The sequence below is a fragment of the Plasmodium relictum genome (genome assembly GCF_900005765.1).
Source record: "Plasmodium relictum strain SGS1 genome assembly, contig: PRELSG_00_v1_174, whole genome shotgun sequence".
NCBI lineage: Eukaryota > Apicomplexa > Aconoidasida > Haemosporida > Plasmodiidae > Plasmodium > Plasmodium relictum.
The window spans coordinates 1-109,844 of record NW_021628359.1 but is presented as its reverse complement, the minus strand read 5'-3'; the positions used below and the strand labels follow the sequence as shown (position 1 = coordinate 109,844).

The 109,844-nt window shown below is 19.1% G+C and overlaps 6 protein-coding genes and 1 pseudogene across 7 annotated transcripts, besides 11 other annotated features; 1 reads left to right on the top strand and 6 right to left on the bottom strand.

Annotated features, from left to right (window-relative positions):
- Positions 1-2,673: 2,673 nt before the first annotated feature.
- On the bottom strand, positions 2,674-3,370 carry PRELSG_0016900 (Plasmodium exported protein, unknown function; the record flags this gene model as incomplete). The annotated part of the gene is made up of 2 exons (XM_028679881.1): positions 2,674-3,066; positions 3,176-3,370. The coding sequence occupies 2 exons, from the start codon at positions 3,368-3,370 to the stop codon at positions 2,674-2,676; spliced, it is 588 nt and encodes a 195-aa protein (XP_028531028.1).
- Positions 3,371-7,801: 4,431 nt separating this feature from the next.
- Positions 7,802-8,474: a repeat region.
- Positions 8,475-9,774: 1,300 nt separating this feature from the next.
- Positions 9,775-11,564: a repeat region.
- Positions 11,565-11,968: 404 nt separating this feature from the next.
- Positions 11,969-13,916: a repeat region.
- A 685-nt stretch (positions 13,917-14,601) lies between these two features.
- Positions 14,602-15,122: a repeat region.
- Positions 15,123-19,974: 4,852 nt separating this feature from the next.
- Positions 19,975-23,711: a repeat region.
- Positions 23,712-32,757: 9,046 nt separating this feature from the next.
- On the bottom strand, positions 32,758-37,517 carry PRELSG_0016800 (surface-associated interspersed protein (SURFIN); the record flags this gene model as incomplete). The annotated part of the gene is made up of 2 exons (XM_028679666.1): positions 32,758-35,661; positions 35,745-37,517. The coding sequence occupies 2 exons, from the start codon at positions 37,515-37,517 to the stop codon at positions 32,758-32,760; spliced, it is 4,677 nt and encodes a 1,558-aa protein (XP_028531027.1).
- Positions 37,518-43,290: 5,773 nt separating this feature from the next.
- On the bottom strand, positions 43,291-44,091 carry PRELSG_0016700 (fam-h protein; the record flags this gene model as incomplete). Its single annotated transcript, XM_028678555.1, has 2 exons — positions 43,291-43,764; positions 43,888-44,091. The coding sequence occupies 2 exons, from the start codon at positions 44,089-44,091 to the stop codon at positions 43,291-43,293; spliced, it is 678 nt and encodes a 225-aa protein (XP_028531026.1).
- Positions 44,092-46,383: 2,292 nt separating this feature from the next.
- Positions 46,384-47,008: a repeat region.
- Positions 47,009-53,984: 6,976 nt separating this feature from the next.
- Positions 53,985-55,190, bottom strand: CyRPA (cysteine-rich protective antigen, putative; the record flags this gene model as incomplete). Its single annotated transcript, XM_028677444.1, has 2 exons — positions 53,985-54,438; positions 54,592-55,190. The coding sequence occupies 2 exons, from the start codon at positions 55,188-55,190 to the stop codon at positions 53,985-53,987; spliced, it is 1,053 nt and encodes a 350-aa protein (XP_028531025.1).
- Positions 55,191-59,169: 3,979 nt separating this feature from the next.
- Positions 59,170-59,739: a repeat region.
- Positions 59,740-60,345: 606 nt separating this feature from the next.
- Positions 60,346-61,576: a repeat region.
- Positions 61,577-69,841: 8,265 nt separating this feature from the next.
- Positions 69,842-71,076, top strand: PRELSG_0016500 (annotated as a pseudogene). Its single transcript is given in 3 exon segments — positions 69,842-69,974; positions 69,976-70,217; positions 70,219-71,076. Coding segments are annotated over 3 exon segments (1,233 nt in total).
- Positions 71,077-75,376: 4,300 nt separating this feature from the next.
- PRELSG_0016400 (Plasmodium exported protein (PHIST), unknown function) lies at positions 75,377-76,214 on the bottom strand (the record flags this gene model as incomplete). Its single annotated transcript, XM_028676333.1, has 2 exons — positions 75,377-75,910; positions 76,023-76,214. The coding sequence occupies 2 exons, from the start codon at positions 76,212-76,214 to the stop codon at positions 75,377-75,379; spliced, it is 726 nt and encodes a 241-aa protein (XP_028531024.1).
- A 5,919-nt stretch (positions 76,215-82,133) lies between these two features.
- Positions 82,134-82,841: a repeat region.
- Positions 82,842-91,449: 8,608 nt separating this feature from the next.
- ETRAMP (early transcribed membrane protein) lies at positions 91,450-91,974 on the bottom strand (the record flags this gene model as incomplete). Its single annotated transcript, XM_028675222.1, has 1 exon — positions 91,450-91,974. One exon carries the CDS (start codon positions 91,972-91,974, stop codon positions 91,450-91,452), a length of 525 nt encoding a protein of 174 aa, XP_028531023.1.
- Positions 91,975-107,463: 15,489 nt separating this feature from the next.
- Positions 107,464-107,938: a repeat region.
- Positions 107,939-108,258: 320 nt separating this feature from the next.
- Positions 108,259-108,660: a repeat region.
- Positions 108,661-109,844: the final 1,184 nt, after the last annotated feature.

Genomic DNA, 109,844 nt, shown 5'->3' with positions numbered 1-109,844 from the left:
CAAAATGCTAGGTTACTGTACGTGTATCTACAAGTACCCATGCACTGACTGAGTAATATTCTCTATTACTCAGTCAGTGCATGGGTACTTGTAGATACACGTACAGTAACCTAGCATTTTGTACTGAAAAAGGTTAATAATAACCTTTATTAACCACTTTTATAAAAATAAAAGATAAAATTAATAATGTTTTTGTTATAATCAATGTATATTTTGAAATAACATTGAATAATATAAAGTTTTGACTTTATTAATTGTTATAGTTTGTTTGTATGTTTTTAATTAAAAGAATAAATAATTCTTTGCAAATAAAAACTCATTTATAGCAATTAATAAGTCTATTAAAAGAGGCAATATAATTTAACTCAGTTATAAATGCTCTTTATTAATTTGTTTAATACTCTATCAAAGTCATTAAACATCCAATTAATAAATCAATATGATTATTTATAGAAAATTGTTATATTTGTAAAAAGGTTACTACATATATTTCATCATTAAGTTTTATATTAGTATTAAAATAAAACATCATTCACTACTTCACTATGATTTTTTTTCTTTTGTCCTATATTGGATGATTTTATACATAAAAATCCACTAAATAACACATGAATTTATATTTAATTAAACTAATAGTACTTCAAATAATTATTCAAACTGCATATTTGAAATTTATAAAAAAAGCATATTTTTAATAATTCTTATATAAATTAATGAAAAAAAAGGTCAAATATAATAAAACAAATAATTTCTATTTTTTTTTTTTGTATTTGGTTAATAAAAGATATTATTAACCTTTTGTAGTATATTAAGCTAGTTTACTAGTCTTGTATGTTCAAGTTAGCCATGCACTGACGCTAATTATAAAAAAAAGAAAAATATAAAGTTATTTTTTTTTTGTTTATTTTTATTTATATACATCTTTGTAATTAAAAAAAAAATTAAAATTATTTTTCTTTTTTTTTTTTGGGAATAGTTGATTGATGTTTTTTGCTTTTCGAATTAAAAAGAGAATTAATTTGTGTTACATGAAAAACTAAAAGAAATAAAAATTATTATGTTTTTTTTATATTCAATGTATATTTTTGAAATAACATCGACTAAATTAGAGTTTTGACTTTTGTTAATTGTTATGAATTGTATGTATGTTTTTAATTAAAAAAATAAACTGATTCTTTGTAAATAAAAATTCTTTTATAATAGTTTAACATGTTTATTAAAAGATGCGGTATAATTTAATATTCAAATTAAATATTATGCATCATAAGAAACCATTATATATATAATAAAAATAAGTATATATATATATAAACATATATTTATTTATACATGCTTTTAATTAATTTGTTTAATACTCTAGAAAAGTCATTAAGCAGCCAATTAATAAATCAGATGCATAATATTTAATTTGATTTAAAATTTACTGCATCTTTTAATAAGTATGTTAAATTGTTATAAGAAGTTTTTATTTACAAAGAATCAGTTTATTCTTTTAATTGAAAATATAAATACAATTTATGGCAATTAACGAATGTCAAAACTCTAATTTATTCAATGTTATTTCAAAATATATACATTGAATATAACATAAACATTCTTCGTTTTATATCTTAAGTTTTTAAGAGTAAAAGTTAATTCTTTATAATTCAAAAAAAAAATAATAAACATCCAACAATCCCCTTAAAAAAAAAAATAATTTTAATTTTTTTTTTTTTTTTTTATTTAAAAGATGTATATAAATAAAAATAAACAAACAAAAAAAAATTAACTTTATATTTTTTTTTTTATAACTAGCATCAGTGCATGGCTAATTTGTGCATGCACGACTAGTAAACTAGCTTAGTGTACTATAAAAGGTTAATAATATCTATTATTAACCAATCAACCACATATTTAAAAAAAGAAAAAATTATAAGCATATGTAAATATATATATATTATTTTTTTTTTTGTATATATAAGTAAAAAAAAATATAAATATTTTTTATTCTTAGTGTATTCATTCTAATATATATATTTTCCCCATATATCATATATGCATAAATAAAATATTATCTATGTTATATTCCTTCTTAGTACAATTTAAAATAGTTCGATATTAATATTTATTGATCAATATGTAATAAATATTTGGTTAACAAAAAAATTGTCATTAACCTTTTGTAAAATAAAATGAGCTACCAGTCAGGAAAATAGAAGTCAACCATGCACTGACTCTAGTTAAAAAAAAAAAAAATATATAAAGTTATTTTTTTTTTGTTTGTTTATTTTATTTATATACATCTTTGTAATTAAAAAAAAAAAAATTAAAATTATTTTTTTTTTTTTTTTGTCGGTTGACATTTGTTTGAATCAAAAAAAGAATTAATTTTTTTTATTTACAAAAAAAAAAAAAGGGATATATATATTGAAATAACATTGAATAAGTTAGAATTTTAACTTTTGTTATTTTTTATAAATTGTATGTGTGCTTTTAATTAAAATAATATACTGATTCTTTGTAAATAAAAACTTATTTATAACAGTTTAACATGTGTATTAAGCAATGCAGTATAATTTAATTCAAATTAAATATTACTCATTATAAGAAGCCATTATATATATAATAAAAATAAGTATATATACATATAAAAATGTATATTTAGTTATACATGCTCTTTATTAATTTGTTTGTTCAATACCCTAGCAAAGCCATTAAACAGGCAAATAATAAATCAGTAGAATAGCCTTTATTAAATATCTCACATTCTTCAGAAATTTTATCACAAATATTTTTTATATCTCTGTGCACTTTATCAAACCAATGCTTGAGTATTTCTCGTTTCCATGTCCCTCCTAATGGGTGAAGTCTTACATTTCTATTAAAACATATATCTTCCCAATTTATAAGCATATCTTTCATTATTGAAACTATAAATTTAATAAGATGTCTTTCAAACTCTTCAGGTGGACGATTCATGTATTCAAGACTATTTAAATACCATGATTCTTTCTCTACTAGAATCCTTAGATGATCTTTATTAAATTTTGGTGCAGAAATTTGAAGATTTTTCTCTTTGAATAAACACTAAAAATTCGTAAGTTAAAACAAAAAATATACTTATATCAATAGAATGCTAATTTAAATAAACACTTTCATATAAAAATGTTAACACTTGATATGGATGTTATATTACTCCTAAAAGAAAACATAAGATTCCAAGAAATAACGCAGTAAAAATTTTTAAAAAAACGGGAATCATAATGCTTTTCTTTTTATATTTTTCTCCTTTATTTATATGTGAATATGTGGAATAACTTTTGATGGTAATATTGCTAAAATCTAAAAGGCATTTCCTTAAATCACCATTTGATCTTTTAAAATATAACATGCTTAAATTTTATATTTTTAAAATACAAAATAACTCTTTTGAATAAAAAGCTATTCTTAATATATTTTTAATATGATTTATTGCCTATAATTAAAATCAAGATAAATCTTTTTAAATTAAAAAAAATGATAAAATTATAGGAAAATATAAGTATAATTTTAAGAGAAAATTTTTTTTTTTTAAATTTTAATTTAAATTATTTAATTAATAATCTCTACAAAAAAATTATACATTAATTAAAATTATGTAAATTGCTATAACTCTACATGTTAAATATTAAATACTATGAATTTTTTTTTATAATGTTATTTTTAGAAATTTCAAAATTTTAAAAAATAAATATGCAAAAGATATTATTATTTTTTTTTTTAATATAAATAAAATATTTTAAAGTTAATATCTTGAAGTGATTTTTCGATGTATATAAAATAAGTAATTGCATGCATAAATGCATAAAAGTATAAAATTTATAAATTAAAAATATAAAATTAAAAAAATTAAGATAGGATTATTCATAGATGAATTTTTCATATCAATTAACATCTTCGATTTTATTTTATTGTCATTTAAATTTTTTATTTGTTAATTAATAAATCATTTTTCATTTGAATAATACTTTTTGTTTTTTTTTTTTTATAATGCTATTCAACAATAATTTTTATCATTTTTTAGTTATTTCATTTACTCTTAAAACATTTAAATTAATGTATTATAAAAATAATTTCTTTAGAATTTTCATTACAAACAAATTAAAAAAATAAAAATAGATATATTTGGAAAATAAAAAATGAAAATAATAAAATTATTCTTTTTAATTGCCAATATATCTAAACAGAAAACGATGATAATAATTCAAACAAAATAAAAGAAATAAGCATTATAAATGCAAAAGATATTCAAAAGATAAACAAAAAATGTGTTTTAAAGAATATATGTTATAATAATTTTTTTTTGCTTTGTTATATAAAATATTTGTTTAATTAAAAAGAATTGCTTTTAATCTATTATATAAATAATTTAAATATTATTATTTTATATATAAGAAATATATAATTATTTGAAAATATGTAATTAATGATAAATTACAAAAAAAAAGAAAAATTTCTTTAAAAATAAGAATATAAAATTTAATAAAAATTGTCATGAAATGGTTATTAAAATAGCAATTAAAGATTATTAAATATAAAAATAAGAAAAAAAGAATACATCATATAAATATATTTTTAAATAGCAATAGTTAAATTTATTTATTAATTATTAATAGTATAAGAATTACAAGTTATATAATTGTGTGTTCATTAATAATCATGGAAAAAATATTTTATTTTTGTTTTTAAGTAATAAAAATTTTATTTTAATACAATGCAATAATTATTTTACTATTAATTTTAATATTACAAAATAAATATGTGTATATAGTAATTTTAAATTATAAAAATAAAAATTGAAAAAAATTAAGATATTATAATAATGTGCAATTCTATAATTAAGTGGAATGATAAAAAAAAAAAAATAAATGATTATATAATTTAAATTATAAAAATAATATAATTATAATAATGGAACTTATATAGATAAATTATTAAGACGATTTGAATAATCAGAGATAAAGAATATAAATTATTAAATTACTAGGGTATTGATTTATTAATTGCCTGCTTAATGACTTTGATAGAGTAGTAAACAAACTAATTAATAAAGACTATGCATAAATAAATATGCGTTTTTAGATATATATATACTTGTTTTTATTATATATATAATGATTTCTTATGATGCATAATATTTAATTTGAATTAAATTTTACTGAATCTTTTAATAGACATGTTAAACTGTTATAAAAGAGTTTTCATTTACAAAGAATAAATATATCCTTTTAATTAAAAAAACATACATACAATTTATAACAATTAACAAAAGTCAAAACTCTAATTTATTTAATGTTATTTCAAAAATATACATTGAATATAACATTAACATTATACTTTTTCATTCATTAAGTTTTTATATAAATAAAAATTAATTCTTTTTTTAATTCGAACCAACATCAACCGACAAAAAAAAAAAAATAATTTTTTTTTTCTTTAATTACAAAGATGTATATACAGTAAAAATAAACAAAACAAAAAAAATAACTTTATAATTTTTTTTTTTTCTAACTAGAGTCAGTGCATGACCAACTTATAAATACACAACTAGTAAACTAAATGCACTATAAAAGGTTAATAGCATCTTTTATTAACCAGATATATATATTGATCACAATTTTTTTCATCACAAGGTGATATAAAAAAAAATATAAATAAAATAGATAATTTTATTTAATATATAATTATCAAAATAATAATTATTACATCTATATAAACAAAATATATATACGTAATAATTTAAAACATATAATTAAATTTTTCCTTTTGATAAAAAATATAAAAGAAAAAGTTTGTACTATTTTATTCTTTCGTTGGTTAATAAAAAAATTGTTATTAACCTTTTGTAAAATAAAATGAGCTACCAATCAGGAAAATATGAGTCAGCCATGAACTGATGCTAGTTAAAAAAAAAAAATAAATATATAAAGTTATTTTTTGTTTTGTTTATTTATATATTATATACATCTTTGTAACTAAAAAAAAAAAAAATTAAAATTATTTTTTTTTTTCGATGGTTTTTGACATTTGTTCGAATTAAAAAGAGAATTAATTTTACTTACATAAAAACTTAATAAATGAAACAGTATAATGTTAATGTTATATTTAATGTATATTTTTGAAATAATATTGAATAAATCAGAGTTTTGACTTTTGTTAATTGTTATAAATTATATGTATGTTTTTTTAATTAAAAGAATAAACAGATTCTTTGTAAATAAAAACCTCTTTATAACAATTTAACATGTTTATTAAAAGAAGCAGTAAAATAGCAAAGTCGTTAAACAGGAAATTAATAAATCAATATATAATAAAAATTAATATATATATATATATATATATAAAACGTATATTTAGTTATAATGCTCTTTATTAATTTGTTTGTCCAATACTCTAGCAAAATCTTTGAGCAGGTAATTAATAAATCATTCGTGGAATATACGTACATATTCGTTTTAGCACAAATACATATGTAAATAATAAAAAAGAACTAGACAATTCTTTCTTTCTCTTTCTAAGAAATCATAATATTATCTGTATCATATATATCTGTTAATATTTACTTTTTTCTTTTTTTTATATTGATAAAAAGTGTAATAAATATTAGATATGTGATTTAATAGTTGCTTATTTAATAACTTTGCTAGGACTTTAAATAAACAGATTAATAAAGAGTATTATTTTATTAATTGTCTGTTTAATGACTTCAGTATTGGACAAACAAATTAATAATTAGCATCTATAACTAAATATACGTTTTTTATATATATATACTTATTTTTATTATATATATATGGGCATTTTATAATGTGTAATAATTATATTATACATTAAAATATTCTGTATTACTTAACATATATATGTTTATTTTTATAAATGTGTTTTTATTTACAAAAAATGAGCATATTCTTTTAATAAAAACAAACAAAAAAAATTTATAACGAATAACAAAAGATTAAAACTCTGATTTATTCAACATTATTTCAAAATATACACATTTAAACAGCGTAAACATACCTTTTCATCTATTAAGTTTTTATGTAAGTAAAAATTAATTCTCTTTTTAATTCTAACATTTGTCAACCTACAAAAAAAAAAAATAATTTTATTTTATTTTTTTTTAATTACAAAGATGTATATAAATAAAATAAACAAAAAAAAATAGCTTTATATTATTTTTTTTTTTCATTAGCGTTAGTGCATAGCTGATATATATTTTCCTGATAGCTCATTTTATTTTATAAAAAGTTAATAACAATTTTTTTATTAGCCAAGCAAGTATAATTAAATATACTGATTTATATATATATATACTTATTTTTATTATATATAGTAATTTATATATATATAATTTTTAATTTGAATTAAGCAATTCCATATTGCTTAACAGGTATATATTTACTTTTATAAATGTATTTTTATTTACAAAGAATAAGTATATTCTTTTAATTAAAAAAACACACACAAAATTAAGTTATTCACTATTATTTCAAAATATACAAATTGGATATAACATAAACATATCTTTTATTCATTAATTTTTATATTTCAATTAAAAATTAATAATCTCTTAATTCAAAAAATGCAAACTCCCAAAAAAAAATAAAATCTTTTTTTTTTTTAAATTACAAAGATATATAAAAATAAAAATAAACAAAAATATAGCTATGTATATATATATTTTTTTTTATAACTAATGTTAGTGCATAGCTAACTTGTATATTCATGACTAGGAAACTTGTTTAATGTATTACAAAAAGTTAATAATATCCTTTATTAACAAAATATATAATAACACCCTTCGTGACTCTGTTGGAGAAACACTTTACTTTTCTATATATGTAATAGATTTTATATGTCCAGGTTTTTTAAAAATAACACCTGAAACAACTAGAGAGATGATGATTATTTATTTAAATGATCGATGGAAAAACTTGAATAAGGGTTTAATTAAAATAAAAAAAAAATCTTTAATTATGAATAAATATATTAAAGTTAAAGATTTTATATCTTATAAATTGAATGAATATGAAAAAAACCAAGTGAAATATTACAGTTAAAATAGACAATATAAACCATATTTGTTATTCCTGCATAGAGTGAATAAAATAGAAAATGGGAATTTAAAAGCCACACTTATTCATTATAGAGGCAAGGAAATACACACTTCTTTATCAAATATAATACTATTAAATAATAAAACTAATGAAATATATAAAAAACAAATAAGAAAATTAATAAAAATAATTGACCTTCGTTAAAGAAAATTAGATACTACGAATGTATTAAAACCAAAGAATTATTTTGATATTTGTAATAGAGATAAACTGTCACAATTTTAAGATCTGGGCAACAAGGATAGAAAAATTAGTACAGAAATACAGAAGGGGTTAGAAGTTATAAAACCAAAAGGAGCAAAATATAAGTAATATCATTGCTTCCCCTAAGTGATATAGTATGATTAATAAAAAAATTGTTATTAACCTTTTGTAAAATAAAATGAGCTACTACTCAGTAAAATGAAGTCACCCATGCACTAACTTTTTTTTTGTTTATTTTTATCTTTATATATCTTTGTAATTATTAAAAAAAAAAAAATTAAAATTTCTTTTTCTTTTTTAGGTGTTGAGTAGCATTTTTTATTTGGAGAGATTAATTTTTAATTGTAACATAAGAATTAATGTAAAAATTGTAATGTTTTAAGTTATGTTAGATTTGTATATTTTGAAATAACATTGAATAACTCAGAGTTTAATTTTCGTTATTTGCCAAAAATTTTGTGTGCGTATTTTTATTTAAAAGAATATACTTATCCTTTGTAAATAAGAATACATTTATAAAAGTAAAAATTTCTGTTAATACATAATTGCTTAATTCAATTAAAAAGTTATATATATATAATAAAAATAAGTATATATATATAAATCAGCATATTTAATTATATATTTAGTTAATAAAACATATTATTAACCTTTTGTAGCATACTAAACTAGTTTACTAGTGTATGTACAAGTTAGCCATGCACTGACGCTAATTATAAAAAAAAGAAAAATATAAAGTTATTTTTTTTTTTGTTTATTTTTATTTATATACATCTTTGTAATTAAAAAAAAATTAAAATTATTTTTCTTTTTTTTTTTGGGAATAGTTGATTGATGTTTTTTGTTTTTCGAATTAAAAAGAGAATTAATTTGTGTTACATGAAAAACTAAAAGAAATAAAAATTATTATGTTTTTTTTATATTCAATGTATATTTTTGAAATAACATCGACTAAATTAGAGTTTTGACTTTTGCTAATTGTTATGACTTGTATGTGTGTTTTTAATCAAAATAATATACTTATTCTTTGTAAATAAAAACTCTTTTATAACAGTTTAACATTTCTATTAAAAGATGCAGTAAAATTTAATATTTAAATTAAATATTATGTATCATAAGAAACCATTATATATACAATAAAAATAAGTACATATATATTTAAAAACGTATATTTATTTATACATACTCTTTGTTAATTTTTTTGTTTAATACTCTAGCAAAGTCATTAAGTATCTAATTAATAAATCAACATTATACTTTTTGTTTCTTTAAATTTTTCATGTAACAAAAATTAATTCTCTTTTTAATTAGAACAAGCATCAACCAACAAAAAAAAAATAATTTCATTTTTTTTTTTTACTAGCGTCAGTGCATGGCTAACTTGTACATACACGACTAGTAAACTAACTTAATATACTATAAAAGGTTAATAACATCTTTTATTAACCATATTCCATCACTTAAGGGAAGTAATGATATTACTTATATTTTACTCTCTTTGTCTTGTTTTATAACTTCTAACCCCTTTTGTATTTCTTTATTAATTTTTTTTATCCTTATTACTCAAATGCTCTAATTGTAAAAAGTTATTTTTATCCCAAATATCGAAATAATCTTTTAGTTTTAACACATTTTTGGTATCTAATTTTCTTTTACTATGGTCAATTACTTGTATTAAATTCCTTATTCTCTTTTCATATATTTCATTAGTTTTATTGTTTAATAGTTTTATCCTTGACAAAGGAATATATATTTCTTTTCCTCTATAATAAATGGGTATGGCTTTTAGTTCCATTTTTAACATCTGTCACTATATGCGGGAAAAACCAATGTGGTTTATATTGTCAATTTCCACTATGCTTCATTTAATTTCTCTCATATTCGGATAATTCACAAGATACAATATCTCCTACTTTAAACTCTTTATTCTTAAAGATTTTTCCTTTATTTTAATTAAATCTTCATTCTCGTTTTTACAAAGATCATTTAAGTAAATAATCTTCATCTCTTTAGTTGTTTTTGGTGTTATTTTTGAAAAATCTGGGCGTATGCAATCTATTCCATATATCGAAAAGTAAGGTGTTTCTCCAATAGCACCATGATGAGTGTTATTATATATTAAAATGACATTTTTAACTATTTGTTCAAAATGCAACTCTTTTTTTTCATATAACGTTTTAAGTATATAGTCAAGACTTTTATGAGAACTTTCATTTATACCGTTCCCTTGTGGATAATATGCACTAGTATGATATAATTTTATCTGTAATTCATTAATGATATAATCTTTAAATTCTTGACTCATAGATATTAAACCTCGATCGGTTAAAATACTTCTGGGGCATCCAAATATAGGGGCCCATGTATTTCTTATAATATTTATTGCGTTTTTAGATGTAGGAGCTTTATCTGTAACATTTATTAACATAAACCGTGGATAATGGTCAATCGCTACTTGTATATAATATTATTTACCTTTCCAAGTTCTAGGACCTACGATATCTAAAGATACCATATCAAATATATTAGGTATTGATAATGCTTGATTTACATCTGGTTTAAATCTTTTATTACGCATTATTTGACATATTAGACAATTCGAAACATAATCTTCAATTTCTTTGCTAATATTAAGCCACCAAAAGTGTTTCTGAATTTTCTTTAATGTTTTGTTTACCCCACAATGTCCTGCAAAATTACCACTATGAAACCAATACATTAAATGATTTCTATATTTCTCTAGATATATATAGTTCTCCTGTTATGTAATGAACTAGGAATTCATTCCTCCATACTACATCTATTGGTATATTATTCTGATTTCCTCGTACTTTATCAGCAATTTCTTGACAAGACGGGGTATTATATATATCTTCATATTCTTTTGAAGGTTTATTACAATATAATACCATGTAATTTGGAAGATCAGTATCATCTTCTATTGATCTAGTGATCCAATCAGCTAAACTATTTTGTACTCCTTAAATATGCTAAAATTCTAAGTTAAATTCCGATAATCTCAGCTTCCGTCGATACAATTTTCCAGTATTAATTGAATCCATTCCAATTAAACTTTTACAATCTGTTTTTATTAATGCTTTAGATCCTTTAATATAATAATCAAATGTTTCACAAGCTACTACTATAGCAAATAATTCCTTTTCAACTGTACTCCAGTTTCTTCGAACATCATTTAATTTCTTAGATGTATAATGGATAAACTTAGTTTCACCGGTACTGACGAAGACCAGCTCGCGAAGACGCCTGAAAGACAGACTACAGCTCTGATGGCATGTAGCGATTTTATTGTACAAAAGCTCATATATTTATATCATCTTTAAAGGTAAGTTATATAACAAGTTCCTGTTTTTAAAGTCAAAAATAACATACTGATCTTATTACCACATGTTAATGTTTACTTGATATTTTGATCACAATACCCTAATGTTCTTCCAGGTGCATTTTTTGTTTCTTTTTGATTATGTAACCATTTTATTACTTTGTTTTGATCACGTACTGAAATGAGGCAAGACCTTCCTTCTCAGGAAGGTTTCTGCCAAATCTTATTGAATCTTTCAGGCCAACTCGATATCCTTCAGGTATCATTATTTATCTAAGTCAATACAACTCCTATAGAATAATCTGAAGCATCAGTACAAATAGTATATGGTTTTCTTAACTCGGGAAATGGCAGGTAAGTTATTTCAGCCATTTTGTTCTTAATTTGCTCGAATACTTGTGAATGTTCTTTATTCCATTCAAACTTTTTCTTTTTAGTCAATAAAGGAACTAATTTGGAAATCCAATTCGAAAAATTTCTTATATAATTCCTATAATAATTAGCATCTCCTAAAAACGATCTTAATTGTTTCTTTGATTTAGATTTTTCTGCTTTAATAATTGTTTCTATTTTATCTAGTGAAGGTCTTATTACTTCTCTACCTATGATTTGTCCTAAATATGTAATAGAGATTTTATATAATTCGTATTTTTCAATATTTATTCCAAGATTGTTGTTCATCAGCAATTTGTAAATTCTTTTTAAAATATTATGATGTTCATCTATCGCTTTTGTTAAAATGATGATGTCATCAATATACATAACTACGTAATTCTCTTGAATTAATTCCATAAAAATCTTTTCCATAATTCTTTGAAATTGGGTAGGACTTGTTTTCAATCCAAGTGATATCACATTAAACACAAATGTACCATGTTTGGGAACAACATAATTTGTATATTTCTTACTATTACTTTCTAATGCAATATTCCAAAGATCATATAGTACCACTAAATGTTTGAAATATATGTTTAATATGAGGAATAACATATAAATCATCTAATATAAATTTATTTAAATAAAGAAAATTTATAGTGGTTCTCTACTTTCCATCTTTCTTCTGTACCATTACAGTAGGTAAAGTCCATTTAGCATTAACAACTTTACTTATAATATTCAATTTTAATATTTCGTCTACTTTTTGGTGTAATATTGTTAACATTTCTTCAATTAATAATCTAGGGTTATAGTGACAAGCTTTTCCTTGTACCTTAATAGAAACTTTATATTTATCGTTAGGCTTCATATTTTTATTTTCCCAAGGCTTAACATTTTTCTCTAACAAATTTTTCATTTTATCTTTATTTTTCTGATTATTTAAATCAGATTTAGCCATCAAATTTTTTTACGAGTTCTTGATTTGATTTTTCAAGTTTTTCTCAGTATTTTCAGCTTTAACTTCCATGACATATGCATGTTTTTCATCTTCATCTAATGTATCCTAATCGTTTTATTATCGTAACGATAAGTAAAATAAGCGTCTTACTTTCCTCAATGATTACAAAACTTGTTCTAATTGTTCTTCCATTGGATAGCATCTTCACCACAACCTTTTTAGATTTTCTCTCATTGTTATGAACAAATAATCCTCTAATTGCAAAAGGTGGAATTGTTAAATCATATTCTATATTTAATTCTTTTGAGGTGTGAGTTGATATCATATTTACATATGCTCCTGTATCTAGTAAAATATATACTTCTTTTCCATTACCTTCTACTAACCGTCCTTTATATTTTTCATAATCTTAATTGTCTTAACAAAATTTAATTCTATTAACAGTAGATATATATCCTTCTGATTTTTCTGAATAATCATTGTTTTCAAACTCTTTTTTTTGACTCATCTTGTTTACTTATCCTATGAACTCCATTTCTTTTTCGAGTAAAGTCTTCATCACTTTCCTTAGCTTGTTTTTCTTTATATCTTTCTTTTGCTCTTTCCTTTTTTTTTGTAATATATTCCATTTATTTATCAAAATTTTTTTGGTGTTTGACTAATTCTCTGTTGATTGTTCTTGTTTTTAAATATTTTAACATCTATATAGTATCTTTTATTTGTTATTGTTGCTTTTATTTTATCTTCTTTATTTCTTATGACTTTATTTTGACATAATTTCTCCATGTGTCCTATCATATTACAGTTTCGACATCTCTTTTTCCTATATTCACAATTTTTTTTAAAATAGCTTCTATTACCACAACAATAGCATTTGATGAGAAATTTATCTTTATATTTGGTCTTATCCTTACCATAATTTTGATTTACACCACACAATCTACTATCATCCCTTATCTCTTCTTTATTGGTTCTTTTTATCCTTTTTGATACAGGTGATAGAGCCTCTATGAATGTATTTCCTATTGGATAGTCATTAGGTATATGTATTAGACTTTTGGTCAATGAATAAATTCATTGTCCTTAATTAATGTACAGTTTGAGGTTTATCTTAATAAAACTTATATATATTCGTAATTAATTTCATAGTACTAAACAATTATTTATAACTTAATTATTCTTTTATCCAGGAGTACACTACATGAAATAAGTTAAATTACTAGAACCTTAACAAACTCAGTGTGTCTCATTACTATTTTTTTTTGAGACATCTCGGTTATGATTGTATTATATCTTCTTTTTTTATTTTTTTTTATTATTATTATTAATTTTTTTTTTTTTTTGGAGAATGAATTTTTATGGAGAAAGATTGAAAAAGAAAAGGATAGCAAATGGATTGCTTTTATTTTATTTTAACTTTTATAGACTTTTATTTTCTTAAAGTGATTTAATTACTTTGCATTATAAAAATAGAATCTATAATACAAAATTATAAAGGAGTCCTAAAACTTGCTCTTTATTAACTTGGATATTCATTACTTTTATCCAAGTATTTGAATATCTTATTAATAAATCAACTTTCTTTTGGGATACCTCTTCTAAAATATTCCCATAAGTCATTTGTAGTAATACCATTGACCTCATTGAAACATAAACAACTATTGGCATATATCAAATAACCTTTGATAAATGAATTTGTAGCTTCCTTTAAACTTGATTCTCGCTTAGCAATACCAAATTTTATTATCTGTTCTATTTGCTCATCATTGTCCATAAAGATCTGTCTAGCTAGTTTAATTTTCAACTGCAATATATTCTTTATTTCCTCGTCTCACATAATCTAGATATTTTTCTTGCATGAGATCTCGATAACAGCGATTCCAATATCAAACAGGTTTCAATCTTGGTTAATCTTTGCATCTTTATCTTATTTTCGAAAACTTCGCATAAGAAATAGTCTTCTATTTCTTCCTCCTCAAATTATTTTATTCCATTTAGAGTTTTGATTTTAGTAAACTCCTTAGTTTCCTTTAAATATATAAGTTTCATTGAGATTTACTATCTCATCAAATGTCTCTAATCCAAGTCTTTCGATATTTTCTTTCATCTTGGGCTTTGCTAATCTAATGGGATCTACTTGCGTCAGTTTCGAATTTTCTTCCGTTGTTGCCAATTGATTTATTAATTTCCTTCTTAATGACTTTGCTAGAGTGTTAAACAAACAAATTAATAAAGAGCACGTATAAATAAATATACGTTTTTAAATATATATATACTTGTCTTTATTATATATATAATGGTTTCTTATGACGCATAATATTTAATTTGATTTAAATTTTACTGCATCTTTTAATAGATATGTTAAATTTTTATAAAGGAGTTTTTATTTACAAAGAATATATTTATTCTTTTCATTAAAAACATATACACAATTTATAACAATCAACAAAAGTCAAAACTCTAATTTATTCAATGTTATTTTAAAAAATATATACATTGAATATAAGATAGAAATTATACTTTTTGTTTCTTTAAGTTTTTCATGTAACAAAAATTAATTCTCTTTTTAATTCGAACAAGCGTCAACCAACAAAAAAAAAATAATTTTTTTTTTTTTTTTTTTTAATCACCAAGATGTATAAAAATAAAAATAACTTTATATATATTTTTTTTTTTTTTTAACTAGCATCAGTGCATGGCTAACTTATACATACACGACTAGTAAACTAAATGTATTATAAAAGGTTAATAACATCTTTTATTAACCAAGTATTCACACATTTATTAATATAGAACTCTCTAATACACACAATTTATTATAATTATAATTATAATTATAATATAATCCATTATATTACTGAATATTTCAATTTAAAAATGATTTGTATTTGTTTTGTTTTTATGATAAACCTTATATAGGTTAAAGGTAAAAATGTATTTATTTATTCAGATAACTAAATTTTTTATCGCCTCACTTTTCATTACCTAATTGGGGTAGAGTCAATAACAAAATTCTGAAAAATCTTTTAGTATCACTAGATATAATTTTTCACAATTAAAAATTATTTAAAAAATTTATAATTACTCATAAAGAGTTGATTGAGAGGGTGGATTGTCATCATTAGGCACTAAAGGAAAATTTCTAGAAGGTACTATAGTTAAAGAAACCATATCACATATGAAACTACCTATTCTCATTGCTGCATTTTGTAATTTTTGTTCGGATAATGTAATACCCATAGATTTTTCCTTTTCCCTAAGATAACTTTTTATCAAATTTACATTGTCAATTATTTTTTTTCTCTCTCTAGCATCATCTTTTTCCAGTACCTCCAAAAAAACTTTTTGAAATATTTTTTCTTCCACTCTAAAAATTTCCTTTAATTTTAAGCAATACTCATCCGTCAATGGCTCATCAAAGCAATAATCACTAAGACGATCACTTATTCTAAATGGCATTGTATGTAGCATTACATCTCGTACTTTATATTGACAATGCTTTTCAAAGTTAGTAATTTCTTGTGATATAGCATCATAATTAACTACAGCTTTTTTTATAACTTCATCATTACTTTCTTCCTTTAATTTATATAAATATCTTATTGTTATTTCAAACTCTAAATCAGTAGCTAACTTGCATTCTTCAAAAGATGGATTTCTCTTCCACTCCATATCTTCTTGTTTTACGGGATCATTCATTTGTGAACTCACAAGAACTAGTTTTAAGCAAATTAATATGATATGTATATATATATGTATATTGTTCATATATTAATAACATATATAAAAATATTTCCTAAACCTTTAACTTAGAGAATAAATAAATAAATGTAAAATTATGATTTTCTATGAAAGTAAATTTCAAAAATTAACATTGAGTATATGTTCACTCGCATAACATTAACATGCTTTCATTTTATGAAAATAATTATATATAACTTATAATTTTTGATATTATGATATTACTTCTTTGTTGAATTAAAAAAAATAGTTTATAATATATATATACAGAAACATATTTTTTTAATTTATATACATAAAAAGTATAACCATTAATATAATTGTAATTATTTCTGTTTATAAATCATGATAAAAAAAAAAAAAAAACTCACATTTTTCTGTACACTATTTTAGTTTATATATAACTTGCATGCGTACATAGCATATTCAAAATTTTACATAAATAATCGAAGGATTTATCACCCTTCTTGAATAGAAGATAGAATGTTATATATTAAATTTAAGAGCTTATTGAAGAAATATAGTTGTGTTATGTTTACGTAGTATTTTAAAAAATAAAGTAATTTTATTAGAAAGAATTATAGAAAAATATATACATATAATCGATATATCTGGTAAAAAAATACATATACGAACTATTTGGCCATTAAAAAATAGTACATGCAATAAAATACATACATTAAAAGGCTTTCATTCCTTTGTTATTTTTGCGATAGAAAAAATAAAGGTAGTGATAATGATAATTTTTTTTTTTTTGAATAAATAAATAATTGAATATCTTTTTTTTTAAATGTCTTTTTGAGAATTTTTATTAAAATGAATTTGGGCTTTCATTAATTGATATTTATATTTTAATAGGTATATAGATTTATTTATATGTCTGTATATAAATTGTTTAAATATCATACAATACATTGTTTATTATAGGAAATTTTAAAATAAATAAAATTAATACAAATTACTTTATATGTAAGTTACTTGGCCTTTCAATACTTCGCGAAGGTCATTGAAAAACAAATCAGTTAATCAATAGTATATGAAAAAATTATTTTTATAATAGTTTATAAAATCAAAATTTCTATTCCATTTATAATTCTTTAATCAAATTATGTTTTTAAAATTAAAATATTATAAATTTAAATAAATACAGTGAAATTAACTTCAAATAAAGTCAAATTTAATTAAAATAAATTTAGCTTCAATTAAATAATAAATAAATTGAAAAATGTTTATTATAATATAATAAATTAAAAAAAATGAAAACATATAAGAATAAATGTATAAATTAAAAATATAGCAATTATGAGTGACTATCGGTATAAAATCATATTTAAATTTTCATAAGTTGTGAAATAAAAATCATAATTTTATAAATTTTTAGTTAATTTTACAAAAATAATTATGTATATGTTTAATTTTTTTTACTTTATACACATAAAATAACAAAAAATCTTATGTTCCCATTTTTTTATTCTGGATATGTATGCAAAATTTTAAAAAAAGTACTCAGAAATGTTTTTATCTTAATATATTGTTACTCATAATATATTTTAACCATATAAATTATTATAAGAAATTATATATATTTAATATTTAGAAAAGAATATTAAATAGAAATATAAAAAAAAAAAAATTAATTTTCTCATCTTTGAAATTTAAAAATATTCTTATTAGAATTTTTCTTATAGTACCTTTTATACTAGGAAATATTCTAATATATATATATATATATTATTTAAAAAAAGAAGATAAATAATTAACATGTAAAAAAGTCTTAGATGTGTGTTGTTTTTTTTAAAAGAAACAGAAAACAAAAATAAAACTTTTTTATTAAAAAAATTTAAAAAAAATAAAAACTAAGAAAAAGTGAAGTGTATTACTATCATATTATTCTTTTCTATATTTTAATTTTCTAATTATATATATTTCCAGTTAACATTTCTATTAAAGAGATTCATAATTTTATTAAAAACTATATTCTTTACATAAAGTTTCATTTCAAAATGATATATTAAGAAAGTATTAAAGAAAAAAAATTTTTTTTTTAATCATGTTAAATCAGCAATTTATGAACACCTTAAATTCATATTGAAATTTAAATAGTTTTTTATTTTTATTTGTTATTTTTTTGTGAATATATATATTTACATAGGACACAATAAAGAAATACAAACATTAGCATTATCCTAGTATATCTATTTTAATTTTATTTTTCTATATTTTTAAGATTTAAGGGCCATTGCATCATTACTATAATTAAAAATTTAATAGTGCTGTTTTATTTTTTACATATGTTTTTCCTAAATCTTTATATTTTGGTTTGGGATATTTTTATAGGCATTGACCATTTTCATAATTAATAATGCAAATTACACTATTTTTGTTTCCATTTGATATTTACTGTTTTTTAATGAATCTCGTAAAAATTGAACATATTAAATATGAAGCAATATATATGAAACTACTCTTTAAATTTACGGATTTTTAAAGCTTTATATATTTACAAATGTATATTTTAAAAAAACATATAGAGAAACACATTTCTGCTATAATTTAGGTATAAAAAATAATATTTTTATATGATTTATTAATTAGTCATTCAATAACTTTTATAGAGAAATAAACAAACAAATTAAGAGCATATATAGATGTCTCTAATGATTTTATTATAAAAATGTATTTATGATCCAAATACATAAAATTTATACATATAATTTACAAAAATGAGCAATTATTGTATCAGAGGCATTTATTTACTTTAATAATATATACATCTTTATTTTTCTTAAAAATAAAATCCTCATTAAAATTAATGATTATGTAAAAACAATTTAATTGGAACAAAAAATAAAAAAATAATATATTTTAATTATAGTTATTAACAGTGTTTCAAAAATGCGTAAAATTTAAATATTAATAAAAACAAAATCCTTTTTGTTTTTCTTTTAAACTTCGAATTAAATTTTTACTGTTTAAAAGTTAATTCTATTTGACAACAAAATTTCACAAAAATCTCTCATTAAACCTTTTTCAATATTTCAAAAAAAAAAAAAAAAAAATAATCTTTTTTTCTTTTTAAAATAAAGAAAAATATACTTAACAAAAACAATGCACACAAAAAAATGTTCATTTTTTTTTTTTTTCTTAAACGAATGCATGCTTAACTCGCCATTTTCCGTATGAACAATAAACTTTTATTTTATAATGGTTAATAATAGCTTTTATTAATTATACACCACTTAGAAGTAATGGGAGTTGCTTAAATGTTTTCTTTAGCTTATTTTATAACTTTAAATCCTTTCTGTATTTCATCACTAATCTTTCCATTCTTAACATTAATATTTTCATAATTAGAATTATTACTTCGCCCATAAATATCAAAATAACTTTTAATATTCAATGCATGTATGGATGTTAGCTTCCTTTTGCTCTTAGTTACCTGTATAAGTTTTTTCAACTGTGTTTTATATATCTCTTTCGTCTTATTAGCATTTTGATTTTCGTTTAAGAAATATTCATTTCCTTACCTCTATAATAAATAGGTATTGCTTTCAAATTTCTATTTTAAATATTAATTACTTTATAAGAGGAAGATTAATATGCTTTATACTATGCATATCCACTATAATATTTATTTGATTCCTTTCGTATTCGGATAATTCATAAGAAATATCTCCAATACTAATATCTTTATCATTGAAAAGTTTTTCTTTTATTTTAATGAAATCGTCATGTGCACTTTTCTGTAGATCACTTAAATAAATGGTTCTCATTTCTGGATAATTTTCTATTAATATATTTTAAAAACATGAGCATTCTCAATTAATTTAAAACATTGAAAAATATGGTATTTCTGCCATCGCACCATGATATGTATTATTATATATTAACACTACGTTTTTTACTATTTTGAAAAGTATATCCCCTTCCTCTTATAATGTTTTACTTATATAATCGATACTTTTGTGAAAATTTTCATTTATATTATTCCCTTGTGGATAATATGCGATGATATTGTATGATTTCATTTATAGTTCATCAGTAATATAACCCTGAAATTCTCATATAAATCGAGCCTCGATCTGATAAAATGCTTCTTGGGCATCCAAATATAGGAATCCATGTATTTCTTATACTATTTATTGAATCCATAGTAATAGGAATTCTATTTGTTACATTTTTTAACATAGAACGTAAATAATGCCAAATTGCTACATGCATAAAGTATTCCTTTCATTTCCATGTTCTAAATCCTATAATATCCAGTAATACTATATCAAATATATTAGGTTTTGGTAATGCTTAATTTGTATCTAGTATAAATCTTTTATTACGTATTAACTGGAAAATTAAACAATTTTAAATATAGTCTTCAAACTATCGGTCAATATTAATTCACCAAACGTACATATTTTCTTTAATACTTTACTTATTCCACAACGCCCTACAATTTACTACTATGAAACCAATATATTATACAATTTCTATATTTTTCTAGTATATATAACCTCTTGTTCTATAGTAAACTGGGAATTCATTTGTCCATGCTATATCTCTTGATAAATTATTTTTGTTTCCCCTTGCTGCATCAGCAATTTATTGACAAGATGGAATATTATATATATCTTCATATTATTCATGAGATTTACTATATTACAATGTCATCTAATTTGGAAGATCAGTGTCATCATCTATTGATATAATAATCCAATCAGATAAACTATTTTGTACTCCTCCAATATGTTCAAATTCTAAATTAAACTTAGTATCAGTTTCCATCTACACAGTTTTCCAGTATTAATTGAATCCATTTTTATTAAACTTTTACAATTAGCTTTGATTAATTCCTTAGATCCTTTAATGTTATAATTGAATGTTTCAAAAGCTAGGATTATTGCAAATAGTTCCAATTCAATTGCACTTCATTTTCGTTAAATATCATCTAATTTCTTAGATACTTAATGAAAATTTTTGGTATTATCAATATCGTTATATATTTTTAACTAATACAGCTACAACATAACCTGATGCGTCACTATAAATAGTATACGGCTTTCCTATTTCATAGGGTGGCGTAGAAGTTATTTCAGTTATCTTTTCTTTAATATGCTCAAATGATAGTAAATATTCCTCTTTCCATTCAAACATTTTCTTTTCATCTAATAAAGAAGCCAATTTATAAGTCCATTATACACAGCTCTTTATATAATTTTCATAATAATAAGCAACTCCTAAAAATGATACTACTTGTTTCTTTGATTTAGGTCGTTTTGCTTCAATAATGGTTTTTATTTTATCTAATGAGAGAATAGTTCCTTTGTGGTTTATTATATGTACCAAATAAGTTGTATATCTTTTGAAAAATTCACATGCTTCTACATTTATTTCAAAATTATGGTCTATAATTAATTTACATACTCTCTTTAACATTTTATAATGCTTAATTACCATTTTTATCAAAATGATGTCATCAATATACAAAGTTAATCAATTTTCTTTAATTAACTCCATAAAAACATTTTCCATTATTCTTTGAAATTTTATAGGACTTGTTTTTAATCCAAATAGTAATAAGTTAAATACGAAGGTTGCATGTTTGGAATCTATAAAACATGTATTTTATTTACTACCTTCTTCTAATACAGTGTTCCAAAAACTATTTTCGAAGTTTATTTTTGAAAGCCATTTAGTACCATGAAATGTCCGAAATATATGTTTTATGTGTGAAATAGCAAATAAATCATCTAATATAAATGTGCTTAAGTACCGAAATATAAGATGATCTTTCATCGACCATCTCTTTTTCGAATCATTACAATTGGTGAAGTCCATTATGCATTAATGGCTTATAATATTTAATCGTAACATTTCATCCATTCTCTGACACAATGCTGTTAGAATTTCTCCACCTAAAGGTTTATAATTATGGCAACAAAGTCTTCCTTTCACTTTAATAGAATTTTATATTTATATTCAGATTCTATATTTATATTTTCCCAAAGTTTAGAATTTTCTTCTAATTCTTTTTTTAACTTTCTCTTAGTCTTTTTGATCAGTTAAATCAATTTTATCAATGAAGTTTAGAATAATTTCTTGATCTTATTTTTCTATCTTTTCTTCAACTTTTTCAGGGTTAACTTCCATGACATATATATAATTTTTTTTTATTCTCCTTAATGGAATATCCAAATAAATTCATTATTAAACCACTGAATAATATAAATGGTTTTGTTTTATTAACTATAGCAAATGTCTCTCTAATCTTTCTTTTATTAGATATCATTTTTATCACGACCTTTTTAAATGCTTTTACTTTATCACCAGCAAATACTCCACAGACTACAATAGATGAAATTTTTAAGTCAAGTTCTATATTTTATTCTTTTGATAAAAATTTTGATTCTGTGCAGAATTATTCTCTCATGCCTAATAAAATATCTGCTTTCTTTTCATTTATTTCAACTATTTGTATTTCTTTTGTCTCAATCCTTTATCACATTCAACACTCTCAATTTTATTAATAGATGATTCATTTTCATCTGATTTTTCTAAATTTTTGTTATTTTTGAACTTTTCTTCTGATTCTTTCCTTTTGTATACTTTATTAATTCTGTTTCTCTTCTTAGTGAAATTTTTATCACTTTTTTTTTATTTATTTTCTTTATTTCTTTCCCTTGTTCTATTTTTCTGTTTTTCTAAATATATTTTTTATTTATCCAAATATTTTTGCATTAACTCTATTCTTTTTTAAATTTTTTTCATTCCTGAATATTTTAATACTAACATCATATATTTTATATGCTACTACATCTTTAATTTCTTCTTCTTTGTTTCTCAATACCTTATTTTGGAACACATATAACAAAAGATCTGTCATATTACAATTATCACATTTTTTCTTGCGATGCATACAATCTTTCTTTAAATGACTTCTCCATAACAATAGCATTTAGTATACAACTTGATATTAGAATTTCTCATTTTTGTCTCACTCTTTTTCTCAATAGCTTGTATTCTGAAATTGTTAGTAACACTCATGTTAATAGGAATTTTTTCTAAATTTCTCTCTGAGTTCATGTCTTTACAAAATCCCATATCTTTAAGTTTGTTTAATGGAATCAGTTCTCTCGTGTATAATGAATATCTTTCTTTAAAATTTCCCCAATGATCTAGTTCATCTAAATAATTAAATTCTTCAAAGCATAAACATCCCATAGTACACGTTTGCATTCATAAATGAGCCAATTTATAGCTTTCAATATGCTGTTTACATGTCAATATTTATAATATTAGAAAATATATTGTGCTTTTCTTCCGTATCCCTGAATATGAATCATGTCATTTTAACCTGTAGCTGTAAAATCTCTGTTATTTCTTTATCCTATATAACTAATACCAAATTACTAAAATAAGAAGGTAATTACTTTTTAACTAAAATACCTCCTTCAGTTTTGGACCATTTCATCATAAATGCTTTTTCTTAAAATTTCTCGAACCATCTAAGATAACCCACAAAAATTATTTCGCTAATTTTTGATAATCCTTCAGGTATTATCATTTTATTTACATCATCATCTTCTCTGGTCATAAACTTCTAAGAGTTACTTAAATTATTTATTTCATTTAAAATTTTAAAATTTGGCTTTTCTATATCTTGATCCATTATAAATGTAATTACTAATCTAATAGGATTCTGCTTATGTATGTTTTTAATTTCCTTTGTCGCAAATTAATTTATGAATCAACCGTTGAATAACTCTGCTAGAGTATTGAACAGAAAAATTAATAACATATGGAGATATTCCTAATGATTTTAATTATTGTAAAAGTATATTTATATTATTAATACATAAACTTTATATATATAATTTACAAGATATTTACAAGATGAAAAATTATTATTTTAGAGGCATTTATTTATTTTAATAAAAATATAAATTTATTTTCATTAAAAATTAAAATCCTCATTAAAATTAATGATTATGTAAAAACTATTTAATTAAAACAAAAAATAAAAAATAAAAAAATAATAAATTTTAATTATAGCTATTAATAGTGCTTTGTAAGTACATAAAAATTAAATATTAATGAAAACATAATTGTTTTTGTTTTTCTTTTTAATTTCAAATTCAGTCTTTATTATTTAGAAATTAATACGATTTGGCAATAAGTTTTACGAAAATTTTCATTATCTTTGATCAAAAAAAAAAAATAATTCTTATTTTTTAGGGAGTTACTCTCATTACTATAATACATGTATCAAAGCAAAAAAGAAAAAAAAATTTTTTTTTTTTATGATTAATCATTATAATTTTACTAAATTTCTTTAGTAATCTATTGACTGTTCAATTATTTATTTGGTGTATTAAACAATCAAATTAATAAAGAGCATATAGAAAGAAATATCCTCTACTAATTTTATCTATTCTTCAATATTTATAAATAATTTTTAAATCTCTGAAGAATTATATAATATAAAATGACTAAATTTTTCATAAAACTGTTAAAATCCTAAAAATAAAAATATATTCTTTCAGTATTTTTATTGCTCGTAAAAAAATACTTAATCTATCGAAAGTTAAAATATTTAAATAAAACTTAAAAATTTAACTAAAAATTTAAATATTCAATGTTTAAAAAGTATTATAATATAAAACATTCCCTTTTATTAAAAATTTTTAATCGCATAAATGATAAAAATTTATTTCTTTTTATCAAAATTCATTCAACCTCAAAAAATCTAAAAAAAAAAAATTTCTTTTTATATATATATAATATATATATTTTAAGTTTTTTTAATAAAATAAAATTCTATTACTTTTCATTGAGAAAATTTTTGCTAATGCTATGCACTTGCAATGCAGAGACTTTTCTTAAATTATCTACACACAAAATTGAACTTTTTTATTTTGTGCAATTGCATAAGGGAAATAATAATAACTAATATTTATCAAACTTTTTTTTATTTTTATGGGTTCATACATTAGCAAAACTATTAAATATTAATAAAAAAATTCTATTATAATAAAAGAATTTTCAAATGTCTTAATAAATTTAAAAATATTAAAAATGTTAATAATGAAAGCTTAAGTAATAAAAAGTCAAAACGGTAATTGATGAAATAACATGATAGAGAAAAAAATTAATATATTCTCAATTTAAATATTTAAAAATTGAAAAATGAATACATTAATAATGATAAAAAAAAAAATGACTTTAATATTCCATTAATTTTTTTATAATATTCTATATATAATTTTAGTACTTTGATATATTATTTTTCTCTTTAAATATTTTTGTAAAGTGTTGAAAGAAATTAAGAGCTTGTAGAGGAATATCCATTATGTTTGTTATCAAAAATAATTCTATTATTATCAATTCAAAATTGAAGATATTTTAATTTTTAATTTTTTAAAAATATGAAAGATTTTGCATATAGTACATATATAACTTGTAATAAATATTTTAAATAAATATAAATATATCATTTTAATAAAAATTTTCTCTATTGATATTTTTATCATATCTACCAAGGTACTTCATGTAGCATCTTATTCACCTTTTTTCTTTCAGGAAAAAAAAAATAGTACGTATATTTAAGAAAATATAAACAAAGAAAAAGTATATGTGCTCGATATGTAGACATTTCAAATCTAGAGCATTTTATTTGATGTTCTGAAGTTATATATAAGTTAATATGCATTTTTATTTACCATTTTTTTACCTAAATTTTGAATTATTCTCTTACAATTTACTAAAAGCATTCCAATAATTTTCTAACTAAAATAACATACTTATTCTTTTTAAATAAATGGATTAATTAACAATAAAGAAAAAAATAACACTTTTTAAAAATGTAAATAATTGTACATAAAGTTGTAAATGATTTTTAAAAAAAATAGAAATATAAAAATAATATATCATCATGATTTTACAACATTTTTTATATTATACTTTTACTATATATAAAAAAATAAATGATGATATTTTGTTTTATTTCTAGTCTTTGAAAAAATAAAAGTAAAATATAATAAAGGAGAATACATAAAAAAAAAAAAGAAAGAAAATGAAACAATATAATAAAATTAAAATTAGTACATAAATATATGTTAAAAATACTCTTTCTATCAATAAAAAAAAACAAGTAGAAAAAAAAATGTATAATCAAATATGTCAGAAATTATTTTAAATATATTAGCAACAGCATTATCATTTATATTAATAACTTAAAAGAATAAATATTAAGAACATTATTTATTTATAAAATTCAAATAAAACAATTATAAGAATAATATAAATTGATTCTATTATGATTTTCTTTTATTTTATCTTTTGTAAATTCCTTTTATTTTTAAAATATATATTAAAAATTTTTAAAGAATTTTTTTCTAATAATTGCTGTCACTAATAAATTATTTTATTCTTTGAAAATTCTTATTTAGAAATCACGGAAATCTTTTAAATAATTGTTATTTTTTAAATATTAGTATACTTTCTTTTAAAAGAAATTAAAAAAAATATGATAATTCTTACGTAGTACTCAATATTTAAGATTCTGAGATTAAATTTCATTAGACAATTCAATTTTAATCATATTAATATATATGATTTTTGCAGAAATTCTAAGATGAACAAAATATAATTGAAAAATTTATAAAATATTTTCTTATCTTTTATTTTCATTTTTAATTTAATAGATTTAATGATTTTTTTTCTTTTATTATCCTTAGTGAAATTTTATTTAAAAACATCTAAGAAAAATTAAAATGTAAAAGAAATTAAAACGATTTAAGTATTTGGAAAAAGTACATTATCTAATTAAATTCAACAAAAGAAAAATTATGATTTTTTCTTTCTTTTGTTATTATTTGTGTTAAAATAAATAATTAAAAAAATATTTTCTTAAAGAAATAAGGATTATTTTTTAAAATTTTTTACAAAAGTAATTAATGATATTCTTTTATTCTACTGATAAAAAATCTATAATTTTATATAATAATTTCAGCTGATTTTTATTAAATATTATTATGTCTTTTTTTTAAAAAACTATTAGTTATAACATTTTTTATAAAGGAAACAAAAGGTATTTTTAATTTCTTTTTTTTGAATTAATTTTTATTATGATTTATTAAATTGTTAATTCATAACTTTCATAATGAACTCAGAAGTTTAATTAGTCCCCAGTTAACTTAATTATTCGTACTTTAACATACAGCATTAACATAGCATAAAATAAATACTTTAAACAATATCAAAAACATATTGCCCTTAATAAATATATATATATTCCTTTGCTTTATTTTTTTTAATATATATATAATTCATAAAAACAAATTCAAATTTTTATTACTGTTTTAATTTTTTACTCATAGTTCATATTATTAAAAACAAAATACTTCTTTTAATAATAAAATTATTCAACTTACATTCAATCATCCAAACCATCTTCAGTAAATTTTTGTAAATCCCCCAAAAAAAATAAAAATACAAAAAAATAATTCCAGACATTAAAAGGATAAATTTTCATAAAAAAGTGTTTGTAATTTTTTTTTTAGAGTTAAATAAATGCACTAATTATCTAGATGGAAAAACTAACTAAATAGTTTTTTCATCTTACCTAATATTTCATTAGTCAATGTTATTGATTTTTCTTAATACCATAAGCTTATGTGTTGAAAAAGGTTAATACTTCATTAAATAAATTTCATATTTCTTTCAAATTTCCTTGAGTTTCTATTCATCTCAATTTTATATGTATAATGGCAATTAAGTTATAACAGGGATTTTATTATTTCATATTGATTTATTAACTGCCTGTTTAATGATCTCGCTAAAACATTGAACAAACAAATTAATAAAGAACATGTATAACTAAATATACGTTTATATATATATACTTGTTTTTTATTATATATATATTGGTTTCTTATAATGCATATAATTTAATTTGAATTAAATTTTACTGCTCCTTTTAATAAATATGTTTAATTGTTATAAAGGAGTTTTTATTTACAAAGAATAAGTATATTTTTTTAATTAAAAGCACATACACTTAATTTATAACAAATGACAAAAATTAAACTCTAATTAATTTAATGTTATTAAAAAAAAATATATATTGAATATTACATAAACGTTATATTTTTTTATCAAGTTTTATTTAAGTAAAAATTAATTATCTAATTAATTTTTTTGAATAAATGTTCACCAAAAAAAAAAATTAAAAAAAAAATAATTTAATTTTTTTTTTTTTAATTACAAAGATGTATATAAAATAAAATAAACAAACAAAAAAAAAATAATTTTATATATATTTTTTTTTTTTAACTAGTGTCAGTGCATGGCTGACTTGTACATACACGATTAGTAAACTAACTGAATGTATTATAAAAGATTAATAATATCTTTTATTAACCACATACACGCTTGTTTTTATAAATACGCTTTTATTTACAAAGAATAAGTATATTCTTTTAATTAATAGAGTGCACATAAAATTCATAACAAATAACTAAAATTAAAACTCTGATTTATTCAATGTTATTTCAAAAGATACCTATTGAATACTACGTAAATATTATACTTTTTCATCTATTAAGTTTTTATGTAAGTCAGAATTAATTCTCTTCTTAATTTGAACAAACCCCAGCCAGCAAAAAAAAAAAAAATAGTTTAATTTCTTTTTTTATAATTGTACCAGTGATGGTTGATTTATAAATTTCCCTTTGAATGACTTTTCTAGAATATTAAAGAGACAAGTTAATAAAAAGCATGTAGGTAAAGATCTACTGATTTTCTTTTAATTAGAATAATTAAAAATTTTGAAGTTACAATGAAGTTTAATGGAGTCAAGTTATTTAAGTATATTATTCTTTAAGCGTTAGATACATATACATGATATAACAAAACTTTTAAATAAAAACATAAACATATCATGTATAATAAAAATGTATTCTCGTATAACATTTTTGTAGCATTTCATATGCATTTATTTAATTAATCACATATTTTTTCTTTGAAAAAACCTTCTTTCTTCTTTCTTTACTATAAACAGTTTTCACTGTGTATATATTTCAATAACAAAAATGTACCCCTGCAAACTGTAATAATTATTTTGTGAATAAAAGTCATAAAATAATTATAAAAAAAAAATAGAAACAAACACAAATAAATGTATAAATATTGGGAAAAATATGTATTTTCCCTTTAAATACTTTCAAAAAGTGAAAAGGTTACGATCCCGTATGAGTTTTAATTTTCATACTATTTGAGCTTTTCAATAATTATGCATCCCTTGTTGGCATGCATACAGATTAATATATATCTTTATTAGCCAATGGTTGACTTACATTTTCCTGATTGGTAGCTTATTTTATTTTACAAAAGGTTAATAAATTTTTTTTTATTAACCAATCATCTAACAACAAAAAAAAAATTATTTTTTTTTTTTTTTAATAATTACAAATATATAAAAAAAATAAAAATAAACAAAAAAAAATATAGCTATATATATATTTTTTTTTTTTTATAACTAGAGTCAGTGTACAACTGACCTATTTTTTCATGACCAGTAAACTAAATGTATTACAAAAGGTTAATAACATCTTTTATGAACCAATACTATAAAAATTAGTATATTTAATTATTAGTTAATAAAAGATGTTATTAACCTTTTATAGTACATTTAGTTTATTATTTGTGTGTTTACAATTTAGCCATGCACTGACGCTAGTTAAAAAAAAAAATATAAAGTTACTTTTGTTTATTTGTTAATTTTATTTATATACATCTTTGTAATTAAAAAAAAAAAAATTAAAATTATTTTTTTTTTTTTTTTGGTTGTCGATTAACATTCGTTCGAGTTAAAAAGAGAATTAGTTTTTGTTACATAAAAAAAAACCTAAAGAAACAAAAAGTATAATGTTTATGTTATATTCAATGTATATATTTAAAAAAAAAAATAACATTGAATAAATTAGAGTTTTGACTTTTGTTAATTGTTATGAATTGCATATATGTTTTTAATTAAAAGAATAAACTGATTCTTTGTAAATAAAAGCTCTTTTATAACAGTTTAACATGTCTATTAAAAGAAGCAATAAAATTTAATTCAAATTAAATATTATACATCATAAGAAACCATCATATATATAATAAAAATAAGTATATATGTATTTAAACACATATATTTATTTATACGTGCTCTTTATTAATTTTTTTGTTTAATACTCTAGAAAAGTCATTAAGCGGTGGCAATTAATAAATAAAGTATTTATATTTTAATATGCATACTTCTCTCATATACTGGTTAATAAAAAAAATTTTATTAACCCTTTGTAAAATAAAATGAGCTACCAGTCAGGAAAATATAAGTCAGCCATGCATTGAAGCTAGTTAAAAAAAAAAAAAAAAAATAATTCTTTTTTTTTTTTGTCGATTCATATTTGTTCGAATTAAAAAGAGAATTAATTTTTACTTCAATAAAAAAACTTAATATATGAAAAAGTATAATGTTTATGTTGTGTTCAATGTGTATATCTTGAGATAACATTAAATAAATCAGAGTTTAATTTTTGTTATTTGTTATAAATTTTGTGTAAGTGTTTTTAATTAAAAAAACATATTTATTCTTTGTAAATAAAAACACATTTATAAAGCTAAACATATATCTGTTTAGCAATACATAAATATAATATTTAAATTAAATAACATACATTATAAGAAGACATTATATATATACTAAAATAAGTATGTATATATATTATATATATATATATATAAATCCAGATATTTAATTACTTACTCTTTATTAATTTGTTTGTTCAATACTCTATCAAATTCATTAAACAAATAATTATTAAATCGCATACCTAACATTTATAAAACAAAATTCACTCATTTAATATTCCTTCTCAATACCATTTATTGACTAACAAGCGAATGTTGATGATTAATTTGCAATTTTACGCACAAGTTACTATTTATTATTTCATAATAGTTTAATAATATCTTTTATTTACTTATAACGAAAAGACTACTTTTCAAAATTGCTTTTACACGTAATTCGAATATATTTGCTTCATCATTTTGCATATATATATATGAACTCTTAAATTTAATTCATAACATTCCATTTTTCCTTTTGAAAAAAGGCAGTGAATCATAAGTCCTTTTATTAACTAATTAAGTTTTTTTAAATAATAAACATTTTCATTAAATGTAATTTTTTGATCAATCATTTATTAGATAATATTTCTCTTTAATTTACTTGGAACTCACTTTTTATTATTGTTATATATTTTTTTTTCTTAACCATAAACTCCCATATTGATTTATTAATTGCCCGTTTAATGACTTTGCTAGAGTATTAAACAAACAAATTAATAAAGAGCATGTATAACTAAGTATACGTTTATATATACATATTCGTTTTTATTATATATATATATACTGTTTTCTTATGATGCATAATATTTAATTGAAGTTAAATTTTACTGCATCTTTTAATAAACCTATTAACAGTTATGAATAAGTTTTTATTTACAAAGAATTAATATCTTCTTTTAATTAAAAACATACAAATAATTTATAACAATTTATTAAGTCAAAATTTTATGATATTCAATGTTATTTCAAGATATACATTGAATAATACATAAACATTTCTCTTATCTCTTAAGTTTTTAATAAGTTAACATTTCTTTCTTTTAATTTTTATTTACTTTAAAAATTAAAACATAACATAACATAACATTCCATTTATAAAACTCTTCCAAAAAAAAAAAATATTTAATTTTTTTTTTTTTTTTTTAATTACAAAGAAGTATATATATATAAATAAACAAACAAAAAAAAATAACTTTATTTTTTTTTTTTTTATATAGGACTAGCGTCAGTGCATGGCTAACTTGTACATATACAACTAGCAACTAGCTTAGCATGCTACAAAAGGTTAATAATACCTTTTATTAACCACATATATGATATACTGCGATTAAAATTTATAACATTGTATTATCTAGGTCGCTTGAAATATCTTCTATCTCTTTTTTCTTCTTGTACCTCTGTGGTATAGACCCTTTTGGACTGTTTTGTTTGCTCTTTTTTTTTAGAATATTTCTTTGCTTTTCTAGCCATTGTCTATTCCATAGAATATTTTGTTCTAATTTCGGGATTCTATTTTCTCCTTTCATGTTATTCTTTATTTGTAATCCTCTAATTTCTTTCATATGTTTCATTTCTTCTTTTTTCCAGTTCTCTTTCCACTCTAAAAACCAATCTTCTTTTTTCCATATATCCCATTGTCTTTTTTTCATCTCCACCAGAATATTCCATTTTGTTTTTTTATGTATGTCAACCATTTTGCTTTTCTCTTTTTTTTCCATCTCTATCAGAACATTCCATTTATTTTTTTTACTTGCATCAACCCTTTCCTGTTTCTCCATTCCTTTTTTATACACTTCTTCTTTTTTTTTTTTTTCTTCTATATATAACTTAAGATACTCATTTTGTATTGACTCCAATTCTTCTTTCTTACATTCTTCTATTATCGCCATATGTATTTCTATCAATAATCTGCATATCAACTTTTTCTTCTTTGTTTCATCTAATTGTTCCTTTACATCTTCTATTATTCTTTCATCTTTTTCAATTTTTTCCGATGAATTTTTTATTTCTTTTGCTTGTAATTCCTTATTATCTTCCTTTTCATAGTCGTTTAACACCTCCATAAACCAGCTTTCTTTATACCATTGTTCTGTAATCCCTAAATGACGCTTTAACCACTCTCTCCATATCATTTTTTGTTTCTCTAACATAGGATTTTCTATTATATCTTCTAATCCTTCTACCTGTTTTTCTTCTATTTTTTCTGAATAGATTTTTTCATAATTTTTCCATTCTTTCTTCAACTTATTAAACCATTCTTCCTTTTTCCATTTTTCTAACATCTTCGTATTCCTTTCTAACCATTCTTTCCACAGTAACGTTTGTTTCTCTAACATAATTTGACCAAATCCTTCGTCTACATGAGGTGTTTTTTCTTTGTTCAATGTATCTTCACATGATGCCTTTTTTTTTGTCCATTCTTCTATGCAAATTCGAAAAAAATCTTCTTTATTTGATTCCCATTCTTCTTTTTTACACTCTTCTAATACCATCATTTGTATTTCTAATATAGTCTTCCATTTCAACTTTTTTTTCATGGTTATAGAATTGAACTTTTTGTCTATATTTTCTATCTCACTTACTTTATATTTCTTCATTTTTTCTTCCCTTTTTCTCAAAATCTCTTTTTTTCTCTCTTCTGGAATATCATCTGCTGTTTCACACCCTTCTCCTATTTGTTCATGAGCCTTCTTCTCTTCTATACTCATTTTATACATTTCATTTTTATATTCTTTCTCTTTATTCTCGAACTCATCATCCAGCATTGTAAAACATTCTTCTTCATTTCCATTTTTTATCCATTTCTTTTGAATATTTTCCCAGTGTTTTTTCCATATAATTTTTTGCCTCTCTAACATAGGATTTCTAGTTCTTTCTTCATTTTCTTCTATCAAATTTTTTTCATTTATTTCTTTCATATATTTCTCTTCATTATTTTTCCACATTATCTTTAATTTTGTGAACCATTCTTCTCTTTTCAATCTTTCTATATCATCTTCTTTCTTCTCTGATATAGCATTACCACTAAACTCATTTATATACTCTAATACATCTGCTTTGCCATCTAAATGTTTCTCTATTTTCAATTCATATATGCTTGTTTTAATAAATTCATCTTTGTTTCTCTTCCATTCTTCTTTCTTACATTCTTCTAATATCATCATATGTATTTCTATCCACAATTTTTTCATTAATTTTTTGTTGTTGTTTATTATTTCATAGTTTCCTTCTTCCTTTAATTTCTCAATATTTTTATCAATTTCCTTTACATTTAAAATATTTTCTTTAGGTAATTCTTTCTTATATTCCCATTCTTCCTTTTCATATTCATTTAATAACTCGTTAAACCACTTCTCTTTACAACATTCTATGAACCATTTTCTTTGCTTTATTAACCAATGTTTCCATATTATTTTTTGCTTCTCTACCATAGTGTTTTTTCCTTCTTCCATTTCCATCAATTCTAATATATCTCTTTTTTTTCCATAATTTTCTTGTTCTTTTTCCCATTCTTTCTTCAAATTTTCAAACCATTTCTCCCTTTTCCATTTTTCCAATATTTCTTTGTTCCTTTCCATGTATTTATTCCAGAACAATTTTTTTCTCTCTAGTGAAATACTATTGCATTCTTCCTTTTCTGCTTCAACTGTATTTTCGTTTTCCAACAAATCCTCATATAATATATTATCATATTTCCATTCATCCAAACAAATTCGTAAAAAATCTTCTCTATGCAATTCCCACTCCTCTCTTTGGCATTCATCCAATATTTTCATATATATTTCTATAAATACCTCCTTTCTATGCATTTTTTTATTTGTTGATACTTTATCTTCTACATTGCTATCTTCATGCTTTACCCTTTCTTCATTCCAATACTTCGACTTTTTCATTTTCACATCTTTTTTTTTTTTTTCCTTATCATCTATAGATTCTTCCTTATTTTTTTCTTCTTCTGTTTGTTCTTTGGTTTGTATTACAAATTCATTTCTTAATCCTTCCAATTCTATTTCTTTACATTTTTCCTTTTCTTCAACATTTTCATTTTCAAAAGTGATTTCACATGATGGAAGTTGTATCCCATAAGATGATGCTAAGTGTTTTATGTTTTCTACTGGTTTTCTTTTAGTATATATACAAGTATTTGATGTGTCTTTTGACTGTACTTTTTTTTTTTTTTTTTTAATTTTCCCTTTCTTTGATTTACGTTTACCAATCCAGGAACCAATTGGAGTACACTGTAATATGTAACAAAAGTTAAGTATATACATTTTTTTTTTAAAAATAAGTATTTACAATCTTAAATGTTAATATTTCTTACTTTACAGAGAAGAAGAAAAATAAATATTCCAAAAATTATTGTACCTGATGAAATACCTAACAATATTAATATATTTCCTAGATTTTCATCACGGACTATATTGCGTGAAGGTATTACTGTAGGAGCATGTGGAATAGATGTAATTGAAGTAGTTGTATTCATTATACCACTTATATTATATTGATATATATTTTGATTTATAGTTCCAGATTGCACAGTAAAGGAATTAGTTGATGCACTACTATTGATAGTCAATGCATCTGCTGATAAAGTAGATGGTGTATTTGAATTAACCGTAGAAAATGATATAGCTGAAGTAGGTGTATTATTTAAGGTAGATGGAGAATCTGTAGAAGTTAAAGTATCTGTAGTAGTTTTAACTATGGAAGAAGAAAGTAAATTTATTGAACTAGATAAATTTTCTACAGTACTTGGAGTAGTTGAAATAGTTGAATTTCCTGTAACAGTCGTATTACTTGAAGATGGAACACTTATAATAGTTGTGCCTTTTGAATTGTATGGAATGACTGTGGTAGATGTTGTTGATAAATTATCTACAATAATCGTATTTCCTGAAGTAGATGAAACACCTAAAGGAATTGTATTGCTTCCATTAGATTCAGTAGTGAAAGTAGTAGAGGGAGTTGAAGTAAAAGTAGTTGAAGTTGGGGAAGTAATTGAAACAGGAGAATTGAATGGAGAATTTGTAGTACCTGATATAGATGAATTACTTGTAACAACTGTAGATATAATAGGTGCAGGTGGAGTAGTTATATTAGTTGGAGACAATGATGGGTTAGGTGTATATGTTATAGGTGGAGTAGTTTTATTTGTAATAAATATAGGGCTAATATTCATAATATCAGATGTATTTGTTCTTGTAAATAAAGGACTTGGGGTTGTAATTGTAGCTTTATTGAAATCATTTATTAGTGAACAATTTAGATTGACAACAATTTTATTTCTATATTCTTGTGTTTCATTTTTCAAAATTTTCCAATGATCATTGAAGGGCTTTATATCGGTTACATTCCATGTTTGTGAACTAGTAAAATTCTTTTCTTTCTCACTTAACCAATCATCAAATTCTGTGACATTAATTAAGCCTCTCTTAAACTTTATATTATAAATTTCCCTTTCATAACCAAATGTATACATCCAATTTCCTATATAATTGTATTTTGTAGTATTAAAATAAGAAGTAACACAAGTTTTAATTCTATTGTTTGCAGAACTTTGTCCTCCACTATACAACTCTTCATTTTTCAACTTATCCCAAATATCTGTATGATCTAAAGGAATGCCTTTCATAATATTATGTAAATCTATTTTCCTGCTAATAAACCATAAGTATAAACTTTCACATGCTGCATTATTTCTATTGAATTTTTTTTTTTCTTTACGTTTTTCTTGATCATATTTTTGTACCCAATGTAACATTATAGTAGTTCCCCCCTTATCATTATAAGTCCTCTCACAATTAGTAATATTAGATAATTTTTTTATTGCCTCTTTTCTTATATTTTCCCCAACAAACGTAGAATTATTTCCAAATACATTATTAGGACTTGAAATCATTAGGTATTCCCTATGACAATCAATAAGCTCAAGATAATTTTTGCAATTTTCATTATTGTCATTATCTTTTAATTCTTTCAGAAGTTTATCTCTTTCTTTGTTGAAATCATTCATCCATTTTTCCTTATTATCACTATTTCTTACAAATCTTTTTTTTCCTTTTCCTACTTCTATTCTTTCTCTTTCTTCATGCATTCTTTCTAATTATATTTTTGATATATCGATTGACTACTAAATAAATTTCATGAAATATAAAATAATCAAATCAATAAAAAGAATGTAGAAAAATCCTCACTTGCTTTACTCACTATAAAATTAATTTTTACAAATGCTTATTAACTATTCATAAATTACACTAAATAATTCAACGCAAAATTTATATTATTCTAAAATAGCTTTTTTAGATATATTTACATAATTCTTTATTAATTTATCATTTACTATAAATATTTACAATTTTTTACTTAATACATACATTATACAATCATTATTGCCCACAATTTTATCACCCCTATATTCTTCTTTTTCTTAAAAAAGAGAAGTAAATTATATTTTTTTTTTTTTTTTTAAGAAATAACAACAAAAAAATTAAAAAAAAAATCATTCATGGGCATATATGTAGTACATTTTTTTTTTTTTAGTATACATACTACATCATGCAATGTGTTATAAGAACTTTAGTGTTCAATAAAAGATATTATCGAATTTTCTGATATTTTAATAAGATATAAAAGATTATATATAAAAGTTTCTAGTGCATGCGTGATTTTCAAAATGTGCCTATATAAAGATATATATATACATATATAAGATATACATAATAAAATAGTGATAATAAAGTATATGCGCATTCATTCATGTATAAAAAAATTTCTTTTTTGAGTTTTTTTCTTTTTTAAGAGAAAAAAATAAGAAAAATTTCTTTTTACATATAAAGTTATTACATGAATAAAAATTATTAAAAAACATGATTATAATTAGAATATAAATTCAATTTATTTTTCTTATATTATTGATTTATTAATTGCCTTCTCAAAGACTTTGCTAGAGTATTAAACCAACAAATTAATAAAGAACATGCATAACTAAATATACGTTTTTATTTATATATATACTTATTTTATTATATATATAATGGCTTCTTATAATGCATAATATTTAATTTGAATTAAATTATACTGTATTGTTTAACAGATATATATTTAGTTTAATAAATGTATTTTTATTTACAAAAAATAAGTATATTCTTTTAATTAAAAACATTCACAAAATTTATACCAAAAATTAAAAATTAAACTCTAATTTATTCAATGTTATTTCAAAATATACATATTAAATACAACATAAGCATTATGCTTTTAATGTATTAATTTTTATATATGTAAAAATTAATTCACTTTTTCTTTTCTAAAAGCACCCACCCCAAAAAAAAAATTATTTTTAATTTTTTTTTTTAAAATTACAAAGATGTATAAAAAAAAAATAAGAAAAAAAAAATATCACTTTATATTTTTTTTTCTTTTTTTTAAATTAGTGTCAGTGAGTGGCTGAGTTATATTTTTTCTGACTAGTAGATCACTTTATTTTACAAATGGTTAATATTAATTTTTTTATCAACCACTTATTGTGGGTTTTAGTTTAAAAGTAATTTAATTAATTCTGTATTATTGATTTATTAATTTTCTGCTCAAAGACTTTGCTAGAGTATTGAACAAACAAATTAGTAAAGAGCATACATAACTAAATATACGTTTATATGTATATATATATATATTGGCATTTTAAAATGTACAATATTTATACTATACATTAAATTATTCTGTATTTGATTTATTAATTACCTGCTCAAAAACTTTGCTAGAGTATTGGTTAATAAAAGTATGTATATTAACTTTTTGCATATAATAACTAGCTAAAATATCAATAAAAAAATTTAGCTTCGCACACAATGTTATCAACGCCAATAATGCATCTTTAGATAAATAATCAATAGAAAAAAAAAATTCTTTAATTTTTTTTAACATTCTGGTTTTGTAAATAAAGATATTATTTTAATTTTTTTTTTTTTTTGGATATATTTTTTGGAAAGAAAAATATATAATATTTTAAAAAAAATAAACAAATTTTAAAATCAGAGATTTTTTAGGACGTTGATTTATTAATTGGTCGTTTAATGACTTTGCTAGAGTATTAAACAAGCAAATTAATAAAGAGCATTTATGACTGAGTTAAAATTTTATTACTCTTTTAATAGACTTATTAATTGTTATAAATGAGTTTTTATTTACAAAGAATTACTTATTCTTTTAATTAAAAACATACATACAAACTATAACAATTAATAAAGTCAAAACTTTATATTATTCAATGTTATTTCAAAATATAACATTGATTATAACAAAACTTTATTAATTTTATCTTTTAATTTTATAAAAGATAATTAAATTTTTATTTACTAAAAATTTCTCACCAAAAAAAAAAAAATTATTTTTTTTTTTTTTAAAATATTTCAAAAGCAAAATAAAAAAACACAAAAAAAAAATATATATATATATTTTTTCTTTTTTTTATTAGTGTCAGTACATATTAGTTTGTACATATACATACACTAAACTAGCTTAGTGTACTACAAAAATTATAATATCCTTTGTTAATCAGTCAGTGCATGGGTACTTGTATATACACGTACAGTAACCTAGCATATTGTACTGAAAAAGATTAATAATAGCTTTTATTAACCAGATGTACAAACTTAAGTGAAAGACATCTTTAATCAAAAATATTTTTTATGTATGTTTATATAAGATATTTACTAAACGTAAATATATGTTGACTATTGAATACTTATAAATTATTAAATAATTACTTGTATGTGGGTTTTTAGTTAAAAGAGTATACTTATGATTTGTAAATAAAAACTCCTTTATAACAGTTTAACATGTTTATTAAAAGATGTAACGAAATTTAAATTAAATTAAATACTATGCATCATAAGAAACCATTATATATATAATAAAAACAAGTATATATATATTTAAAAACGTGTATTTATTTATACATGCTCTTTATTAATTTGCTTGTTTAATACCCTAACAAAGTCATTAGAAGGGCAATTAATAAATCATTGACAAACATATATTTACCTTGACCAATGAATACTTATTTACAAAGAATAAATATATTCTTTTAATTTAAAAAAGAACACAAATAATTAAGTTATAACTAATAACAAAATTAGATTTTAAATTATTCACTGTTATTTCAAAATGTATAAATCGAACACAATATAAACATTATACTTTTTATTTACTAAAATAAAATAAAAAGTTTTTTCATTACAACTTTTTATACTTTAATTTTTACATAAGCAAAAATTAATTCTTCATTTATCATTCAACAAGCAACAAAAAAAAAATTAGAATCTCTTTTTTTTTTTTTTTAAAACAACAAATATATAAAGAATAAAATTAACAAAAAAAAAATATAGATATATATAAATTTTTTTTTTTTAACTAGAATTATGGCATGGTCGACTTGTATTTTACTAGGTAGTATGCCAACTTTATATATTATAAAAAGTCAATAACGTCTTTCATTAACCAATAATTTAGCAAATAATATTTTTGAGTTATATATTTGCTTTATTAAATATACTTTTGATTTAACTAAAATAAAGTTCTAATAAAAAGAAAATTTTTTTTTTCTAATTAATTAGACTGGAAAAACACTTTTTTTCATTAATAATTATTATAGATTTTATTATATTTCATTTATCTATAAATTTCAGTGATTCAAAAATAAAAATAAGTCTTTAAGTTTTTTTTATTATTTCTCATAAATTATATAGTTTAGTAAAACAATTTATTGTCATGCTTAAGAAAAAAATAATAATAAAAAATAATTATAAATTTTTTTTTTTTTTTTGACTAACTTGTTCACATGTCTAGCTCTCTTTTTTCTACATGAACAGTTAATTATTATATTACAAAAGTTTAATAATATCTTTTATTGATCAGCAGTTTATATAATATTTTATTTATAGTTAATTATTTAAAAAAAAAAAACATAAATTAAAAGAAATAATAATTAAAAGTTAAAAAAAATTATTCATGAATTACTTTTTTTTATTTTTTTTTACTTTTGTTGATTCCTAAAAATTTTTAAAGTAAATTATTATTGGGGATAAAAAATTATTAATAAGTTTAATTATTAAAATTTTTAAATGAATAAGGATGATTTATTTGATTTATTAATTGCCCATTTAATGACTTTGCTAAGGTATTTAATGAGCAATGTAATAAAGAGCATTTTTGCAATGTGTTTAATCTTTTTATTTGTTTACGCTTTTACTTTTTAGTGAAGTTGCATAAAGATGATAACATATACTTAACATGTAATAAATATCTTATATAAACATAAATACGTAATATCTTTGATTAAAGATAATGTCTTTTACTTAAGTTTATATATTCTTAAAACTTCATTTTTTTTTGGAAAAAAAATGAATTCCCCCCCAAAAAATTAAAAATAATATCTTTCTTTATGAAAACCCAAATGTTAAAAAAATTAATTTAAAGAATTTTTTTTTTTTTTAATTTATTTAAAAACTCATGATTGGAGTTGATAACATTGTGTGCTAAGCTAAATCTCTTCATTGTTATTTTAGCTAGTTATTATATACAAAAAGTTAATATGCATACTTTTATTAACTATTATTATAATCAATAGTTTGAATCTTGAATATAATAAAATATACGTAAAATAAAAATTATTAATTTTATTTATATAATTGATTATATAAAAAAAAATATATTTATATTCATTATGTAATTTCATTATAAATAAAATTAGTAAAGATTCTTATACATGCTCTCTACTAATTTGATCTCTGATTTATTAATTGGATGTTCAATGACTTTGCTAGAATATTAAGCAAATAAATTAATAAAGAGAATGTATAACTGATTTATTGGTTACCTGTTCAATGAATTTGCTAAAGTATTAAACAAACAAATTAATAAAGAAGATATATAACTAGATATACTGATTCTAATATATATACTTATTTTTACTATATATAGAAAATATTTATAATATATAACATTTACATTAAAAAAAAGCACACTAAATTTATAACAAATAATAAAAACTCTAAGTTATTCAATGTTATTTCAAAATATATAAATCGAATACTACATAAAAGTTACACTTTTCATACATTAATTTTTATATTTTAATAAAAAATTAATAATATCTCAATTCAAAAATATCAACAACCTTAAAAAAAAAATTAAAATGTCTTTTTTTTTTAATTACTAGGATATATAAAAATAAAATAGACAAATCAAATATAGCACATATCATACTTTTTATTTATTAAAAAAAAATTTTTTTTTTAATGATAATTAAAATAATATATGTAAATATAATAAAAAAAAATATATACAGCCATATATTTTTTTATTATTAGCGTCAGTGATTAGTTGGTATATTCTTTGTTTTGACTCATAAGCTGAGTTTACATATCATGAAAGGTTAATAATATCTTTTATTAACCAACTGTTTAAATATTTTGAAAGTATTAAAACAGACAATTAATAAATCAACACATCTAAAAAATAATTCTATAATTTATCAACAAAAATAATAAGAAATAATATATATCATTTCCATCCAAATACAAAAAAAAAATTATAAAAACAAAAAAACATAATATCTTTTTTCTTTTTATTAAGCAGAGAATATATATAGCTAACTCTATATTTTAGTATAAATAAATATTGTTTCTCAAAAGGTTAATAATATATTTTATTAGCCAAATATAGAAGAAAGTTATTTTCTAAAATAATAAATTAGGGCAAAAGAAAAATTTCGCTGACAATGGTTAAAGATATGATTAGTTTTTTATGAAATAATAGTTAGCAAAATGTAATGAAAAAATAAGTATAGTTTTAATTAAAATGATTATTTAAAATTTATTCTTATATTTTATTTCGACTCTCTCATGTGTTAAAATGATTGAATTTATTACAAGGGATAAAGGAAGTAATAAAAAAATATATCTTGGGAAGGTTATAAAAGTGAAATAATTTACAATAAATAATATAAAAATAAAAAGGGATGAGAAAAATGCAAAGGATGAGAAAATCAGTTTTAGATTACTTTTGCATTTGCTTAAAATTTTCTTATTACATTTTACTTCATTATTTCTCTCTTTTGTGACCATTTCATTTCCTTGTTCTACATCCATATTTTGCTTTATCTCATTTTGTTCATTCTTTGATTCTAAATATGCTTCCATCATATCTTGCTGCTCCCATAATCTTAACTTACTTTTTGTTTGTTCTATTGTATCATTGCTTTCTGCTAATGATCTTTTAGGTCCTAAATCTAGTATGTTTTTTAAGTCATTTTTGTAATTCCAAGATCTATAAGAATCCAACTAAAATAACAAGAAAACATTCGATATATAAAAAGAGGGATTATTTTTTATTAATATCATTTTGATTTAAAGAAACTGGAAAAAAAAAAAAATAAATATTTTTAGATATTATTATTATCCTACAGTATTAGAACATTGTAATATCCAAATTGAAATGGTAAATATAAAAAACTTTATAAGAAAATATAATATATTTGTTTTCTCTTTTTTAATATATATTTCTAATGTTGACATATCTGTAGTAGTAAAGCCCTTAGTTACGTGAGAATAATATCTGGGATGCATCCTATAATTCGATATAAAGATAATATTATTTTTCTTGTTCATATTTTTTTTAATTAAAATTATCTCTTAAAGAAAATAATAATTTATTATTTACAATTTTTTTTATGCTTAGTAAGAAGATCAAATAAAACAATTTAATTTAAAAAATAAATCTTTAAATTTGAAAAGAAATAAGATTTTTCTTTTTTTTATAAAGAAAAGAAAAAATTAAAAATAAATTTATGTATATATATACATATTTATGAACTATTTTAATATACCAAGGAGCATAAAAATATTAGAGCAAAGTAGTTAATTATATTACTATATAGTATTGCTTAAACTGATAATTTTATGTTACTTTATTATAACTACGTAGTAAAGAATGTATAATTGCGTTAATTTTAAACTTAATAAACTTCCAAATTCTTAAAAAAAAAGCTTATGTTTTTATTGATATTAAATTTTATTTTAAATGAATATATTTTATATTTTTAGTTATAAATGATTTTTTTTTTTATTGTAGTAATATGCATAAATGCATACTAGTAACTATTATTAATCCTTCCTTTATTTTTATAGAAATATTATTATTTTCTTTTCAAAAAATATATATATGCATGTGCCCAATTTCATATTTAATTATAATTTTTCATCACATTTTAAATAATAATACATAGTAAAATCATTATGTTACCATTAAAAGAAAATTAAAATAATTATTGATTGCATTCTTAATGTATATTTTATAGGATATATCCTCTTTATATTTTTTATTATTAAATTATAATTATTGCTATTTTTAAAGTTTTTATAAATTTGTGCAATATTATTATTTTTTTATTTATTTTTTTCTTTTTTTTTCTTTTTTTTTTTTTCTTTAGATATTTTTAGTGTTATATAATAATTTTTACATAAAAGAATTTCTTCATGCACAAATTTTTAATTCATTTTATTTCTTCCTATAATTGATTAATAATTTACTGTACATCATCCTAGTACTAATTTATAATAAGAAGTAAAATTATTATCCAATAAATTTAACTAAAAAAAAACACCATAAATTGTGTTTAGAATTTATATGATATAATACACCTTAATATCTATAAGATTATTATAACCATGTTTATAATTTATATTATAAAGTAATTATTTTTATATTTTCTATTTTTCTTTTCTTTTATCGGAATTAATAATATGTGCATATATTACCTTAAGCACAAAAATACAGTTTAAAATAATTAGCATTGTCTGATACATGAATATTATTCTTAATTTATTCTTTATTTATAATTTTATTATTTTTCATTTATTTTTTATTTTAAAGAAAAGGAAAAATTATTACTTGAAATTTTTCTTTTAAAGAAATTATTAAAAAATATATTTAATTGCTAATGATAAATATTTAATATATATATGCCCAAAATTTAATATTTAATGCTATTTTGACAATTTTAATACACAACATTCTTACAAGTATTTTAAATGAAAAATTAAAAAAATATTTAAAGTATTTTTTCTTCATAAATATTTTAGGATTTGTCATTTTTATGTTGAATTTTAAAATTTTAATTATTTAATTCATTTTTTTTTTTAAATTATTAATATTAGTTATACCTAAAAATAAATAAATTTATAAATATATAAAAAAAAAATTAACAAGAAAAATAATGATATCTCGAATATTATTGCATATCCCAGGTACTACTTCTATGTGGATGAATGTTTTAATACCAAAGATATGTTAACTATATATATCTTAAAAAAAAAAATATACATTTGATTTATTAATTTCCTGTTTAATGAGTTTGATGAAGTATCAAAAACGCAAATTAATAAAGAGTATGTATAATTAAACATGTTGATTTTTAGTGTATATACTTATTCTTATATTATACATAGAAATATTTATCATTTATAATATTTAATTTGTACGAAGCAATTTTATATCTCCTAACAAAGGTATATTTACTTTGACATATGTGTACTTATTTACAAATAATGAGTATATTCTTTTAACTTAGAAATACACACAAATAATTAATTTATAACAAATAACAAAATTAAACCCTAAGTTATTCACTGTTATTTCAAAATATACAAATTGAATATAATACAAGCATTATACTTTTTATAAAGAGAAATAAAAAGTTTTCTTATAAACATTTTTCATGCATTAATTTTTATATAAGTAAAAATGAATTCCTTCTTCAATTTAGAAATTCTATCCAAAAAAATATATATATATATATATATATATTTTTTTTTTTAACTAGAGTCAATGCATGGCTCACTAGTGTTTTCCTGACTAATAAGATAACTTTGTATATAATAAAAGGTTAATAGTATCTTTTATTAACCACATTCTATCGCTTAAGGTAGGTAATGATATTATTTATAATTTGCTTTCTTTGAGTTGTTTTGTAACTTCCTATTTCTTCTGCATTTCTTTATTAATTTTTCTATTTTTTTTACTCAAATTCTCAAATTGCGAAAGTTTACCTCGATCAAAAATATTGAAATAACCTTTAGGTTTTAATATTTTTGCTATTAGAATTTCCTATTATTCCTATAGATCACATCCATTTAGTTTCTCATTTGTCTTTCACATATTTCATTTGTTTTATTATTGAACAATTTAATCTTTGTTAAAGTAATTTGTAATTCCTTGCTTCTATAATAAATAGGTATGATTTTTAAATTACCATTTTTTTTATCAGTCACTCTATGAGGGAATTACCAATATGGCTTATATGGAACATTTATACTATGATGTTTCATTTTATTTCTCTCATATTCAGACAATTCACAAGATATAATATCTCCAACCTTAATATATTTATTCTTAATTAAAATTTTTTCCTTTATTTTAAATAAATACTTATTTATGTTTCTTCATCAATCGTTTAGATAAATGATTCTCATTTCTTCAGCTATTTCTGGGGTTATTTTTGAATAACCTGGATATATACAATTTATTTTGTATATGTGGTTTATTAATTGGCTATTCAATAACTTTGCTAGAGTATTAAACAAACAAATTAATAAATATCATGTGCAATTAAATATGATGATTTTTAGTGCATATACTTACTCTTATATTATACATAGAAATGTTTATCATATTGGTTAATAAAAGATGTTATTAACCTTTTATAATATATAAAGATATCTCACTATTCAGAAAGATATAAGTCAGCCATGCACCAATGCTAGTTAAAAAATATATATATATATATATATATATTTTTTTTTTTTAATGTATGAAGTATTTGAATTGGGAGATCATTAATTTTTAATTAAAATATAAAAATTAATGTATAAAAGGTAATTCTATGTTATATTCAATTTGCATATTTTGAAGTTACATTGAATAATTTAGAGTTTGGTATTTGTTATAACTTCATTTTGTGTGTATTTTTAATTAAAAGAATATACTTATTCTTCGTAAATAAAAATACTTTTGTAAAATCAAAAATATTTCTGTTAAGCAATATACAATTTCTTAATTCAAATTGAAGCCATATAAATATTACTATGAATATATTTAAATATATATATGTAAATCTGTATATATTAATTTATACATTCTCCTTATTAATTTGTTTGCTTAATACCCTAGCAAGGTCATTAAACAGACAGTTATTAAATCAATTGGAGACAACAGCAGGAAACTCGAAACCAGCACAAACATAATCCATTTGATTAGAAAGTAAACAGAATGAAAAAAGAAATAAAGAATTTTAATTTGAAACATTTGGTGATATTGTTCTATTTGAATAATTGTATATTTTCAAGATGAACTATAATGAGATTAATAGAGTCATAATATCTAAAGGATTACCAAAATTTATAATATATATCATTAAAAGGTTACTTTTAACGGCTCACAGTGTTTGAAAACAAAACAAAAATGCATGAATCATCCAGAAAAGAAACATCTAAAATATTGGGGTCCATGATTTCTTCTATCTGAAAAAAGGATTTAGGTAATTTTTCAATTAACGAAGAAATAACTAATATATTACAATTACAAATTGTTCTGGAAAGATCCACATTTATAAATAAAGCTAAAAGATAAAATATTAGCAAGGATAATTAAAGAAAAAGGGAAAGCAATTGTAATTGAAGCCATAGATACCTTTATTAATGATTGTACGATTTATACTAAAAGTTTTTTATTTGTAGAGGAATATATTGGCTTAACAGAATCAGACCTTTAGAAAAATTCAGAGAACATATTCCAATTGATATAAGAAACAAAATTCCCATAAATATGGTAGGTAATGAAACTTTTAAGGACGTTATGGATTAACTAAGGGAAATAAAATTAATAAAAAGAAATGAATCTAGAGCAAGGAGAACATAAGTATATAACTAATTTATTAATTGCCTGTTTAATGACTTTGTTAGAGTGTTAAACAAACAAATTAATAAAGAGCATGCATAAATAAATATATGTTTTAAAATATATATATATATATATTTATTATATATATAATAGTTTCTTATGATGCATAATATTTAATTTGATTTAAATTTTACTTCATCTTTTAATAGATATGTTAAACTGTTATAAAGGAGTTTTTATTTACAAAGAATAAGCATATTCTTTTAATTAAAAATATACACACTAAATTTATAACAAATAACAAAAATTAACCACTAGTCCATTCAATGCTATTTCGAAATATACACATTGAATATAACATAAGCATTATACTTTTCATTCATTAAGTTTTTATGTAAGTAAAAATTAACTCTCTTTTTAATTAGAACAAATGTCAACCGACAAAAAATATGTGCATACAATAAAAATAAACAAAAAAAAAAATAACCTTATAATTTTTTTTTTTTTAACTAGTGTCAGTGCATGGCTAACTTGTATATGCACGACTAGTAAACTAACTTAATATACTGTAAAAGGTTAATAGTATCTTTTATTAACTAATACTTTAGCAAAGTTTTTGAGCAGGCAATTAATAAATCAACTGTTTAACATATATATTTTTATTCTTCACAAATGTATTTTTATCTTCAAAGAATAAGGATATTCTTTTAATTAAATACACACACAAAATTAAATTCTAATAAATAACAAAAATTAAACTCTAAGTTATTCAATGTTATTTCGAAATATACAAATCGAATACAAAACAAAATTTATATTTTCATACATTAATTTTTATATTTTAATAAAAAATTAATAATCTCTGAACTCAGAAACGTTAACAACTCAAAAAAAAAAACATTTCTTTTTTATCACATGGAAAAATTTGAAGAATGAAAAAAAGAAAATTTATTTTTTCATTAAATATAAAAAAATGAATATAAGAAAACTTTATTTTCTTTAACAAATAAAAAGCATAACGTGTGTTATATTAGATTTGCATATTTTGAAATAATAATGAATGACTTAGAATTTAATTTTTGTTATTTGTTGTAACATAATTATTTGTATGCATTCCTAAATTAAAAGAATGTACTTATTCTTTGTAAATAAGCATATATAGTTTGTTATTAAAATATTTTATTAATCTTTTATAAAAATAAAATCAATGTACTAGTTAAAAAATAAGATAACCATACATTGGCTCTATTTAAAAATATATATATATATATATATATATATATTATTTTTTTTTATATTTTTATAAACAATATATAAAAAAAAAAGATTTTCATTTTCTTTTTTTTTTTTTGAGATTTGAAAAGAAAATTAATTTTTAATTAAAAAAATTTAAAAATTAATGTATAAAAAAATTATAATGTTTTTGTTGTGTTCTATCTAAATAATTTGAAATAACATTGAATAATTAGAGTTTAATTTTTGCTATTTGTTATAACTTAATTATTTGTGTGTTCATTTCTAATTAAAAGAATATATTTATTCTTTGTAAATAGAAATATATTTATAAGAAATATAAGTCTGCTAAGCAAATGCAGAATTGCTTAATTCAAATTAAATGTTATATATATATAAAAATTACTACATTGATTTATTGCCTTCTCAATGTCTTTTCTAGAGTATTAAACAAAGAAATTAATAAAGAACATGAATATAACTAAATATACGAATTTTTATATATATACATACTTATTATATTATATATATAATAGTATTTTATAGAATAGAATATAATATTTAATTTGAATTAAACAATTATGTATTGCTTAACAGTCATATGTTCTTTTATATATATATTTTTATTTACAAAGAATAAGTATATTTTTTCAATTAGAAACATTCACAAGATTTATAACCGATAACAAAAATTAAACTCTAAGTTATTCAGTGTTATTTCAAAATATACAAACAGAATGCAACATAAACTTTATATTGCTATACATTCATTTTTTATCCTTCAATTAAAAATTAGTAGTCTTTCAACTCAAAAAAAATATCAATAACTTCTCAAAAAAAAAAAAATTTATTTTTTTTTTCCTTTAAAATTACAAAGATTTATTAAAATAAAATAAATAAAAAAAATATAACTATATATATATATATGCATATATATTTTTTTTTTTTATAACTAGCGTCAATGAGTAGTTAACTTCTAATTTCCTAACCAGTAAGCTAATTTAATATTACAAAAGGTTAATAATCTTTTTTTTATTAACCATATATATATAATAAAAATAAGTATATAAACTAAAAGTCCGTATATTTAGTTATACATTCTCTTTATTAATTTGTTTGTTCAGTACTCTAGAAAAGTCATTTAGCAGGCAATTAATAAACCAACTAAATAGCATAATACAAATAATTTATTTATATTTAAAATCCTTTAATCAATTATGGGTTAATGAAATACTTAATATTTCTCAATACATTAAAATTTTACTATTGTGCCTGGATAGTTTTTCATCAATTCATCATTTATTCAAAGTTACTATCTATTAATGATTTATTAATTGTCCAATTAAATACCCTTATAATATTTTAAAAGTTCAAATTAATAAATAGGACGCAGAGAAATCTATATTTATTTTATTGATGCTTAATATAGATCTTATATACCTTTTATATAATTATGTTAAATATAAAATAAATAATTAATTTATTTATGTCTAAAAATTTTTAGATTAATTCTATGTTAAATGAGTATTTAACATTTCTTAATACATTAAGAATATATTAATGCCCATATAGTTTTTTATTAATTCCTTGTTTAATCAAAGTTTTAATATTACTTTTCATAAGTGTCACTCCACTCCCAAAAAAAAAAAAAAAATTAAAAAAAAAAACAATTTTGCGTATTTTTTTTTTTTATTTATATGCTCAAATGTACGCAATTTAATGTTCTTTAATGTACACATTTTCTTAAATATCTTATATATACAACTAAACTTTCATTTATATTCTATTTCATCTTACTAAAAATTTAGAAAGATAGATAATACTGTCTATTGACAATGTACTGAGAAGTGCTGAATATTTATTTAACATAGAATTAATTTAAAATTTTAGATGTAAAATAAATTAATTACTTAAATAATTATATAAAGATATATAATTATCTATAATGACCTTATAGCAATGATTAATAAAAGATTGTTGTTAACCTTTTGTAAAAATACAACGAGTTACCAGTCAGGAAAATAGAAGTCAACCATGTACTGACGCTAGTCAAAAAAAAAATAAAATATAAAGTTATTTTTTTTTTTGTTTTGTTTATTTTATCGTATATACATCTTTGTAATTAAAAAAAAAGATAAAATAAAATAAAATTATTTTTTTTTTATCGGTTGACTTTTTTTTTTAAATTAAAAAGGGAATTAATTTTTAGTTACATGAAAAACTTAATGAATAAGTATGATGTTTATGCTATATTCAACGTATTTATTTTAAAAAAAAAAAAATAGCATTGAATAAATTAGAGTTTTGGCTTTTGTTAATTGTTATAAATTGTGAGTGTGTTTTTAGTTAAAATAATATACTGATTCTTTGCAAATAAAAACTCATTTATAACAATTTACCATGTCTATTAAAAGATGTAGTATAATTTAATTCAAATTAAATATTATTTATCATAAGAAACCATTATATATATAATAAAATATATATATATATATTTAAAAACGTATATTTATTCATACATGCACTTTATTAATTTGTTTGTTTAATACTTCAAGTAGTTGAGCAGACAATTAATAAATCAAGAAGCTAAAATATGCAAAGATTTTTCTATATTCTCTCTATTAACTTGATTGTTTAAATTACTACAAAAGTATTTGAGTGGGAGATTAATAAATTGTATATTTATATTTTATAGTACACAAATAATATTAACAAATTTTTTAATAATCTTTATAAAATTAAATTGTTGGCACATTTGTTATTACATTATAAATGTTTAATAATAAAATATGTTAACACATTTCCATTTGAGCATTAAGGTTAATCTAAATTACAACTTTGAACATCTATAGTTTTTTTCATTTTAAATAGATAAAAATTTACGCATAATTTAAAGATGAAAGAAATAATAAGATAAATCATAAAAAATATCTTAAAAGGAAATTATTCCTACCTTTTTTAAAGGTAAAAAAAAAAGAATTTTTCAAATATTTATATATTTTTTTTATTAATTATATTTATTTTATCCTATGAAAATTTGATTAGAAAAAAGTACTTAAATTTTTTCATATTACACTTTTTTTGTTCATTCTTTTAAATCTCTATATTTAACAAAAGTAATAATAGTATTTCTATTTTTTAAAAAAAAATATATATTTAGATAATATTTGTATTCTAGTAGCTACAAATTATATATATATATATTTATTTATTTATTATATTTTCCTTTTTTTTAATTTTTTTATTATGCATTATAAATAATATATATGTACATATATATTGCTTCATTTACACATTTTCTCTTTTTTTATAGAATTGTATAAAAAAATTATGTATATAATTTTTTATAGTTTTAAGCATATGGAAGCATTTTAATAAGTTAACATACCTATGGCAAAGATAATACTAAAAAAATAAAAAAAAATTCGTAATACTTATTAAAAAGTTACAATAACTTCATAATATTTTTTATCAATATGTGAATTATACATAATTTTTTTTGTATTTTTACTTTTATTTTGGAAGTACTTCCCTTAATTTTTATATATAAAAACGCATTATTCAGAATAGGAATTATTTCTTTTTTCTATCAACAAAATAGTTTGGACATATAATACTATATTTGTTCTTTTATCTTAATTTCTAATACCAGTATGCTCCTTGTTATCATAAAAATCATTAAAAAGAGTTATACTATTACGTGCTGCAAGGGAATAATACTGTGATTATATTTATCATAATTTTATATATCCTAATATAAATTTTTATATTATTTACATATATTACAATGAGAACCTTGTAATAATTATTATATTTTGAAAAATATATGATCTAATATTTTAAACATATTTTTTTTGTTGACATAAGTTAAATAAATATTTATGCAATACTATATGACTTGCTTCTTCCAATTTTTTTTGTAATGTAAAAACTTTATTAACTCGTATAAATTATAAAATGTCTTCTTAATATCTCCATATAAATATAATGCTGTTCGAATATAATACAACAGAATATTTATATGAAAACATATACTACCATTTAAATATACTTATAATTTTGTATCTTGTATCTCAACTCAACAGTGTAATATGAAAAAAGTATTTTCTTTATATTTTCTATACAAAAAATATTTATATTCCACATCTTGGTTTAAAGAACAATTCTATATTATTGTATCAGATGAATGGAAGATAATGTAATAAATAAAACTTTATTTTAAATACACACTTTTTCGAAGTTATTAAAAAAAAAAATATCTATAGTCTTTATTAAAAACTAATTCATTGCTATTAATATTATTGGCATAAATGTATAGTACATTGACAAAGTAATAGTTCACCTATTCTTTTGTGCACTAAAAAGTTAATTATTATTTATAATTAAGGTATCTAAATGTATAAATATTGTAAACTCCATATCCAGATAGATGCACAAACATAATTTTATTGTCATGTATTTTTATAAAAGAGGCTCGATAGCACCCACTTAATTCATCGCCAGTATTTTTTGGCTTAATCAAAAAAGAATTTTCATTTGTGTAATATAAATAACATGCTTTTCTATCGTTTTTATTTACGAAGCTTGTAATGAAATAATCATTTAATTTAATAACACTTCGTAATGATTTTTCCTTATCAAAATGAACATCTTCACAATAAAAATCATTATTGCTTTTATTACTACACTCTATATATTTACCACTTTCTTCTGATGTACTAGCATAATGAAAAAAAAATGCCAGTTTGTTATTAAATATTTTAACTTTTAATAAAAAATATGAGGTAAAATGTTTAGTGCCATCATAACGAAAGTGAAATTTGGTACTATAAAAAAGAAAAACATATAAATGTATATATATTTATCTTTAAATTACTTAAGTTATAAAATATGTATCCAAAGATATTAGAAAAAAAAAAAAAAATTAAAAATATAATTTAAAACATTTTTTTTATTTTTTTTTATTTTTGTGCTTTTACTTCCAAGTTGAACCTTTGTCACTACTGGCAGCACAACCAATAAAATCACCTTCATATGATTTAAATATGTAATTAATTATACCACAAATTAACAAATATTTTTCCCCGTTAAATTCATAAGGAAACGACGAATAATATGATAAATCTTTGTTATTGAATATGTCATGTGGTACATTTATATTTTCTGTGGTAAAATCAACTCCTGTACTACTATGCGAGCGAAAGCAATTAATCTTTTTATTTTTTCCATAACCCTCAAAATCACATAATATAATTATTATTTCTTCGTCATAAACATAACTGAAAAAACTAATAAAGGATTTTTTTTTTTTGCCTTTAAGCAATTCGTCTTCAATTTCCCATGAGTTCCCCTTTCTTTTTTGTACATATATATGTATATTAAAATCTTCATCTTCGTTACTATTAACGCAAACTCTATATACTTCATTACGGAAGTACATAAAACTCTCTCTAATACAAAAAATTGGACTATTTACGACATAATATTCGTCATTTACAAGACTAATATGATGTCCTTTTATAAACTTATATAATAAAAATATGAAGTAAAAAAAAGAAAATTTCTTTAAAAGAAACATTATAATAGGAGGGAAATATATAAACATGTATATTTTTATTTGAGTAACAAAACTAATTTTCTAAAATATATTAGAATTAATTATCACATTATATAATTTTTTTTATTTACACTAAAATATTTAACAATTCGAAAAAATTAAATAATAATTAAGAGTAAATATAATTAAGAAAAAAAAATTATGAAAAATAGCAGTTCTCTTAGTATTAATAAAACAAAAAAATATAAAGAATTTTTTAAGAATCCCAGTTGTAAATCGGTGTAAACTTTTTATGTTAATAGAACATATCATTTATTTTTGTAACAACAATGAAATTTATTAGAAGGTACATTTAAAAAAAAACTGTTAAGAAAATTACATATTTTTTGTCAATATTAAATTCATTAAAAACAAAAAAAAATTATTATAAATATAAAATTTTAATGTGAAATCTTCTCAAAAAAAATTTTTTTTATATTTAAATTTTTTTTTTTTTTTTTTGATCTAACTATTTTATTCATTAAAATGTAAAAAACTATATAAATATTTTATTTCGTTTATTCTATTTTATTAAAAATTTTTTCATACCTTTTTTTTTCAAAAAAAAATGTGTATAAAAACAAATGATTTTTTTTTTAATTATATATTAAACTCTATTTTTCCACTAATATAATTAAACAATGAACATTTTTGATAAGATATATAAGATTATATGAAAAATTAAAAGTTGTCACCATAATTTTTTTAAAAAGGTTTTCCATCAAAAATGTATTAAACAAGCCTCTTTTTAGAGAAAACTTTGCATTTATACTTTTTTATTTAGAAAATTGTCTGTATGAAATTATGGAAAACTTCTTTATATAAAAATTTATATTCCAAACAATTTTTTAATAAGAATTTTTTTTATAAATTCTTTTTTAAATATAAAAGTATTTTTTTATCTAAATCTTTATTAAGAACTTGATTCCAAATAAAAGTTCGTTGAAAATTATTTTGTAATCGTAATTTATTTTTATATTTAATACTTAAGCATTTAAAATTCTCTTTTAAAATTTTTTTTTATGTATTATGGTTTATTATTTAGTATCTACTTGAAAAAAAGTTAATACTTTAAACATTAAATTTATTTAAATACTAATCATTTTTCAGTAAAGAGAAGAAACTAATTGCAAATAATTTTAAATAGAAGAAAGTTCATTAACAAATTAAAAATAAAATAATGCAAAAAATTGTATATAAAAAAAAATGTGATATTGTATCTTAAATAATAGTATATATGGACAAATTATAGAACTAAATTTTTTTTTTTTTCGCATTATTTATTTTCTCTTCTTTTTTCTAATATTTATATATTATAAAAGAAATAGTAGAACTTCAAACTTCATTAAAAATTTAAACATATTTATTGTAATAGTCTAAAGTTTTTGTAAATATTTTTTTATCTTATAAAACTAAATTTTTTATATTTGTGTTATAAATAATCCAAATATTTTTCATTTATGCCTTATATAATCTTATAATGAAATTTTTAGATAAAGTATATATTTTACATATCATAAATTCATGTAATTTAACTTTTTCTTTTTTTATAGTATTTAAGTTTTAATAAAAAAATATTAGATATATAAAAAAATTATTAATATGTTAAATATATCTAATTAAAGGAAAAAAAAATTTTTCTTCACTATTTATTCTAATAATGTGAATTTTTAGCTCCTAAGATTTTTCAGAAGAATAAACTATCTGACTAAAATTAAAAAAAAAAATTATTTATATTTACAACATTTTAGCAATTACTATTATGAAGATGGAAACATTTTGATTATGTATATTTCTTTTATAATTTTATTTTCTTTCTGTATATAAGTATTGTTTATCCTAATAACTAGCAAGATTCTTAGAAATGTATAATAAACTGCATATATATATTAAAGAAGAAATGATATAATATTATTTACAAAGATTTTCTTATTAATATGAATTTTTTCATTTTTGTGATTATCATATATTTGGAATTAATACAATGATCATTTTCTTTTTAAGGGGCATTAAGTCTTTCAAGGGATACTGTTTCATATAAGTTTAATTGCATTGCAACATTTATGCATAATAATGTAAAAATTAAATTTATATTTTTTTTTTTTTATCAATTATAGTTTATTATGCCATATTATATATATAGTATAGATTAATTTTTGTTATGTTATCCCTATATCTTCTTATTTTAAATATTATTTCTTTAAAAATAACTTTTTTATGTATTATAAATATTTTAAAAAAATGACATAAATATTTAAATACTCTATTATAGAAGATTTCAAATTATTTTATTTTATTTCACTATATACCTATTTTTAATAATTTAATATAGTCATCTGATTCCATGAAACAAATAATAAGTATTCTATTTATTCAGAAAACTTTTAGTTTATACACTTGATTTTTTAATATTAGCGTGTATTTATATATTCTTAAATAAGTCTCATGTGGTATCAGTATGTATTTATAATTTATACTAAATTACTTAGTAATGCTCATGAATGTTATTGTTTGTAGAGTTTTTTTTATACTTTTTAAAGAATTCAGAAATTAATTTTGATTTCTAATTTAATATCAATAATGAATAAAGAATATTATAAACTCCCTTGAACTTGTAATGAATTATAATATAAATGGGAGTTTTGTAGTATATTCAGGATATGTAAGAATATGAGTACAATGTGCACACATTCAAATTCTATTGATTTTTTTTGTTTTTTTTTTGCATATATAGTGCATTTTTTAAAGAATAATTTTTTTTTTCATTTATGTATATATATAGAGGTAAATAAAAAAAAAAAAATTATTAATTTTTTTTTTTTTAATAAATTATTCATTAAAAAAAAAAAAAAAAAATTTTATCAATTACGAAGCTAATTTTTTTTTGATAAAATACAGCATGTATATTATATTATAAAATAATTGCAGATAATAATTAAAGTTTTAATAAGAATAGATAATAATTTTTATAAAATTAGGTGAACTTTCCCATAAATTTTTAACAAATTGAAAATAATAAAATATTAGATTAACATATCATTATTAAAATACTTTAAATTTAACATAAAATAAACTTTTTATTTTACATTATATAGTGTAATTATATAAAAATTATTTTTTATCTATAATAAATAATTAATTTTAAAATAAAATTAGTAGATACTTCTCTAAATACTCTTTATTTATTTATTTCTACAGTACTTTATAAATGTTTTTGTACAGAAAATGAATGAAACAATAAGTAGCAGTAATAGGGGTTATTGAAACCTATGCAAGCTAAACCCCATTGAATTAGTAATACAAACTGAATGAAGAAATAACGAAATTATATTGGATATATTCAAAGATACAAAACAGTTCAAAAAATCCTATGCTTTTAACATAAAGAAAGGCAAGGATGTTACCGAAGTCAATATACCTGAAGGACTATCTAAATTTAACGAAATATCCTTAAGATATTATTTTAAATGATTTATAGATTTCTATAATAAAGTAAAAATGCAAGGATTATACAGAAGAGAGACCTGTATGACACTTGAATGTGTGATATCCCCTACTCACAGTAAATAATTAGAAAAATTAACACTGGATAATAATATAACCAATATGTTACAACTACAAATTACATTTCGAAAGTCCCTTTTTAATAATGAAGCAAAAAAATTTAAACTAATGATAAAATACATTAACAAAAAAGAGAAATATAATGTATATAAGGCTGAGGATTATTTTATTACGGATTGTATAATATATGCAAAATGTTGCATATGCATAAATAAACAGTAATCTAACTACTCTATATCCATGAAGGATACTCAAAAGGCGTATTCCAAGCTCTGTATGATTACGAACTCTTGTAAACATACCAATGAATGAAACCTTAAAGAATTCTGTGAAATCTACAAGAGAAATAGAATATACAATCACTGTGAATGATGGATTAGGATAAGTAGAAGTATATAACGTAGGTATGGAGAACGATAAAGAGATGAAAAATAGCAAGATACTATTATCCAATATATATTAAGGTTATGGTAAAAGAGGGAATTTGAAAAGAGATTGCATACATTGAAAAAAGAGATGTGACAATCGTAATATTATTTATCATTTGGTATATTTATATCGAGATAAAGTTTTAAGAAATAAGAAAAATGAAACAATAAATATAATAACATATAAAAGACATGACATCGATTTCAAAAAGTCCAAAAAATGATACTAACATTTAGAAACATGGTTTAATGCAAAATTATATAAGTCAGCAGCTAAATCGTTTAGAAAAATAAAAAGATAAAGCTAAGGATAGATATCATATTAATGAAACACAAAAAAGTAATGATGAATTGGCTAAAAAAAATATTAGAGTTAACAGGGTTCGTAAAATTGATGCAGATGAAAAAGAAATTAAGAGTAAAAAAAAAAAGTAAAAAATACAAAAAGTTTTATCATCTGTTAATAAAGTACAGATCCCTGAAAAAAATTACAGGATTTTATATAAATACAAATAAAATAGTTGAAATTAATGAAAAAACATTACATATTTTATTAGATATAGGTAATTTATTAATTGGTTATTCAACAACTTTAATAAAAGTGATGAATATCCAAGTTAATAAAGTACAAATTTCGGAACTCCTTTATAATTTGGTATTAAAATTTCTATAAATACAAAATGAAATTACTTTTTAAAACTAAAGTCTATAATAAGTTAAAAATTTAATTGACGCAATCCACTTGCCGTTCTTTTCTCATTAATTCCTCTCTCAAAAAAAAAAGAAAAAAATGAAAAGATATTAATATAATTGTAACTGAGACGTATCTTAAAAAGGAAACCTTTATTAGATACATTAAGTTGGTCACAGTGCTAGTACTTTAGCTATTTCATGCAACGCACTCCTAGGTGAGACAAAAAAAATTTTTGTCTTATTAATTGGTTAGTTCTATATAATCAATCATACACATGCATAAATAAGTTTTATTAAGGAATAACTTAAAACCGCATATTGGGGGCAATGATTTTATTCTTTAACCAATAGGAGAAAAACTATGTATCATATTTGCAACCTCCTCAAAAGAATTATGAATAAAACCTAATTTGGAAGTTTCTCCAATTAAAGTTTAGTTTATATTAACGGTGAGGAAAAAAGAACGTCTAAAGAAATAGTATTGAGTATGAAATATACAAATAAACAGGCCAATACAAGATTTTCTATATTAAATACAATGAAAGCACTTATACTGAAGATATATATTGCCATGAATAAACTAGAATATTTTTTTAATTATGAAAAATTATTAAAATTATATATGTTTAACGGAACTAAAAATTCAAGAAAAAAGGGAAATAAAGGATCTAGTAAATTAATTCAAAAAATTATTGATAAAACAGATTTAATTCCTCAGAGGATAAAGATAAATTATGAAAAAGCTCAATTTCATGTCATCACTCTGGTGGAATATAAATATCTTAATAACAAATAAGAATGAAGTTTTTATATAAATACAGGGAAAAATCTCTGAAGTGTATTCATAGGTTGTGGAGTGAAGAAATGTTAATGGAGTTGCATTGTAAGATCGATGAAATGTTATATTTAAACGTAATAAGTCAACAGTATTGCATAAACTTCATTTATTGTATTAGAAAAAAGGATGATATCTGAAGAGTTACCATTCATTATTGTTATTTAAATAAATATATATTAGATTATCTATATTTTATTTTACATAGAAGCACATATTTCAAATTTTTTATTGCACTAAATGGTTTTCAAGAATAAGTCTTAAAAACTGATTTTTCTATATTGAATTGGAAGATAATAGAAAACATTATATATAGGATTTAAAGTTTCTAAACATGAAATGTTTGTTTTTAATGTATTATCCTTCTATCTAAAAACAATTCTCACAAAGTTTTAAAGAATCATAAAAAAAATCTTTAATGAAGTAATTCAAGAGAATTACATAATTGTATATATTGATACCATAATTATTTTTAGAAAAGCTACAATTGAATATTTTTAAATATTAAGAGGAGTATCTAAAATGTATATTGATAATATTTTAGGGATAAATATAAAAAAATGTGAATTTTTCAAAATATCTATAACTTATTTAAGGTAAGTAATAAACTGTAAAGAAATGGGATCTTCACAGGATAAAATTAAAATAGTTGTTAAAGTAGAGACCAAAGTCAAAGAGGAAATTATAATGATTTTTTAGGAGCTTCTAATTATTATAGAAATTATATTAAAAAATTTTCAAAATTGAACTTTAGATTGATTTCACTATTAACTAGGAAAAAAAAAATTTATATGAAATGAAAAATAATCTTATATATTTAATGAATTAAAAAAAATTGTTGAAATAACCAATATCTACTTATTTTCTTTAAATTATTTTTACTTTTATTTAAAAAATAATATTTAATGTTAATTAAAATGTAATTAACTAAAACAGAGAAACAATTTTGTAAAATTAACAAATCATATAATAAAAAATTTGAAACAAAATTTATACTTAAAAGAAAACTTATTACACAGAAAATATATTTTATTTTTTCTGTTAAAAAAATTTATACAACATTTTTTTTTCATAATAAAGTAGCTAATCCTAATAGATACTTTTTATTCTGTTTGTACACAGTTACTTTTCATTTTTAAAAAGGTTAACATATTTATTTATTAATCAACACTATAGTGTTAAACTTTTATTCTATATGATTTGAAGGAGTTTGATTTAATTTTATATATTAAATTTAAATGGTTTTAATTTTGATTGTTATATCAGCAGATTATTGTGCTTTAATTTTTAAGGAACATTGATTTACATTTTTATTAATTAAAAATATTAGACTGCAAATTGAATGTGAAGAAAATATAATTATGCTAATATTCATGGTTGTATGCCAAAAAGGTATGAGCAACTAATGAAGAGAATTATTTACTTTTTTAAATACCAGAATTATTATTATAAATATAATATAAAGAACTATCAACACATGCACATTATTAAAAGAATGTTTTAACGACTAGATAAAAACATTATTGTACGATTATAAACAAAAAAAGAATAAAATTGTTTCTGTTTTTTTATTTTTTTGATAGAAAAGTTTCATTCTTTTTTTATTGAGAGTTAATTTTTTTTTTATGTAAATTTTTTTTATTTGAGAATCTATATATACGGGGTATCATTAATTATAAGAAAATAAAGATTACCTTATACATTGTCAAAGGTTTTTGTGATGAAGATTTAAGTTTTAATAAAAATAAAATTTTTTTATTAAATTAGATAAATGACTTCTTAGTCAATAAAAGTATTTTTACCTTTTAAGGTATCACAATCAGCAATATTACGTAATCTATTAGTTGCCTGTTAAAAGAGTTTTGTTGAATACTGATCAACATATTTAAAAAAGAGAATGAAAAATAGTCTCTACTAATATTATTTATTATAAAAATACTTCAGTAACGAATATGCATGATTTATATAGTTTCATCACATATGACGAAATAAATACTTTATTTCATATTTCCAAATATTTAATTAAAAAATTATTAATATTTTTGTTATCTATAACTATTTTGTAAGAGATATTTATATAATTTAATAAAAAAATTTCCATATTTCTATTAAAAATTTTATTCCAATTATAAAATCCTTGACTATATATAAATTAATTTCTCCTCTATGAATTTATTATTATCTACGGAATAAATATATTTTCTTTTCATAAAAAAAAATAATTTTCCATATAAAGAAAACAATTTAAAAAAAAAGAAAATACAATTATTAACATAGTGTAACAAAAAAAAAAAATAAAAGGAGTGAATATATATTTTTTTTTTATAGATACACTTTTATTTTTAGATAGCTATTAATATAATCTCTTAAATATTATACGTGTATGGTTAACTTTTTATATTACATTTATTTTACTGATTATTATATTTAAAAAAATTAATAATAGCATTCTTAGCCCAGCTATGGAGAATAAAAATATTGGAGAGTAACATTTTTTATCAAAGTTATTGCGTTTTCATATTATGTAAAGCATATGTTTTATGATATATTAGCACAGATAGAGTAAGTATGCTTATAATAATTAAATATATAATTAAATTTATGAATTAATTATAAAAATTTTTAATATGTTAATGAATAAACCAATTTGCGAAAAATTTCTTTATAACGAATTAAAAAAGTTGAATTTTTTTAAAATTAAAAGTAATTTTTTTTGCTAATGAAAAAAAATTTATAAGAATATTTTTATTATATTTTATCTTATTTTATTTATTTATATCTTTATTATTTTAGTGAAGAATACTTCATATTTTATTCTTTTTTTATCATCACATATTATATTTATGATTTTAGGTAAATACGTAAAATTATATACTTACATATTATAATTCATAAAGTATGTATAATTTAAATATTATAATTTTGCAGACGTGAATATATAATAAAAATCTTATAAAAATTTTAAAGAAAAAGCATGAACATGTTTCAATTATTTATAAAAAAATGTTTTTTTCTTTGGAGTTAAACTTAAATTTGAATATATATGATCTATGTAAATTAACAAAAATTTATTGTGTATGTATCCCAACAATTATATATATGAAAATATTGTATCTATAAATAAATAAAATCATTCAAAAATTTTTAATTATTTAAATAAAAATAATTTTAACAAATATTACTTTAATAAATTTTTTTTTATTTTATATGAAAATGAAATATCAGTAACTAGTAGAAGAATATGATTATTATCTATTTTCTCATTTTTTTTTTTTCATTTCGATCAGTAATTATGGTTTAAGTTTCTTTAATATGATAATGCAATATATAAAAACAATTATTTATTAAATTACCGTAAAAATACATATACATATTATTATACATTTTAATGAAAAAAAAAAATATATTTATATTTTTACGTATATCAGTAAAAATATATTATTTTTTTAATTTTTAGAGTGGTATCTTCAAAAAATAATATGTAAATCCAATTTATAGATATATACTATGTAATTTTAAAAAGATATTTTATTCTATATGTTATTCAATATTATGGAATATTTTATTATACTAAATTTTTTGCAATATAATAAAAAGTAAAATAAAATGGATTTCATTACAGTACTGGGTACAAATATGAGGATAATATATATATCATATAATTTTACAGAATATCAATTGAATTACTTTAATAATAAGAATTATAATAAGTGTATTGTTTTTATTATTATAATTAACACTTTCTTGTTTATTATTAAGAAAAAAATAGTATTTGTAATTATGGAAACATTAAAAAAATATTCTTTACAATGATTATAGAAATATTAAAAAATTTTAATCCTCATAACATTAATATTCTAGATTATGAAGATAACTTTAGTTATAATTATAACACATATTATAATAACCATAATATTCTTTTTTAAAATTTTATGTATTGGAATATAGAAAGAGTTATGCTACGCTTGTACATAGTGAGATAACATTTTCACTTGAACACGTAAATGAGATGTCATTTTAATATGTATATTCTTTATGAAGAACAGAAAAAATTAAAAATCACTGAAAAAAAAAATTTCTTATAATATTAATAAGATATTAATATAAATTAAGAGATTAAATAATCAAAATTGCATGTTATGGTATAAAAAATATTTTTTTTCGTATTTCACCTTTATATATATAATACTATAATTTTGAAATAAATTAGTAAAGTTGATTTCTCTATATTTTTATTTTTTTGTTTGTTTCTATTTTATTTTTTACACTTTTCTTTGTGCTATTATTCATTAATTATTCTTTTTTTTATGTATTACCATTTATTTTTTGTAAATAATTCTAATCCAATAAACCATATGTGGAAGACAAAACAAAATTGAGGTATGTGATAAATTTTTGAAATATAAGATATTAAAACTAATCAAATTGGAAAAAAAAAGAAAATAAAAGAAGTGTTCTAAATTTTCATTGTTCTTACGAATTCCACAATGATAACTTGTTTTATGAGTATCTTGATCTATATGCATCTACTAAGCATGGAGAAATTATTTTAGTAAAAGGTTGTTTATTATATAGTACATTTAAAGCACTACAGTTATTTTTAGATAATATTATTACTTAAAAAAAAAATAAAATAAAAAGGTTAATATTATAAAATTATATAGAAAAACAATGATAAAGTATAAATGAAAAGGTTTTTCTAAAAATTTACGTTTACATTATTTTTACTTTAAAGACTTCATATAAAAATTGTATTTTCATATAACTAAAATTGAATGTATTATAAAAATTTAAATTATAAAAAAATTTTTATATTAGTAATTTCTTTTTGTTTATATAGTAAAGTTTAGTAATTATAAAGGTAGAGACTTTTTAATGTATTTTTATAGTTTATGCATAAATATTTTAGAAGTATATCAATACTTTATTTCAATTATATTATAATATTTTAAAAGAATTATAAATATATACCTCAAAGATTTTTCACTATAAAGAATATTTTGGATATATTTAAAATTTGTTTCTAGATATAAAAATATAAATAGATTAGCAAACAGAAAAATTTAAGAAATTTATTTAGAATTATTCAAACATTTAATTTTTTTATTTGTGCTCACCTATAATCTATATCTATAAAACATAATCCTCAAAAAGAAAAAATATTAATGAAAAGAATAATAATTTTTCAGTGTATATTATAATATATTTTTTAAATAAGAATACAGAATTGAATTACTTAAAATAAAAATAAATAAATAAATATAATAATAATAATTTTATATTTAATATTATGGTTGTGAAAATAATAATATAATTTAAGTTATAATTATATGAGCATTGATTATCTATCATGCATTCTAAATGTTAAAATAATAGATATAAGTTTTATTATTATGCATATTTTATTAATATTATTAATGATAACTATATTACAACGATGAAATAAAATTATAAGGAATTTCAATTATAGTTATATATTTAATGAAAAAAATTAAAATTAAAAGAATGTAACATAGTTTTATAATTATATAGAAAGATGTGTTAAGAAAAATGGAGTATTGCAAAATTGAACCTTAGTAATATGAATAAATTAAATAAGAATAAAAAATATGCTTAGGAGCATATTTCATTATAAATGATAATATGGAAGTTGAAATTAAGAGGGAATAAAAATAAATATAATATATAAAATTAATAAAAATCTCATATTTTAGAACTATAATAAAGTTGGAAAAAAAAACTGAAATTACAAAAATGTTACTTATTTCTTGGATATTTCTAATAAAAGGCATTACTAACTTGATTTACATGCCTAGTTCTTAAAAGCACATAAAATAAATTGCTATATACTCTAGGTGTTTTAAGGAATACTTTAATAATATAGATGAATATATTATCTCACAGCTATAAAAAAAAAAAAATAAATAATTTTTATTGAGAAAATGAATTTTTTTTCATCATAATTTTTTTTTTTTTTTCTTTTTTCTCGAAAGTGAAGAAAAAAAATAGTAAAATTTTCTAATGAAATATTGGTAATCAATAAATATGCTTCAATATTATAAAGAATGAAATATTATAAAAAATAATTTATAAATAAATATATTTATCCATTTAGTATAAGTTAATATATCCAATATTATTATATTAAAAGTAGTAAGTTCCGTGATAATAATTAAGTGGACCATTAGCTTACTTTATATAATTATTTATAGAAAGAGTAAAAAATCAAATTATAACTTATAAAAATAATAATGATTCATAAAGAAGATAAGAATCTATGCAAACTAATTAGAAACAATTATATTTATTTAAATAAAAATATAAAAAAAGTAAAATTACAAAAAAATTGAAAATAAACTAAAGTAATTAATTTAAAATATATTAAAAGGGAAACAGTCAAAAATTTTATAAAGAAATTAAAAAGAAAAATAATGGATACATTAATAAAAAAAAATTTATAGAAATAAGAAGTTAAAAATAAAATAGGAAAATTTTAAATATAGGAAAAAGATATGCAATAGTAATGATAATAGAATCTCCTTGATGCAAAATATAAGATATTTAATTTAATGATGATATAATTATTAACTACATTTAATAATTGGATATATGAATTTTAATAAAAATAAAAACATTTGAAATATAAATCTTAAGTGTGAGGCAATTCATTATTTCTGAAAAAATAAATGTTATGACATATAAAATAATATAATAAAAATATTAAAGATTGATTTAACGTTGTTATTATAGTAAAAATCATGTTATTCATAATACGGAATGATGAAATAATTAACATTTATCAATAATAAAAAAATTGATATGTAAATTTAGTGCACAATAATAATTTTTCGTAATTGATAGTATATCACGATAAAAATAACAAAAAATTACATATATGAAAATATATAAATAATGCAGTTTTTATATGCAGATATGGTAATGATGAGGATGCTTGAATTGTTACTCGTTTTGAAAATAACTTGGAGATGGCATTCTTAAAATTTAAAAATTAAAAAAAAAAAGAAAATTCCTTATATAATTTTTTGTGAAAAATAAAAAATAACATTTATATACCAATATAATTTCATTGTAATAATATATATATGGCATATAATATTAAATAAATATCTTTGATAATTATATCGATTCACTCAATGATTAATAAAAGGTATTGTTAATCCTTTTTCAACTCCTAAATTAGTAAAACAGTGTAAAATTCTAGCTATACATTTAAAGAATCTAACAAAATATCTAAAAAACTTAGATAAAAAAATTACTTTAAATAAAAAAAAAAATTTTAACTTACAAATATAATTTTTTATATTTACAACGGAGATAAAATTTATTTTTATGAATTATAAATTTGTAATTAAAATTAATTTATATATAATTAATAGTTTTTATATTGAAGATTTAAGCTTTAATAAAAATAAGGATAAACTTTCGTTAAATAAGATAAAAAATTTCGTGTAAAATAGTTAATACCTTAAAAATAATAATAACACATAGTTAAAATATTTTTATTAAAAGATTTATGATTGTTAAATGAATTAAATTATTTATTTTATATTACATAATTTAATTGTATGGAACTTATTTATAACAAAAGTACCACTATAATAAAAAATTTTGTAGAGACATATTTGCTTTATATGTAATTTCTAGCTTAATATCTAACAAAAGTATTTAAACGGCAGTTATAAAAAAGCATAATTATGAAATGGTAATGTGCTAAAATATTAGTAATTAAAACAAGTATAGAAACTGTAATTTTACGTTATACGAAAGATATCTTGAGTAATAAAAAAAAATAAAAAAAATTGTGATAAAATTAAAATAACATTAAATATTATAATAAAAAAAACTATATCACTAATATAAATAAAGATAATGGTTATATGATTCAAATTATCTTTTTGATACTTTATTATTTATATGCTAGTAAATAGATTAAAAAAAAAAAAAACTAAACAAAATTCTTATAAACTATCTTTATTGAATCTTTCAACAAAAAGAGTTCTCTTATATAGCTTTTTTTTTTTCAAAAAATTAGAAATTGTTTGATATATCTTTTTAAGAGATAAAATTTATTGCAGTTTTGTAAGTTCATTTCTCAAGATTAAGAATACTTTATTTAAAGCTAATAAATACATTATATATATACATAATTTTTGTTAATTTAAATACCTATTACCAATAAAATGTTTAATATTTTCTTCTTTTAACTTTATTTGCATATTATTTATATACTCATCCATATGCTCAATGTTTTAAGTTGTGAATTTATATATTAATAAGGAAAAAATAAATTTTCTTTATTTTTGTTGTAAATCTTAAAGAGTTAATTATATAATCTTCTTTTGCATACAAATTTTTTAATTACTTTTCTTGATATTTTAAGATGGTATAATATATATTACCCTTTTTTGCATTATATATATATATATATATATATATATATATGTGTATTCTTGTGTTTACATACTTTTTTTTTTCTTTTTTTCTTCTTTTTTTTCTCTTTATTGTTGCGTTTTTACCTCTTTCGTGTAAACTCTAAGTAATAGGGAACAAATACAATTTATATAGTATCATATATTGTAAATTATATATATATATATATATATATATATATATATATATATATATGTATATTATGTAATTTTATATTTATAGTAAAATATTTATTACGATATGGAATAGATGGAATTATATAGCAAATGCATCTTTAAAAAAAAAGAGAAAAAAATTAATCGATTTTTATCTATGCAAAAAATAAATACAATTTTATAAATAAAATATCATATATTGTATTTAAATTTTGGAAAAAAAAATTAAATTTATGTTACTTTTAATATGAATAGAAGAAAAATTTGGATTTGTTGGATTCTTCTATTTACTTTTTTTTTTAATGTAATACATATGTATACTTTTAGTTTTCAATTTTCATACAATTTTTAATAGATACATATCTTTCTTATTCTATTAGAAATTCAATTTTTTTTCTTTTTATATTTATGTATATATAAATATGTAAAGGATCAAGCTATGAAATAAAATTTGAAGGATCATCAGACAAATTTAAATCGAAAGCAAATAATTTGTCATATGATTTAGGTTTAAAAAAAATAAAAAAACTAGAAGACAATTCTTTTATATAACATGAAAAGAAGAAAAAGGGAAATTTTCAAATTTCCAATTTTCAAAAAGAAAATAAATATGACAGAAAAATATATAGCTTAGAAAATGAAGACGAAAAAAAAATTATATTTATTTAAAAATATATCATCTGTAAATCTAAATTCTGATTTTATTGAGAAACTATCATACTTTGTAAATATAAAAAGAAATAGTCCATGTTTATAAAAAATAAACAATATTAAAGAAGATAAAAGAAGTGAAGCATTAAATGATACTACAAATTTTTTCATTCAAATTAGACATTTATTATCAACTGATGACAAATTGTAAAGGCAATATAAAAATTTATTTCATTACATCACTTTCTTTTATTTATCTTGGTGACTTTTTCATTACTAAAGATGATAATAGAAATTAAAAATTTTTTACACATACAACTAAAAAATATATCTGGGATTTTCATAGTTGTTCATTACAAACTTTAAATTTCCATAGTAAAACAAAAGATGAAATGAGAAAAATATTTTTTAATTTACTATTGCTAGAAGAAGACTTAAAAAAGAAGAAATCGTATGAAAGAGAATTTCTCCATTTCTAATCAAAAGTAGGAGAGAGTCTAAAAATTGCTAAAGGATATGAAGATGAATGTTCAAAAAAGATGAAGACTGCTTTTGATAATTTACAGTACAGTTTAAAATATCAATATTGTTTGAGGTTTATATGGAATAAACCTTCGTGTAACTATCCATGTTGTAAAGGTAAATGTTGCTCTTTATTAAATTGCCGTTTTAGACAAATTGCTTTATGCTATCTACTTAAAGCAAAAAATAAAATAGATAAAGATTTAGATAGTATTCTTATTCTACAAATTGATAGGTTCTTGAATTCTTCTGAATTACAAGAAATAAAGAAAACAAAATTTCATGAAAAAAAAGTAAAAAACCTTTTAGCTCTGTTGACTGAAAACATTATGGATATTAAAAACGATTTTAAGAAACAGTCAACCTTTGCACATACTAGTCTTGATATGTTTATAAAATTATAGATGAATTCTTTTAAGATGAATTTTTCTTCAACAAACATTTTAAGAGAACTTTCCCCTGTTTAAATTCGATTCAAGAGGGATTTCCATTATTCAGATCTAAACGAAGAATTAAGAGAAAAATTTTGTTATTATAAAAGAGAATTTTATATTTTATTTTATAGATTATGAAAATTTTGAAATCTTAGAAAATTTTTCATTTAGATATAGTGTTTTTAAAACTTTTATTATTTTTAATAAGATATATTATTAATCATTTTTTATATCTTGTTAATAAAAATGGACATTAATATTTTTAAATGCACATATTTATCATGAGATGATGTTTTCTAGATTTGAAAGTCTTAAAAACCATACTAGTTGAAATATTCTGGATTTACAAAAATTAGAAAACATTAGAAATTGAAACAATACAAATATGAGATAATTATAATTTATGCAAACTAATATTGCATAGATTCTCAAGGTTAGAAAATGAAGCATGCATATTTTATATAATTATGTGAATACCATTTATTTTATTGAATATTTTTTTTTTAGAAAATCGAAAAATTTTATCATAAAAAAATAAAAATGAAAGTAATGTATTTCATGAAACTATTAAGAGAAGATATAAAAATATATGGAAGGAATATTTTTATTAAAGATATTACAGTTATATTTGCTTAAAATATTTATTGTATATTATACGGCTTCTGAATATAAAAATATATATACTTTATATAATGAAGCATTTTAGCAACATAAATTCAAGTTCTCATAAAAGTCTTGACTATATACTTAAAATGCTATATGAAAAAGAAATTTTTTTTTTGAACGAATAGTTAGAAATGCAGTTCTAATATTGGTTAATAAAATATGTTGTTAATCTTTTGTAATATATAAAGTTAGGTTGCTATTTAGGAATACATAAGTTGGCTATGCAATGAACTAGTTAACAAAAATATACATATATATCTATGTTTTTTTTTTATTTTATTTTTTTTTTTATATATTTATTATTATTAAAGAAAAAAAATTTAATTTTTTTTTTGTTAAAATATAAATAGAGAATTAATTTTTACTTATATAAAAATTGGTGTATGAAAAGTGACTATAAGAAAACTTTTTATTTCTTTTAATAAATAAAAAGTATAACGTTTGTATTATATTCGATTTATATATTTTGAAATATCAGTGAATAACTTAGAATTTAATTTTTTTATTTGCTATAAATTATTTGTGTGAGTTTCTAAATTAAAAGAATGCACTTATTCTTTGTTAATAAGTATACATTTGTCAAAGTAAATATATGTCTGTTAAGCAATATAAAATTAGTTCAAATTAAATGCTATATAAGCATTTCTATATATAACATAGGAATAGATATATACACTAAAAATCAGTATATTTAATTATACATATTCTATTAATTTGCTTGCTTAATACTCTAGCAAAGTCATTAAACAGGAAATTAATAAATCATTTAGTAAAAAAACACTAAAATAAAATTATGCTTTAAAAAAAAGTATATTTATAACAAGAATTCACAACATAATATGTTGTAATATTTGCTTATTGTATAAAAATTATGTTAAGTAGCATATGCTTTATTAATAATAATTCTATTATTGGTTAATAAAAAACGTTATTAACCTTTTGTAAAATAAAAATAGCTACTAGTCAGAAAAATATCAGCCATGCACTGACGCTACTTAAATTTTTTTTTTTTTTTATGATGTTTATGTTTTTCAAATTGAAAAGAGAATTAATTTTTACTTATATAAAAATTAATATATGCAAAAGTATAATGTTTATGCTGTATTCAATTTGTATATTTTGAAAATAACATTGAATAAATCAGAGTTTTAATTTTTGTTATTTATAATAAATTTTGTGTTTCTTTTTAATTAAAAGAATATATTTATTTGTAAATAAAAACTCATTTATAAAAGTAAATATATGTCTGTTAAACAATCCATAATTATTTAATTCAAATTAAATATTATATATTATAAAATGCTATTATATATATAATAAAATAAATATATATAAATAAAATTACGTATATTTAGTTATACATGCTCTTTAATAATTTGTTCAATATTATAGCAAGATCATTGAACAGGCAATTAATAAATCAATTATTCAACTATTTTATTTATTTTTTTTTTTTTTACTTTTATTTATTATTAGAAGGCAAGAATTATATCATTTTTTATCATTTTTCTTAATTTGAAAAAACTAAAATTTTTTGATTTTTTTAGCTTAAAATGCTTTAAAATGATATAAAATTATATAGAGTAATAGAAATGTTCTATGAAATTTTTTTTAATTATGAATCAAATATCAAAATTATCAAATTTATTTAAATGTAATGTTTCCTTTATATTCAATATGAAATGCCTTATTACTATTTCTAAAAAATAAAGAAATATAAGTTTTAAGTGTAGGAAGAAATTATATTTTTATATTAAGAGACTTTATAATAAAATAAACTTATTTATTATAAGATAATATAATGAATAACTTTGTATATTTTCTCTTATATCTTAAAGATAATATATTCGGAAATTTAATATAAGAAGAGTAAAAATCATATAAAGTTAATTACTTATTTATTATTTGCTTTTTTAAAAACTTTTACAAATATTGAACATATAAAAATTATGTAGAGTAGTTTCTATTAATTTTATGGTAAAGTTCTTATAAGAAATATGCAATTTTTATATAATTATATTAATAAAAAAATATAGCTTTGTGTGAATTCACAATACTCTAATACAATAGTCAATTTTTTATTTATTCTTAACACACTAATTAATTTATATAACATTTGAAATGTTAAATAAAAATTTAACATATTTTTACTAAATCATAAACATTTAATACATAAAAGCCTTTGATTATTTTTGAAATAATTTTTTCCACAATAATTTTCATTAGAAATGACTTAAAAATCATTTCTAAAAATTCTCATTCATTTCATAAAAAAAAATAATCTTAATTCTTTTTTTTTTTTTAGAAACATGAAAAAATAAAAATATAATTAACAAAAAAAAAGGTTACAACTAAGATATATATTTTTTTTAAACTAGCTATTAAAGATATTTTTTAAATATGAAGAATGTGTAGTTAACTTTTTATTTTATATTTCACTAAATATTATTTTATAAAATTTTAATATCATTTGTATACTAATTACCAATTAATTTTTCATTACAATACACAATTATTTCCTTTACCTTTTTAATTTTTCTTATTAATATTTATATTAAATCTCTTAAATTTTTAGGAAATAAATTAGTATATAACTTTATGTTAATAAAATTAGAATTATAAATATAATATTCAGGACGATAAAAAAAAATAAAAATTAATTCTATATATAAAATATTTAATTAAAATCGGGACTTTTTCACATAATAATATTCAAAAATAATATAACACCTTTCATATGAATAGAAAAAGTACTATAAGAAATTAAAATAAAATCACCATTATTCAATTTGTGTACATAAATTAAATTACATCCTTTGAAATGCTTATTTTAATCATTGATATGCCGACTACTCTTATAAATTAAAAAATTCAATACATACTAAATATTAAAAAAAATTCACTAATTTCAGTAAGTGATATAACTTTATGTTTTGAAATATATGCATAAAAACTATTAAAAAAAATCCGTAAGCACAATATATTAATAGAAAGATTTATTAAATAGTAGTATGAATAATTTAAAGGTATTTTAACCATTTAAATTAATAAAAAACATGCAAAGAAATCTCTACTATATTTATTTAAAATTACTTTAAGTAATTATCTTTTTTTAAATAATTATTAATATAATATAAAATAAAATAAATAAAATATCTTTTAGTTAATTTATTTGTTTTAAAATGTTAATTTTAATTTGTCATAAGTGTTTTCACTCATGAGTTTTCTTTATTTATTCAAAATAAATATTCTACAAAATTATATAATTTTTCATAAATAAAAATTGTTACAAAAAAAAAATTGTTTTTCAAATAATATTAGAATTAATTTTTTTTATAAAAATTATTACATATATTCTGCTAGTTTATCTCTCTATTTTTAAATCATTTATCTCTTAACATAAATATATCTATGTGTTTCTTTATATATCTATGTATATATTATTAGCATCTTAAATTCACTAATAAGATTCATAAACTATGCTTTCATTATTTCAAAAGCTAAAATGGTAAATGAAGTCCTTTTTTGCCATATAATTATATAATTTTTAATAACAAAAGTATTTCGATTTACTTTTTGTTATGAAAAACACATATTAATTAATAACAATATTTAATATAAAAATTAATTTATTTTTCTATATTTTATCTTCATCTTCTAATATTAATTATAGTTTTTCTTTTTGGACTTTATATCTTTATTATCTTGTCTTTTGTTCCTCTTCTTCCATGCATGACAATTTTTCTTCTTTATCAATTTCGTTTTCTTTTTAATTACTTTCTTTACTATTAAAGTCAATTAATACAACTTGCTTATCAAGTAAATCTAAATTATTTTTTAAAAAGGAATGCCATATGCGTCCTATTTCACATCTAAAGGATTCCCATAAGTTACTATTCTCATTTATAAAACATATATATGATTCACGTGTGCATGATCCCCCTTCACATATAGAATATATTTTATGGTAAGTATTATGATCTATTCTACGCACAAGTTCATAAACTTCACTAGCAAATTTAAGCCATATTCCATTTCTATCTTGTGTATCTATTCCATGAATATTCGATTGTTCAAATAGATCATCTAAAAGGTTTTCAAGTAAAGTACTTAATTTTATTCCCTCGTTATCTCGAATAGCTTTCCAAACCGTTAGTACCTCTTTATAATCTACCTTTTTATATGGGTCTTCAAGCTCTATACCACTAGCACTCGCCCCTCTATTCCATTCAGCTAAATTCCTCGAATTAATATTCTTGAATTGAAATTTCAAATTTATATCATTTTGGAATTTATACATATTCTATGTCGTCATTTAAAAAAAAATTTCAAATTTATATAAATTTTAATTGAAATATATAATTAAAAAAAAATATAAAAAATATACTTATTTAACCTATGTTTTTTTATCATACTTGAAGAAAAAGAAAAAAAAGAGGTAAAAAGGTTATAAAAAAAAATCTAGGAATCAAATATTTTCCGTAGTTTATTTTTTTTAAAATTATATCTTGTTTTTCTAGCCATGTGGAAGAACTTTTTACAGTAATACTAGTGCCATCTGTTTGTTTCTTTAGTAAAATATTAGTTTGCATGTTGCTATATCCCATATTTAATTATTATACTTTAAAATACAGAAAAAATTTCTCTTAATTTGGAAATAGTTATGATTTAATTTTTAAAATATCTTGAAACAATATAATTATTTTAACATACAAATGATGTTTCTATTTAAAAAAAAATGAGCAATATGTAAAATTATTAAATTATATGATACACAATAATAATCAATAATAAAAAACAAATATTTCAGATATCAGTATTATTATTAAACTGCACTTTAAGAATTTTTTTTTTAAAAGAATTAAACTAAAATATCTTTAACTTCTTATTTTTATATAAACAGTATAACTTTTACCTAGCTATTACTATTTATTTTTTCTGTTTCTAATTTATTTTAATTTAATTTTTATAAAAGCTAAAAAATAAAATTCTAGTTGTTTTATATATGTATATAAAAAAAGTTATTAAAATAATGGAAATTTTATTTTATTTATTTTAAAACTCTTTAAATCATTTGGATATTCATATTATTTAAAATAATGTAAAAAAATATATATATATATAAAATATTCAAATTTTGTTTATAACTATGCAATTTAATATGTTGTTTGGTTGTTAAATTCTTTCATGAAATAAGTAATGACTTAAAAGTAATTAATAATTTCAGATTTAAATGTATCAAGTAAATTAAAGAACTAGTTTAAAAAAAAAAAAAAATCATAAAAATATAAATGGCATAGCATACAATTGGATTTTTCATACTAAAACATTTTTTTTTATGTTATAATTTTTAACTTTTTAATATAATTTTTCTATATCCACTTTATATTGGCCAGTTTTTCATATCATTATATTTTTTTTTTTTATATCATCTTAATTTTTGATAATCACTTAAAATTTCTGTTTTTTTTTTCTAAATATTAAGTCAATTCAGAGATGATGCTAATATTTTTATTATTTATATATATGTCTATTAGAAATCATTTTACTTTAAATATATTTTTTATTATTATAAAATAATTTAAATAAAAAAAAGAATGAGTTATATTAGAAGTGAAAGTAAAAGAAATTTTTGCAGGAATTATGCAAATTAATTATATTTAAAAAAAAAAAACGAGAGAATGGTGAAATAATTAAAGTTTAAGAGAAAAAACATTCTAAATGTTCAAATCACCTGTAAGAAGCATATTATTTATTTACATTTACAGGAAAAATAACAATTGAAATTTTTTTTTATTTCTTTAATTGTATAATTAATGAATATTTCTTAAAAATACATAACTTGTTTAAAAAATTTTTAAATATAGTTACAACATTAATTTTTTTTATCAACATGATATATAAATTTTATTTAGTAATTTAAGCAATTATTATTTAATTAAACTTACATTTGTACAATGTTATGAACATGTGGGGTTTATTTTTTGAAGAATAAAAATAAAAAAAATTAATATATTAAATTGTATTTCTTATATTATTCTATTTAATTTTTTTAAAATTTAATTTGTATTATATTTAAATTTTTCTTTTTTTCATATACACTTAAGTACTTTATTTTTTTTTTTTTCATTATGATTCATACCTTTTACAAATATTCTATTTTTATATATTTTAAATATTTTTATTATATTTCTTTATATTAATTAATTGTAATAATAAAAAAAAGAAAAAGAAAATTTTTTGTATAAAAAAAAAAAAAAAGAAAAAAAAGAAAATTTTTTGTATATTAAAAAAAAAGAAAAAAAAAATGGACTCAAAGAATTAAACATTTTTTAATATAAAAATAAAAATATGAAAAATACTGATTATGTCTATAATTATTATAAAATGGTTATTAAAATTATAACTTTATAATATTAATTATAACAATGAAAAAAAAATATGCATATGTGAACAGCTATTACATAATATATGTTTTGTTATTATTAGGAATGTTATAATAAAAATTCAAGTTATATTGAAAATTAAAAACAATTAAAACTTGAATTTTATTTTAATATATATTAGTTTAATCTGTGTTATTACATGATTATATTATGCCATATATTGTAATATTATATGTATAACTTATCACAATAAGATAAAAAAAATTGATATTGTTAGATAACAATTCGACAGTCCTTTATGGAGTTGTATAACAAAAAAAAAAAAAAAAAAAATAATAATAATAGAAAAATTTAATTTTTAAAAGTAATAATGATATTAGTTATAAAAGTACAAATAATTATAATATATATTAAAAAGCAATTAAATTACTAAACATATTCCCTCTTTAAGGATTTCATTAAAAAATAAAATCAACTTATTATTAATTAAATTTTCATATACATACTAACACTTTATAACAGTGATTAATATCTTTAATAAGGAAATGTTATTTTATAATATTTTATTCTTTTAAAATATTAAAATTATTCATTCATTATAAACTCTTCTTACAAAAATTAATTTTAGTAAAAACTAATAATAGTAATCTTAAATTTAAATATTATTAATTATGGTTATCTTCTCAATACAAGAAAAAAAAAAAAAAAATAAATGCAATTTGTAGAAATTACATTTATAATTAATAAATGTATTTCTCTAAATTATTAAAATTGAAAAAAAAAAATTAAGCGAAAATCAGAAATTATGTCTAATCATAATTTTGTGCAATAGTCATATTATTTTAATATATTTTATATATAATAGAAAAGAGTATTACATTTCTTTTAACTTACAAACAATTACAAATTATTTAAATATTTTAAATAATAAAAATGTGCATGAGCATTATTTACTATACCTACATCGAAATCAAAGAAAAATAAAATAAAAAATAATATTAAAAAAGGAAAAATAATATTATACACTTTAAATATATTTCTTACAAGTTTTATACTTAAGTCTACTTTTAGTTTACAACGTTGAAACTAGAATAATTTATGTTTTTTTCATACGTGTGTAAATCTTTATAGAAATTATTGAACAAAATACTTTTCTTATTTTATCATTTAAATTTCAAGGCAATGGTTTAAGTATTATAAAAAAAGAAAATAAATAAAAAATTTATGAAAATTTTTTTATATATTAATATTTATTTTATAAAAAGAAAAAGGGAAATAAAACGTTTTTTGAAGTTTTCCAACAATACTTATTATTATTTAGAAATGTTTTTGTTTCATTTTGTTAAATATTAAAACATACTATGGCTGTTCTATATTTATACACGAAATGAAAAATTATATATATATACAGACAGATAATTTTTTTTTACAAAAAAATTATTAATAAAGATAAAAAATTAGATATATCTTAATAATAATAATTAAAAAAAAAATTATTTAACAGATATCTTTTTTCTAAAATTAATAGGATATTAATTAAAATAAGGAAAAAAAAACAATGAAAAATTATATTCTATATATCAAAAAGTATTGTAACATAAATTTTATTTCAAAAAATATATATTAAAATAAAATACAATATTTTTAAAGTAAAGCACTTAAATTTATTTATATTGATATCATACTTTTTCTACATTACTAAAAATTGAAGAAAAAAATTCTTAATAAAAAGGTATATTCAACTTTATAGAGTAATTTAAAATGTTATACTGTATATTAATGTATATTTATGCCTACAATTCTTATTTAAAAGAATAGAAATATATGTAGTATTGTAAAACATAGAAAAGCTAAAAAATGATATGGAAAAAATAAAAAACACTACTTTAAGTATCCTTTTTTTCAAATTTTTTATTTATTTGTTATATTAATTGGTAGTTCAACTGATTTTGCTATAGTATTGAACAAATAAATTAATAAAGAACATGTAGAGCAATTTTTACTTATTTTCCTTATGTTATTTTACTTTTATTTAAAAAAGTTACATTTAATGTCAATTAAATTGTAGTTAATTAAAACAAAAATAAGTCTTTACAAAATTAACAAATCATGAAATAAAAATCTTAAAACAAAAATTAAGGCAAAACTTATTCCTTAAAAAAAAATATATTTTTTTTTTTTTCACGTGATAAATTTCCTAGTCATAGTAGATACTTTTTATTCTTTTTGCAAACAGTTATTTTTCATTTTTAAAAAGGTTAATATATTCATTTATTAACTAATATTAGAAATACTGCTGATTTGATATCAAAATAATTAAAATTAAACAAGTCATTAAAATAATAAATATTCATTAATAAATATTAGACATACATTACAATTTCTATATTTTATTCTATATAATATACTTTTTCTTTTTTTTTTTGAAAATTACAAAAAAATGAAATTAATATACAGAAAAGAGTATTATAAATAATTCCATTATGAAAGAATTGATTTTTTTTTTTTTCTTTAAAAAGTGTATAAGAAAAAGTCTAACTATATACAATTATAAAAAATTAATTTTATTTCCCTTCTTTTAAATGCATAATAATTAATTTATATATTCAATTTAGGTAGCTTTCCGTAATATTTTTAATAATATATAATTTAAGATAAATATATTTTAATTATATTAGAGTAATTAAAGTTACATTTTAAAAATAAATAATATACTGATTTAATAATAACTTGTTCAAAGCTTTTGTTGAGAATTTATTTATTAATTTCCTATTCTAAAATTTATGTAGTGCACTATTTACTTATTAATCTCTCGTTCATTGACTTTGCTAGGATATTGGATAATAAATAAATATATTAACCTTTTTGAAAATGGAAAATAACTGCATGCAAACAAAATAAAAAGTATTTACTAGGACTAGTTACTCTATTACGTGAAAAAAAAATAAATAAAATAATTATTTTTTTTTATAGAATAAGTTTTATGTTTTTATTTTATGTTAAATATTTTGTTGTTGTGTAAATATTTATTTATTTAATTAACTTAATTAACATTAAATATAATTTCTTTAAATAATATAACCTAAAGAAAATAAGTAGATATTTCTTTATATACTCCATTAATTTATTTGTTCAATATTCTAGAAAAGTTATTTGAACGATCAATTAATAAATAAACTTGCAACAAGGGCATGAAAATAATCAACGCGAACAGAACCAAGTGAATTGAAAAATCCCAAGATAAAAGAAGATATGAAAAGATTTGGATTAGAGGCATTTTAAGAGATAGTGAATCTCAATGAAGCTTATGTATTTAAAGTAAAAGAAACTGAAGAGTTTACTAAAATCAAAATTCCAGATGTAATAAAATAATTTGATGAGAAAGAAATAGGAGATTATTTTTTATGGTTTGAAGAATTCGAAGATAAGATAAGGATGCAAATACTAAAGATTGAAACATTTCTGATATTGAAATGACTGTTATCAAGAGCTCATATAAGAAAAATATATATGTTACGTGAAAACTAGAAAATAAAGAATATGTTGCAGTTAAAAATTAAACTAGATAGATAGATATTTATGAACAATGATGAGTGAATAGAACAAATAATAAAATTCGGAACTTCTAAGCGCGATTAATAAAAGATATTATTAACCTTTTATAGCATATAAAGTTAGAGTACTAGTTAGAAAAGTACAAATCAGCTAGGTACTAATGCTATTTAAAAAAAAAAAAGATTTTATTTTATTTTTTTTTTATTTTATTTTGTTGTGAGATTTTAAGAATGAAGACTTTTTAATGAATAAAAAGCAAAATTTATATGTTATACTTAATTTTTATATTTTTAAATAACAGTGAATAACTTAGAGTTTAATTTTTTCATTTGTGAGTTTTTAAATTAAAAGGAAATACTTATTCTTTGTAAATAAGTACACATTTGCCAAAGTAAAAGTACATTTGTTAAACAATATATAATTGATTAGTTCAAGTTAACTGTTGTATATGATAAATATTTCTATGTATAAAAGAAGAGTAAGTATAAACACTAAAAATCAGCATATGTAGTTATACATGTTCTTTGTTAATTTGTTTGTTTAATACTTTAGAAAAGTTATATAGACAATTAATAAATCAAAGTGAGAATAAAATTTAAAGGAAATTATAAATTCATTTATTAAGGATCGTTTCATATAATTCAATAGTTGTTTATGCTTCAATGATGTCAATGGTATTACTACAAATGATTTATGGAAATATTTTAGGAGATGTTTCCATAAAGAAATTCTATTATGGATTCCTGCTGATTATATAGTAGGAAAGACATGCATGAAGTATTTAAAATTTGTATCAAAAAAGATAAAAAGAACCTCTAAGAAAGGTGTAAGAAATTATGTTAAAGTATATCCTGTAAATAAAGACTATGATAGTAATGCGACATAATACAAAAGTAGACTTCCCATCAAATGTTAATGCTTTGGAAATAAAGCCATTTAAAAAAAAGTTGAGAATATAGAAAATAGAAATGTCAAAACTGTAATATGATAAGTCATCTAGAAAAATTATATCAAAAAAAAGTTATAAGAGATAAAGAAGATGGAATTAAAGATATAACAACTGAGAAGAAATATGATATAAGTTTAAAATTAATTAATAATGAAAATAATTTAAAGAAATTAGATTAAATGGAAAAATATGTTAACAGACAAAAAGTGCGTGCCAATAAGCAGATAGAGAAACATAAATAACGATATAATAATAAAATGAAGGAAAATAACAAGGATTATTATAGAAAAAGAAATATGGTAAGGTGAGTAAAAGCGAAACCTCTGAAGAGGATATAACGGAGATGGAATCAAGTAAACAATCAGTTAAGATGTTTTATAATTTAGGAAGCGTTAAAAGATCATGTGTAGATTCTAACCAAAATGTTGAAATTAATGGAAAAGTGGTGCATGTGTTAATGGATACAGAAGTTAAGTTATATATAGTACCTAATATTTCAGCAGAGGAGCTAGGGATAAGAGTAGATTTATAAATTCTACAATAAGAGTTATTGGAATATATAATGGATAGGAAGAGAAAATGTTAGATGAAATATTAATACGCATAAAATCTACAAATAATGAAATTAAGGAGAGATTCGCGATACTTAATATAACAAAATCACTTATACTAATTAGTGGTGTCTCTATGTGATTCATTACTTGCCTTTTTAATGACTTTGCTAGAGTATTAAACAAACAAATTTATAAAGAGCATGTATAAATAAATATACTGATTTTTAGTGTATATACTTATTATTATATTATTGATTTATTAATTGGCTGTTTAATGACTTTGCTAGAGTATTAAACAAACAAATTAATAAAGAGCATGTATAACTAAGTATACGTTTATATATATATATTGGTTTTCTTATAATGCATACTATTTAATCTGAGTTAAACTTTAATGCTTCTTTTAATAGACAAATTAATTTGTTACAAATGAATTTTTATTTACAAAGAATTACTTATTCTTTTAATTAAAAATATACAGACAAACTATAACAATTAATAAAGTCAAAACTGTTATTTATTCCATGTTATTTCAAAATATACATTGAATATAACATAAACATTATTCGTTTTATATCTCAAGTTTTTATAAGTAAAAGTTAATTCCTTATTTAATTTGAAAAACACAAACATCAACAACAAAAAAAAATAAAAAAAAAATTAATTTAATTTTTTTTTTTTTTTTTTAATTACAAAGATGTATATAAATAAAAATAAACAGACAAAAAAAAATAACTTTATTTTTTTTTTTTTAACTAGCGTCAGTGCATGGCTAACTTGTACGTACATGACTAGTAAACTAGCTCAATGTGCTACAAAAGGTTAATAACATATTTTATTAACCACCTGCTTAATGACTTTGTTAGAGTATTAAACAAATGATTTATTAATTGGATATTCAAAGACTTGGATAAAAGTAACGAATATCCAAGTTAATAAAGAGCAAGTCTTAGGATTCCCTTATAATTTTGTATTATAGTTTCTATTTTTATAATATAAAATTAATTAAATCACTTTAAGAAAATAAAAGTCTATAAAAGTTAAAATAAAATAAAAGCAATCCATTTGTTACCCTTTTCTTTTTCAATATTTCTCCATAAAAATTCATTCTCCAAAAAAAAAAAATAATAATAATAATAAAATATTTTTTCTTTTTTTGTAAATAAAAAAAAATAAAAAAGATATAATATAATCATAACCGAGTATGTCAAAAAAAATAGTAATGTGACACACTAAGTTGGTCAAAGTTCTAGTAACTTGTTGCATTCAGTGTACTCCTAGATAAAGGAATAATTATTTAAGTTATAAATAATTGTTTGGTACTATGAAATTAACTACAAACATATATATAAGTTTTATTAAAATAAACCTCAAACTATACATTAATTAAGGGCAACGAATTTATTCATTGACCAATAAACAAATTAATACAGAGCATATATAAGCAAATGTACGTTTTTAAATATATATATATTTGTTTTTATTATATATTGGTTAATAAAAGATATTATTAACCTTTTGTAGTACATTAAGCTAGGTTATTGGTAGTGTATATATAAGTTAGTCATACACTGATTCTAGTAAAAAGAAAAAATTAAAATTATTTTTTTTTGGGGGGATTATCGGATGTTTGTTTTTGTTTCTTCAAATTAAATAAAGAATTAACTTATACTCTCAAAAAAATTTAAGATATAAACACAAATAATGTTTATGTAATATTCAATGCATATGTTTGAAATAACATTAAATAAATTATAATTTTGACTTTATTAATTGTTATATATTGTGTGTTTTTAGTTAAAAGAATATACTGATTCTTTGTAAATAAAAACTCATTTATAACAATTTAACATGTCTATTAAAAGATGCAATATAATTTAATTAAAATTAAATATTGTGCATCATAAGAAACCATTATATATATAATAAAACAAGTATATATATATATTTAAAAGCGTATATTTATTTATACATGCTCTTTATTAATTTGTTTGTTTAATACTTTAGCAAAGTTATTAAGCAATCAATTAATAAAACATATATATAATGGTTTCTATGATGCTGATTTATTAATTACCCTCTTAATAACTTTGCTAGAGTATTAAACAAACAAATTAATAAAGAGCATTTATAACTGAGTTAAATTTTACTGCATCTTTTAATAGACCTATTAATCGTTATAAATGAGTTTTTATTTACAAAGAATTAGTATCTTCTTTTAATTAAAAACATACAAACAATTTATAACAATTAATAAAGTCAAAACTTTAATTTATTCAATGTTATTTCGAAATATACATTGATTATAACAAAAACATTATAAATTTTATATCTTAAATTTTTATGAGTAAAAATAATTCTTCCTTAAAAAAATTTCCCCCAAAAAAAAAAATAATTAAAATTTTTTTTTTTTAAATATTTCAAAAACAAAATAAACAAACAAAAAAAAATATATATACCTTTTTTTTTTTTTTTTACTTTTATTAGTGTCAGTACATATTAATTTGTACATACACATACAATAAACTAGCTTAGTGTACTACAAAAAATTATAATATCTTTTGTTAATCAGCCAGTGCATGGGTAACTTGTGCATACACGTACAGTAACCTAGCGTAGTGTACTGAAAAAGGTTAATAATAGCTTTTATTAACTAGATGCACAATATTTAGTTTTAATTAAATTATATTGCATCTTTTATTAGGCATGTTAAACTGCTATAAATGAGTTTTTATTTACGAAGAATCATTATATTCTTTTAATTAAAAACACACAATTTATAACAATTAATAAAGTCAAAACTATAATTTATTCAATATTATTTCAAAAATATACATTGAATATAACATTAATATTATACTTTTTTGTTTCTTTAAGTTTTTCATGTAAAAAAAATTTATTCTCTTTTTAATTAGAACAAACTTCAACTGAAAAAAAAAATAATAATTTCATTTTTTTTTTTAATTACAAAGATTTATATACAATAAAATAAACAAAACAAAAAAAAAATAACTTTATATTTTTTTTTAACTAGCGTCAGGCACGTCTGACCTCTATTTTCCTGACTGGTAGCTCATTTTATTTTACAAAAGGTTAATAACAATTTTTTTATTAACCAATAGTACAAAATTAATTAAATTAATTTTTAAAACTAAAGTCTATAATAAGTTAAAAATCTAATTGACTCAATCCACTTGTTATTCTTTTCTCATTCATTCTTCTCTCAAAAAAGAAATAAAAAGATATTAATATAATTGTAGCCGAGATATGTCCTAAAAATAAAACTTTTATTAGACATACTAAGTTGGTCACAGTGGCACTTTTTTAATATGCATGTAACTCTCTCCCAGGTAAGACAAAATAAAATTTGGTCTTACTAATTGGTTTGTTCCATTAAATTAATGACACAAATGTATAAATAAATTTTATTAGGGCAAAACTTAAAACTGCATATTAAGGGTAATAAATTTATTCATTGAACACATATATAAAATATATACAACAAAAAAAAACTTTGTGTAAATATTTCCTTAAATACATGACATTCACAACTAGACTTTTATCTATATTCTACTTCATCCTATTGAATGTTTAAAAAGGTCTGTGATATTTCTTATTAAATACTTTGCTAATAAAAGATGTTATTAACCTCTTATATAGCTAGTTAACCATATATATTCATTGGTTTAAAAAAAAAAAGAGACAAATTTTGTTTTTGTTTTAACTTTATTTTTATTCATTTTAAAAAGAAAAATAATGTTATCTTTCTTTTCTTTCTAATTGGTACGTTGTAAATTTAAGTTTTAAAAATAATACATAACAGTTAGAAAATAAGAATCATAAGGAAACTTGATTAATAATTTATTAATTAATCTTTTTAACACTTTTATGGTATTTTAAACATTAAAATTAATAAAGAACACGTAGAGAAATCTTTACCAGTTTCGTTTATTATGATATGAGTTATAATAATCTAATATTAACTATTTATAACTAATGGCTAATATCAACTTTTTAAATTTTTTTATTATGTAAGTTTCATATATTCTTAATTACACAATAAATACCACAAAAAAAAAAAGGTCTCTTTAAAAAAAAAAAAATTAAAAAATAAATTTATAACTCACATATTCTATTAATTTTATATTTGTTTTTATATCTTTTTTATATATAACACACTATATAAAAATATATTCTTCTTAAAATTATTTTTGTTACTTATTTTTATTATTGTGAAATTTTTTTGTGTGCATATTTTTAAAAAAATCATTTGTTCTGGTGCATATATTTCGATGTATGAATTCTTTTAGCAAACAATACATCCACAAATGAATATTAATTTTTTGGTATCCATTCTATAGTATCACTTAGAATAGACCAATAATACTAATTATTGACTGATAGGAGATTATATAGAGTAAATAATTATCTATATTAAGTATATTTATTATAAGTAAAATTAATAAGGACTTTTCTAAGTGCTCTTTACTAATTTGACCATTTGTTAATAAAAGTATATATTAACCCGTTTGTGTGATGAACAGAGTTATATACATATCGAGATGTTTCAAACTAACGAAAATTAAAAATTCATAAAGAATGAATTGTTTTAAAATTTTCGAATACTTCAAATTGAAAATAAGCTTTTTATTTTTTTTCATTATATACACATGTTTATTTGTTTTTTTTATCTTATATTCACATAATTATTTTATCAGTTTTTATAAAAAGTTATAAATTTTGGATAGCACATATTTTATAGGGAAAAATATGCACAGTATAAAATGTTGAATAAAGAAAGAGGGAGAAAACGAGTATCAAAGAAAAGAAGAAATACTTTTAAAATAAATAAGAATATCTGAATATACAATTGATTTATTAATTTTGCCTAATACTTTACTAAAGTACTAAATAAGAAAATTAATAAATCGTAAGTATATACTTAAACTTCTTTAATTGAGTATTGTCGCTTTTATACACATAAGTATAAACTTTAATATTTAATTAGAGTTTAAACTAAATAAAAGTTACTCAATTCACACACATGCATTATTAATTTGATATTCGAATACTTTAATAGAATATTGAATAAATAAATTAATAAATAATAAGTACAAAATAATTATATATCTTTAATTTAGTTTAATTACTTTTTATTCCAGTAATTAAAACTTTTATAGTTAAATTTTTATTAGTTTATCTCTTTTTTACACACCTTATAAAAATTTATATCTCCTCATTTTTTTTTTATATTGAAAAAAAAAAAATGTAATACATATATTTTCTCTTCTAATATTTCATTAAACTCCCATATTATTTGTTATATGAAATATATACATTTAGTACTCTTAAAGGCACACGCATTAATATTAAAAAAAATAAAATATATAAATATATATATAAAAATATGTCTGATTTGAACTATATAATGGCACTAGCTAAAAATGTACATTTTTATTTAATATTGTCTTTACGCTGTTATTATGTAATTAGTATACCATTAAATAGTATCTTAGTACAACTACCTTTTAAAAATATAAAAGTTTAATAATAACTTTTATTAACCAGTAATAAATATTAAAAGAGAAAATATTTCATTAAGTATATTTTGATTGTGTTTATATATGATTTTTATTATAAACTATATATAATTTTCATATGAATATTTATACATTTAAAAATAATTAGACAATTAACTTAAAATTCTACATATTAGCATTAATAAAACTAAATTAAAATCAGTATATATTTATCTACTTTCTGTTTATTAATGTGTTTGTTCAATATTCTAACAACGTTATTGAATAATCAAATTAATAAACGAACATGCAAATTTTCGTATAACAGTATAAATATATTTTTATAATAATTAAAATAAATAGAGACTTAACAACGTGCTCTTTATTAAATTGTTTTTTCAATAATCTAGAAAAGATTTTGAATAAGTAATTAATAAACTAATTGAATAAAATACTGTAAAAGTATTAAAAATATCAATTATACTAAAAAAAAGTTAATATTCTTTTTTTTTATTTTCACTTATTTTAATTGCACATGTTTCCTCAAATAATTTAAATATACATCTAAACTTTTAGCCATATTATATTTTATTTCATTGAATGTTTAAAATATCTAATAGTATTTTTTATTGGACATTATATTAAACAATGAAATTTAAACTAAGTAATACATTTTGTTATCATATGAAACCAAAATCCATTTATATGTAATATAATTTAAATGTATTTCACTTACATTAATCCTAATTAAAATATGAAAAAAAAATTTAGTTCATCATTAATTATATTCATTCAATAACAATTTTACCTCATCTTCACATTAAAATGAATATGAATTCATTAAAAAGATGTTCTTCAATACATTATAAGATTTATTTGACGATAATTAATGAAGTAAAATTACTTTTAGACGTTGCTTCTAAAATAGTTACATATGGATTTCATAATGATAATAAAAATAATATATCTATAATTATATATTTTTTTTTAATTTCTTAATAATGAATAATTTAATATTTTCTCATGAATGTTAACGAAAAGTTATATACTTAGTTTAAAAAATACCCTCTCAACTTTAGTTCAACAAATAAAAATAAAAAAAAATTTTTTTTTTTTTTTATTTTAAAATTATTTACTTGCTTTATGACAAATTATATTTCCTGTGCAAAATTTTTTCATTTAAAAATTCGACTTTAGTATCCAAAATTTTCATTTATAAAATGTCAAGAGTTCATAAAAATTTATTAAAAAGAAATCTAAACAATTTTCAAAAAATAATTATTTACGTATAATATGTAAATGAATGTTATGATTTTCATAATTTTAGTTGCTTATATTTGCTTTATAAATATTTCCTTTTATTGCATTATACTTAGTACCAAAATTGTTAAAATGTATTTTTTTCTTAAGTTTTACACGCTAGTATAATTACAATTACTGTTTTAATTTCCACTAACATTTTTATTATTTTAAATTAAAAAATTGTTATTTTATTTTTATTATTTTTTTTTTTTTTTGTTTAATTATTTTCACTATAAAATGTGATTTATTTATGAATAAAATAATACATGCATATAATTTAAATTTATTATTTTATCGCATAAAATTTACTGTTGAATTATTGCACAATTTGATGAAAAATAGATATAAAATTAGCATAATTGAGCTTTTTATTATTTCTATTGTAAACATTAATTTTATTGCACACATAAATTATTATAGAATGATATAATATATATGGTAAATATGTTAATTTTCATTTTTTTTTTTTTTTTCTCCACTACAAATTATATATTGTATTATTTATTTTGATTAATATAAAATAATCACTAACAATTTATATTAAAATTATAACATAAAATATATCTTCTTATTTATTCTTATTTTTTTAAATCGTGAATATTGTACAAATGTAATATTTAATAACATTATCATAACTAGTACAATATATATTTCATTCATATTTTTATTTTTTCCTTATATAAAAAGTTTATTTTTTACTTTTAGATAAATTATTCTTACATTCTACAAAAAAACATGTCAATATTTCATTTTCTATAAAGTTATTTCACTTAATTATATGTTTTGCGTATTTATTTTTATTATAAAGAATATTTATATGTCTTATTAAAAAAATGTATAATCTTAAATTGCATGTACATATATATATATATATATATATGCTTATTAAATTTTATAAATTCTTAGAAAAAAAATACATAAAATGAATATTGTATTTACAAATAACATTTTAGGTATTTATGCATACACATATATATTAAATTCTTAAATTACTCATATAGATTCTAAATACAATATATATATATATATATATATATATTATTTTCCTTTTTTTTTATTTATATAAAGTAATTAGTATAATTATATAAAATAATAGATGCTAACTATATTTTATTTTTACTAATTTTTTTTTTTTAATATATTTATGCATTTTACAAATTTTCCTTCCCAAAATACATACTTTTTATGTTTCTTTACTATTATGTATTTTAACAATTTTTATATTTCTTTAAAGCTATATCTTCATAGTTAATTGAACAATTACGTGAAAAAATATTCAGTGCCAATTTATTACTTAGTATTCTTTATAATAAATACAAACTATTTTATAACTTTTATTATTTATTTTAATATAAAATAAATTATCTTGACATAAACCATTCACATATTTTTATTCACTAATAGTTTAAGAAACATATTATTTTATACTTAATACAAATAAAAAGCTAAATTATTTAATATTCTCACTTTTGGTTTTTAAGTTTATAAACCCCTGTATTCATTTTATTTATAGAAGTTATTTCATATTAAATGAAAAAATCAGCACTATACCATAAAAATATTTTTTTTCTAGATTATTATACCGTTACTATATCAATATATACTTTCTTAACTAAAGTATGTACCATTTGTTCTGACAATGGAATACCATACTTTGATGCTGAAGAAACAATCACTCCTCTTAAATGATCGGGGTTCCTTACATGATGTTTAAAATGTGGTAAAGTATCATTATACTTTTTCTGTAGTTTTTTAGTAATAAATTGTACAAATATTTGTAAATTAGGAGGAATATTGCATCGAGTATGAGAGAAGTATTTTTCACAATTTGGAATATCTTCTTCTCCTTCAGTAATTGTGCTGCTTCCACTTAAACTTTCAGTTTCTTCAGAACTACCGCTACATATACTTGATGCTTCATCTGTATTTCTTCCAAATGAATCTGTAGAATAACAATTTCCACCAGGTACCGAATGTATAGATCTTCTTAATGAGGAATATTCATTATTAGTGTGACGATCATAATAACTTGATAAGCATGGTGTTAATAAATTAACAAATATTATAAAATTTAAAAAATAAATTATTTTTGAAATTTTCATTTTGAATTAAAAAAAAAAATAAAAGAAGAAAATGCTCTTTGTAATAATGCTTACTATATTAAGATTAGTAATATATATACATAGAACAAGAAGATATATTTCTTAATTTATTATTATCAATATTTAGAATCTAGTTTATACTTTTGGCACTAAAAAGTAATTACCTTTTAATTTATTTTTTTTATTTTTATTTTATATAGATTTCTATTATTATTTGAAGATATTTAAAAAAAAAATTTTATTCATTATATATGTATTTTTCATGCGCATGCAAATATAAGAAAAAGGGAACTTTGATACTTTTTTGCTCATTATTCACTTAAATGTAATAATTAATATAATGCAGAAAGTATTCATGAATTTGCATCTTAAACAAAAAGGTCTCCTATATTTTGGAGATTAAAAATATAGTCTCATAATTTATTATATTTTACCTGAAAATTAATGCATGTTCTTTTTATATGATTTTAACTATGTCACCTTTTTACAAAATGAAAAATAGTACTATTTTATATTATCATAGTTTACTTTTCATATATGCATTATCTACTTTTATAGTTCTTATCCGGAAGTGTAAACTCTATTAATTTATAATAATAGATCTATAAATTCATTAAAAAGCTTTTTATATTTTTTATGAACAACGTAATTTTCTTTTTTGTGAAGGTGATGATACATTTTTAGCAAATATTTAATTGATGAATGAATGGTCAAGGATATAGGAGATGCAGTTTCATCACTTAAATTTTTTTTTGATTAAAGATTAAAATTTAGTACACTATTATGTTTTTGTATGTATTGAGTATTAATTTTTAGTAAAAATAATTTAGAATTTTGAGTTATATGAACGTTTTTATAAATCATTTAATATATTAAGAATAACAAAGTATTTAAATATTAGTGTAGTTTCAATTAAATAATTATGGATATCGCATGAAGGAAAATGATTATTTTACGTTAGGTATTATGTATTTCTTATAATAAGTAACTTTACAATTAAGTTAGAAAATATCACTTCTTTATGTTTATTAATTTGATTGTTCGATAATATATAAAAATCTTCAAACATCCAATTTATAGGAAACAAATAAAGAAATATTATTTTTTTTTTAATAATATGTTTGATAGTTATGAGAGAGTATCTTTATCATGTGATATTATAATTCATTATTATAAAAATAATAAAATGAAACTAAATATTTTTTAGAGTAAAATAAATATAAATACCATAATGTGAATTAAAAAAAAATTTGCTTAAGTTGCAATTTAATGTATTGTTCTTTTTAAATAAGTAAAGAAATTAAGCTAAAGATTAATAAATTATTACAATGAATTTATGACTTTTAATATAATAATTTTATACATATTAACAATTTAAACCATATAAATATGTAATATATTGTAAAATATTCTTTACAATATTTTATTCCTTATATCATTTCAACGTATCAACGATTTATAAAATTTTCTTTACAAGTCAGAAAAACTTTATATATAAAAAAATTAATTTTAATGTTCTGTTATCTCTTTTAATACTTGTCATTCTAAAAAGAAATATATATATAGTTAATAAAGGATATTATTATTCTTTTATAGAATAATAGTTAATTATAAATAAGATAAAAAGTTCAAAACTCTACATATTTTTGAAAGTATCTTAAATAGTATAAAAAAAAAAAAAAAAAAATTAATGATTAAATCATGGATATAAAAGATTATTTCACAAATAATAAAACGTTTTTACAAGATGAATGTTTAAGACAAAAAAAATAAGTAATATTTTTATAAAATAATTTAAAATATCCCATAAATTAAGATACTAAGAATAAATAAAATGTGATGATATATTATATAGAGTATTATATTGTCATATGAAATAATCGATTTATTTTATGTAATGTAATTAAATAAAAATTATCTTTTCCTTGTGAGAAGCATTTTTACAATAAATAAAAATAGTGGAGATTACTCTGCATAATTTTAATTTGTTTGCTCAATAGTTTGCAAGAGTTTTTAAAAGGGCAATTAATATGTCAACTTACTGAACAAAAATCTTCTTTTATTCAATAAAAAAAATGTGAAACTAAATTCCCTTTTTTTAATACTATACTATAGCATTTTTAGATAGATTATCAAGATATTCTTTTAAAATATCTAGATTGTATAGGTAACTCTTTGATATATTGCCTGTTCAAATATTTACTTATTGAATAAACAGATCAATAAAGGGTAGATAATGGGCTCTACTAATTTCGTTATAAAAATACCTTTGTAACAAATACATGAACTGTATATAATTACATTACATAACATGAAATAAATGATATATTTCATATGATATTATCGTCATTTAAATATATTTACGATAATATTTTTTTGTTCTAAACTATTTTATAAAAGAAATTTTTCTAATTTAATAAATAATTATCATCTTTATAAAAAATTAAGTCCTTAATATAAAAAAAAATTCGACTATTATTTTATTAATTATCCTTTCAACGACTTCACTAGAATATTGAACAAATAAGTTAATAAAGAGCATACAAAGATATCTCTACTTCTTTTATTTATGCTTTTAGTAAATAAATTTTATACATATAATTTACAGGACTAGGCAATTATTATTTAAGAACCATTTATTTACTTTAAAAAATGGACACTTTAATTTTTATTAAAAATTTAAATCCTTATTAAGATTATGGATTATATATCATAATTAATTAAAAAAAAAAAATAAAGTTAATTATACTAATTAATTTTATTTTAAAAATACGTAAAAATTATATGTTAATGAAAATATAATTCTTTTTTTGTTTTTCTTTTAAATTTTGAATTTAATTTTTATTGTTAAAAAATTAATTTGGATTTGACAACAAAAATTTTACAAAAACATTTAATTCAAATATTTTCATTTTTTTTTCTTTTTTAAAACCAATGAATGAATACATGCCTCACTATTTTCCATATGAACAACTATTATTATATGAAAGTCCAATAATATCTTTTATTGAATAATATAAAAAAAAAAATTACTTAATCTCCACAAATTAATAATTATAGATCTACCTGAAATTATTAAAAAAATTGATTTTCTCTTCTAAAAAAAAATAATTAACAAACATAGTGCAACGACTAAAAATAATAAATAACAAATACATATGTTTTTTTTTTTAACTTTTTTTATATTTATGTTATATGATTTATTAATAGCTTGTTTAAAAACGTTTGCAAGTGAATAATCAAATTAATAAAGAGAATTTAGAACTGTCTACTTATTAATTGTAAAATTATTTTTTATAAATAATTTTTATATAATGATATTATATAACATGAAATAAACTACTTATAACATGGGACTTTATAATATTTTAAATAAAATATATTAACTCAATATTTTATTTATTTTAAAATAATAATTAATTTATAAACCATATAAATAGTTTAATAAAAATATTTAATTATGTTAAAATTTAAACATCCATTTTACACAAACTTCTGATTATGTGTGAAATGATCTTTTTTACAATAATAAATAATTTTCCATAAAAATTATTCATAAGTTTATTTAAGAAAACCTTATTTGTCCATTTAAAATTAATTCTCTTTCATTAAAAAAAAAAAATCTGTAATTTTTCTTTTTTATTTAAAAACAAAAAAAAAGAAAAAATATTTTTTTTTATATGTAGCTAACAATTTTTCTTTTTTAAATAGTTATTTAAGGTAATTCCTTAAAATATAAAGAGAGAATAACTAACCATTTATTTTATTTTATTAATTATTATTATATAAAAGGTTAATCATATACTAAATTAATGTGAGATAATATTTTTAGATAGTTGCTAATGTAATCTCTTAAAAATCCTACGTGTACATAGCCATTTAGTAAAAATGGGTATTAATATTTTTGAATATATTTGTTTATAATACATTAATGAAATGCTTTAGATTTGTGAAGACTAAAAAATATAGAAATTAAATTCCCCATATTCCCAAAATCTAAAAATACATGCAAATTTAAGTGCTCTAACTTTGCAAAGTTTACAAATTAAGAGTACATATTTTTTTTTACATTTATTTTTTTCATGAATACTACTTTATTATGTTCTTTTTGAGGAATAGTCATCAATTGATTTTATATACCTTTCCGAAATCTTAATAATATGAAAAATATTATGTATAAAGGTTGCTAGTACAAACAAAATATTTGAACGATGCTTGTGTAAAGATATGCAAGTAAAGAAGTGTAAGACAAGATTTTTTACATAGGAATAGCTGTAAAAAGATGCATATCTATAATGAGATACTTATAATAAATTGTGTGTATTAATTTTTTTTTAAAAGAATTTTTTTTTTGTCATTTTTTTTCAATATGAAAAGTGACTGATTAAGACTTAAAAGTGATATTAGTTCGTGATAAAATCCATTGAAAAACATTATTAAAAATATAAGATATATATTTTATTTTATCTTATGTTATATAAATAATTATACGAAGAATATATAATATCTATAATGACTTTGTTATAATTAAAATTAGAAGGGATTTCTCTATATACCCTTAATTAGACTGTTTAAAATACCGTAAAAATATTCAAATATCCATATAATAAATCAAGTGAAAAAGCAAATACATAAAAAAAAAGAGAAAATAAAAATATTATTTCCTAATGTTTTTATTTAAGTCATTACATGCATCTGTATATAAAGTGTTTTTTATTCTCTAGGGAAGTATTAAGTGTTAAAAACTTATATAATTTAAATATTAAACATAATTAGAAAATAAATTTATAATTCACTACAAAAGGCTTAACTATTTTAACAGACATAATGTATGTTACTTTATATTCTCTTTATTTTTTTGTTTGCTCAATATTTTTTTATTAATTGCACGTTCAAAGACTTTGCTATAGTATTGAATACACAAATTAATAAAGAGAATACATAAATAAATGACTATACTAATTATTGCACTATACTTATTTTTGTTTTATAAATAAATAAATTTATATATATAATATAAATTAAGAAGCTTTTTATTGCTTCTAAGGCATTTATTTACTCTAAGGAATGTATAATTTATTTTTGTTAAAAATTTAAATCTTCTTTTAAAATTATAATTATGTAAAATAATTTAAGAACAAAAATTACTCCTATGAAACAAAATTTTTTATATTGAGAACTAATGTTTTAATAAAAATAAATATATTTTTTTATTAAATTAGATGAATGTCTCCTATAAAAATAATTGATACATTAAGAATAATAAAAATATTGAGATAAGTTTATTTAAAGGATTATAAAAGTCATTATAAATTAATTATTTCATGTTATATAGTTGATTTATTAATTTCCTGTTAATGACTTTGCTAGAGTATTAAACATGTAAATTAATAAAGAACATGTATAACTAAGTATACTAATTTTTAGTGTATATACATATTCTTATATTATACATAGAAATATTTATCCTATTGGTTTATTAATTGCCTGTTTAATGACTTTGTTAGGGTATTAAGCAAACAAATTAATAAAGAGCTTGTATAATTAAATATTCATATTTTTAATATATATACTTATTTTTATTATATATAGTAATATTTATAATATATTACATTTAATTTGAATTAAAAAATTCTATATTGCTTAACAGACATATTTTATTTCGACAAATGTATACTTGTTTATAAAGAATAAGTATATTCTCTTAAGTTAGAAACGCACATAAATAACAAAATTAAATTCTAAGTTATTCAGTATTATATCAATATATTCAAATCGAATATGACACAAACATTATACTTTTTATTTATTTAAAAGAAATAAAAAGCTTTATCATTGTTACTTTTCATACTTTAATTTTTATATAAATAAAAATTAATTCTCTATTTATCATTTAACAACAAAAAACATAAAAAAAAATTAAAATATTTTTTTTTTTTAAAATAATAGCAAATACATAAAGAATAAATAAACAAAAATATATTATATATATATATATATTTTAACTAGCGTCACTATATGGTTTGCCTGTGTTTTCCTGACTAGTAAACTAACCTTATATATTATAAAAGATTAATAATACCTTTTATTAACCATTTGGGGAACTACATGTAGAATAACTATATTTATCTATTAATTCAATAGTTTCTCCTAATATTTTTATATTATCCTTCTGACTGATATCAATCTCTTATATTTAACTTAGTGCTAATAAATATGTAACTAATATAAAATTAACAAAAATAAAGTAATTTAAAGGTTTTCATTCTGAAATAAAAAATAATTATAAAATAATAATTTTTTTATAATTTAGTTTATTTTAAAACTTAACAAGCAATACTCATAACGATTGTATGGATTTTTTATTTCATCATTAAATAATTTATGGAAATACCATATCTCCTGTAGTTGAAAAATAATTTTCTTTTAATATTCTCATACTTTTTTTTTCTATCTACTTTAATTTCTTTTTCTTTTTTTTATTATAACTTAATTATCTATTTTTTTTTATTTTATAATTTATTTTTTATTAGCTATCCTTATACTTTAAGTAGAATGATGAAACTTTTTTATTTTTTTATCTTTGATAAATATAATATATTTGATATTATGTAAATTTTTCATAACTAAATAGGACAAACAATGTTTAATAATAATATGAAAATCAAAAAAAATTTTAAATTTAAGTATTCTGTTAAATATTCTTAATGGCATGTTGAATTTTCAATTAATTGTTATATTTTTTCCTCCAATAAGTAAAAAAAAAATTTATATGTTTTTATATTTCATCCTTGTATTGATATGCGTAATTTAATGACATATTATTAAAAATTTACATTTTTCTATTTTTCCTATAATTTCATATTTTATTTGATATATATATATTATTGTTATTTCCTTCAATATAAAGAAGAGTAAAGCATATAGTTAAAAATGATATAATTTGTTTTGTATTTTACTTTATAAGACTAATTCAATGTGTTATTATTTCTTTATATATGAATCTAAGAATTGTACATTTTTTTTTTTAATTATATATTTAACATAGAAATAAAAATTATTTTAAATAGAACAAAATAAACTTAAATACCATAATGTGAATTAAAATTGATTTATTCATATATTAATATAGTATGATTAATAAAGTAAATGTATTTTCTTTTAAAATAGAAGATATAATAAAAATACTATATATTTCAACTTTTTGTAATCTAATTTTTCAAAAAATATAAGAAATTAAGAAAAATTTTCTATTACATGATGCTTAATAATGTCATCTTTTTATGTAATTTAGTGAAAATAGATTATATTGTTTTAAGAAAAATGGATAAATAAAAATTTAGAAACATAACTTTTCTCATTCTTTAAAAAAAATAAAATAAAACTCCATAAAATGTTATAAAAAATTAAAAAAATAAATAAAAACGTACTAAAGCATGTAATTTATTTTAACTTTATATTTTATAGTTTAAATGTTTTTATTATAAAATAATTTTTTTTTTATCATAAATTCTTTTTTCCTTGAAGAAAGTCTAAATCTTTATAAAATTTAAAATAAATGGAGAATATAAAAAGTTAAATAAAAGTGAGAGAAAAAAAATTATTGTTTGTTACTTAGCTACATTATTTGTTCTTAATATTTTTTAATTTCACATAAGCGTAATTAATTTTTTATATTTTTATTTCTACATTTATAATTACACTGTTTTTGATTAAAAATAGTGCAAGCTTCAATAAAATAAAACTTATATGTTATATTTAAGATTAATATAATAAGATATTATGGTAATTGTAACAGCTTCTTATTTTTATAATTTAAATAATCATTTTTTTCTTTCATATATAAAAAAATAAAATTAAAATGATATATATGCATATATATAACTCATTTATGTAATTATATATCTGCTTAATAAAAAATAGCATTAACCTTTTATAGAATAATAGCTAGTTGACCAATAAATGGTATTGTCGACCTATTTTAATAATAATTAATAAAGAATATTATATAAGTTTTGTCATATTCACATAAAGTTTTTAAAAAATACAGATTTATAAAATTGTGTACAAGAGGATAGAAAAAAAAATATATATATATATATATATATATATATATATATATATATATATATATATATATATATATATATATATATTTATTACATTGTTTTATAATTATATTTAATTGTATATCTTCATATATGCATTTCACTATATATTTTAGTACATATAATATATTTTTATTTTATTAGGTTCACAAAAAAAAAAATTTTAATAATAATTTTTTTTTGTAGGAGAATGAAAAAAAAATTTATTTATTTTAGTGAGAATAACTTTTTTTTTTTTTTGTGATGAATTATCTTTGGTGAATAAATTAATAGTGTTAGGATGTCATTAAGTTTGAAGTTCACATTAACTGGATTGATAAATAATTTTTAATATTAATTGTAATTTATAAATATTTTAAAATTTTGGTAATATATAGTATTCCAAATAACAAAATAAGTCGAGATCTTTATGTACGATCTTTATTAAATATACTGTTTAAAATACTATAAAAGTATTCAGACGGTGGTTAGTAAAATATACTATTAACCTTTTATTAATGATAGTTGTTCATATGGAAATTAGAGAGTTAGACATATATTCTCTAAAAAAAAAAAAAATACGAATATTTTTTTTTTTTTTTGTGAATCATTTTTATTGAATTTATTTTTGTTTGTTTTAAAAAAGAAAAAAGGATTTTTTTTTTTTTTTAATTAAAGATTGAATGAAATGTTTTTAAAATTTTTGTAGTCAAATCGAATTAATTTTTAGACAATAATAAGCTGAATTCGAAATTTAAAAAAAAAACAAAAAGAACTTTAATTTTATTAATATTTAACTTTTACATATTTTTGAAATAATTTTAATAAATATAATTGAAATTTGTTTGTCCTAAATAATTTTTACATGATCATTAATTTTAGCGAGGATTTAAATTCTTAAGAAAAATATGTATTTTTATTAAAGTAAATAAATTCCTATAAAACAATGATCACTCAGTTATGTAAACTATAAATTTAAAATTTATGTACTAATAGCATATAAATTATTTTTTGCAATAATTAAAACTAGTATAGACATCTTTATATGCTATTTATTAATTAGTTTATTCAATACTATAGTAAAGCCATTAAGCGACTAATTAATAAATCAATATCTTATTTTTTTTTTTCCTTAGATAATTTGTTTTTAATAAAATATATACTTTTTAAATCATTACTTTTATATAGTTCTATTTGAGACATAAATTCACAACACATACATAATACATTAAATTATTATAAATAAAAAATAGAAAATCGTTTTCTATTCTAATAATTTGAATATATCATTAAAAATTCAATGAATGCATTTTTTTAAGGAACACATATATTATTCTTTATTATTTTATTTATCTTTATATATATATTGTATTAAAATGAAATTAATTTAGTATATAAATGATATATGAGCCTTTATTTAGAATAAATATAAAAATATAATAACAGTATATATATTAATTTTTATTTAGAATTCCTAAATAAAAAATTTCATGAATAGAATATATTCTTCATATATTTTTATGGTAACTCATTGTAATGTATTTTTTATAATCATTTAACTTTTTTTTTTATCATTAAGAATGTTTTATTGTTTATTTTAAAATGCCATTCTAAAAATGAATAATATTTTTTAAATATATATACCATTTTTTTACTTTTATATTAATGCATATTCTTCAAACAATTTTTCTATTCTTTTTTTAATATAAAAAAATTTAAACAGATGAAAACTATACGAAGGAGACTATTTTTAATATATTATCTTTAAAATAATATTAATAAATTTGCTCTAGATTCTCAATAGAGGATCTAGAATATTTGTAGAATTAAATGTAAAAGCATACTAATATTTTAAAATTTATTACTCTAATTTTAATTTTTTTTTCAAAATACTTTAGATAAAATCCTTGTCATCAATATGCATTAATGTGATTATAAAAATTTGGGAAATATTCATTTAATAAATAAAAAAGACAACGAAATACTTCATATATATATTTTTTTGTTTCCATTTTTTTTTTTTTCTATTTGAATTTAAATATATATATATAGACTATCAATTCACTAAAATTTATTATTATAATATTGTTTTATGAAATAACTATATTTATATTTTAGAAAATGGTATTTTCTTGAAATACATGTAGTTATATTAATACTGAAAATATATGTATAATTAACAGTTAATTATACTTAATCATTTCACGTACAAAAATATATTACTTATGTGTAAAAGTAATATAATTTTAATAATTTTTATCAAAATAATAGATAAATTCATACTCTAATACTTAGTAATTTGTTTAATTAAATAAAAAAGGATAATAAATAAAAAGGAAAAAAAAACTTTAAAATATCATTTTTATATAAAATAATAAATTCTATACCTAAAAATTATATTATATATTAACTATATATAAAATATGTAAAATATATATTAAAAAGCATATTAAAAATATGCTATACATATAATATATAATCATAATAAAAAATTTACGCACAACTTTGACTTCGATAATTTACCTGATTTCAATAAGAAAAACATATATTTAACGTTATTATTTAATTATTAAAATTATAATATATTATTTAAATAACATTTACTGCCATAGCTAACAATGAATTTTTTTTTTTCCTAAAGCTATTGTAAGTATTTTATCAATTGAGTCATAATCATAATAATTTGCATAATTATAATGCATATTTATATTATTTTAATGTTATTTATTTTTCTCCCATTTTAATTGTACAATTTTCACTAATAATTGCATGCACATATTTTCAATTTCAATTTTTCTTCTATAATTTAATATTATTGTATATATATATACGTAATATTATCATTTCATTAATAATAAAAACATTATTAAATCAATCATAATTAACATAATTACATTAAAATAAACACAAAATTATTTTTATTTCATTTGAACATATTTAGTGTCTTAATTTATAATTCACATCATTGCCAACATATAATGAGATCCATTACTATTTTTATTTTTTTTTTAATACATTTATATTTATTGTATATAGATTCTAATGATATTGTTATTATTTTTGGAACTATAGTTCACAGTATTCTTATTTCTACTCTATCTATTTCTAAAGAAAAATTTATATTCTTTAGAGTTTTATATTAAAAATAACTACATGTATCTTTATATCTCATACACAAATATTTCTATAAATTAGATATGTGAACTTTTTAAATCCTTTCTATTTTAAAAAAATTTTTTTTTTTTTAAATAACTTAGAACATTTATATGCTTGCTTAAATGATTATAAAAAAAATATTATAATATTTTTTTTATTAAATTAAAAAAAAAAAATTAAATTATTAATATTTATTTTGTGAAATTTATATTATTTACTTTTCCAAACAAAAAATCAAGAAAAAAGAAATTACTCCATTAAATTTACTAATTAACTAGCTTAAAAATAAAATTTCCTAATAGTTTAAAAAAAAAAATTAATTATATAATGCTAAAAGAAAAATTAAAAATTAAAAAATATACGCAAAGTAAATTTTCAGTTATTTAAATAAACATTAAAAAATATTTAAAACTAGTGCATAACTTTTTTCCTTTGTTTTTAAATAACGAATTACTATTTACTATAAATAAAAATTACATGAAAAATTTTAAAGATCTAGATAAAAACATATTATATAAAAATTTAATAGAATAAATGATAAATGAATAAAGGATAAATTATTTAAAATTCCAAATAAAATAGTAAGTCAAAATAAAAAGATTTTTAATATAAATTAAAAAAAAAAATTTAACTAAAATAATTTTGTAGAAAGTTGATTAGAACAATTTAGTAATATTAATGTGAAGTTTTAATGATGATGTAATTTTTATAGTTTTTCTTTTATGAGTTATAATAACTTTTTTAAAAAATTATATATATTTAAATTTAATTAAATAAATTTGTAATTGTAAAAAATTAAATATTTCTCCTTTAAAAAAAAGAAATCATCTTTTTATTTTTTTAAAAAAAATAAAAAAAATGAAATCCAAAATAATTTAAAATAAAAAAATATCACTATATTTTTTATGTGTTTTCCTCAAGAATTGTAATCCAAATTTATTTAAAAAAAAAATTTATTTTCTTATCCTTGTGCTTTTAATTAATTTGCTACCACTAAATCCTTTAAATATTTAGTTTTTTTTTAATTTTTCTTATTTATTCAAAGTTAAAATTCTATCAAAAATAAGGAAAAAAATATTATTGTAATGACACATTTTGATAAAATATCATGAGAAATTTTTTAACAAAATGCTAAGAAAAGTAATTTCTAAAATGATATAATATAAAAAATAATTTTAAATTAAATTACTTAAATAATTAAAAAAAAAAAAATTATAAAATAAGAATAAAACTAAAAGTATTTAATAAGCATTGTGTAAAATTTTTAAATTTTGAGTTGATTTCTTTTATTTAAATTCAAGAGTATTTTATTTGTTCTTATTAATAATAAATTCAAAATTATTTATTTAAATCTTGTAAAACTAAATTTTTTTTTGTCAGAAAAAAAATTTTGTAATTGAAAGTGATGTATTTAGATAAATTATATTTTTTAAAAAGAAATTTAGTAAAAAAAAAATATTTGACTTAATTCTACATGTTCTTCCATGCTTTTTACTAGAAATAGTGGATTTTTTTTTTTTTTTTTCGTTATCTTTAAAAAAAGTAATAATAAAAATAAGTTAAAAAATTGTTAGAAATATTTGTATAAAGGATTCATTTAAGATTCTAATTTTTCTAATACATATAAATAAAATATTTTCTTCAAAAATATTAAAAAAAAGTTCAATTTTTAAATTAGATATTTAATATTCCCTTTTTGAAACTGAAATTTAATTAGTTTAGTAAATTTGTAAATTACATAAATTTTTTAAAAAACAGATTTTAATTAATTAAATTTAAGGTTATATATTTTAAATTTTTTTCTTTTTCAATTTATTATTACAACTTTTTATTTATGGTTCTTTAATTTCCATTATTATTATTTAATTCTTTTCTTTCTTTTTTCTTTAAATTATAAGTACTAATTATAAATGAAAACAACTAAAATTCTTTAAATTATGATTAAAAGTAAAAATAATAATTTTAATACTCTAAAGATATAATAATTATAAATGGAACCTAAATCTGAACAATCACATTCAAATGCTATAAAAGTAAGTAACGATACTTGTAACTCTGCTCCAGCAAGTTTGATAGGTGCATCAACTAGCACTGTTCATTTCTCTAATGTATGTGTTAATATTACAGATGAAATAAGCATAGAATCTTCAAGTTCTAGTAATAATCTTCCAAAACAAACTCCACGAAGTGAACCATCAGATGCAAATTCTTGCGTATATTTGGAAGTATTTCTTTGCGAAATTGCTTTCTATGTAGCCTTAGTGTACTTCACTATTAGGGTAAGTTCAGATTTATTAAATAATTATGTTCATGTCTTTTTTTTCATTTATTTTTCTGGATTTATTTATTTAAATTTAACTTTCCTAAATATTAAAAAAAATACTTTTTTAAATAATTGTTACTTTGTTTTACAGCATGGATTTCGAAAATTCCGTAGGTTTATAACGTCTTGTGGGAAAAAAAAAAAGGAATGCGAATGTCACAATGCAAGTCCATATTATATATCAAGTAAAAATACTGAAGATTTATAAAAAAAACAAAAGAAAAATTATTAAAAAGGAGATGAACTAGAATATGTAAAAGTTAATAAGAGTATTTTGGAAGATATAGCTCATAAGTAATATTAATGAGAACTTAAATATGTGAAAAATAAAAAAATTAATAAGAAAAACTTAAAGATATAAAAATATCGTGAAAATTTAAATGAAATATTTGATATTTTAATTATTATTTTTTTAATTTGCCCTTATCATTTGTTTTATATAATATCTCATATAATATGCAATTTTAGTTTTCATATGATTCATCATTTACTCATTTTAAGGCTTTTTTGATGTATTGAGTGAACAATTTGGTGAATAGAATATAAAAAAATCTCCCTTAGTTTTATTAAGATAATTAACAATTTTATAATGAATTAAGGTCAATTTTTTAACTTTTTTTTAAAACATATAATTAACATATATTATTTACATAACATATGAATACATTCTCCTTATATATTTTTAATATTTCTTTAACGTAAAAATATATATCCCTTCAAAAAAATTTTTTTTTCCTCTGATTACCTATTTTTTCTTTTCCTTGCTTTAACGAAGAAAAAAACAATTATTTATTTTTTTCATTTTTTCAATAAAGTGATATCCACACAACATTTTTTATTCACAAAATGTAGATATGCAAGACATTTATTCTCAATTTATACACCTATAAAATATAGCATGTTTCATTTTGTATGGAGAATTTATCTTAAAATATTAATATAGAGGAATATTAACTGTAAACTATCAACTGAGAAAGAACTATTGTAAGAAATTTCTATAAAAAAGTATTTCCCCTGGATATATCTGTAATCTTTAGGAGTTTCTGTAGTTTATTATAGATTACCCTCATCTTAAGACCGTTTATGGATAATAAAAGAATCTCTCTTCTTTCATAAATATAAAAACAATTCTTAAATTTGTGTTTATTAGAATTCATCTTTTCCTATTCTTTTCTATTACTTGAATTAAGTTTTTAATTTGTATCTCGTAAATTTCTTTATTCATGTTACAGAACATTTTAATCTTTGTAGGATAGATCTTAAATTCATTTCTTTGATTAAAAATTAATAAAAGATATTATTAACCATTAATAAAATAATAGTTGTTCATAAGAAAATATATTGTTATGCATTTGATAGTTTAAAAAAAAAAAAAATAATTATTTTTTTTTTTTGCATGTATTTTTTTTGTTAAATTTATTTTTATTTATTTTTTTTGACAAATACAACAAAAGATTTAATAAAATATTTTTGTAAAATTTTTGTTGTCAAATCTAATTAATTCTTAATCAGTAAGAAAAATTCAAAACTTAAAAGAATAAAAGAGTTTTATTTTTATTAATATTTAGCTTTTACGTATTTCTTAAAGATTGTTAATAACTTTTTTTTTTCTTTAATTATTTTACATAATAAATAATCTTAATATTTAAATTTTTAATAAAAATAAAGGCATATTTTTATTAAAGTAAATAAATACCCCTACAATAAAGATTTCTTAGTTATGTAAACTATATATGTAAAGTATATGTATTAATAAAATGAATACATTTTTAAAATAATTAAAACAATAAGATGCATTTCTACATTCTCTTTATTAATTTTTTTGTTCAATACTCTGGCAAAATCTTTGAACAAGCAATTAATAAGTCAATAATATACATGGATATATTTGAAAATTCTATTTAAAATTTCAGTTATATGAAGAAGGAATAAAAATAACTTACATTTAAAATTTCAACTTAAATGATTCATCATAATTTTCTTCGTAATTAGAAAACTAGTATGATATAAACAACGTAAATATCCTTGCTATTTAACATTGTTTTTTTTTTTAAGCTCACTAAAATCCTTGTGTATCACATTACATCTTTCACTTAAATGATTTTTATCTGTGATGTAATTTCAGGTATTATTTTGAAGTTTTTTGGCGTATATAATCAGTTTCAGAATGCAAAATATGGTATTTTTCCTAAAGCTTCACGTAGCATATTGTTATAATTCAATACTTTGTTTGTTCTATTTCTTTAAATGTATTTATTTTTCTTTATTTCAGGCTTTAAGTATGTAATTAGGAATTTTTATAAAACTTTTATTCACACAATTTCCTTAAGGATAATGAGCATTAGTATGATATAATTTTATCGGTAATTCCATATTAACATAATCTTGAAATTCTTGACCTTTAAATATAACTATAACACGCCATGGTACTTCTAGATATTAATTTATTATTAACATGTTCAGAACTTTTATATTGTATTTAGTAAGCAAATTAATAAAGAACATATGATTAATACCTAACAATTTTGTTTATTATAAAAATACATTTACAAGGAACATATAATTATTATATAATTATATTAGTGATTTATTAATTGGATATTCAAAGAATCGAATAAAAGTAATGAATATCCAAGTTAATAAAGAGCAAATTTTAGGACTCCTTTATAATTTTGTATTATAGATTTTATTTATAATACAAAATTAATTAAATCACTAAAAATTTTTAAAATCTATAAAAGTTCAAAAAAAAATAAAAGCAATCCACTTTCTAACCTTTTCCATTCAATTTCTCCTCTTTTTTAAAATCTTTTGTTTTTCAAAAAAAAATTAAAAAAGACAATATTTTTTTTTTAAAAAAAATAAAACATGCAAAAAAAAAATTAAAAAAATAAATAAAATAAAAAAAATATATAAAATAAAAAAAATAAAAAAAAGACATAATATAATCGTAACCGAGATGTGTCTTAAAAAAAATATGTATAATTAGACACACTAAGTCAAGGTTCTATTAGCTTAATTTTTTAGAATGCAATATTTTCCTAAAGAAGACATAATTATTTAAATTTTAAATATTTAAAATACATATTAATTAAGGGAAATGGATTTATTCATTGACCACTTGGATAGAGTATTGATTAATAAACGAGGTTATTAACCTTTTATAATATATAAAATTAGCTTATTAATCAGGAAGATACAAGTTAACCATGCACTGACGATAGTTAAAAAAAAAAAAATATATATATATATAGCTACTTTTTTTGTTTATTTTATTCTATATATCTTTTGCAGATATAAAAAAAAAAAAATTTTTTTTTTATTTTTTTTTATTTGGTTGTTGCGTTTTGAATTGAAGAGAGAATTAATTTTTACATATATTAAAATTAATGTATGAAAAGTGACTATAAGAAAAAATTTTATTTCTTTTAATAAATAAAAAACATAATGCTTGTGTTATATTCAAACTTGTATATTTCGAAATAGCAGTGAATAACTTAGAATTTAATGTTTTTGAAAGTTTTTAAATCAAAAGAATACACTTATTCTTTGTAAATAAGTGTGCATTTTTCAAAGAAAATACATACCTGTTAAGCAATATAAAATTTCGTGGTTCAAATTAAATGTTATATATGTGGTTAATAAAAGGTATTATTAACCTTTTGTAGCATGCTAAGCTAGTTGCTAGTTGTATACGTACAAGTTAGCCATGCACTGACGCTAGTCCTATATAAAAAAAAAAAAAAAAAAATAAAGTTATTTTTTTTTGTTTGTTTATTTATATATATATACATCTTTGTAATTTAAAAAAAAAAAAAAAATTAAATATTTTTTTTTTTTAAGAGTTTTATAAATGTTATGTTATGTTTTAATTTTTAGTGTAAATAAAAATTAAAAGAAAGAAATGTTAACTTAGTAAAAACTTAAGAGATAAGAGAAATGTTTATGTATTATTCAATGTATTTTTGAAATAACATTGAATATCATAAATTTTGACTTAATAAATTGTTATAAATTATTTGTATGTTTTTAATTAAAAGAAGATATTAATTCTTTGTAAATAAAAACTCATTTATAACTGTTAATAGGTTTATTAAAAGATGCAGTAAAATTTAACTTCAATTAAATATTATGCATCATAAGAAAACAGTATATATATATATAATAAAAACGAATATATATATATAAACGTATACTTAGTTATACATGCTCTTTATTAATTTGTTTGTTTAATACTCTAGCAAAGTCATTAAACAGGCAATTAATAAATCAGTATGTCTCCTTATGATTTTTCTGAATAATCA